General features: G+C 36.9%; 31 protein-coding genes, 2 long non-coding RNA genes and 1 pseudogene across 72 annotated transcripts; 16 read left to right on the top strand and 18 right to left on the bottom strand.

Moving 5' to 3' along the window:
- The first annotated feature begins 4189 nt into the window (after positions 1-4189).
- LOC104722590 (serine/threonine-protein kinase BLUS1) lies at positions 4190-9441 on the top strand. 20 transcript variants are annotated; one of them, XM_087473637.1, is made up of 23 exons: positions 4200-4404; positions 4543-4777; positions 4847-4923; positions 5155-5409; positions 5517-5641; positions 5730-5774; positions 6020-6101; positions 6184-6252; positions 6380-6550; positions 6634-6699; positions 6789-6857; positions 6962-7030; positions 7134-7411; positions 7513-7634; positions 7729-7820; positions 7899-7937; positions 8028-8084; positions 8195-8302; positions 8394-8445; positions 8527-8579; positions 8694-8758; positions 8862-8913; positions 9010-9441. In XM_087473637.1, the coding sequence occupies exons 2-23, from the start codon at positions 4762-4764 to the stop codon at positions 9052-9054; spliced, it is 2007 nt and encodes a 668-aa protein (XP_087329763.1). In that variant the 5' UTR covers positions 4200-4404; positions 4543-4761; the 3' UTR covers positions 9055-9441. The 20 variants fall into 20 exon arrangements, with proteins under 20 accessions (XP_010439085.1, XP_010439087.1, XP_010439089.1 ...); XM_087473638.1 differs by having other exon boundaries at positions 4245-4420; XM_087473644.1 differs by having other exon boundaries at positions 4282-4404; positions 6370-6550.
- A 141-nt stretch (positions 9442-9582) lies between these two features.
- LOC104722589 (uncharacterized) lies at positions 9583-10600 on the bottom strand. The gene has a single exon (XM_010440782.3). It carries the CDS (start codon positions 10430-10432, stop codon positions 9692-9694), a length of 741 nt encoding a protein of 246 aa, XP_010439084.1. The 5' UTR covers positions 10433-10600; the 3' UTR covers positions 9583-9691.
- Positions 10601-11882: 1282 nt separating this feature from the next.
- Positions 11883-14411, top strand: LOC104727780 (uncharacterized). Its single transcript, XM_087472318.1, is given in 5 exon segments — positions 11883-12768; positions 12847-13238; positions 13240-13315; positions 13420-13858; positions 13907-14411. Coding segments are annotated over 5 exon segments (2298 nt in total).
- Positions 14412-17017: 2606 nt separating this feature from the next.
- On the top strand, positions 17018-20067 carry LOC104722587 (metal-nicotianamine transporter YSL1). 4 transcript variants are annotated; one of them, XM_087474630.1, is made up of 6 exons: positions 17018-17276; positions 17361-17396; positions 17470-17859; positions 18116-18383; positions 18464-18598; positions 18682-20067. In XM_087474630.1, the coding sequence occupies exons 3-6, from the start codon at positions 17478-17480 to the stop codon at positions 19910-19912; spliced, it is 2016 nt and encodes a 671-aa protein (XP_087330756.1). In that variant the 5' UTR covers positions 17018-17276; positions 17361-17396; positions 17470-17477; the 3' UTR covers positions 19913-20067. The 4 variants fall into 4 exon arrangements, with proteins under 4 accessions (XP_087330756.1, XP_010439083.1, XP_087330754.1 ...); XM_010440781.3 differs by lacking the exon at positions 17361-17396 and having other exon boundaries at positions 17101-17276; XM_087474628.1 differs by having other exon boundaries at positions 17104-17276; positions 17361-17859.
- Positions 20068-21391: 1324 nt separating this feature from the next.
- On the top strand, positions 21392-22338 carry LOC104722586 (uncharacterized). The gene is made up of 2 exons (XM_010440780.3): positions 21392-21926; positions 22014-22338. Exons 1-2 carry the CDS (start codon positions 21632-21634, stop codon positions 22190-22192), a joined length of 474 nt encoding a protein of 157 aa, XP_010439082.1. The 5' UTR covers positions 21392-21631; the 3' UTR covers positions 22193-22338.
- Positions 22339-23011: 673 nt separating this feature from the next.
- On the bottom strand, positions 23012-24988 carry LOC104722585 (uncharacterized). Of its 11 annotated transcripts, none has more exons than XR_015572724.1 (6): positions 24670-24979; positions 24138-24305; positions 23802-23886; positions 23656-23733; positions 23364-23457; positions 23012-23266 (listed from the first exon to the last, which is right to left on the bottom strand). It is a non-coding gene; the product is annotated as an uncharacterized LOC104722585 (long non-coding RNA). The 11 variants fall into 11 exon arrangements; XR_015572725.1 differs by having other exon boundaries at positions 23364-23379; positions 24670-24953; XR_015572726.1 differs by having other exon boundaries at positions 23656-23711; positions 24670-24935.
- A 3103-nt stretch (positions 24989-28091) lies between these two features.
- LOC104722584 (putative lysophospholipase BODYGUARD 3) lies at positions 28092-32398 on the bottom strand. Its single transcript, XM_087475953.1, has 5 exons — positions 31808-32398; positions 31035-31399; positions 30294-30622; positions 29810-30015; positions 28092-28578 (listed from the first exon to the last, which is right to left on the bottom strand). The coding sequence occupies exons 1-5, from the start codon at positions 32077-32079 to the stop codon at positions 28254-28256; spliced, it is 1497 nt and encodes a 498-aa protein (XP_087332079.1). The 5' UTR covers positions 32080-32398; the 3' UTR covers positions 28092-28253.
- A 4151-nt stretch (positions 32399-36549) lies between these two features.
- Positions 36550-39649, top strand: LOC104722583 (growth-regulating factor 8). The gene is made up of 4 exons (XM_010440777.3): positions 36550-38043; positions 38154-38327; positions 38522-38885; positions 38990-39649. The coding sequence occupies exons 1-4, from the start codon at positions 37749-37751 to the stop codon at positions 39462-39464; spliced, it is 1308 nt and encodes a 435-aa protein (XP_010439079.2). The 5' UTR covers positions 36550-37748; the 3' UTR covers positions 39465-39649.
- A 63-nt stretch (positions 39650-39712) lies between these two features.
- Positions 39713-42482, top strand: LOC104722582 (1-acylglycerol-3-phosphate O-acyltransferase). The gene is made up of 9 exons (XM_010440776.2): positions 39713-40219; positions 40424-40660; positions 40850-40896; positions 41020-41138; positions 41222-41379; positions 41535-41644; positions 41733-41832; positions 41927-42050; positions 42154-42482. The coding sequence occupies exons 1-9, from the start codon at positions 40014-40016 to the stop codon at positions 42280-42282; spliced, it is 1230 nt and encodes a 409-aa protein (XP_010439078.1). The 5' UTR covers positions 39713-40013; the 3' UTR covers positions 42283-42482.
- A 287-nt stretch (positions 42483-42769) lies between these two features.
- LOC104722580 (kinesin-like protein KIN-7I) lies at positions 42770-47080 on the top strand (annotated as a pseudogene). The gene is made up of 10 exons (XR_015572117.1): positions 42770-42993; positions 43183-43362; positions 43460-43549; positions 43633-43733; positions 43817-43936; positions 44027-44108; positions 44195-44262; positions 44346-44533; positions 44631-44977; positions 45055-47080. The product of XR_015572117.1 is annotated as a kinesin-like protein KIN-7I (transcript).
- A 127-nt stretch (positions 47081-47207) lies between these two features.
- On the top strand, positions 47208-49094 carry LOC104722581 (uncharacterized). The gene is made up of 6 exons (XM_010440774.3): positions 47208-47566; positions 47664-47712; positions 47802-47853; positions 47976-48148; positions 48534-48647; positions 48785-49094. The coding sequence occupies exons 1-6, from the start codon at positions 47208-47210 to the stop codon at positions 48962-48964; spliced, it is 927 nt and encodes a 308-aa protein (XP_010439076.1). The 3' UTR covers positions 48965-49094.
- A 996-nt stretch (positions 49095-50090) lies between these two features.
- Positions 50091-51729, bottom strand: LOC104722579 (thaumatin-like protein 1). 4 transcript variants are annotated; one of them, XM_010440773.2, is made up of 3 exons: positions 51510-51729; positions 50716-51409; positions 50091-50368 (listed from the first exon to the last, which is right to left on the bottom strand). In XM_010440773.2, the coding sequence occupies exons 1-3, from the start codon at positions 51577-51579 to the stop codon at positions 50182-50184; spliced, it is 951 nt and encodes a 316-aa protein (XP_010439075.2). In that variant the 5' UTR covers positions 51580-51729; the 3' UTR covers positions 50091-50181. The 4 variants fall into 4 exon arrangements, with proteins under 4 accessions (XP_010439075.2, XP_087330751.1, XP_087330752.1 ...); XM_087474625.1 differs by having other exon boundaries at positions 50716-51424; positions 51510-51717; XM_087474626.1 differs by lacking the exon at positions 50091-50368 and having other exon boundaries at positions 50712-51424; positions 51510-51710.
- A 388-nt stretch (positions 51730-52117) lies between these two features.
- Positions 52118-61582, bottom strand: LOC104722577 (endoplasmin homolog). Its single transcript, XM_087474623.1, has 17 exons — positions 61350-61582; positions 57500-60667; positions 56179-56573; positions 55925-56042; positions 55686-55839; positions 55503-55583; positions 55214-55325; positions 55001-55127; positions 54765-54903; positions 54493-54607; positions 54195-54388; positions 53891-54106; positions 53648-53813; positions 53395-53536; positions 53164-53314; positions 52680-53084; positions 52118-52579 (listed from the first exon to the last, which is right to left on the bottom strand). Exons 3-17 carry the CDS (start codon positions 56243-56245, stop codon positions 52295-52297), a joined length of 2472 nt encoding a protein of 823 aa, XP_087330749.1. The 5' UTR covers positions 56246-56573; positions 57500-60667; positions 61350-61582; the 3' UTR covers positions 52118-52294.
- LOC104722576 (uncharacterized) lies at positions 57233-60586 on the bottom strand. Its single transcript, XM_087474622.1, has one exon. It carries the CDS (start codon positions 60584-60586, stop codon positions 57569-57571), a length of 3018 nt encoding a protein of 1005 aa, XP_087330748.1. The 3' UTR covers positions 57233-57568.
- Positions 61583-68149: 6567 nt separating the features above from the next.
- LOC104722575 (E3 ubiquitin-protein ligase APD1-like) lies at positions 68150-69123 on the bottom strand. The gene is made up of 3 exons (XM_010440769.2): positions 68927-69123; positions 68770-68839; positions 68150-68665 (listed from the first exon to the last, which is right to left on the bottom strand). The coding sequence occupies exons 1-3, from the start codon at positions 68999-69001 to the stop codon at positions 68298-68300; spliced, it is 513 nt and encodes a 170-aa protein (XP_010439071.1). The 5' UTR covers positions 69002-69123; the 3' UTR covers positions 68150-68297.
- Positions 69124-69752: 629 nt separating this feature from the next.
- Positions 69753-70569, top strand: LOC104722574 (F-box protein GID2). The gene has a single exon (XM_010440768.3). The coding sequence runs from the start codon at positions 69887-69889 to the stop codon at positions 70325-70327; it is 441 nt and encodes a 146-aa protein (XP_010439070.1). The 5' UTR covers positions 69753-69886; the 3' UTR covers positions 70328-70569.
- Positions 70570-70985: 416 nt separating this feature from the next.
- LOC104722573 (3-oxo-Delta(4,5)-steroid 5-beta-reductase) lies at positions 70986-72655 on the top strand. The gene is made up of 2 exons (XM_019232800.2): positions 70986-71308; positions 71403-72655. The coding sequence occupies exons 1-2, from the start codon at positions 71270-71272 to the stop codon at positions 72528-72530; spliced, it is 1167 nt and encodes a 388-aa protein (XP_019088345.1). The 5' UTR covers positions 70986-71269; the 3' UTR covers positions 72531-72655.
- A 455-nt stretch (positions 72656-73110) lies between these two features.
- Positions 73111-75501, bottom strand: LOC104722572 (acyl-CoA-binding domain-containing protein 3). The gene is made up of 4 exons (XM_010440767.3): positions 74150-75501; positions 73735-73837; positions 73523-73633; positions 73111-73437 (listed from the first exon to the last, which is right to left on the bottom strand). Exons 1-4 carry the CDS (start codon positions 75112-75114, stop codon positions 73414-73416), a joined length of 1203 nt encoding a protein of 400 aa, XP_010439069.1. The 5' UTR covers positions 75115-75501; the 3' UTR covers positions 73111-73413.
- A 1327-nt stretch (positions 75502-76828) lies between these two features.
- LOC147933763 (uncharacterized) lies at positions 76829-78331 on the bottom strand. Its single transcript, XR_015572121.1, has 2 exons — positions 78196-78331; positions 76829-78043 (listed from the first exon to the last, which is right to left on the bottom strand). It is a non-coding gene; the product is annotated as an uncharacterized LOC147933763 (long non-coding RNA).
- Positions 77014-79139, top strand: LOC104722571 (putative WRKY transcription factor 7). The gene is made up of 3 exons (XM_010440766.3): positions 77014-78022; positions 78134-78259; positions 78643-79139. Exons 1-3 carry the CDS (start codon positions 77232-77234, stop codon positions 78803-78805), a joined length of 1080 nt encoding a protein of 359 aa, XP_010439068.1. The 5' UTR covers positions 77014-77231; the 3' UTR covers positions 78806-79139.
- A 523-nt stretch (positions 79140-79662) lies between these two features.
- LOC147933762 (MLO-like protein 13) lies at positions 79663-80713 on the bottom strand (the record flags this gene model as incomplete). The annotated part of the gene is made up of 5 exons (XM_087472317.1): positions 79663-79900; positions 80013-80073; positions 80163-80230; positions 80325-80531; positions 80621-80713. Coding segments are annotated over 5 exons (606 nt in total), but the record flags the coding sequence as incomplete, so codon positions are not given.
- LOC147933761 (endoglucanase 21-like) lies at positions 80696-83057 on the bottom strand. Its single transcript, XM_087474624.1, has 6 exons — positions 82572-83057; positions 82124-82440; positions 81585-82049; positions 81354-81489; positions 81090-81262; positions 80696-80999 (listed from the first exon to the last, which is right to left on the bottom strand). Exons 1-6 carry the CDS (start codon positions 82945-82947, stop codon positions 80730-80732), a joined length of 1737 nt encoding a protein of 578 aa, XP_087330750.1. The 5' UTR covers positions 82948-83057; the 3' UTR covers positions 80696-80729.
- A 4596-nt stretch (positions 83058-87653) lies between these two features.
- On the bottom strand, positions 87654-88396 carry LOC104722568 (uncharacterized). The gene has a single exon (XM_010440762.3). The coding sequence runs from the start codon at positions 88302-88304 to the stop codon at positions 87837-87839; it is 468 nt and encodes a 155-aa protein (XP_010439064.2). The 5' UTR covers positions 88305-88396; the 3' UTR covers positions 87654-87836.
- Positions 88397-89454: 1058 nt separating this feature from the next.
- Positions 89455-94904, bottom strand: LOC104722566 (uncharacterized). Of its 4 annotated transcripts, none has more exons than XR_015572118.1 (16): positions 94512-94899; positions 94241-94374; positions 94020-94074; positions 93550-93765; positions 92983-93258; positions 92667-92801; positions 92454-92579; positions 92238-92282; positions 92039-92143; positions 91662-91804; positions 91409-91532; positions 91055-91233; positions 90421-90765; positions 90233-90325; positions 89952-90096; positions 89455-89838 (listed from the first exon to the last, which is right to left on the bottom strand). XR_015572118.1 is itself a non-coding variant. In XM_010440761.3 (16 exons), the coding sequence occupies exons 1-16, from the start codon at positions 94734-94736 to the stop codon at positions 89627-89629; spliced, it is 2454 nt and encodes an 817-aa protein (XP_010439063.2). In that variant the 5' UTR covers positions 94737-94904; the 3' UTR covers positions 89455-89626. The 4 variants fall into 4 exon arrangements, 1 of the variants encoding a protein (XP_010439063.2); XR_015572120.1 differs by having other exon boundaries at positions 91055-91129; positions 91409-91591; positions 94512-94894; XR_015572119.1 differs by having other exon boundaries at positions 91409-91591; positions 94512-94892.
- Positions 94905-96416: 1512 nt separating this feature from the next.
- On the bottom strand, positions 96417-98916 carry LOC147933760 (uncharacterized). The gene is made up of 4 exons (XM_087472316.1): positions 98446-98916; positions 98252-98400; positions 97924-98106; positions 96417-97380 (listed from the first exon to the last, which is right to left on the bottom strand). Exons 1-4 carry the CDS (start codon positions 98914-98916, stop codon positions 96417-96419), a joined length of 1767 nt encoding a protein of 588 aa, XP_087328442.1.
- Positions 98917-100209: 1293 nt separating this feature from the next.
- LOC104722565 (uncharacterized) lies at positions 100210-100863 on the top strand. The gene has a single exon (XM_010440760.3). The coding sequence runs from the start codon at positions 100362-100364 to the stop codon at positions 100743-100745; it is 384 nt and encodes a 127-aa protein (XP_010439062.1). The 5' UTR covers positions 100210-100361; the 3' UTR covers positions 100746-100863.
- A 1292-nt stretch (positions 100864-102155) lies between these two features.
- On the top strand, positions 102156-105800 carry LOC104722564 (heat shock 70 kDa protein 6, chloroplastic). The gene is made up of 8 exons (XM_010440759.3): positions 102156-103126; positions 103323-103575; positions 103672-103751; positions 103859-104001; positions 104092-104190; positions 104320-104509; positions 104627-105025; positions 105176-105800. Exons 1-8 carry the CDS (start codon positions 102548-102550, stop codon positions 105590-105592), a joined length of 2160 nt encoding a protein of 719 aa, XP_010439061.1. The 5' UTR covers positions 102156-102547; the 3' UTR covers positions 105593-105800.
- Positions 105801-106309: 509 nt separating this feature from the next.
- Positions 106310-110374, top strand: LOC104722563 (MACPF domain-containing protein At4g24290). The gene is made up of 8 exons (XM_087474621.1): positions 106310-106929; positions 107246-107588; positions 107811-108049; positions 108373-108574; positions 108728-108796; positions 108892-109078; positions 109182-109348; positions 109432-110374. The coding sequence occupies exons 2-8, from the start codon at positions 107325-107327 to the stop codon at positions 110122-110124; spliced, it is 1821 nt and encodes a 606-aa protein (XP_087330747.1). The 5' UTR covers positions 106310-106929; positions 107246-107324; the 3' UTR covers positions 110125-110374.
- A 391-nt stretch (positions 110375-110765) lies between these two features.
- LOC104722562 (protein DMP3) lies at positions 110766-111797 on the top strand. Its single transcript, XM_010440756.3, has one exon. It carries the CDS (start codon positions 110995-110997, stop codon positions 111652-111654), a length of 660 nt encoding a protein of 219 aa, XP_010439058.2. The 5' UTR covers positions 110766-110994; the 3' UTR covers positions 111655-111797.
- Positions 111798-112001: 204 nt separating this feature from the next.
- On the bottom strand, positions 112002-115042 carry LOC104722561 (separase). The gene is made up of 8 exons (XM_087474620.1): positions 114402-115042; positions 114145-114325; positions 113961-114068; positions 113687-113821; positions 113163-113599; positions 112982-113083; positions 112758-112883; positions 112002-112627 (listed from the first exon to the last, which is right to left on the bottom strand). Exons 1-6 carry the CDS (start codon positions 114509-114511, stop codon positions 113035-113037), a joined length of 1020 nt encoding a protein of 339 aa, XP_087330746.1. The 5' UTR covers positions 114512-115042; the 3' UTR covers positions 112002-112627; positions 112758-112883; positions 112982-113034.
- A 197-nt stretch (positions 115043-115239) lies between these two features.
- On the bottom strand, positions 115240-118151 carry LOC104717849 (uncharacterized protein At5g49945-like). Its single transcript, XM_010435482.3, has 5 exons — positions 117084-118151; positions 116898-116976; positions 115978-116565; positions 115567-115770; positions 115240-115468 (listed from the first exon to the last, which is right to left on the bottom strand). Exons 3-5 carry the CDS (start codon positions 116539-116541, stop codon positions 115376-115378), a joined length of 861 nt encoding a protein of 286 aa, XP_010433784.2. The 5' UTR covers positions 116542-116565; positions 116898-116976; positions 117084-118151; the 3' UTR covers positions 115240-115375.
- Positions 117402-118594, bottom strand: LOC104722560 (protein WHAT'S THIS FACTOR 9, mitochondrial). The gene has a single exon (XM_010440753.3). It carries the CDS (start codon positions 118587-118589, stop codon positions 117402-117404), a length of 1188 nt encoding a protein of 395 aa, XP_010439055.1. The 5' UTR covers positions 118590-118594.
- A 590-nt stretch (positions 118595-119184) lies between these two features.
- On the top strand, positions 119185-119637 carry LOC147933759 (uncharacterized). The gene has a single exon (XM_087472315.1). It carries the CDS (start codon positions 119185-119187, stop codon positions 119635-119637), a length of 453 nt encoding a protein of 150 aa, XP_087328441.1.
- An 8386-nt stretch (positions 119638-128023) lies between these two features.
- LOC104722558 (uncharacterized protein At5g49945) lies at positions 128024-131142 on the bottom strand. The gene is made up of 3 exons (XM_010440751.3): positions 129674-131142; positions 128614-128817; positions 128024-128531 (listed from the first exon to the last, which is right to left on the bottom strand). The coding sequence occupies exons 1-3, from the start codon at positions 130676-130678 to the stop codon at positions 128301-128303; spliced, it is 1440 nt and encodes a 479-aa protein (XP_010439053.2). The 5' UTR covers positions 130679-131142; the 3' UTR covers positions 128024-128300.
- Between the last annotated feature and the right edge of the window lie 562 nt (positions 131143-131704).

Genomic DNA, 131704 nt, shown 5'->3' with positions numbered 1-131704 from the left:
ATTGTGGCAGTCTACGTAGACGATCTTCTTGTCACAGGTTCATCATTGAAACTGATTTCTGATTTCAAGAATGAGATGGCTGGAAAATTCGAAATGAGTGATTTAGGAAGACTCACCTACTATCTTGGCATTGAGGTCTGCCAAAGTGAGAACGGGATCGTGTTAAGACAAGAAAAGTATGCAAAGAAAATTCTTGAAGAGACCGGAATGAGTGAGTGTAACTCTGTTTTGTTGCCAATGGAACCGGGTCTGGAGCTTTCAAAAACTCAAGATCCAAAGCGCATTGATGAACGAGCTTATAGAAGAAGTATTGGCTGTCTGAGATATTTGCTCCATACTCGACCAGACCTATCATACTCTGTTGGAATTCTGAGTCGTTATTTGCAGGAACCTAGAGAATCACACGGAGCTGCACTGAAGCAGATTCTGAGATATCTTCAAGGCACTTCTGGCTATGGTCTCCACTTCAAACCAGGAACTCAAACAGGACTAATAGGATACAGTGACAGCAGTCATAGTGTGGATGTGGATGATGGGAGAAGTATTGCTGGTCATGTGTTTTATCTCAATGAATGTCCTATCACATGGTGTTCTCAGAAGCAACAGGTGGTGGCGCTATCCTCTTGTGAAGCCGAGTTTATGGCAGCAAGAGAAGCTGCCAAGCAAGCCATTTGGCTACAAGAGTTACTCGCTGAGATTACTGGAACAATGTGTGAGAAAATAACAATTTGTGTAGACAACAAGTCTGCCATTGCTCTCACAAAGAATCCAGTCTTCCATGGTCGCAGCAAACACATTCACCGAAGATATCACTTCATACGGGAGTGTGTTGAAAATGGACAAGTTGATGTGGTACATGTTCCCGGGATCGAACAGAAGGCTGATGTGTTAACCAAGGCTCTCGACAAGATCAAATTCAAGAATATGAGGAACCTCATCGGAGTTCATGAACTATCAAAGAAGGATTTCAAGCTTAGAGGGGAGATTGTTGGGCTAAGCTTGAAGTGTGACTTGCAGAAGAAGTAATTCTAATTAAGATTAGGATTAGAGTTATTTTAGGAGACATCTAGAATAATCAGTTGTAATAAGTTCTAATGAGATTAGGAGATATCTAATCCCAAATAGTTTTAGAAGAACTATCTCTATATATAGAGTTGCCAAAGCTTGTGGTAAACCTATGAGTTTAGAGAGAGAAGTTTAGAACTTGAGAGAGAAAGCTTTAAGGTTTTTGTGTAAGATTTCCTTTTGCTGAATAAAGAGAGTAATTCTTTACATTCTTGTTCTAAATCTTTCATAGAAACAATAGTCTCGGCCATACAGTGTCCTCAGCAAGTTATATACTAAACCGTAATCTTCGGTTTCTAAGACGCCAAGCGAATCACATAGTTGTAAAGCGTCTTGATCGTGGCTGTGCTTTGAAATCTCTGACCTTGTCTTTATCCATTCGGAAATCGTACCAAAACCTACTTACATAAAACAGAACTGGCCAAATTCAGAATAGATTGCACCTAATGTGAGCTACTAAGTCTTATATATGTCTTGTTAAATCGATCCCTGGGAGATTAGATATATTTGTTTTGCTACCCCTTCCACTCAAATCCACCAAATAAAGTCAAGAGGAGATGGTGAAATGCTCTTATTTATAAAACGATGCAAAAAGAAGAAAGCCACTTGTGTTACATCAGGATGCCTTTATCAGCTTCATCCCAAAGGGCAAAGAGCAATGACTTTCTACTGTCACATTCTCACTCCATGGAAATGTCGAATGTGTGTGATATTTGACCATTGATTGAGGTAGAATCTAACTATAATGCTACGCTCCCCATTAAATCACTTCAACAATGTAATGCAACCCTCGATGATTCCCTATTCGCCAATCAATTAATGTAAAGATATTTTTTTTTAACACAAAAAGGAAAGATATTCCTAGATTTTCTCATATCTCTATCAACGTAAATTACCTAAAAAAAATGGATAAAAATTTGGTCTAATAAAGTATAATATTAGGATTTCATATAAAAATAAAAAGAATTTAAAATATATTAATTAGTATTTACTGAATTTGTTGACAAAAAAAAAGTATTTACTGAATTTATTACACCTCCCATCTAACAAATAAGATATAGACTTTATTCAGTTTCAGGGATATAATACCTGCTTATATTTCAGTGGAATAGAATAGTGATTTTGTGCAAAGTTGTATTGTAGGATAGAGGTTCAAGTTTATTGATTAGTTACTGCTGTCAGTTTTCGATCCAACTTCTGTGAAATGGTCGTTTACGTTTGTGACTGAAATCCTGTGGTTTGACAAACAAGCACCAGGGAAAGAAAGAAATGGTAAAAAGAAAAAGACTTGATTTGTCTTGTTATATATATATTGTGTGTGGAAGTGTGAGCTGGAAAAAGATCCCATCCTTGTCTTGTCCGGCTCTTTCGTTGTTTTTAAATTATGGTAATGCTCTTTTGATGAACCACATTCAATATCGTTTGAACAAATGGTTATTGTTATTCGTTTAGTAACAATTAAGAATTTATATAGATATAATATCTGGATATATTTTAAAAACTTATAAAAGAAAAACTAAATTTCTCAATGAGATTTTTTAGAGGGTTTGAATAAGGTAAATTCAAACATAATTTATAAAAGTCAAAAATACCCCTATTTTAATTAAATAATTACAAAATATTTTTTCTTAATTCTAATATACATACAACTCTAAAATTCCAATTCTTCACCCACCAACCCGCAAAATCTCGTTTTCCTACCAAAAACACAAAAACATGAAAACTCGTTTTCCCGCCAAAATTGCAAAAAAAAAAATTTCCGTCAAAACCGCAAAGTAAAGTTTTTCCGCCAAAACCGCAAAATCTCGTTTTCCCGCCAAAATCTCGTTTTCCCACCAAAACTGCAAAATCTTGTTTTCCCGCCAAATCCGCAAAATCTCGTTTTCCCGTAAAAATGTAAAATCTCGTTTTCCCACCAAACTCGCAAAATCTTGTTTTTCCGCCAAAACCGCAAAATCTCGTTTTCCCGCCAAAACCGCAAAATTACGTTTTCCGCAAAAAAAACGCAAAATTTTATTTTTTAGCCAAACTCGCAAAATCTTGTTTTCCTGCCAAAACTGCAAAATTTTGTTTTTCTACCAAAAACACAAAATCTTATTTTTAAATATTTATTTAATATATATTTATTAAAATAAGCAAAAAAACATAAGTAAATTTAAACCACTAAAACATATTCAACATAAAATAAAGGATTTTTTGGTATTTTACATATATTGTATCCGGATATAGATATCAAATTACAAAACAAACATAATTGAATACAGATACAATTTATAGACACATGAACCAATAACACAAACGAATGTTGCGTTCAGATACTGTATCTAGATATTTTGTCTAGTTCACGAAACGAACATGGCTATATATGATTTGCGAGTAATGGAATACTTAATCAACTGTTTGATTTATTCTAAATAATTGATTGAGTTGATTATTATTAATCTCTGACCTGTATTATTTTTGGATCTGTCAATGTTTTTTTTTTAACAGATTTATTATAAATCTGATTTTTGTTGTTGTTGTTGTTGTTGTGTGTGTGGTTAATAGGACTTGGTAATGTTGAGCAGAGGACCGCCGTTAGAGCTGAGCTGGGAAAGCTTGTTTGCACATGGCATAGACGGCGCCGTTTTAGTATCTCAGAGTGGTTTGATATTTGCGTTTGCATACGTACTTCTGTTTCAAATGAAGTTCTTAAGAGTTAAGACCATTTCCAATCTCTGACTAGATGATAGATATAGAACAAGCAATTTAAAATTTTTAAAAATGTAGGAATGAAGTCTTCTTTGAAGACTTTTTTGAATGTATAATTTTATTAATTGGTGTAAAAATGTAAATCTTTCAGGTTCTCCTTCCGTTTTTGGGATATTCTCCGGTTTTTTTTTTTTTTCTTTTTCAACTTTGGATTTAAAAGATTTAACAAGAATATTTTTAAAATCATTGTCAAATGTCAAGTCATTATTAGTCAGTCACTCGTGAAGTTAACCAGAGAGGTAGATGGGGTCCAAGCCATTCCTAACCATTCATTTATTATACTAACTACACGTGTAATAATCTTAGAAGCCTACCGATTAACCACGTCAGCACAAGAGTTGTTTTTTCTTTTTCTTTTTCTTGTCTTTCTATCGCTCTCAATCGCGTTTGTCGTGGAGGTCAACTGATCAGAAAAAAAATTTAACAATAGGCCAAAGAGATAGTGAAAACAAAAAAAAAACAAAGGGGGGGGGGGGGGGGGGAAGAGAGGAGAGGAGAAGCTGAACTATTTTAGATTTTTTTTATACTAATAAGAAATTAGAGAAAGAATTAGTATTCAATTTCAATGGGGTTTCGACTTGTTCTCGAGTAATTTTACTACCTAGTCTCTCTCTCTCTCTCTCTCTCGTTCCAGATTTTTTTTTTTTGTGTATAATTCAGTTTGATTCTCAAGGCGAATTATACTGGTGTTTATTTATTTTTTTGAATTGATTTGGTGGTATTCAGGGCGGTTTTAAAGCGACGGAAGAAGATGGTGGGAGGAGGTAGTAGTCGTGGGCGTGGTGGTGGTAGTGGTAGTGGGAAGCAGCAGAGAGGTTACTCTTTGAATCCTAAAGACTATAAGTTATTGGAAGAAGTAGGACATGGAGCTAGCGCTGTTGTTTATCGGGCGATCTATCTCCCTACTAATGAAGTCGTCGCTATCAAGTGTTTGGATCTCGATCGATGCAATTCCAATCTGGTTCGTTTTTTTAATTGCTTTTTTTGTATTAGATCAATCTGGTTAGTTTCATGATTCTCTGCCTTTTAGGTGTAGATTTCGAGATCATGTGGAAGTTGCTAAGTTTATGCTGCTTCGTACATAGTGGCAGCGGTAAAGCTTGGAGGGTACTAAGACTAATTGTTCTGTTTTGTAGAGTTTTTGAATCATCTTATTAATCTTTAGATGAGGAACTTAGTATTCAACTATATTCTCAAGCTAGTTTAGTTATGATTTTCCCAATTTGTATTTGTGATGAGAGCGTGATCAGATCTGTCCTGTAGCGTTTCATGTTTGTTTTTCCTTTTTCTTAGATCTCTTTCTCTATGAATTAATGAATGTGTTTTTGGTTGTGTTAGGATGATATAAGGAGGGAATCTCAGACGATGAGTTTGATAGACCATCCCAACGTTATAAAGTCTTTTTGTTCATTTTCTGTCGACCACAGTCTTTGGGTCGTTATGCAGTTCATGGCACAAGGTTCGTGTTTGCATCTTATGAAGACTGCCTATTCTGACGGATTTGAAGAGTCTGCTATATGTTGTGTACTCAAAGAAACGCTTAAAGCTCTTGATTATCTTCATAAACAAGGCCACATCCATCGTGATGTTAAGGTTGGTTTGTAAAAGTCAAACTTTATATCAGCTCACTGGACTTTCTTTATATCTAGCCATCCATATAATGTATTTCATATTTTGATTTTTCTTTTCTTTCATCCTAGGCTGGGAACATACTTCTTGATGACAATGGGGAGATTAAGCTTGGCGATTTTGGCGTTTCTGCTTGCTTGTTTGATAACGGTGATAGGCAGCGTGCAAGGAACACATTTGTTGGTACTCCTTGCTGGTCGGTTATCGTGCTTCTTTCTTTTTTCACTTTACCATCACGCTATATTCAATGTCTTTTCCATTTAAACTCTTGTTTATGTTTGTAGGATGGCACCAGAAGTCTTGCAGCAGGGAAATGGATACAATTCCAAGTGAGTTTATACTTTAAGTCCATTGATTGATAAATCACTTAAATTTTCTGCTTGCTTTCATGTCTAATATAGAAAGTAGCTCACTTTGGTATGCATGTGTAGACAAATTGTCAAACTAGTTTGCCTCTAATCGAAATGTAAACATATTTTGCTTGGTGATGCATAGCAAATACTGTTTATACTGTAAAACAAAGAAAATCAATAATAGCTTATTGGTTGGTTGTTCTTCTGTCATTCCTTAACAGGGCTGATATCTGGTCATTTGGTATAACAGCGCTTGAATTGGCCCATGGTCATGCACCATTCTCAAAATATCCCCCCATGAAGGTGTTTAATATCTCCTTTTCGGCTTATGTCTATATTTGCATCTATTAAAATGGTTCTGATTCTTTTTTTCTCCTGGTTTCAGGTGCTCCTAATGACTATTCAAAACGCACCTCCTGGCCTTGATTATGATCGTGATAAGAAATTTTCTAAGGTACTCGTGTTCTTTCTAGGTGTATTCTTTATGTTGTTCTAGTATTGTTGGATTTTCTAAGGTTCTGTTTTTCGCTTGCAATTTATATTTTTACTAAACTAATTAGAGGACTTTCAGTTGTGCCCAGTCTTTTAAAGAAATGGTTGCAATGTGTTTGGTGAAAGATCAAACAAAAAGGCCAACTGCTGAAAAATTGCTAAAGCACTCCTGTTTCAAACACACGAAGCCTCCAGAGCTTTCTGTGAAAACGCTATTTTCCGAATTACCACCTCTTTGGTCACGTGTAAAATCTCTTCAGGTTAGCCTTGTTCTTTTTTTGTTTCAGCTTTTTAGTCGAAATTTTCATTTTCCTACGTTATTAAGCGGGTTGTTGCATGACAGGCGAAGGATGCTCAACAGCTTGCATTAAAAAGAATGGCCACTGCTGACGAGGAAGCTATATCAAAGGTGACAAACCCCTTAGTTTGAACAGTTTTACCTAAATACTTTATGAGTCGAATGGTAGAGTGGATATAAAACAATATTTTTGATGTCAGAGCGAATATCAAAGAGGAGTGAGCGCTTGGAATTTTGACGTCAGAGACTTGAAAACACAAGCATCTTTGGTAATTTAATTTTCGCAAGCGATCTGTGATTGCACTATCAGTAGTTTCTGTTCACTGGTTCCATCACCTAATCCTTGTTCTTATATTGTTTGTTTGTGTTCAAGCTAATTGATGACGATGATCTAGCTGAGAGTAAGGAAGATGAAGAAATATTCTGTGCACAGTTTAATAAGGCAAGTAATCTGTAGATAAAAACCAGACGTAGGTATCTATGAAAATTCACCTTTTTAGTATCAATGTATGGTGGTCTGAATATATCTTAGAAAACGTCTGCAGGTGAATGACAGAGAGCAAGTATTTGATAGGCTGCAACCATGTGAAAACATGAACGGAAAGGAAAAAGCTTCCAATACTGAGGTGGATGAACCATACTGCGAAGAGAAATTCACTTTCATTACAACTGCATCTTCTTTAGAACGAATGTCACCAAATTCAGAGCATGACATTCCCGAGGCCAAGGTTAAGCCAGTAAGACGCCAAAGCCAGAGTGGACCACTTACAAGCAGGACCGTATTAAGCCACTCGGCTTCAGAGAAAGGTCACATCTATGAAAGGTTTGACATTTGCTAATTGTTGTTTGAGACTACATTTCATATCTGATTGTTCTTTATAAAGAAACTTTCAAACAATCCAACTTGTAATTTTCGTCTGCTAGATCCGAGAGTGAACAGCAGACGGCACCAACAGTCCGAAGAGCACCTAGCTTTAGTGGTCCTTTAAATCTTCCAACCCGTGCTTCTGCAAACAGTTTGTCAGCTCCCATCAAATACTCAGGAGGTGAGAAAGTGACATTGGCAATCTTCGTGCCGCTTAGTGGTTTTATTACTTCTCTTGCAGTTGAGTTAAAGAGTGTTAGTTCCATCTTGAATAGGATTCCGTGATTCTCTGGATGATAAGTCAAAGGCTAATCTGGTTCAGAAAGGACGATTCTCAGTAACATCAGGAAATGTAGATCTTGCAAAGGTTGGTAACTTGGTATTTAATTGTCTACTATATGTTATCCTAGTCTTTGACGGTAACTAACCATACAATATACTCTAGGATGTTCCAACAAGTATAGTACCTCGTCGATCTCCACAGGTTGGTTTCTAGGCTTTGCTTATTAGTGTAGACTGATGATTCTCCTAACCTAACAGTGTTTACCTGATAAATTATACACTAATTTTCCAGGTGTCCCCACTCAGAAAATCTGCAAGTGTGGGTAACTGGATGCTTGAGCCCAAAATGGTCAGTTTGCCCACACCATATAAAGGGTCCTCCAAGTCATTCATTAGTGGTTTTTTATTTTACTACGGGAATTTTGTATCGTAGTCTTAGTATTGTTTTCCATCCTGCAGCCTACAGTTCAGCCTCAGACCATCAAGGAGTTAAGTAGCCATCCGACGTCTTCCACACTCATCATGCCGCAACTTCAACATCTATTTCAGCAAAACTCAATACAACAAGTGAGGAAAACATCCAACAAGACATAAGACTTATCTCTTATAAATTAATTAGCAGGATGTTAACTTCCGCAATTGAGCTATTTCGATGCAGGATCTTATTATGAATTTACTGAATAGTATACAACCCGCGGAGCCAACAGAAGGTAGACAATTATACTTCAATCTACTATGACGTTAGAATTAATGATGAATCTTCAGTAACAGTACCTTCATAATTCTTATAGGTTCTCATTCTGGAAAGTTACCACCTTTGCCTCGCTCAGACAGTAATGGAAACGTAAGTTGATTTTTCATAGATGTTCTCAAAAGATTCATCAAAGATATTGCTCTCAGCTGTTTAGCTAATGTGACTATGTTACCTCATCTACTCCACCACTTCCTTGGATTACAGGTTGAACCTGCGGCTTGTGAGAGGGAGAGGTTACTACTTAGCAGTATCTCTGACCTCTGTGCTAGGTTAGTCCTCTTCTTCAAGCAAAGCTTTTGGTTTCTAGAGAATGATCTAGTCTAGTATTTCTAAGTGCATCTTGCTGCAAGCTTTAACTGCCAAAATTTTCAGGCTGGACGACTTAACAGAGGAACTCGATATAGAGAAATCAAAATACAACCAAGTAAGTTAAACACATTTTCAACTAGTTTTAACTCAATAATCCTCTTGTTGTGTTCCATGCCATCAAGCAATTCTTTCATTTTATGTCTGTGTACAGCTGCAACAGAAGCTGAAAGCATTCACGGGTCGCGAACAAGTGTAACAAGAAAGGAAAGCGACACTGGAAACACTAAACTGCACAGAACCTGTAGGGGAAAGAGTGAAGTCTCTTATGGTTGTAACAGTAAAAAGCAGACAAGAGCTTAGAGACAGTGACACAAAGAGCATATCGATTTCTCCAGTTTGGTTCCGTGTAGGTTTCAGACGATGACGAAGAAAACAAGAATCTGCGTCTGATGTAAACTAATAGTTAAAGACAGACAACAGAAACGAATACAGAGAATAAAAAGGAAGAAAGTTCCTTTGGGGTCGCAACCCCTTATAATTTACTTTGAATATATTTTTCCCACGTTTTGATCAATTTTTGTTTTCTTTGGTTTGGTGTGTATCATATTTTACTAGTAAGAAAAAGCGTTGGACCCTTTGTGTATTGTAATTTGTAAATGCAACTTGATTGACATATTGTATTGTATTATTCATCAAATTCTTAAAAAAATTCTTTTGATTCTGCCTTAGGTTTTCAAGTTAAGTGGATTCAGTTCTAACTAAGGTTCATTGCTCTAACTTCAAATAAAAAAGAATTCTCAGACTCTTGTAAACAAAATCATGGGTTTTTACATTATGTTCGAACGTTATTGTACAATTACGTTAAATTGATATATGATTACACAAGAAAGAAACTAGAAGAACGTTCTTGTTCTTCTTCTTCTTCGACTTGTCAAGGTTTTGGTAGAGGCTTTAGAGACCAAATATCCCACACCCAAACACATAACCCAAATCCCCAAATCAACGGCCCATCCCATCCCCTCCGTCTCAGACTCCATCTCAGCCGTCCACTCCACCTCCTCCCACTCTCCCTCTCCGTCGCTACACGTGCAAAAACACACGCCGCCGTCAGATTCCCTCCCTTCCCCTCTCTCCTCCGGGATCTCCTCCAAACACTCGAACCCCATCCTCTGCTTCCTCCTCCGTCTATGTTTCCTCGCCATAGTCGCCGTCGCAACGTGTCCCTCAGCCGCAACAACAACCTCCGCTGTTCCATCCTCCTCCATCTCGCACTCGCACTCTAGCTTCCAGTTCTCTCCTTCGTCTTTTCTGAAAATACCTTTGACGACCCTCTCATCGCTCATGTAAACCTCGAAACGGATCCCATCCCAGACACGAACACGTTCCCTAGACCCGTAGATAACGTCTCCTCCTTTGACGACCCTGTGGAGGGTAACGAAAGCAGGGGAATCGGGTCGGATCTTGGAGCCGTCGAGCTCGAAAGCAGCTTCGTTGATTCGAGGTGGGTAGAGGAGAGTGAGAGAGTCGGGTAAAGATTGTTGGGTGGTGGGTAAACCAGTGAAGCGGACGTAGAAAGCTTTAACCTTTAAGCTCTCTTTCTCAACATAACGCTCGAAACTCGTCGATCTACACATTTCTCTCTGACTCTTTCGTTTTACTGTTTAGTGTCGTCTGAGCTAATAAAACTTGTGAAAGGATATCGGCCTTTTATTTTAAGAGGGAAGAGAGAAGGGTGGCGAGTTGCGACTTCTGTTTTGTTTTGTTTGAATTCTAGGGGTGGGTGTGGCACGCGGTTTAGCTGCTCACGTGGAAATTTTCTTAAATTGTTTTTTTATTTTTTTATTCTTCTTTGGTCTGGTCAAAATGCAATATAAAACTGTAGGGTTGCATGATATTTGCATATGTCTAAAATAAAATACCAACAGCGAGCGCATGAAGTAGTAACGTGGTTTCTCGCTTCTTGAGTTGCACAATTGTGTGCAGCAGTCTTTGCTTTTTTTTTTGTCTTCTACTCTCACAACTTGTCTTCTTCCGGTACTTCCCTTGTCCTTTCCCTTCGGTTTTTGTTTATAGGAGAGAATCATATTACAATCGAACTTATAAACAATTAAACATCACAATTATACGAAGATTTGATTGAAATCGTATTTGATTATTGACCATAGTTTACAAGATTACTCCATTTTTACAACGATTTATAACCAAATATATATATATATATATATATAGCTGGTAAAGCGAACAAATATAATGCTATAATATATATATTTTTAGTTACATAATTTCATACATGTACTGATTGATGTACGTGAATCTTTTCTCTTTGTTTGTTTCTTGAGAGATATTTTTCTGGCGGTGAGATAATGATTAGACATGATTTTTAAAAATAATTAAGGTCCCACATGATCTTCAGCCGCTGGTTTTGGGTTCTCTGTTCAACTCTCACACTTCTGTTTTTTTTTTCTTGCGCCATAAAAGCAATATTGCTTTTTAACAAGTAAAGTTAAATTATAATAAATCCTTAATGGGCCGGGCTTATACGTTATGAGATCTGTTTCCATACATTGTCCAGTAGATGATACGTTTCGATTTGTTTACAAAATTTAAGAATACAGTATGCCCACACAGGCCCGGCCCTTGACACATACTTATGATACATTTGTATGTGGCCTCAAAATAAAAGCCCAAATTTTTTTTTTTTTGTAAAGCTTAAGAAGGCCTGTTAGAGATCTAGATAAGGACCAACAGCTGGAAACCAATATATGTTTACAAGTACTGAAGTACAATCTTGAATTTTCGAGAGAAAACTAGAGAGCGTTTGGAGTAGAGTCGTAGAGGACAAGCTTTGATTTGGTATTAGTTTTTCTACTAGATTAATTGATTTTCAGATACAACCGTAAATGGCTGAATGATAACGATTGATTTAATATAAAAAACTTCCAAAATTGTTGTTTGATTTGAGAGTTCTTACACATTTACAGTTAAGTTTCGTAACTTTTTTGTTTTTTTGCAATTCGTTGTGTAATATTCTTAAATTCACAGATTCACAGACTCATATTTTAATATATTTTCAATTTCAGAGAGATGAAATCGAGATTTGAGGATGGAGCTGCAAAGAAAAGAAAGAAGAAAAGAGAAGAAGAATTAACAAAATCTCTAGCCAATTCTATGTTCAGGTATTTGAAAAAACCAAAATCTCACAGTGACATAACAGCTGATGAACATTGTGAAACTTCTAAGCAAGGAGAACTTAATGAGGTTAGAATCCATAGTGAAGAGCAAGAAGCAAATAATAATAGGGTTGAGAAAGATGATGAGGATGTTGTTGGTAATCATGGAGATAGTGTGCCTTTCAATGAGGATTCTTTGGATCCTGCAAATTGGGGAAAAATTGATCAAATGTTGAGAGATTTATTGGTTGGAAAAGGTCCTCTAGCACGACCGTATGAGGATTATAAGTTTCCCAAAAATGTCAATGGTAGACATTTTTCTCATAAACTCTACAAAAGGCCAATGAAGAACGGTGATAAACAAGATAGACGTTGGCTAATCTATTCAAAAAAGTCAGAGAAAATCTATTGTTTCTGTTGCAAGCTGTTTGCAGGGGAAAAGGATACTTCTCAATTGGCAAAAACAGGATTCATGGATTGGAACAATGTTGCAGGAAGGCTTGGTCAACATGAACGTAGTCATGGTCACCTTGTGTGCATGAGCCAATGGATGGAATTGGAGTTGAGATTGAAAAAGGATATACCAATTGATAAGTCTGTCCAAGAAGAAATCAAGAAAGAGAAAAATCATTGGCGAGAAGTTTTATTGAGATTATTTGCACTAGTGAAGACTTTGGCTAAATGCAATATAGCTTTCCGTGGAAGCAATGATAAGATTGGTGAGAACAACAATGGGAATTTTCTTAGCTTTATTGAAATGTTTGGAGTTTTTGATCCAGTGATCAGGGAGCACATCAGACGTATCAAAGAGAAGAAAACTCAATACCATTATCTCAGTCACAAAATTCAGAATGAATTGATAGCAATGTTGGGATCAGAGATGAAGCTTATGATCATTAAGAAGATTCAAGAGGCAAAATATTTTTCAGTTATTCTGGATTGTACTCCCGATATTAGTCACAACGAGCAAATGTCTCTTATCATTCGATGTGTGGATGTTTCTATGGATTCAGCTCAGGTATCAGAATATTTCATTCACTTTTTGGAGGTTGGTGATAAATCAGGAAAAGGGTTGTTTGATCTACTTTGTGATACATTGGCTGATCTTAACTTGGACATTGATGATGTCCGAGGACAAGGCTACGACAATGGCTCAAATATGAAGGGGAAGCATAAAGGAGTACAAAAAAGAATGCTTGATGTGAATCCAAGAGCATTTTATACGCCATGTGGTTGTCATAATCTGAATTTGGCACTTTGTGATATGGCTAAGTCATCTACTAAAGCGATTGATTTTTTTGGGATCATCCAACGTTTATATACATTGTTCTCGCCTTCTACTACTAGGTGGGATATATACAAGAAAATGGTAGGAGGTCCTACACTTAAACCCTTATCAGATACTCGTTGGGAAAGTCATCTTGAGAGCGTTAAAGCTATACGTTTTCAAGCTCCTGAAATCCGTGATGCTCTGTTTTTCTTGGTTGAAAACACAGAAGATCCTAAAACTCGGAGTGAGGCTGAGTGTCTTGCGATAAGTGAAACTCACGGAATTGGAGGATTTGAGTTTTTGTTTAGTATTGTTATATGGTATGATATTTTGGCTGTCGTGAATACTGTGAGCAAGACTTTGCAAAGTGAAGATATAGATATGGATGCAGAGATTACACAACTAAAAGGGTTAGTCTCTTTTTTTCAAAAGTATAGAGAAACGGGTTTTGAAGCAGCAAAAGTTGAAGCCACAAAAATTGCTGTTGAGATGGATATCGAACCCATCTTTCATGTTAAAAGGAAGCGCCCTATTAAAAAGAAAACCCATTTTGATGAAGAGCCAAGACAAGTTGATGATGAAAGTGTGGTTCTGAGCGAAGAGGGGAAGTTTAGAATCGAGTATTTCATCAAAATCATGGATCAAGCTCTAGTTTCTCTTCAAACAAGGTTAGACCAATTTCAAGAGTATGAGAAAACGTTTGGTTTCTTGTTTGATCTGAGAAAACTCAATTCAGCAACTGATGATAGCTTAAAGGAATCATGTATCAATCTTGAAGCTTCTCTTAAGCATGGAGAACGTTCAGATATTGATGGGATTGATTTATTCTTTGAAATCAAGGTCTTTCGAGAAGTTCTACCAGAAAATGTCAAAAGGACTGCTGAGGTATTAGAATTTTTGAGAAGGTTGAAAGACTGTTATCCAAATACATGGATTGCTTATAGAATTATGCTTACAATCCCGGTTTCAGTGGCCTCTGCAGAGCGAAGCTTTTCAAAGCTAAAGTTGATCAAGTCTTACTTAAGATCAACAATGTCACAAGATAGGTTGAATGGTTTGGCTATGTTATCGATTGAAAAAGACATGATCAAACACCTTGATTATGAGAAGTTGATGAATGACTTTGCAGAACGGAAAGCAACAAGGAGTATCTTCAAGAAGAAGTTTAAATAAGCTGTCGTTTCTCTCATTCTCTGTTTTATGTTGGATTTTATGTTGGGAAATTTTTTTTTTGGCAATGTGGTATTATTTTTTGTATAAAGGCCTCAAATTTGGATTTTGTATTTGGCCACAAATATAACAGGACCGGCACTGTGCCCACAAAGGGATATGCAAACCTGTAGATTCATGATGTAGATTTAAGACATTCAGTTTTATAATTTTGATTTTTGTAGAGTTTGACTACTGTCACCATCTGATATGGGCACTGCAAACTGAGTTTCTTTAACAATAAATTAACCACGTAGATAGTTCGTAGTTCAGATACGGACTACAAATCAAATACATATATATAATTGCTACTAGACGCATGTGATAATGATAAATTAACTTTGGGTAACATGGGCATGTAAGTAAGAACGTGGTCAGTCCGCTATTGTTTTTCCCGCAACTAGTTTCTAAAAAATAACTAACATTCCAACCAAAACAAAAACTTAGGTAAAACCAAAAGCTTAGGGTAACATGACAATGAAACTAAAGAATAATAGTATCCTTGAAAAGAATGTTTTTAGTACTCGTTCATAAAACGCTGTCGGTATAAGCGGTTTGGACGCAAACGCTTAAGTTAGATGAGAAAAAGAGTTAAGAGTTTTGGCAAAAGGTTAAAAAAAAGTAAGTCGTTGTCATAGTTTGGGGTCAATGTATAGCACAGTAGGGATGTAGGAGGATAAGCTGTGACTTTAAGAGTGAATGAGATTCTTTCTCAAATGAATGGTGTCAAGGAGTAGTATTCATTTTTTCTTCTTTCGTCTCTATCCACCTATCAATATCCCCACTCTATTTATATTTTTGAAATTAATGTGTTTTGTTTTTGTCTTCTCCATTTTAGATAATAAGTGGGCGAATCTAATCCCTAGTAGGCCTAATCCCTATGTAATACACGCATTTTCTGTCATATTAGAAAGCAACATGTTAGTTAAAAAGTTTAAAGTGTTTTTGGTTTCAGCTTTGTACCCACTATTAGATTTAAATCACTAAGTTTATTTTGTGAGTTAGTTTATCGTTTTTAGTAATGACATATGATATGTTAGGAACTTCATATAAAAGATGTGATCAAGCCTAACAACTATTCCCATATACTATAAAAGAGAAATAGTCAACTCATTACTAATCGATTTTGATAGAATTTTCATGAAACTTAACCCACATGCTCAAAAGCCACAAGCTTTAGACAACACTTCATAAGTTATATGTTTGTGTCAAACTGTCAATTGTCCTAAGTTGTTGACAGTGGCGGATGCAAACATCATTTTTACCGAGAGCACAAGAATTAAGAAAATGAGTATGGGACACATGCCTAGATCCGCCGCTGGTTGTTTATTTTTTTTAATCTATATCTTCTTTCTCTCGGATGTGTTTTTTCCACGTTTGATTTGATTTCGTTTACATTGTTGCTCCACATTTCTTCAAATAATTATTTAGAGATGTAACATTTTCTCCAACATCGCTATTATTTAGATCTATATATAACATCACTACATCAGCTTCGTTATTGCTAATTAGTAGTTAAAAAGAAAACAAAAGAAAATTCCACAGTCTCAAAGCTGGATCTCTTCCTACATACTGTGGAGTTATATAAAATGGATTTAATTCGTAGAATAATTGAGATGAAGGATTGCGTAGAAAGAGAAACGAAGAAAAGAAAAAAGTGCATTGTCTTTGTCTCGACATGTGGAAGTATCGGTCTTACGGTCCATTGAGCCACACTCGTTTAGAATCTCACTACTTTTACCATATTCACATCTATACACGATTATGGCATCTATATACATTTCCTTTTCAATTTATTCTGCAATTATGGGTTTTGGATATTCATGTCCTGATCATAATTTGTTATAATCCTCTTAGACAAATATCAAATTTCGAATATGTTTTTAAGGTTATTGGCATGTGTACATTATTTATATAAAATATTTCTACAAAGTGTAAGACATCCATTCTTAATTAAGAAAAAAAATTAACATCTGAATAAATAATGATGAAGATATTTTGAGTTTTTTTCCTTATAAATTGATTCAAAGTGTCTGTTCTCATGGATTATCCTAAATTATAATTCCATATAAAGTTATTTTTTGAACTAGCTATATTTAAGGTACATACTACATAGTACTCGTATATAAGCTCGTTATCCAAACGCGGAGAGGTTTTTTAAATTATAAATTTGAGTCAAACAAACTGGGGAACAATAATATGTTAAATTAGTTATTTCCCCATTGTTACCACACTCAAACTTACAATTTTGTTCTGTCATCCACTAGCGATCGATTTTATAACTTATTGAACTGATTCAATGCTGGATATCTAAGTGGCTTTTCACATGGACGTAAAACCTAGGCCAGTTTCGAAAGTTTATACTCAAAAGTCAAAACTAACAATAATGGTTTAATTTGAAAAAAAATAGGTATCATCAAATTTAAGGAGGAGTGGAAATTTTACACGTAATGCTGTGCGAGACATTTATTAATTACGACGATGTGATTGCCGGAGACAAGTTTGTTTTCAAACCCCTTGATCAAAAAAGGACATTTTAAATCATTGCACCCACACGAACCACTCAATTATTTCATTTGGCTGTAATAATAATTCAAAGATTCTTACAAAAAAAAAACTTGGTGAAATATCATTAAATGTCCTTTTAGAACAAGATGCTAACGACAATCTACTTGGCCACTTGACTTGTGTACCAAATTTTCTCCCAACTCCTTTATTTTACCTTTTTCGTTCACAGAATTTGCGTTTAATTACTACGTTGGCGTTTGTGTTTTGACGGATTCGTCTACGTGGGGACAATGCGCGTGTCGAACATGCGCACCTAAGAGGGTAGAGACAATGTGTTCTTTAGCTTTCCTTATATTCTCTCTTCCAAACCCCAAAAAAATTAAAAAGTATTTTTTGTTCACTCAGGTTAAAAAGCAGAGTTTCATATTCCTACAAATCCTGGTTGTTTTTATAAGTATCAAATATAACTCCCAAAGATTTTTTATTTGCTAAGCTCTAATCTTTTTATCTTCAGTTTCAATAATGGAAATAGAGCAGAGAAAGAACATCAAGAGAGAAGAGGAAGAAGACAACAATGGACTGTCACTACAAGAAGAAGAACATGAAACAGAGGAAGAGATGTCTGGGAGGACGACCGAACCGTGGACGAAGCAGATAACGGTGAGAGGAGTGTTAGTGAGCATAGTGATCGGTGTTGTGTTCAGTGTGATAGCTCAGAAGCTAAATCTCACGACAGGGATTGTTCCAAATCTCAACAGTTCTGCAGCTTTACTGGCTTTTGTCTTTGTCCAGACATGGACTAAGATTCTCAAGAAATCAGGATTTGTCGCCAAGCCGTTCACAAGACAAGAGAACACAATGATTCAGACATCTGCTGTTGCTTGTTACGGCATTGCTGTCGGAGGTTAAGAACATATAACTGCTTTTATTTTTTCCTTTATAGTTTCTTTTTCTTGTGAAACAAGCAAAGATTCAGTGGAAGGATCTACAAAAGCAGTTCCATCATATTAAAATAGTTTAACTTTTATGAAATCTTTTGGGTTAGTTGAGTCACAACAAAAGGGTTGATGTTGCTTTTGCTTTTTGGGATGTATATGATATAAAACTAGAGTTGTGAAATTTTGATTAAAAATATTTGATTATTCTGTTTCCCTTTTCAGGTGGGTTTGCTTCATATCTTCTGGGGTTAAATCATAAGACATATGTGTTGTCTGGTGTGAACTTGGAAGGTAACTCTGAAAAAAGTGTAAAAGAACCAGGGGTTGGTTGGATGACTGCTTATCTATTTGTTGTCTGTTTCATCGGTCTTTTCGTCTTAATCCCTCTGCGAAAGGTTATGGTCATTGATCTTAAGTTAACATATCCGAGTGGCTTAGCTACTGCTGTTCTCATTAATGGTTTCCACACACAAGGAGATGAACAGTCCAAGTAAGTTAATTAACCAATTTTACATAAAGTGATATATTTGTTACTTAAGTTTCCTAATCTTGATTGGAATCGATTTGCAGGAAACAAGTGCGTGGTTTTATGAAATACTTCTCATTTAGCTTTTTGTGGGGTTTCTTCCAGTGGTTTTTCTCTGGTATTGAAGGTTGTGGCTTTTCACAATTCCCAACCTTTGGCTTGAAAGCTTGGAAACAAACGTAAGCATCAATTATACAATAAAAAGACATGAACATTTTAGAGTTCTTGAGTCATATGATAACTCAAATCCTTTTTCTCGCAGGTTCTTCTTCGATTTCAGCATGACATTTGTAGGAGCAGGAATGATCTGTTCACATTTGGTTAACCTTTCTTTGCTTTTAGGAGCTATCCTCTCTTATGGCTTAATGTGGCCTCTTCTTGATAAACTTAAAGGCTCTTGGTTCCCTGAGAATCTCGACGAACACAACATGAAGAGCATATACGGCTACAAAGTCTTCTTATCCGTAGCTCTAATCCTTGGCGACGGTCTCTACACATTCGTTAAGATTCTCTTTGTCACTATTGTCAGTATCAACGCAAGACTGAAGAACAAAACTAATGATCTTGATGACGTGGGTCACAAGAAACCACGGAAAGACCTCAAGGAAGATGAGAATTTCCTCAGAGATAAAATCCCGATGTGGATCGGAGTTGCCGGATATCTTACCTTCGCTACGGTCTCAACCGTAGTGGTTCCTCTGATATTTCCTCAGCTCAAATGGTATTACGTTATTGTAGCTTACATTTTCGCGCCTTCTCTAGCGTTCTGTAACGCTTATGGAGCTGGACTTACAGACATCAACATGGCTTATAACTACGGCAAAATCGGTCTTTTCGTTATCGCGGCTGTGACGGGAAGAGAGAATGGAGTTGTAGCTGGACTAGCCGGTTGTGGACTGATCAAATCAGTTGTTTCGGTGTCTTGTATTTTGATGCAAGATTTCAAGACGGCTCATTACACGATGACGTCACCTAAGGCTATGTTTGTTAGCCAAATGATCGGGACGGTCGTTGGATGCATCGTGACGCCGCTAAGTTTCTTTCTGTTCTACAAAGCCTTCGACGTTGGAAACCCTAACGGCGAATTCAAGGCTCCTTACGCTTTGATTTACAGAAATATGGCGATTCTTGGAGTGCAAGGCTTCTCTGCTCTGCCTCTTCACTGTCTCCAAATGTGTTACGGGTTTTTCGGGTTTGCCGTTTTGGTCAACGTTGTCAGAGATCTTACTCCGGCAAAGATTGGGAGGTTCATGCCGCTTCCGACGGCGATGGCGGTTCCGTTCCTTGTCGGAGCTTATTTCGCGATCGACATGTGTGTTGGGACTTTGGTTGTGTTTGTATGGGAGAAGATGAATCGGAAGAAAGCAGAGGTTATGGTTCCGGCGGTGGCTTCAGGACTAATCTGTGGCGAAGGGCTTTGGACTTTACCTGCGGCTGTGCTTGCACTCGCCGGAGTAAAGCCTCCGATATGTATGAAGTTCTTAGCTTCATAAGATCGATCAGTCAAAGAAGAGAAAAAAAGACTTATGAAGTTAGAGTAATTAGATTATTATAATCATCCTATTCTTAGAATAACAAGAAGAACTTATGAGTTACGATCAAGAACATCTCTTTTTCTTACAGTATATGGAATCGTTGTTTCATGATATTGTACTACTTCGTGCTCTGCTTTTTTTTTTTTTTTGGTATAATTTGTTAACACATCTTGATTTGTTCTATTTCCGGTTCTCAGCACACTTATAGATCCGGTTATCTTCTATTGATTATCTGAAACAGTTATGGGCTTGGAGTCTTGTCCCATATATTTAAGAGTTAATTACTAGATAGTGACTTTTTCCAATGATATTTATAGTTTTTGCCATTTCATTTAAAAATTTTAGATTTGCCATTTTTTTTAGATTTAAAAACACAATTTAACACATTATGTTTGGGTTTTCTTGGTTCCATTTTTTTTTAGAGTTTAGTATTTGACATGATGTATGTATTTTAGAAAAAAAAATTACAAAAACACACATTTTGAAAAAAAAAAATGGCAAATCTATAAAATTTAAGTAAAAATGGCACATTCATAATATTTGAGTGAAGAAATGGCAAAATCCATAAGAATCCCTACATTTAAACTTAGGGTGAGATATTGGTTTAGGATTTAGAAAGAAATTTAATGACTTTATGTTCTTGCTGATTGTTAGAATCATAGAAAATTGAAAGTTAAAAATGAAGGATTCTAAGAGATTGTTTAGAAAGTTTTTTAAAATCTTGATGATTTGTTTTTTCTAATCTTGTAAAATCTTTCTATTTGATGAAAGAGTTTTCATGACTTTTGTTATGAAGAAAATGATATAAAATCCTAAACCAATAACATAAAATTTGAATTCATTAATAATCCAAGATTCTTTTGTTTTACTTGAATAACATAAAACTTTTAATGATTTTATAAAATTCTTAATCCAATAACACTAGATTTATCAAGATTTTAGATAACTTTTTACAAATCCACAACCAATAACACCAAATTTTTAAAAAGTTTTTAAAAATCTTGATTGAATAACAACATATTTTACCTAACTTTTAAAGTCATTAAAATTCTTTCTAAATCCTAAACCAATACCTCCCCCTTAACAAAATTAAGTAAAATCAGCTATTTCAGAAACAAATAGTTTCACATCTGGTTACCAAATAAACCCTGTACAATTGTTTCGTTTGTATTGCCTTAGGTAAGAAATCATTGACTATTGAAGTATTTTAAAATAAATAACACTAGATTTTCGATTAAAAATTATGAATAGGCTAAGATTTTGCTAAGACATTTTCTAGTCAATAAAGTGTCTATTAATTCCAATAAGCATTTTTAGTAATAAAATGCCACAATATTAAGTAAGTCAAGATGTATTTTGACTTTTCATAAATAATAATATTTATTTGCTTTGACCAAACTGAGAATATATATGGGGAATTAGGTAACCAAACAAAAAACCACACGAAAGTAACAAGAGAGTGAATTAGGCAAACAAAATAAATGAATCACACAACCCACCGCTCAACCACCAGCCCCATCTTCTAAAATATTCTATCTCTTCTTCTCTCCTTTTTATTTCGTTTAAATTTATATATCTTCCAAAATCCTGAGCACAAACATTATATATATTCCTCTACATATTTTGAAGAAAATATTACTTTTAGGTTTTTTGTTTAATTCTATATCTCGTAACTAAATGGCGAGCGAAGGAGTCGTCGTTGTCGGAGGAGAGAGAGCAGGGGCTGAGATCGTGTATGGAGCGGAGGAATGTTACAAGCAATCATTGGAGCTTCTGGAGGAGCTAGGGTTTCCGAAAGGAGTGATGCCTTTGAAGAATCTTGTCGAGTGTGGAAGAGTTAGAGCCACTGGTTACGTGTGGATGAAGCAAAATTCTCCTTATGAGCATTTCTTCGAAGCCACCAACACTCGCGTTTCCTACGGTCTCGAGGTCACTGCCTATGTCGACAAGTCTTGTATGAAGAAGATGACAGGTACCATCTTTGATATACCTATAGCTACATAGTATATATGGATGTATAGCTCATGTATATGAATTTGTGTGTGTGTTATATATATAGGAGTGAAGAGTAAGCAGATGTTTATGTGGGTACCGATCGTGGAGATGAGTATGGAGGAGCCAAAGAGCAAGAAGATTTACTTCAAGACTCCTATGGGAATCGGCAAGTCTTTTCACGTTACTGCATTCATGGACGAGGAAGAGAAACGTAACTTTTACTTGGAGAATCCCAAAAAGTAAACAACTCATCTAATAATTAAGTAGTTCGTCGTACTCGTATGATTATTACATTTTGGGTTGCTCTTTTTGTTTTATTTTTATATATCTGGTAAGGTTGCTCTATGCCATTACTATTAAAATTATAATATACTCTCTCCGTTTTAAAATATAAGATGTTTTAGATAAAACACGTATATTAAAAAATGGTTGCTTTTAAAAAGTTTAACCAATCATAAACAAGACTGCATAATATAAAATATGAAATTAATCTAAAATTTGCATAGAAAATTGGAAACATCTTATATTATGAAACAAAAATATTTCTCCAAACATCCTATATTATGAAACGGAGGGAGTAATATATTTTCTGGGAGTGTTGATTTTTTTCTTAAAACGTTATTGATATATATTTATATATATGTCTTTAATTATTTTTAAATATATTTCTGTACATTTTAATAGTTATACTGTGAAGAAAAATTTGATTTGTGATGCAGTGGACTTTATTTTATAATTGAAAGCGATTGATAAAATAAATAATTTCAAATCTAATATTTTTTATTTACGATGAAGTATGTACTTGGAGATTTTCACTTGTATTTGGACTAGAAAGAAATTATATCAAATAAAATCTCGCAACAAATATATTTGTATGAGTAGAATCACATTAACATGGAAATACACTACATATTCACTTAACGAGCAAATTATTTAACGACAGCGTACCATATGTCCAAGATATAAATCATGTGAAAACAGTACTAATCGAATTTATAAAGTCTACAGTAGTCTATATATCCTTGAACTGAAAGTCTGAAACTGTAGAGTTTTGAACTATTGTTTGTGGAATAATTAATATATCATTTATCTATACTATTAATTGGAAACACACTTAAAAATAAAAAAAACAATAAAACCAATATACCATACAATGCCCCTATGAAATAAAAAAGCAAAGAACAAAGGAAAAAAATTTTGAGGGCAAAGAAGTAATCTGCTTGAGTAGAAGCACGCGGACCCGATGTGTTTGGAGTTTAGTTTGTTCGGATCTTAGATACGTTACATGAGTATCCAAACACTTTCTTCTTTCCAAACCTGAGAGCAAATTAAAATAGCATCATATTAAAGATCTTCCATATAATTCTGTTTGTCATTCAATCTGCGAAAAAACAGCATTCCAAAGAAAACATACCATTTCTGTTCGTCATCTAATCTCCAAAAAATCAGCGAGTCCAATAAAATCAATTAAAATCGTAATCAATTTTAATGCAATCCCTAATCATCCTCTACAATATCATTTGAAACCAAAAATAAAATAAAAAAATTAACTGAAAATTTAAAATTGATTCCATAAAATCTTGAATCAATCCCTAATCATCCTCTTCACAATCACAACTACTCATATCCTAAACATCTATAAAAACCAAAGTGACGGCATAAACAACCAAGCAAATGAAACCTAAAATAATAGCTCAGAGATTCACCTTAATAGAAGAAATGGCTGCCATGGATGGTTTCACTCACACACACTGGAGAGACACTAGAGATGGTATTGGCTGATACTGCAGTAAGTGTTACTATTTTATTTAAAACTTTTGAAAATCTTTTCCATAGGTTCCAATGAACTTACATTTTCTCCTGTTTCATCTCACATGACTCAGGTCAATGATGTTTCAGAACTTCATCCAGACTGGCGAAATTGGAAACAATGGAACCTGAAATAATGGTTTGAATAAATAAATAAAATCTAAACTGAAAAGCAATGGAACCTGAAATAATGGTTTGAATCAAGTTTCGCTACGAAACTGTGTTATATATATATATATATATGTCAATATTATCTTTGATTGCTCTCATAAACTTGGAAACACATGCAAAATAAAAGAGATACATATATCAGATAACTTATGTATGTGAATCGAAATTGCACTAGAGATTATTCGAAGACAATCAAACACATACATACCTTGCTTTCTCTCCAACGGAGAACTTAAGAGATCCAATAAATGGAAACACATAGAGAACCGATGATAAGACTGCATCAATCTAATTAACAATGGATGTGCGTTAATCTCACATCCCATAACAATGCTTGATTGCTTTCCATTCTTTTTTGTTTCTCTCTTCTGCAAAACTGAACAAACAATTAATGAAAAACACAAAGGAGCGGCAACAAAGAAATCATATAAAGATTGAAGAGACAGCTCAGATCGAGGGATTCAATATGGAATACATAAAATGATGATGGGATCTGGTAAATAACGTCAAAACCCAATTGGGGCTGCTACTTATTAAAAAAAAAAAAACACAACTTATTGTACCTAATTAATTAAGCTTTTGGTTTAATTTAGTATGAGTAAAGACTCAAATCTAAAACATACGGAATAATATGAACATGGAGCAAAGGAAAAAAAAAAAAAACAAAGCATATCGACTTGAATCTGATTCGATTTCGTCGGAAAATAATACCAATATGAAAGAGAGGTGATTAGACTTACCTATGGTGGTCATAGGATTAAGCTCAGAAGATCTAGAGATTCATAAGAAATAGGGATCGCGGGTAGAAATGAGAAGAATGAAGGAAAAGAAAAAGTACCAAGGAAGAGATCCACTGGATGAGATCGATTAAAAAACAGTTGTTTTCTCAGGCGGAACTGAAAGCGGAGACGGCAAGGATGATATCGGAGACATCAAATTTGATGGAACTTTAATCGGGTGAATCATCTAACTTTAGTAGTGTCGATTTCCTTCGGTGAAGATAGACATTCACCCGTTCAGGTTCGGGTATTAACATATCTGTTTCGGGTTAGCGGGTTTAGAAAAATATAATCTATTTAATATTTTTTTATATATATGGGTTCGGTTCAATTTGGATACTACCAGGTTTGGATCGGTTTGGATTACAAATTTCATAACCTGATTAGTATCTGAACTATCGGGTATGCAAAAAAATAATCTTTCATATTAATTTAATTTAAATAAAATTAGCTAAATTTTAGCTTATTTAACAATTTTTTTTTTAGATATTTTGATTATTTTTGATATTTAGGTATAAAACTAATTGTAGTCAAAATTATAATTATAATTTTGGATAATGAATTATATTAATACTAAATATTATAAATAATTTTAGATATATTTATATTTTCAGGTTTGATGGGTACCCGAACGGATGTCGGGTATTATCTTATCCTAATCTAAACCTACATGTATTTGGAAAATAGAACCCAATAGAATTCTATAGGTAAATCCGTACCTAATCTGAACCTGGTTTTCGGATCGGATTTTGGGTTGGATATTCGGGTACAGTTTTTATATCCAAGCCTAAAAAATACCAATTGTTTTTGTCGTTTCATTTTTACCTATTGACCCATTAATATCAGTATAACAAACTAAAAAACAATCTATAATAATCATACCATTACCAAAAACTTAATTAAAAAAATATTGTTTGAAACAATTTTTTTTTAAATATCAAAATAAACTCCGCACGTACGTGCGGGTCCATCACTAGTTAATTAATAAAGGAGGGCGCTTTTCTCATATTTTCATCCACCATTGAGTAATTAGGCATGGACGTTGGTTAACCGTTTGGTTTTAGTTCGGCTGTATTCGGTTTCAGTTATTTTTAATTTAGTAATATAATAACTATTTGGATATTTAGAAATTTCGGTTCTTTTGGTTTTGTTTCGGTTCGGTTCAGTTAGTTAAATAGGTAACCATAACTATCATAAATTATATTGAAATTAACCAAATAAACCTAATATAACCAAAACTAATTAAATATAACTGAAATTAACCAAAAATACAAAAATACAAAAAGAGGGATAATATTGATTCAATTTTACAAAATAGTATTTAACTTTGTAATTCAAAATAATAACATTTTAAATATATTGATTATTTAAATACTGTTTTGAAACAAGAAATAATTAATTTTTTAAGTTTATTTTAAAGTTTTACATAATATTAAGTATATAATATTTTGTATCTTTTAAGTTTTTGGATATTTCGGTTAAGTGTTTAGTTATTGGTTCGATTCGGTTCAGTTTAGGTTAGTTTGGATATAGAATTTTACTAACCATTCGATTATTTGAGGAATTTCGGTTTGGTTTCGTTTGGCTTCGTTTGGTTTTCTGGATTCGGTTCAGTCGGTTTTTTGGTTATTGGTTCTTTTTCCCAGCCCTAATTGAGTTGATATATTATATGGATATGCATAATACATTTACGTGGAGCTTTAAAGTACTGACGGAATAATATGGTTGGATGGGTCCAAGACACCCATTAATATTGTTGGTTAATTTGTTCAACCAATATGACCCACTTTTAGGAATCATCGGCTAATTGGCAGGCATAATAAATATACCATTGAAAACAAAATTACATATAAGGAAATATAAGTTGTCAACAAAAAAGAAAAAAAAACTTTTTAACACTTAAGAAGAAGTTTTGAGATTAGAAATCTGTAAATAGTTGAAAATGACATATAATCAACTTTTATAGTGAATTTATGTTATGTCATTGTCCATGTGGGTATTGTAAGAAATTTATGACGCTCAAATCAGATTTTTTTTTTTTTTTGTGAACATATTGGAAAAACTACCGAATAGTTTGATATGCGGATTATTTGCTCGGTTGGTTTCCCTAACTTTTGTGGCCTTTACTCTTCATAGTAAGTTTCCTCTCTTCTGTTGGTGGTAGTCTCGTAGGTGTGGATGAATTTTGGATCTAGATTGAGGAGTTTTGTGGTTTGGTTAGAGTTGCGACCTTGGGCTTTGTGGTTGCGGTTGGAGCGGCCAATTATGTTGGGTTTAGTGGTTGCAAGTTGATATTAGTAATTCCGGAGCTTGTAGTACCACGGTGCGACTCGAAGAATAAAATGTCTTCTTGACCCTTCCCTTCCTTCGGTTCCGTTCTTGTGCTTCTCATCGTTTGATTGCCGTTTGTGTTTGTTTGACTGTGATTGCGTTATGTCCGCCCAGCCTTTATCTTGCCTCTCACCCTTGGTCCTCTCTTCCAGCCTTTGATTCCCATAAGGCTTGTTCCCTTTCTAAGCTTTGGCTTCGTTATATTAGAAGACGTGCTAGTCTTCTTGGTTTGCAGTTGGCTCTTCTCATGGTTTGTTCGTTGTGGTTGATAGCTTTCTCGCTCTATCATTGTGCTTGTTGAAGCTCAGTTTTAGTGAGAAGTTATGCTTCACTCCTTGTCTTGGCTTTGCAGATTTGTGTAGATCTGATGGCGTTTTGAAATGCTTATACACAGATGATTTTGGACGCGGTGTCGTCATCGTCATATTCGGAAGTGTGTTCGGGTCTTGCTTGTCGGATTATGAAGTATTTGGTTCTGGTTATGAGAGATCAGCTCTCTTGAGGATAGGAGGAGGTTGACGTTAGCTTCAGATTGGCCGTGGGCTTCCTTAGTATTTCTCACTTGCATGTGGTTCAAGAGAAGAGTTTGTCTTGCTTCCTAAGATTAGTATTTGTTTAAGGATTTAGCTTTGTTGCTTATGTCTTTAGTTTAAGGGTTCGCTTTCTTCTAGAATCTAAATTCTCTACTTAGTAAGTTTAATTATTGGTTTCTTTTTTAATTTCTGGGAATTTCTCTTTTGTTCGGCGGCTTAATTTCTCTTTTTTGGGCTTTAGATTCCGGGGATATCTTGTTTTCCACCGGTTTATGTTGTATTCCACCTTATATCTTTTAAAGCTTTATCAATAACATCAGTTGACAAAAAAAAGTTTGATATGCGGATTATTTATGTTATTGGGTAAGCAGGGCGGCCCTGTTTGGGGACCAGTAAGAGGATGCAATAGCAGAATTAGGAGTCAAACGTATACCTTCTATTTTTTTTGCTTTGGTTCACCACATACAGTATGCCTTCTTAGAAACCAAAAAATAAAAGCATATATGATAAATGAATAAATTAGATTCGAAAATTATTATTTTAATACTCCTTTCCTGGATTTTCTCATAGTACATAAGGATTTCCTTAATTTATAATGCTCTTGAAAATATTTTTACCAACCATTACACATAGAACAATTGATATTAATTAATCTACCACAAATTTTCATCAAACATAATTTTAGCTAGAAGAAGTCTTCCAAATCTCTTGGAGCTCTCTGGCAAACTCATCTTGTCTGCCAACGACCATGGTGATGTGATCTTTGTGCTCAAGAACCTTAACTCGCGCCCGAGGAATCCGCTGTTTAACGTTGTAGCTACACTCGACAGGGATGAGTTCGTCGTCACCTCCGTGGAAGATGGCCACGTTGCACTTTAGTTTATCTCGAACGATGTCTAGATACGTATCGAGTTTGCTTCCTGTCCCACATAAAATGTTGTGTAGAGTGTGCCACGCTGCGTTGTGCGTGTGACACATGAAACCTTCTATTAAAAAGTTTACAGTCCTAGATAGAGAAAATTAACTATTAGTACAATATATGATAAATCAAAATGTAGTTACATATCAATATATTAGTTATTGGTTTTGGACTTTGCACAAAAAAAAACCAAAAAAGTTTTTGGACTATTATCAAAAGAGATCTACTGTCTCAAGTATATGGGTGCTGCGCTAATAACCAATGACACTAATCAAACTTGCGCATTTATTATAGTTATTTTTGTTTTTTTAATTAAAGAATTCATGGTTTTTGGTTTTGGAGTCGAACGCATAATTTGATTGGATGAATTATATTCTATTTTTTATTAATTTAATTTCCAATGGTTGGTTGTATTGGTAGGACAAGAGCATTACTTCTAAGTTCTAACCATTTATATTCCTAAAACGTAGAAACTACAAAACAGAGTCGTAAAATCTATACATTCTTGTCACTGAAATATGCCGATCAACCAACCTAGACATTTCAAAAGTAGAATCAATTTCCATTGCTCCAAGTACACATAGCCATAAGTACTTAAGGTTGGAATTTTTAAATTTAGCATAGCATACTATAGAGTCTAAAGTAGGTTGCCTAAGACACCGTTTGTTTTAAAGCTTTCCTCCAATGAAAGAAGGTATACTGATGGTATGTCAAAAACCCGTGGCTTTCTATATCTGGTTATCTGATGTAACTTGATGATTAAGCTAACACCACGTAGAGTTGTACTATATCTGTAAATTAATTTGATGAATAAGTTGAATTAATAATCGTAAACTAAGTAGACACTTACTAGCCAGCGACCAGATGCGGCTACGAATTAAATTTGTTAGTGGATTTAGTCCATTTGGAGGTGGTTTGGTATACTAACTAGCCACATCAACCATCAATTGTTTCCTTTCAATTAAATATGACATTTACATGCTAAAAACAAATACATATATAGAGAGACTAAACCTAATTTTTGACATCACTAAATTTCCAAAAATATTCCAAACAACCTGACAAAAAAACAACCAACATTTTACCCTCATGTATTATTAACGATTGCCGCTGCGGGTTGTGACTTTGTGTACTAGCTAGTTAAGTATGGGAAACTGTTTTACTTCCGTTGGATTTTAAGTTTTTGGATCTGAATTTTATTACATTTTTTAAGGAATGTGAATTCCTCTCCTGATATTAATCGATTCGAATTTGGTTGGGTGGATTAATAAAATTAAATGAAAACAAAGAAAATAGTTGATAAAAAGTAAATTAAAACCTGTTATTACGGGTGATGAGATTTGCAAGGAACTGCCAAAGACGGTGGTGTTTGCAGATAAGGAGACAAATGGTACGACTAACGTGTTCGTACCAACAAGCCATCGACGCTCCTAAAGCTATAGGCGGCCAAACCTTCCTCGGTGCCACTTTCTTCATCACGTACTGCCTCGGCTTCGCCTCTCCCGCCGGTACTGGATAGTACGGCTGCCCACAAATACACATTTACACGTATTCTATTAGTCCTATACGTCACATCTCTTATTCATATGTGTGACAAAACCAATAAAGTTGTATTTTTCCTTAACTTGTTCAATTATTCCAGCTAAAATGACTGACCAACATAATATTCATAATATAATGACGATTAGGAACCTGTTGTTATTATTAACTTTTAATAGTAATTTATCATGCAAAATTTATGTTCTGCATGCATAGAAACCAATAAAGACAGGTCCATAATGTGCGTAAAGTAATTAACTCACCGGAGCAAGGAGGGTAAGTGACTTGACTAAGCCGCCGTGTCTAGCGGCGAGGCTAAGCGCCAAAATGCATCCCAAAGAGTGAGCCACGATATGTAAAGACTTTACATTGTGTTTGTGTAAGACAGATTTCTCGATCATCTCTACGTGTTCTCTCAACGTGTAGAGTGAATCAGCTGGCTTTGGACTCTTACCGAATCCTAGAAGATCCACGGCGAAGAGTCTATGAGCCGAGGAGGACGCTGACAGGCTTGGAAATACCGTCTCCGTCCAAAACGCTGATGAAGATATGAAACCATGTATGAACAGAACATCCTCTTTCGCTGCCACCCCTGTTGTAATGAATCCGATTGTTTTAAAACGCAAATTAGTTTACTAGTTTCGAAATCCAAAATTGCAACTCATGATACAGACGACTATTTATATTTCCTATTTGCATTTATTATTTCTAAAGAGTGCTTTATAAAATAATTAAACACAATCATTTACCATGTAAATGTGTAATAAGAACTTAACATGCAAATGTTTTCTTTTTTTTGTTTTTTTTTTGAAAAAGGGTTTAAAAAATTTAAAGTGTGGCTGCTGGGATTTAAATTTCGAGCCCAGGTCTCCACGGCCACAACGTGGAATTCTTACCACTAAACTACAACCACTTTGTTGTAATAGATAAATGTTTTATAAATGAAAAACAGTAAAACTGGTTTTACTAATATATCTCCTAAACATAAAAGATGTGACCGTTACCATTTGGGATTTGAGTTTTGACAAAGAGGGAATGATCCTTGTCACTAGTAGAGGCCCACGATGTACAAAACCCACAATCACAATCCGACCATCGAGAGACATCGTGGCTCAAATTATGCGGGTTGATCTTTCCCCGAAGCTTCTCAACGACCGTGAAGTTCACCGTCAAGCTTGACTTCGTTATTGATCTCCTCCTTCTGCTTTTAGTCTTCTCATGATGGTCGCTACACTCGGACTCGGATCGAGTAACCTTAACAAACCGTTTATTGAGCTCATTAACGGATACTTTAGAAAAGTCAGATAGACGAGAAGGACGTGTGTAAAGTGTCTCAGAGATATCCTCCAGCTCAATCTTGGAACGTCCGCTACAAGAAAATCAAACGGAAGTAGATTTCAATAATCCACTTCTAGGGATAAAAGTAATTTGGCTCACCGTACCATTTTTAAGTCAACAATGAACTTTAATGCATGTCAATTTTTTGTAGTAAATATGATAATAATTATCATTTAGGGAGAATGCGGACAGCACATGTAATGATGTAAAATAAATATATAGCTAGAACTTATAACTGTGAAATTATAGTATATATATATATATATATGTGTTATATCATATATTAGACGAAACATATTTATTCTTATCTCTTGAAATATGAAATATTTACAAAAGAATTATTCTGAGTTTTTTTAACACATCTGTAATTGGACAATTCTGATATTGATACATTTGCAATAACTAACAAAACGTTAAAAAAAGAAAGAAAAAAATTTACCCGAGTTCTTGAAGCCGCGAAAGAGTAAGGATCTTGGATTCGCCATTATTTTGAGACAAGAGGATCTTCCCTCGAGTCGTGGTGATGGGTTCCTTGGCCGACAAACAATAGCAAGGCTTCCATTCGGCTTCAAAGAGATAGTCTGCTGCTTTGTAGATGAGACAAAGAAATGAATCAACGATGTCTAAAACACAGAACACGAAGAAGCTAATGGCTTCGTTTAGCCATGTCCCTGCTACAGTCGCTGCTCTTCTTAGCTTCATCACAGCCATGCCTCAACAAAAGCTTCGAGTTGTGTTTGATACACAAATCTTCTTTATATATCTGAGAGAATTGAGATATAAGAAGACTAGATCCGTGCTGAAATCTAGTTGTGATAATTGTGTAATGTATTTTATATAATATATAGATAGAACTTCTCTCTGTCTCTGTCACTTTCTATTGACAGTTGAGAATAGGGGATTAATTATGGAGGCAAATAAGAAGCTGAGGGTTGTATCAGTCTATAGATAATACGTGATTAATATATAATATGATGTCATAAGGTGAGATTTTGTTAAAAGACACTCTACAATTACCATATCAGGTCACGGATCCACCGGTTCGCCCGGTCTGGTATTTAAAACATTGGCTAAATAACATGCGGTTGTGAGTTCATTTCAGACACTCCTTATTTGGTTGTATTTGTTGAAAAAATCTATGCATATTGATAGGAAGATGGCGAATTTATTGCAATTGACTTTATTTTTACAGATATGGAAATAAGAAATGAACTTTTGTTGGAAACAAATTCAGAAGGTTCCATAGTAAAGCGTGTAAGAGAAACTATGTTTAACTTGTGAATGAAGTTGGGAGTGAGAAATTGGGGATTCTTGTTTATAAAATTTGCAAAGAAGAGGAACAAAACTGTATCACATAATTATAGTTTTCTATATATAAATGTTTTTGTCGGACATACTTGTTTATATACACTCAAAGTACTATTTGTCGGCAGTAAAAACATTTAAAACTTCCTTAACTAAGTAGCCATATTCTTCAGATGAACAAAATGCTTTGTAAAGACTTAGAAATTGAGAAATACTGTAAGAAAAAAAGAGAAAAATAAGAGTTTTAAAAAAAAAGAAATAAATATAATTACATAAAAAGGAATACATAAAAGATAAATGTGGGTTGTGTCATTAAACGCCTAAAGAAAAAGAGGTGCGTGGTGGTTGAACCATCCTGTAAAACGAGAGAAACAGTCCATGACTTGGCTTTATATCATATGATCTTGCACAAATCCTCATTTGAATAAGCTTTCTCTTTTCTATTTACTCTATTTTTCATTTGAATAATCATTTCTTGTTCCTCTAAAACTTGCTAATCCGTTTTTTTCTTATCTAACTAGCTCGTTTTCTTTGTTTCGTGACGCACAATTATATCTATTTATATTTTCAGACCAACATAGAGGTTGCAATAAACTATATCACCTTCCCCTATTTGTTACACACCCGCTTCTGGACGTATAAAGTTTCTAAAGCGATACTAACACCATTTTACTTTATTACACATTTACACTACTATGATTATATGATCCATTGATAACTTACCATTCATTCGTACCACCGAGGCAGCAACTAAAATACGCTTATATTAGTTGTGACAAATATATATCAAGATTCCTAACATTTCCGGTGTTAAATAATCGACAAATCTAACTGTAATACGGTACGGATCACGTAGGTTAAGAAAAGGACATGCGTGATCTTTGGGGGTCGGATGTCTTTCTATCAGAATAAAATTTGTTTCAATTTTGACGCATGCAATACTGTGTCCTTCTTATATCAATTTAGATGTTTGGTTATCGTACTGGGTGTTATATTCCATATTTCCATGCATTTTCATATCTATATATATATATATATACTTTTTACCTTTATTTCAATCTTTCGTTTAATCCATAAAATTGATGTTACTACAATACAAAAACGTGCAAGTTTAGTTTTCCACTTGAAAGTTGTATTTTTATTTTTATATCAAAGTTATGCTGCAGTACAAGAACGTCAACGTGTGCAGGTGTATAACTTTGATATAAAAATACACCATAAACACATATCAATGGGTTAAAATTAGATCAGATTTAGGTCTTTGCAAACTAATCAAACTGGAATTTCCAAACCAAACCGAGATTCGATAAACTTGAGATTGTTTCGACTATCGGCAAGAATTGAAATTATATTTTGGTCTAGGTTCGGTTCGGTACACCCATAAACAGCGATGACTCTGCAAGTAAGTGAAGGTCACGTGGAGACAAAAAGATTATAAGCCTATAGGCCTAAAGTGTGTAGTTGTTGTTTTGGTCCACATTGCGTCTACCTTTTTTTTACCCATAACCAAACTGTATTTTAAACTTCGGTTTGGCTTCAACAACAATTACTTTTGACCTCATCGCACCAAATATAGTATAATACATTCTACAGAACCAAACTGAACTTTTATTTATTCAAATTAAATTTATTCAGCAAAATTTTCTCCAAACCAAAACTAGAAAGAATATAGTTAAAAATTAGTATGAGAAAATATGGACTTTCTAGTAATGGGCCATTCTTGAACTAAGATACACTATTAGGGCAAGCCCATCAAAGGATTTAACAAGTATCTTAAGAGTTCCTAAAGTATTTTTACAGATAAATTTTTTTTTTTTTTGTATGATTTAGCTTAGGATCGATGGTTACATAAGATATTTTAGATGTGTTTAGAAATTTGGCTGTGTCAGTTTCTGATTGGATGAGTGAAAAATAAAATTTTCTTTTATTTTTTTGTTACCTGATTTTCTCTCTCGTCTCTCTCGTCTCTCTCAGTTTCTGCTGTGACGCCTCTTGTTGAGGACTTGAGATTGCAAAAAGATGAAAGAATGGCTGTTCTTGGAGTCTTAAACATCCATTAACCGGTTTGTATAATAAGCTAGTCCTCTACTACTTTATATTAGAACTGAAAGCAAGTTTCCATCTTTTTAAAATGTTTAATTTTTTGGTTGCAGATCAAAGTAGAGAAGGTGGTCTTATTTGCGCAATGCCAAACAGTTGTAGATGAGTTATCTTACTCAACTCTTGACTGTAGAAGATGAACGTGATGGGTATACTCAGTATGATGAGGCCACATTTGCACAAGTAGAATCAAACCGAACTTCAGAAGTGGATTTCACGTATTCTACAGACATCCCTTCAAATCTCAGAAATATGATGGGTGATACGATAACCATTCGAAATGAAGTTCGTGACAAGAAAATACATGACCGACTGCAAGTGGATTAAGTTGAGCATATATGGGAAAAGTTTGGCACAAATCAATATTAAAATTAATCATTTCGTAATCTATTTTTAATATGTTTTTATGTAATATTTGTTTAAACTTTTATTGAATGCAATATTTTAAAGTTTTTTAAAAGTATACAAGTCTTATGAATTTAAACAAAATAACATAATAATTTACAATAAAAATATATATATACTTTTTTAAGAACCTCAAATTTAACAACTTTTAATGGATCCATGAAATATCTAAGTTTCTTAAGAAGTTTTTAATTTCATTTTTTTCTAAAATTAAAAATAAGATATGTTTTAAGATACTTTTGTTAAATCCTTTGATGTGGATGCCCTTATAGCGGCCCATTTGAGGTTGAAACACGCATGGAGTTATAGTTTTGACATCGTGTAGAAGAGAAGCTGAAAGATCCGAAGGGGATAGGAAACTCCGTGATCGGAACGTCAAAAACCCTAACCGGAGATTGCACGGACCTCAAAGCTCAACAGTCCGTCTCGTCTCAGACCATATATATATATTCTCCGATCGTATCTCACTGGTCTTTCAGTAATGGAGATCAGAGACGCTCGTGTTCTTCTACCTCTCGATCCAATTTGTTTTGTTTCTTGCAGTTTTGCCCTCAACTTATTTTGTTTGATGAATTGTTTCTGAGAGACCTAGTTCACCTTGACACGACTTTGTTATCATCTTCCGAGTAATAAGATACTATATAACCTTGAGCTTGAAGTTGAGGTATGTTCCACTCTTTTTTGTCACCGTACTTGAAACTGTGCAATCCATTTGCTAGCTATCCTTAGTTCTATTATTGTTAAGGGGTATTCTCGTCTCAGATTTATCATTGTCTCAACAATCTAAGTGTTGGACACATGTAGAACATTGCCTCTTAATCTGCTCGAAACTGGCATAACAGGGTATACCGATGCTGAAGACAGAGGAATTAATAAATGTTTACAACTTAAGACTAGGTTCGATGCTCATTCATATCTCTGATTATGATTCTAAAACAGTCTCGGGCACTACTTCTTGGAACATGTTTGTGATATACAGTATGTATGTAGCCAACTCCCAACATAACATAACATTATAATACAAGCACAATTACACTTGTCTATTGTTCCTAATTTAAAAACAGTTGGGGGGGGGGGGGGGGGGGGGGTTCACTTTGGATTCATTTACGAATATGGTGCTCTTTTGGAATAATTTTAAGACTATATGTAAAATGTAACCACCGATCAAATTAGGCTACTACTATACCACTTACGAACAATATTGAATGGCCATAATAGTCCATATGTTTTGACATTTGAACTTTTTGAGTGGTCCTATGATTGATTAGGCGTATACGACAAAAGAAAGAAAACTAGAGTTAGAGATATGTATTTTTATTCTTCAAGCCATCATCTTTATTTTCCTTCTCCCCAACAGTCCAATAATTTATTATCATCATGTGATGAATGAAAGTGGGAGTTTTCTTCTTTTTAACTAAATCAGAAGAAAATTAGAGGAGTGATAGAAGACATGAAAGTAGTGGGGTCGAAAAGAGAAAGAAGAAAAGAAATGGGGGTGAGAAATTAGTAAAATCTAAGAAAGTGACCCCAAGAGAGAATGAGAGAGAGAGAGACTGAATTAGTTAGAGCATCACATCTCTCTCTCTGGTCCCCAATGAGAAGAAAGAAGCAAAGCTCTCACGGTCACGGCAACCTCATATGGGTCCTATTTACCAACACACTTATCCAAGCACCCTCTTTTAGACGCCGTTGCTTAACGGAGTCTTTTATCCTCATCTAAAAAAAGTCTATACACACAATTATACATACTCTTGTGTGTGTGGGTGAGTGAATGGTACGTACGATGTAGTTTTGAGAAGAAGACAAATACAAAAGACGTTAACTAAGGTCGAAGTAAAAAAGAAGATATTTTTTTTAAAGAGGCGGTGTGTTTGTGTCATTGTGTGTGTAGAGACTAGAGAGAAAGAAGTTAACGGTGTTAAGTATTAGTAGGAAACGACAACGTGGGATGCTACTAAGTGTCAGAGGAGATGAGAGAGAGAGAGTAGAGAGTTAATGAAAATTTTTGTCTGTATTCTGAAACAAGGTCGAATGTTGGAGACTAAGGAAACAAAAAAAAAAATCAAAAGCTTTTATCATCATGTCATGGCTGGCTCATGAGTCTTTCAAATAGCTAGCTCTGCACCGCTCCTCTCCTCTCAACCTTTCTTAAACCTAAAAAAAATCCCCAATTTCTCTCCCTATCCTCTCATTTTTCCTAAGTGGCACTGAGAGAGAGAAGAGACAAATAAATAAAAAAGAGTGAGCCTTTGTGGGTGGTTTTAAGGTTCTTTTTATATTTATGTTTGCAAAGACATTAGGCTAAGAGAAAAGGCGGGTGCTTTTTTTTTTGTTTCCTCTGTTTTCTTCTTTCTTGGATTTTTGGGTGTTGCTTTGTGTGAAGGTTAAAGTTTTGAGCTATCTCCTAGGTTTCCACTACAGAGACAAAAGGGGTATTTTGAGAGCTTTTTTAATCGGGTTTGAAAAGGTTTGTAGCGGTGGTGTTTCTCTGGTAAAAGTTTGGGACTTTTTTGGGTGGATATAGTCAGGAAATAGAAAGAAGGGAAACACTGTGTGTGTGTTTTGGTTTAATGGGAACAAGAGCAGAACGTAAGGAAGGTTATATTGGTGGGTTTGGATTTGGAGTTGTAGAACATTCGCATAAAGACGTTATGGTGCTACCCCATCATCATTACCATCCATCATATTCCTCTCCTTCCTCTTCTTCCTTGTGCTACTGTTCTGCTGGTCTTGGCGATCCCATGTTCTCTGTTTCAAGCAATCAAGCATACGCTTCTTCTCACGGTGATATGTTCTCCCATGCCGGTTCTAGTTCTGCTTCTGTGACTGTAGCAGATCCTTTTTTCACCTTGAGCTCTTCTTCAGGTTTCAAGTTCTAACCCTTTTGTTGTCTTCTGAGCTATGCAAAGAAAAAAAAATTGAATTTTTTTTTTTGTATGTTGGTTTGATGTGAAATTGGTTGGATTAAAATCCAGGGGAGATTGGAAGAAGTATGAGTGGAAACGCAAGTGTAGCTTTCAGTAACGCTCAGTGGCAGGAGCTTGAGAGGCAGAGGAATATATACAAGTATATGATGGCTTCTGTTCCTGTTCCTTCCGAGCTTCTCTCACCCTTTCCAAAGAACCACCCACCAACCACTAACCCGAATGGTAAGATGTCCATAGCTTTCACTTAAACAGCTTCTTGTAGACTTTTGACCACTTGTTGATGCAACTAAAATCCATTAGGATGGTATTTGAATGTTCAAGTTCTTAGAAATTTTACCTCTTACTGTAGGCATATAAGTGGTAGTTTTAGTACTTATGCTGAATACAAGAATCTGCTGTGGTCTTTGTGATGACAGTAACAGTGGCAATGACTAAAGGAGGTTCGTTGCAGCTGGGAATTGCTTCAATCGCAAGTAATAACACGGCTGATCAGGAGCCATGGAGGTGCAAGAGAACGGATGGGAAGAAATGGAGATGCTCTAGAAACGTGATTCCTGACCAGAAATACTGCGAGAGACACACACACAAGAGCCGTCCTCGTTCAAGAAAGCATGTGGAATCATCTCACCAGTCATCTAACCACAGTGACACTCGTAGTAGCGCTAAGAATGATACTAGCCAGTTTACTAGAGCTTATCCTCAGTTTTACGGACAACCTGTAAACCAAGTCCCTGTGCTTTCTACTCTTCAGTCCGCTTCCTCTTTATATGATCACAACAGGTGCCTTTAGGATCTTACACTCTTGTCAAAGTTTTAAAATCCATCCATCCCCTTTAAAATCCATATCATTTGAAAGATTGAAACTTTTTTGTTGATGTGTGAAGAGGATTGAGGTGGTTTAGGAAAGAAGGTGATGCCACTGGAACTTTAAACCCGGAGATTCATGAAACTGTCCCGCTGAAGGTTGGATCACGCAGAGAGCTCAAACGCGGATTCAATTACGATCTGAATTTCAGGCAGAAGGAGCCAATAGTAGACCAGAGCTTTGGAGCGTTGCAGAGTCTATTGAGTGTAAACCAGACACCACACAACCAAGAGACAAGGCGGTTTGTTGTACAAGGGAAACAAGATGAAGCAATGGGAAGCTCTCTGACACTATCAATGGCTGGAGGAGGATCTATGGAGGAAGCAGAAGGAACAAACCAGCATCATCAGTGGGTTAGCCATGAAGGTCTATCATGGATCTATTCAACAACAACACCAGGTGGACCGTTGGCTGAAGCATTGTATCTTGGTGTCTCCACCAACAACCCAAGTTCTAGTACTACTACTAGCAGCTGCAGCAGAAGCTCAAGCTAAAAAAAAAGAAAGGACTCGAGTTGTGTGTGTTGTTTTTATAAACAAGTCAAAAACCGGTTTTAGTGATTTGTTTGAAAATCTGAGACCTTTCTTAGCTTTTGTTTGTGTGTTTGCAGTTAGATTTTGTAGAAGAAGATTCTATGATGAAACAAGTTGACGAATCAAATTGCAACTTTTTCACCTTACGTTGAATCCTAATCTGTATATGTCAGTATTAATTTGCCATTAACAATCTTAATCACTTTCTCGAATTTAATTTGACTAAATATTACAAGAGTTGACCAAGACCGACAGGTCCGATTTTGCCAACGAGGAAGCTTCTGTGTTTTTGCAGGAGACGTGGCGTCAGCAATGACGTGAGAAGAACAGATTAGAAAAAGCATATATCCCTTTAAGCGTCTTCGCAGCAAAACCTCTCGTCTCATATTTTTGGAACTTTTTAAAAGATAAAAATAGAAAATTTAATATCCAAAAAACTCGATTCCTTGATTCGTGGGAAAAGTTTAGATTTTTATTTTTGTTGGATTGTGAATTTGGTTCGGTGATTGTATGAACTTGAGCCGTTTTGTGTCAAGACTAAGAATGGCAGAAGAAATCTCAAAGAAGACTGCTTCGGTGGCTGATTCATCTTCTGCTGCTGCTACGGCGGCTGCGAGATCAAGATGGAAAATTTTGTGGCCCAATTCGCTCCGGTGGATCCCTACCTCCACCGATTACATCATCGCCGCCGAGAAGCGTCTTCTCTCTATCCTCAAGTACGTTTAGATATCTCTCTCTGTTTCTCAAGCACTCAGCTTTAGGGATAAATCTTACAAAATTCTGGAATTTGGTAATTGGTATGAACCCTGTCTCTGGGACATTGTTTATTAGAGTTTGAAATGTTGAAGGAGAGGTTTTTTAAAGGTTCTACATGATGGATGAGCTGTTTTTAAAATTCTTTTGTGATGAACAATCTTCAGGACGCCTTATGTGCAAGAACAAGTTAATATTGGTTCAGGACCACCAGGTTCCAAGATCAGGTGGTTTAGGTCTACCAGCAATGAGTCACGTTACATCAATACTGTTACCTTTGATGCCAAGGAGGGTTCTCCCACTCTTGTTATGGTTCATGGTTATGGTGCTTCTCAAGGCTTTTTCTTCAGAAATTTCGATGCTCTTGCCAGTCGATTTAGGGTGATTGCTATTGATCAACTTGGGTAAGGAATTTTGGTAATTATGCAACTTGTCTTCCTGAAATGTATTAGTCACAATATGGCCTTTTGGATGCTTTAACTATTTCGATGTCTTAAAGATCAAAGTGAGGATGTTCTAGACCTTTTATTGTGCTCATGTTTTGTATACATTTGTGACTGTATAATAAGGTAGTTCTCTCTTTTTCTTACTAGGTGGGGTGGATCAAGTAGGCCTGATTTTACTTGTAAAAGCACTGAAGGTATTCTATTCATCCCCTTTAATGTTCATGATTCAGTGGCTAAAGTTTCATTGGAACCAAAACGGCTTGTATACGTGGAATGATCAGTAATGGAACTGCATTGGTCCTTCTTTAATTGTGTAGAAACTGAGGCATGGTTTATCGACTCCTTAGAGGAATGGCGTAAAGCCCAGAATCTCAGTAACTTTATTCTATTAGGACATTCCTTTGGAGGTTATGTTGCTGCTAAATATGCGCTTAAGGTGATTTTTCATCCTTGGTATAATTCAATGTGTAAAAGGTAACTTTTAAGATATCTGACTTTTCATATATCTGGATCTTTCAGCATCCTGAGCATGTTCAACACTTAGTTCTGGTGGGATCTGCTGGGTTCTCAGCAGAAGCAGATGCATCGGAAAGGCTCACTAAATTTAGAGCAACATGGAAAGGCGCCCTACTAAATCATTTGTGGGAGTCGAATTTCACTCCTCAGAAGCTGATTAGGTATGCTCTTATAATATTTTCTTATTCACCAATAGGTCAGGTCTACTAGATGCTCACCTCGATGATACAAATTTATTGCACTCAATTGTAACCATTTGCTAAAAGTGGCCGGATACTAGATTCACTATATATTCCTAAATGCGTTTCGTGTGCAGAGGATTAGGTCCTTGGGGTCCAGGTCTTGTAAATCGGTATACAACTGCAAGATTTGGTGCACATTCGGAGGGAACTGTGCTAACAGAGGAGGAAGCCAAATTGCTAACCGGTGAGTAATTCTTTCTTTAAGTTCCGTAGAAGTTATATGGAGGATGATGATGCAATAGCTGATAGTGACGGTTCGTTTTGCATTGTAGATTATGTGTACCATACTTTGGCTGCAAAGGCTAGTGGAGAGTTGTGCTTGAAATACATCTTCTCATTTGGAGCCTTTGCTCGTAAGCCCCTCCTACAAAGGTTTGTCTACCAAATCTAATGAATAAAACCAAGTTTGTGACTACATTGGAGTTTTTACACAACTCAAATTCGATGACTGTTTTTTTTTGTGCAGTGCATCAGAGTGGAAAGTGCCAACAACTTTTATATATGGAATGAATGATTGGATGAACTATCAAGGTGCAGTGGAAGCGCGGAAATACATGAAGGTCCCTTGCGAAATCATTCGGGTTCCACAGGTCAAATCTCTAAACACATGCATTTGTTTTCAAATCTGAGAGGAAAACTATAGAGAAGAGGATTTTGCTTATGTGAGATTTTTGTTTATTTGAAATGTTGCAGGGTGGTCATTTCGTGTTCATAGACAACCCAAGTGGTTTTCATTCTGCAGTGCTTTATGCTTGCCGTAAGTTTATATCTCAAGACTCATCTCATGATCAACAACTCCCAGATGGTTTACGATTGGTTTAGTTGTAGTATGATTATTACATATGTATACGTATATATGAAAAAGAACATCAAAAAGAAATATTCTTTTATATTTCCCTCTATGGTTGTATTTGGAGTGTTCTTGATTTCTATATTTAAAACCTCACGAATGTTCCAAATGTGATCTCATTATTGAGATATCGTAATTGTAACCTTCCATAATCCAGATTTTCTGTGTTTCATCTAGTTTCTTACATTTACTTATGAAACAAAACAATCAAATCTCTGTGCTTGAAATTTGGACCACTGGATCTCTGGGTCTGGTCAATGCTTTATCGTTTAACTTGTCATAAACACAAGGTTAACTTTCCTTGTACAGCAAGACAGTCGTGTAATTACCGTAACTGGAAAGTTAAAATTGGCAACATTCTTATTTTAGTAGAGAGACCTTGGTGGTGGAAACCTTTCCAACGGCCATGCCGACATGTTCTCTCTCAGACAGCTCAATCTTGAAAAAAACAAGAAACTTAAGAGGAAGAAGAAAACCACAGAGGAGGTTTTTGACCCCATTTATTATTTTTGGCTGACTCATTCTTCTTATCTCCCAACAAATTTTCGTTGATTTGTCTTATGTCTTCATTTTCAATATGGAATTTATATACAAACTAAAACTTTAATTCTTAAGTTTTGTCCCTCACAATCTAAAAATGTCTTGCTCCTCTCAATTTGCAGCAATGCGGTGAGGATCAAAAGGTGAGCCAAGTCTTATACATGTCGACGATTAGGTTTAGTCAATGAAAGGTTTTCTGATACGTTGAGAAAAAGTTTGATCACAGCTTTTTTTTCTTTCTTTCTTTATGAAATCTAAAAGTCTGATCATTTAAATTTGGATCAAATGATTTATGCACGTCCTTCTTTAATGGGTTTAAATTTGAAAAACAGAGATATATCAAGAAAAGATGGCGGCACGAGGAGAAGAGAAGATATTGGTGTCGGTGAGGGTTAGGCCGCTAAACGAGAAAGATGAGACGAGGAACGATAGATGTGATTGGGAATGCATCAACGACACCACAATCATCTGCAAATTCCATAATCTGCCTGATAAGTCTTCCTATACATTTGGTAAGAATTTGAATATTGCATCTCTTTCTCACCATTTTGATTTAAGCTAGGTACGTTTTACTACTATTATAATGAATCAGCAATTGATGTGTTACAGACAAAGTGTTTGGATTCGAATGCCCTACAAAGCGAGTTTATGATGATGGAGCCAAAGAGGTTGCACTTTGTGTCCTCTCTGGAATTAACTGTAAGAAATTTTTGCATCTCTCTTTTATGATCAGTCATTTAGATATATAGATATATGCTAATAAGCCGATTCTTGTGTTGCAGCTAGCATCTTTGCGTATGGACAGACAAGTAGCGGGAAAACGTACACAATGAGTGGAATCACTGAATATGCTATGGATGATATATTTGCTTACATTGACAAGGTTTACAATCATTAACCTCACTTTCATTCATTTTTGTGGTATCTATGTTGCAGTCTCTGAGATCCTCTGTTGTTTCCTTTAAGCATAAACAAGATAGAAAGTTCACTCTAAAGTTCTCGGCGATGGAGATATACAATGAAGCTGTGAGGGATCTTCTTTGTGAAGATAGTAACACTCCACTTAGGCTTCTAGATGATCCTGAGGTCACATACATCTTCAATTTTCAGTAATACTCTAATCATCATTTAGCTATTTCATTGACTGATGTTATAATTATTGTTAACTTTTGGTAGAGAGGAACGGTCGTTGAGAAACTTAGAGAGGAGACTCTGACAGACAGAAACCATCTAGAGGAACTGCTTTCTATATGCGAGAGTAATTAACCAAAACTCAATTTTTTCTTCATCATTTGATTACCAACAAATATGATATATTATGTATTGAATCTGTGGTTTTTGCAGCTCAGAGGAAGATTGGAGAGACGTCTTTAAATGAAGCTAGCTCCAGATCTCATCAGATTCTCCGACTGGTATACAATTATTTTCATCTTTTAATGAACTCACATATTGTCACAACTCACAAGTCACATTAATACTTTTTTTTCTCTTGCAGACAATTGAAAGGTCGAATAGAGAATTTTCTCCAGAGAGCTCAGCGACTCTTGCAGCATCAGTGTGCTTTATTGATCTAGCAGGAAGTGAACGTGCTTCTCAGACATTATCTGCTGGTTCAAGACTCAAAGAAGGATGTCACATTAATCGGAGTTTACTTACTCTCGGAACTGTCATCCGAAAACTAAGGTCATTTTTGCAGCAACTTAGTAGTTTTCTGTTAAGTTTCAACTCAAATCTATTGGCAATAAGTATTGACATGAGTATGTTTTTGAAAGTACTACAGCAAAGGGAAAAATGGACACATACCGTATCGAGACTCAAAGCTAACACGTATACTTCAGAACTCACTGGGGGGGAAACGCAAGAACAGCTATCATCTGTACAATGAGCCCTGCTCGTAGTCATCTCGAACAATCAAGAAACACACTTCTCTTTGCAAGCTGTGCTAAAGAGGTGACCACAAATGCTCAAGTCAATTTGGTTGTATCTGAGAAAGCCTTGGTGAAGCAACTGCAGAGGGAACTGGCGAGAATGGAGAATGAGTTGAAGAATCTTAGACCTGCTTCTTCTTCTTCAACCTCTGAGTTCTACACATTAATGCTCAAGCAGAAAGAAGAGTTGATTGCAAAGGTTTGTTGAATCCTTCTTCTTTTCCTTTTTTTTGATTACAGAAAATATTAATCATTTCCTTGTGCAACAATCTGCAGATGGAGGAACAGATCCAGGAACTTAAATGGCAACGAGATGTAGCACAATCTAGGGTAGAGAATTTGCTCAAATCAACAGCGGAAGAGAGCTCATCTTTAAGTTCAATGGATAACAGCAGAAGAAGAAGAAGCAGCTACGATTCCACAGATTTTGATGAGCCTCGTATGCTAAATAACTTGGGGAAGAGTAACCTTTACTCTCCTGATGAGGATGGTTTCCTTCTAGATGATAATACCCCTCAATTTCCTGAGCATGACCTACATGATAAGTGGGAGGAGATGGCTCAAAGCACCACCCAAGAACCAGAAGATGCTTGCAAAGAAGTTAGATGCATTGAAGTGAACAATGGAGAAGCAGAAAGAGTTCAAATCCAAGACTCACTAGGCGACATTGTTGAAAAGAAAGAATACGAGCAGCAAAACCACAGATCTTTTATACCGGATGAGTCCGAAAAGGAAGATGCTGATTCATCTTTAAAAACAATAGATATGGAGTTGAGTTTAGATGCTAAACTTGATGCTGAAGATGAGCTAGTAATAAAGAAGCTATTAGACGATGTCCAAGAGACTGAGCCGTCTCTGGAGAAACAAAAGCAATCTTCGAAGAAAAAAGACATGAAACAGTATTCTTCTAGGGATGACAAGTCAGAGCAAGTCACAAAATCACCCCCTGAGGAAGAGCAATGTGTACAAGTCTATGAAGGCTCTGAAGAACTTGAAGCCAAAGATGAGCTAACTATAAACAAGTTAGAAGAATCCGAAGAGACCGAGCAACCTGTGGAGAAGGAAGACCACAAATTTAGTTGGACTTCAGAGAAAGAAGAGAGAGAACAGAACTTATCTATGGATCAGTCAGAGCAGTTAAATAAATCACCCTCTAAGGAAGAGAAATGCGTAGAAGTGTATGGAGACTCTGATAAAGATGATAACACATATGAGGCTCTGAAGAAAAAGGTGAAGGAAATGCAGAAGACAATTGAATACTTTATGAGTATGCAAGCAGAAGAGAAACAATCTCCTTCCTTCAATACGATAGATGAGAATATGAGTCCAGGAGATTACTTCAAGATGAGAAGAAGTCGAAGCTGCAGAGAAACTCTCTTGTTTACAAAGGCATATACTGCTGCTGCTGCTAGTGGAGGCTTCATATTCAAGGCCTCTAACCCATCCTTTGATTCAGAGTGCACTATCTCCATGGACGCAGAGAGCATAAAAGATTCCGATACAGACACTAGCAGAAGTAGCTTCCATGAATTTATGGCAGGACTTAAAGAAAGGGCCCTGCAGCACCATTCCACGTACGAGCTGAATCATAGCGATACTGAGACAAAGACGATGAAACCAGAAAACACAGAGGATGGTAACAAGAAAGCAGAATTCGTAAGACAACAAAGCCAAATAGTAGAGCTTTGGGAAGTATGTAATGTACCATTGGTTCACAGAACCTACTTTTTCTTGCTCTTCAAAGGCGATCCATCCGACTTTGTTTACATGGAAGTCGAACTCAGAAGGCTATCTTTTCTAAAGGACTCGTCTGAGATATCAAGGAAACAAGCTGCCAAAGCACTTACACGCGAGAGAGAGTGGTTAGCTAAGCAAATACCAAACAAATTCGGGAAAAAGCAAAAAGAAGAAGTTTACAAGAAATGGGGTGTTGAATTGAGCTCAAAACGTAGAAGCCTGCAAGTAACTCACAAACTATGGATCAACACCAAAGACATATATCACTGCAAAGAGAGTGCTTCTCTTATAGCTACTTTGGTTGGATTCGTTGACTCAACACTAACACCAAAAGAAATGTTTGGCCTCAGCTTCACACCTACAACATTCAACATCAAACCTTCCTCTGGCTGGAGATTTTCAAACTCTTTCTCTCGTATTAGCTTCACCGGATGATAACAAAACCAGAACTTAACTACAAAAATCCATTCTTTGTGTGTATAATAACAGTTTTAAGTGAAGTTGTGAAAGATGTGTATCAGCAGTGTATGTATGTGATTGGAATCTAACTTTAGTTCAATTGGTATTCGAATAGTGATATATCTGAACAGAGAAAAAAAAAAAAAGAAAAACTCATATATAAAGGAGAGAGCTTTATAGACAGTAGATAGATAAAGCTCCGACCTTGGAACGATTTTGCAGAAGCTGCAGCTATGGCGCAACTAATACGACCAATAAGGCAATTGTCACCGCAATGTACTCACCATTTGCGTAATCTCCGCCATTTATTTTCGAGAAAGCTTCCGAACCCACCTTCTTGTATCCCAACTCTTCTTCTTCTCGGCCCGTCGTTCTCCACGGAGAGGTCTCCACCTCGTCGGCGAATTCGTCCCGCGCCGCCGGAAGCTCTCACTCCAACTGTTGTTATTGCAGAAGACGATGGTGATAGCGATGGTTCCGAGTCTGACTCGTCGAGGAGCCGTAACCAGCGGAAGCGTGACGCTCGCCGCGCCGTCAAATGGGGGTTAGAACTTGCTTCCTTCTCTAGTGATCAGGTTAAGCGGATTCTAAGGTAAGCTTCTCAAAAATTGGAAATTCAAAATCTTTCACTTTTGTATATTGTGTTAATGATTCTGGTTTTAAAGTAATTGGCTTTCTCTCAATCGTAGAGCTGCGTCGCTTGGTGAAGAGGTTTATGATGCATTGATGCTTGGGAAGGTAGTTACTTTGAGTACATTTGGACGGTATAGCTATTTTTATCGTAAATTTGGGACAATGCACATAAGGTGTTTGTTGTTTTGCCGCAGAGACTAGGCTCGGATGTTAGAGAAGGAAAGCGAAGACATTTCAACTATATCGGTGAGGAAAAAGAAACATCTTTTTAACTGTTGGAGGATTGAACTGTTGGAGGATTTTTTATCTTTATATCTTACGATTAGGGCTATGATCTGAGTGAAATGTTTTGCTAATTATGCTCTCAGGGAAATTGTTGCGTGAAGTTGAACCTGATTTGATGGACACTCTGATACATGCTACAAAGCAGGGTGATCACACAACGCTGCAATCGCTGATTAGTTCAGCCAAGGATGTTGCAGATGATGCAGGAGAAAGCTATGATGATGATACAGAAACTGAGTCAGAAGATGAAGAGGAGGTAAGTGTGTATACAAGAATCTCTTTATAAGTATAACGTTGATATCTAGTGATTAAACAAGAACATTGTCTCCTGGATGGTATAGTTAAAATTACATTGTTAGGATTACTTCAGTTAGTGAATGGGAGATTGGATTCTATATAGTAAGGGAGAATTTATAAGAATATATCGGCTAGTAGAGTAGAGGAGAGAAAATTCTGGTTTCTTAGGAGGAACAAGGAGCTTCCTTTAGCAGTCTCTGAACCTTCTGCGCACATTCATGAATAGCCTTTTAACCAGCTACTGATTACAAATGGATGAAGAGAACTCTGTTTGTTGTTAACATAAAGCATGTTTCAGTTGTTTGCTGTCCAAACTCATTTAATCTTTGAAAGAATATCTTCAGGGGTCAGACGAATATATGGCTATGGCTGCGAGATGGTTTGATGGCCTAATCAGTCAAAATGTGGAACTTACAAAGGAAGTTTATTCTCTTCAGAGTGTTGATTTCGATAGACAGGTTAGTCAAATTTTAGATAAAGATATGTGCATGACTTGTTTATTAGGTGTATAGGTCTATGAACAGGTATGATCCATGGTTTAGTACTTTAGTGATATATTATTTAACTTCTGTTTATATCCTACTGTTGTTGATAGGAATTGCGTAAACTTGTTCGGAAAGTACAGTTGGTTCACGAACAAAGAAAAGGCACAGCAGAGGAGAAGCAGAAAGAAGTTGATGCTGCATTGGTGGCTGCTGAAAAGTCTCTGAATCAGTTCCTTCGTTCCATGGCGAAACAAATGCAGAGTGAGCAGACCGATGATTTGTACTTATGAATAATAATGTGGTCTTGACTCTACATTCTCCTCAATAGTCTATTCTTTACCCAGTGACATCCATAGGACCATAGTTTTTTGGCAAATGCTGTTACTATTTATAATCTAATGATACTGTACCATGAGGCAATATCACTTTGGGAATACGTTTGGTGACCTGTTTAGATCTTGAGACTAAGTTTAAACTTATAGATTGAAGAACAAAACGTGAGATGAAGAAATAATGAAGGGGCTGACAATATGCTTAGGTCCAAACAAGTAATATACTCTAAATTTTCTAAAAACAAACTATTCGATAAATGACCAAAACTTTTAGGTTGGTGGTTGGTGCTAGAGTCATCGTTATGTCAACAAATACATATATTTTTGAGTAGCATCAATTTCTTTTGAGTAGGACTTTACGTACCGTCTCCAATACACAACAAACGTTAATTTACCTAAGTTCAGGTGGAATTTAATTCCTTCCATACATGTGTGTGAAACACAAGGATTTAGCCTACTTTACTTATATCAAAGTCTCTTTCATCTGATATTTCTCACAAAACCGGACCCATTAAAGACAATTGTCTAGCTCTAAGTATGTAGGACTAAGTGCAAACATCAGAGTATAAAGACAACATAATCATCAAGAAGATGAATCCGATAGATCTTTAGCTGATCTCATATCATAATCATCTGATAACTCTCTCTACTTTTTCCTACGTCTTACTTCATCCTTTAGGAAAGTCTCCATAGATCGATGTTTCATTTTTGCCTTATCATGATCTCTTTTATTTTTTCCCTCCTTTGTTTCTGTTATCTTTTTGTCCTCCTTTTGTTCTTTTTTGTTTTCTCCCTTTTTTAACATTTCAAGTTTTTGCATTTCTCGTCATCTCTCCATCGATGTAAATTCTTATCGGACACATCATCCATCATCAAAGCAAAATCAGAAAACTAATACTATATATATATAAATACACGAGTCCTTTTCACTTAGTAGTATTTTATTATGTTGGTTGCTAATATATATATATATATATATATATATATATAAATACATTTATATCATACGTCATTACGTCTACCTTAAAGTGTCATCTCGTATTCTTTGCATTTGCTACCGTTTTGCATGGAATTTAGGTTATAATTAATCCAAATAAATGTGGTTAAATTAAATTTTATAATCACAAAACATATAAATGTAATAAGATATAGAATATGCACCCGTAAATGAGAAATTAGTTTTCAAAATTTCCGTAGAAGAAGAAGAAGAAAAAAATAGTAAAGATGAGTAAATATTGGGAAGACTGAAGAACATTTGAGGAATCAGAGGTGAAAACATCGGACAACCACGACGATAATGGCGACGGTGAGCTTTCTCCCAATCCACCGCCCTCTCTCCACCCATTCGCTGCTGACTTTTGGCTGTAAACAACACATTCAAACTTTAATCAGAATAATTAATAGTTTCTTTGATTCTTAGATAAAATACAGGACTAAACTATACTATAGTTTCTTTGTTATACATAATGGTAGGCCTATTATTGTACGTGTTATAACAACCTTTTTGTTTTCCTTTTCGTTGATGGGATGACTATTATGTACTCCTTTATTACGTGTAAAAAAAGAAAGAATCAACCTCTTTTTTTTAGCCTGGCTCAAGCCAATCACATTACTTTGCTAGCTAAGCTCGTCGTGTGTGCATGACCAAAGAAAAAGCAAGTGGGAAAAAAATAAACGAAAACAAAAACATAAAAATATAGTTAACCTACCTAGGCAAGGAAGGGCAAAGAGTGATGGTATAGTCAGCATGAGTACATGTGAACGTACTTGTAGCGTCGTCGAACGCGTAGCTGTATGATCTTGGACACGCCGATTTGAATATCTCTGAGTACATGGATGGTTTACACTCGGTTGGTGATGCGTACGCGCCACTACAACAATACTCTGGACTACCAAAAGCTTCGCACGCGCTCTTGCATGCTGACCCGGATCCGAACCGGAGCTCCTTTGGACATTTTTGGTTTAGATCCGTTACGCATCCCGTTGTTAAGCAAGTACCTTCTGACCCGCCATTTGCTTCCACTAACATGGGAACGTTGTAACCGTCCACAAGGCTCACGTCGTAGAAGTCTTGTTTACGGGCAGGGTCTGCTGGACCTGACCCGATTGTGAACTCGGCGAGTGTTGCGGGAGGTTTGGCTCCCGCGCCGTTACACTCTACCTGGTTAGAGCCGCAGTCTCCGGTTAAGCACGTGCCTTGGCCTGTATCCGAGTCGAAGTTGCAACCGGTTCGTGCCCAAAACCGACCTGACCAGCTAGCTGGAGCTTGGAACGAACGTGAACCACCGGAGGCTAGCTCAAAACCGGTGGTGCCTATGTCGCCACTTCCAGCGTTGGACAAAATTCCCGGCCAGACGGTGAAGCTACATCGATTTACGATAGTGATAGTAGCACCATCTCTTCCTGCCAAATGAAATGCTTTAATAATACGTTAATATTTAATATTTCTCTATAGAAATATTCATACATGTATGAAATTGTAATATATATGAATATTGCGTACCATGGAAGAAGAGGAAGCTAAGGATGATGTAACAGAATGAGACAGGAGAATGAAGAACTGTTATGATCATCACTATTTTTTTTTTCTCTTTCTCTTGTCAAAAGAAAAAAAAAAGTATATTGGTTGAGAAATCACGTTTGGAATATTCACAAAACGAAAGAGATGAAGAGAGAAAAAAATAAAGACTAAGAGATAGAGTTCAAAGACCATTTACGATGTCATCAGCACCTCTATATATACCTTCTCTTAAGGGTCAAGCTCAAGATTTTTGTGATCTCACAAAAGTATTTTGACCATTTTCTTTTATGATTTTAAAGTGATACAAGATAAAACAATATGTTGAAAAGCAAATTTATCACTAATATATTGATTAAAGTCTTTTTCCATATAAAATTTGTAGCTTTACAGATTATCTGTTTGAAATTTTTTCAAAAGTCATAAGTTTTCTAAAATAAATTTTGTGGAAAATAACACTCGAGTAATATATGCACTCTCTAGGTGGCTAATTTAGCCAAGAGAGCAGAGTGCATATATTTATATGGCTAAAGTCATGTTGTTTGAAATTAAGAAACACTCGTATAAATTCGGACTGCAGGATCATATTCATCTTGAAGACAAAACTTATAGTTGATCTCTCCAGAATGAAGGTAGTAAGTGCGTTTACATAATATGATCCATCAAAAACTGCTTAACAAAAACTAATCTTGTGATTTGAGTAAGACGATGTTCTGCTTTAAACTAAGAGAGCAGAGTAAACACAAAAGATAAAACATCACAAGTGAAATCTACAGTTCGTCCTTGGTGTTCTCTTCTTGTTGCTCAACAGGTTCGGCTTCAATGTTTAGACCACCAGCCAAGTCATCTGATTTCGTCTCAGTAGCCTCACTGGTCTCTGGTTCCTCTGCTGCCTCGACTTCCTCGTCGGCTACTGCATCAGGGCTGATGTTCAGACCGCTCTTGACTGAGTTGTAAATACGGGCTGCAAAGTCTTTTGGGTCGTTGAGTATGAATCCACTCTCGATCAACGCCGTCTGGTACATGAGCTGTGCTGTTTCTTTCACGCTCTCATCCTAAGATGATTCATTGTTGGATTTTTTTTTTTATCAATCTCTCATCTGATTATAAAATAGAAACAATGTAAAATAGAATTGATGGATCTTGTTTGTTTACCTCTGGGTCGCTTGCAACTCTATCCTTGAGCTCTTTGATGATAGGGTGTCTTGGGTTGATCTCGAGGACTCTCTTTCCACGCATGTAAGCTTGCTTATTAGCATCTGAGAGAGTTTGGGACTGCATAATCCTCTCCATGTTTGCACTCCATCCAAACTTGGATGTTACGACTACACAGGGCGTGTCAGCCAAACGGTTACTGATTTTGACATCGTCTACGTTCTCGCTTGCGAGATTTCCTTTCCACCACTTGGTTAGCTCCTTGAATGCTTCTTTGAGCTCCTTGGCTTTTGAATCTTTCCCAACCTTCAGTCCTTCTTTTGACACATTCTGGAACTTTTTGTCTTCGTAATCCATCAGGTATTGCATCAAGTATTCATCAACTGGGTCCGTGAAGAAGATGACCTGAAAACACAAATATAAGAACGTGTCTCACGAGTTGGCGATCTACAATAGAAGAATTTAAATCGTATTTGATGCAAACCTCATAGCCCTTCTTGATGAGCCTCTCCAGGAATGGAGATTTCTCGAGTTGTTCCTTGCTGCTTCCGGTAATGTAAAAGACGTCCTTTTGCCCATTTTTCATTCTCTTAATGTACTGATCCAAGGAAGTCAATTTTCCATCGGACTTAGTTCTGAAAACAGCAAACTATAAATCGTTAGCCTTCTGGTGCAATTAACTAGGCAGATTTGTATAAAAACTAACAGAACATACGTCTCAAAACGAAGAAGTTTTGCCAAGCGGTTTCTGTTAGCAGCATCCTCAATGATGCCAAGTTTAATCGACTTGCCAAACTCATTCCAGAATTTGGTGTATTGACCCTTCTTCTCATCGGTCTCACCAGACTTCTCCACATCTGTGTACCAACAATTCAATAAGTTTAGACCATATTTCAGAAATATGAAACTATCACGTAATAAAAAGATGTGGAACAGTCAAAGTCCAAGAAGATTGTTTTACGGAATACCTTTTTTGTCATCATCATGGATCTCATCAGGGTCTTCTTCAGCAAGCTTGCGGATCATATCAAGTGCCTTTCGGATAAGCTTCTTCTTAATTGTCTTTAAGCTGCTGTGTTGTTGAAGCATTTCTCGTGATACATTTAGAGGTAATGTGTCAGAGTCAACGAGACCCTGCAGAAATAACTCACATTAGCAATTTAGCCCCTGAATTTGCATTGAAGGAACCCCTTAATTTGCCTTCCAATTACCTTCAAGAAACTCAAATATTTAGGCAAAAGCTCATCAAATTCATCAGAGATGAAGACCCTCCTGACATAGAGCTTCAAATTTGCCTTGTTGCTGTTGTAGTAGCTCTCGTACAGATCATGGGGAGCTTTAGGAGGAACATACAACACAGCCTTGAATTCAACATCACCTTCAGCATTAAAGTGACTCCAAGCCATTGGCTTCTCGTCAGTAAAATCCTGTATAGCAACTGGGGTCAGGAAAATCCACACGAAAATTTTACACCTAGTCTGTAACAAGTATAATTTTTTCACGCTTGATTTTCACCTTTGAGAGAGAGTGGTAGAATTTAGTGTACTCTTCCTCCGTCACTTCCTTTGGACTTCTCAGCCATATAGCCTTAACATCATTCAGAAGCTCCCATTCATAAACTGTTTCTTTAGCCTTCTTCGTTTTCTGCTTTTTCTCACCGTCTTCATCCTCAGCATCTTCTTCCTTTTCTTCCTCGGTAGAGGTTGTTTCTGAAGTAAAGTACCATTAACAAAAATCAGGGCCGCCTAAATGGAAAGAAAAAAGGACACTGCAGCAGAAGAAAATTCTAATGTGATGTTTCATTATTACTCACCAGTTTCCTCATCATTTGATTCATCTTCCTCAACTGGGACCTCGGTTTCAATCTCTTTGCTAGCCCAGAGGGAGATAGGGAAGTTGATGAATTCAGAATATCTCTTCACCAAATCCTGTAGTAGACAACAATGATCATATAAGCAACCACAATGACACAATAAACAGTGATAAGCAGTCCACCCATAATCATAATTATGTTGAACATTGGGTAACTTTGGTTTGTAAATTGTAACAAAAGAGAAATTACTTTCTTATAAAAATATTACTCACCTTAAGTTTACTTTCTTCTAGGTACTCGCCAGCTTCATCCCTAAGATGTAATCTAATTTCGGTTCCACGTCCAAGAGGTTCATTCCATGTATCCTCAGAGACAGCAAATTTACCGTCAGCCTTTGATTCCCATACATACCTGAAAATGGAAAAGAAGTTATCAGAAAAGCTTTTCACATGTATTTAAATTCATACAAGTATATTTCCCAACAGAACCCTCTTCAAAATCAACTTACTGGTTGTCGTCATTGTGCTTGCTAATAACTTCAATGTAGTCAGCAACAAGATAAGCAGAGTAGAATCCAACTCCAAATTGTCCAATAAGGTTCAAATCCCCGCTTGATTGCATTTTCTCAACAAAAGCTGCAAAAGGCAAGATCTTGAATACATAGAATTTGATCGATCCGAACTATTATGCAGTACAACGTATCACCACATAAGCAACATACCTGATGTTCCAGATTTTGCTATGGTACCAAGGTTCTTGATTAAGTCTTCCTTAGTCATACCAATACCCCGGTCCCGAATAGAAAGAATCTTCTTGGCTTTGTCTAGCTTAATCTGCATATCATTGCATACTTAGAGCTTAAAAAGAGACAAAAAGAGCTTGCACTAAACACAATTTAACCAAACGATAACAGAGGAAATTTAATTTCCAATATTCTCAAAGTTCAATGCACAAATCAAATTCTTCATACCATAAGAAGCTGAAAAAAAACAAATAAAGTTGAAGATAACCTGGATCTCAAGCTTAGCAGTGTCACCTTCACCCAAAACGTCTTTGTCAGTGAGTGCAAGGAACCTAATTTTGTCCAGAGCCTGAAAAAAAAATTACCATCACAGACACTTATAAGTTCCCCTCATATAACGACCTATCCAAAAAAAAAAGCATTACAACCATATAGACGCAAGCTAGCTTACATCAGAAGCATTGGAGATCAACTCTCTCAAGAAAATGTCCTTGTTACTGTATAGAGAGTTGATAATAATGTCCATAAGCCTAGAAACCTCAGCCTGGAACTCAAACTTCTCCGCGCTACTGCGAAGCGTCTTCTTTGACATGGACTCAGACTCTCTAATCAAACCAAAACGAATTCGAATTAGGCGAGATTTATTAAAGCAATTGAAAACGAAACTTCTCACCGTAAAAAAACACTAACCTATGAACTACATCGGAATCCGTAGATAAACCGCCGTGACCACCAATTTTTTCCTCCACCTTTGGTGGATCTGTAACCTCATCTGAACTATCTTCCGCATTCGCGTGTAGCTTTCTTCCTATCATATATACCATAGAAACCTCATCATCATTAGCAACAGAGATCGCAAGCCAAAACTTATCTCTATACTCAAATCAAGCAAATCTACACTACACCGAAGCGTTACAGAGAACAAAATGCGTAAGATCGTTTACCTTGATCTGGAAGAAGAAAGAGAAGCGAGAAAAGGAACAAAACGGACACGAGCGTCCTCTTCCTCATCGTTAGATTAGATCGTAGAGCTTCCTCCGTTCTCTGCTCAGTCCTTTGCTTTCGGGTTACTCAGTAGCTCGAGAGATCCGTATATAATAGGAAATGATTCAGTAGATGTGTGTCCTGTTTAATTGCGTACACTTTGGTTTCTCGTGAGTGGCGAGCTTCGTCATGATTTAATAACGTGGCAGATCAAACGGCTATTATTTTGAGATGGCCACGTGGTAGTTTTGTATTGGAGCAAGCGTTTTAATTTGACGTGGAGCGACGTGGATTCCGGGTTGTAGCGTGGACGGATGACTTGAGTCATCAAAGTAGTCTTCTTTATTTTGAGATCCTTTTTAAAAATGTATATATTTAAATTAAAAAAAGTTATTATAATAAGAAAATAACAAAAAGATAATAGGAAAGATATATGTGGATATTAAAATATAATGCCTTAACCCCCCCCCCCCCCCCTTTTTTTTTAAAGAAAACCATTTAGTAGTATTTTGTAATAGATAAACCAATATTTAACATGTTGTGACTCTTAGATATATGAGTTGATGTAAACAAAAAATGATATGAGTAAACATGTATGACAATTATATTTCATACAAATTATTTGGCTATAAGAAGAAGCAGAAAAAAAACTAACATAACAAAGAAATTAATATCAATTTTTTTTTCAAAATGCAGTACAATATATTTCTCAGACCAACAACTCACATAGTTTTGTTTCATGATTCCACTCATCTTTTGGAAGTTAATGTATTCTTATCCATTATAATGAATGATAGGACCGTGACAACTGTTGACATTGTTGCTTTCTTTAACTAAACTTTGATGTTTCAAGAGTCAAGACTTAGGTTTGTCCACTTACATGTACCCGTTTCATGTTGCATCAACAAGACTCTACTGAAGGAGTGAGATTTCGTTACCATTTGTGTATGAATGTCTGGCTTTTCCAGAAATTAGAGAATAACATCACAACGAAAGGAACAAAGAAAAGAACACTTGATAAAAGAGAAAACCAATTAATCAAACCACTAAAAGCGTTGCTGTATCTTATAACTATATATTTATTTATGGAGAAAAACCCAACAAGGTTAAAAAGAAGCTTGACATATACCAATGTTTGAACTAATCCTCCTATATGTTATGAAATAAAATTAAAAAAAAAAAAAAAAAAAAAAAAAAAAAAAAAAAAAAACTGAAGAAAAGGGAAAACTGAAGGGAAAAAGAAAAGAAGAGAAAAGTTCAGCGAGACAATTTATAAGTTACCTTAACACTTGTCATCCTTTGATCAATCAATCAATCCATCAACCTATCTCCACCATTTGTGTATATCACTCACCTCCATGGAGGGAACTCCCAACGTGTCTCTGGCTCTTTTCGCTTCCCACCAATGCTAATAGATGAACTCGTTGAGGGCTCTACATTTGCTCCTGAATGCTCTCCCATAGCCCCGGTTTGTGACGGGGATAGAAACTGCCTCAAGCTTAACGACTCTCTGTTACCTATCTCAAGTCCAAACCCAGAGCTCTGATCAAAGTTTGGCCGCACTGACCCATTCATACTAGGTGATCCACCTGCCAAGCTCATGAACATGTGTTGTTGAGGGAATGGTGGCTGCACATATGGGGTCGATCCCATTATTTGCGGCATCATCACTGGCGTGCCTCTTGAGTCCACCATGTATGGAATAGCAGTTCCAGGAACGTACATGGGCGATGATGACATTGACAAACCAGGAGGACCACTCAATCCGTTGTAGCCATATATAGGGGATGGAGAAAAGGAGACACCAGGGGCTAAACCCAAAGAGTTTCCCGTTCTTCCCATGTATAATCCTCCTGTGGGCTCGATGGACTTACCATTGGACAAGAACGAAGCCATCTGGGATACTGAGTCTTTTCTCTCAACATCTACTTTTGTACCTAAGATAGAAATACCCGGTTCTTCCAACTTGTGTCCTCCATAGGGAGCTGTATTCCATGGGTTACGCCCATGGTATGGACCCTGATCACGTGAATCGCTGAAAAACTGTGGCCTGTCATTCAAATCAAAGTTAACTTCCTTGCCTGATTGCTGAGCAACTGACGATGAGGAGACAGGTGATGCACTTTGCTGACCATTGTGACTTAGAAACAATCTTGTTTCCATCTTCGACTCAGATGGTGGAGGCATATCATCGTCCTCGTTCATACTATTCAAATCCAGGTTGAACCTGCTTGATCCCCGGAGATTAGCTTCATGTGAAGACTCTCCACCCCTAGAGTTTAATGAAGAGAAAGGAAACTGATTCCAGGGGGTTAGACCTTCAACTTGATCATCACCTAACTCAGCCACATTCAGATCGATACCACGGCAAATCATCTGCTTTTCTCTTAAATCCCCACTAGGAACTTCTCTATGAGGTAACGCTGGGTGAAATACACTAGTAGCAGCTGATCCTTTCCCGCTAAGAGATCTTTCCAATTGCAACGGTGCTGCTGCAGGCATTCCGGAAGATGAGACAGAATGTGAAAGAGACATAGGCGTAGCGGTGGTAGATATGGAGGACATAATGACATCTGTTTCATCAGGACAAATATCTTGATTAAGATCAAAGCCACATGGGCTTTTCTCTCTGCCTACCTCAGATTTAGCAGCTTCTGCTAGGCGGCTTTCTTCAACATCATCACTGTTCATCATCCCACTTTCAGGTATATCATTCTTCTCATCCATTACATCGTCATCTCCAACACGAGGTTCCTCAGAGGAATGGTTTTCACCCACTGATAATCCCTTAGATGGAGAACCTGTATGTACATCATCATCCCGGGAGTCTTGCGAACCAGACTGCCCACTTTCATCAGATACTTCTTCCGAAGAACTGTGAGAAGGTTCTCCAGAGTTCACTTCTCTTGCAACTTCCTGTGCGACTTTGGTAGCGACCTCCAATGCATCCAAAATACCAAGGTCAATATCAGTAGTTGTTTTGTCAATTGCTCCAAGGCGCTGGGATATGGTCATTGATCTAGAAGAGTTGCGTTTTTTTCTCCGTTTTACTCTCTTCTTTCTGTCAGAATCGCCTTTATCATCATTTCTTCCTTCATTGTCAGCATGATTGGTTATATTGTCACTCTCAACTTTTCTACTTCTACCATGGCCACCTGATAATCTTGATGAATTGTCTGAATCCTGATTATCCGTTATATCAGTCAATGAAGGCACCTGTTTGCTAATATGGGCTACACTCACATCGTGTGACCCACAAATCGTCTCAGACGCATTCCTGCTCACCTCATTTGAATCAAGACTACTCTGCAAAAGACTATGTTTCCCCAACTCCATACTGGCAATAATAGAATCAGAAGAGACAGCTACATGTCCTGCTGAACTAGATGTCCCTGCTACTGCTTCACCCACATTTTCAAGCAAATGTACATGGTTTGCCACCTGCTTTTCCTTGGAAATCTCATCACCCAGTGGAGCATTTGATAGGCCTTCAATACTATCACGCTCTGAATAAAGAAGGCTACTGGAACCAGTAGGCATAGTACCAAAAATTGTTGGACCACTTGTCTCCCTCATAGAGCTTTTTTCATTCACAGAAAGTTTTTCTTGAACTTCTTTCATAATATCATCAGTAGAAGAACTGTTGAAAGTTTCAGTCACATTAGAGTCGAACCTTTCCTTTTCGTTCTGCAGTTCCAAACCCTTATCGTGATCTGGGTTGTTTTCTGCTGAGCTTCCTGACAACAAGGCTTCATCTGCTATTTCAGAACAATGTTTTTCATTATTGCTTTGCGTTGAACAAAGAGTAACAGCAGATTTTTGCCCACTGCTCTCAGTGGTGGCAGCTACAACTCTCATCTCATCTTCATGAATTTTGTTACAGCTTTCAATGTCACGTTCAGAGTGGTCATTAACATCTTTATCCTTCAAGCTACCAAAGAACTTTCTCGCCTTATCCTGAACCCGAGAACTACCATGGTTAACAAGCCTCTTGACAGCAACCCATACCCCAGAAGAAACTAACTTCGAACTGTCTACACCTAGATTTTCAATAGCCGCTAACAAAGCAAGAATTGACTCCTCTATAGATCCGTCAACTGAATCCTTAGCCAACATCTGAGCTTCAGCTAGCCAGCCACTAAAGTAAAGGAGCCCATCTAAATTTTCAAAAACATCAAGACATTCTCTGTTCTTTGTAGCCGCAATTGCGCTTCCAACAGCTGTCCACTGTCTAGAGACATCGCCATTATTATTCTTCAAAACTGAATCTTTACTACTCTGCATGACAGACACGAGCTCCTCAACACGAGAAGTGACGGCGAGTCCATCTTTTATTTCTGTTAGGGTAAAGAAATCCTCAAGCGTCATAACTGCTTTACTTATGACAACTCCGAATATATACAACACCGTTACGAGGCAGCAAGGTTCTCTCTCCCATTTGACAAGGTCCTGGTAGAAGAAAAACATAACAAGACAAACTTAAATGACCTTAGCCTAATGAGGCAAGTACAGAAGACACCATTAAACTATTCACAAACTGAGTTTCATCCTGCTTTGATAATACATTCATGTTTTGTAATCGTGTCCTAATTCATATGCAAGGAATCAGGACAAAACAAAGATAAACTACACTCCATTGTCGAGAGATATAGGTAAAAAAAAAAAAAAACTCTGGCATTTGGTAAAAGGAAAAAAATAAATTCACATATGTCATCTGGTAGTATAGTACCAAAACAAATAACTACAATTTGCAGGAAAACTACGGGATACCTCACGGCCTGAATAGTACAGTACAAAAAAAAAATTGTAAATCGCCCAATCTCAGAAACTATAAGAGTACATCTATTTCAAAATACCGCCAACCAAATCCCAATTCCTGGATCAAAACCCTAAAATTCATAAGAAAAAAAATAAACTCGCAAAATTCAAGACATGTTGGAACAACTATATGAGATTAGGGCAATTCACTGAACAAGGTTCCTAAGATCAATTCAAAAAATCAAAATTAAATTAAAATTAAAAAAAAAAATAGAAAAGCAAATGACCAAATAAATGAAGACCAGTAATAAACCCTAGGCGAATTCACAGTTATTGAATCATTTGTAATGAGAGATAGAAGCAAAGAACTAACCACGAAGCGCGAGGAATACGAAACCCTAGGTCAAGCGGTTAGCCGTTCCGACACAATCGATGCGCACTCGCATCTCCCAAATCTCTTTCCTTGTCCCTCTCTAATATACGTATGTGTATATTACTCTTGTCACAATCTTCGCAAGCTCTAAATCTCCGGCAACGATGGTTGGCAGCTGAGAGAGAAGGGAGAGAAACCTCGTCGTCTTCTTCTTGTTAGATGAAAGGTTTGTCGCGAAAACGAGAGAGAGAAAAAGTCTTGGTACATAATAAGCCGGGTCTTTTTCTCTCGTTTATTTTTTTTTGGTAATAATATATATTTTAATATTTCAATATTTTCGAGTTATGCACGTGTGAAGCGTGTGGGGAGAACCGGTAGGGACTCACGACCCGGCTTATTATGTACCAACTTGTCGAGTCAACAAAGAACCCATTGGTTCCCCACCACAGTTAGTTGTACTGTAATTTTTGCGGAAATCTATGAGGAATATTAGTTAGACAAATTGCATGAATATCCTAATTAATTAACTATATAATAATAGAAAGGAAAAAAATTCATAATCTTTGAAAAAAAAAATGCTATAACCTTTGTTCTATATTATAAAATATTTTTAATTAAAAATCACAAAGTTTAAAATATCATAAATGTTTTAATATTTTATATAATATATATTAATTAACATTTATTTTGAAACTTTTAACCAACAGATAAAGACTACATAATACAAATGGTCTTAACATATTAAATAAAATAAAGAGAGATTTTCAAAAATAACACCAATTTAAATTTTTAGTCCAAAATTAGCACACATTTGAAAATATTCCAAAACTAGCACAAATATATATATATATATATATATTATATATATATATATATATATTATTAATAAAACTAGGTTGGTATCCGCGTTAGGTCGCGGTTGTTTTTAGTTTATTTTTTTATTAATTTTATTTTTTAATTTTTTGAAATATTATTTGTTTTTATGTTGTTTGGAACCAAATATCATAATTAATAAAAAGAATTTGTAGTGGTCAATGGTAATTTTTTTTGTTTTTCATATTTTTATTATTTGTTGTAGTTTTCAAAGTAAAAAATAAAGAAAAAGTTAGACTTAAACAAATTGTGATTAATGTAAACTTTTTACGCAATTGGTATGTGAGTCCGCATAAATGATTTTCAAAAAAAAAATATTGAGATAAATAAACATTAAAATTTACTTTAATGATATATAAATTGGATGATATTGTATATAAATGTGATTTTTTTATTATAACTCGAACTTACTCATTATATATCACTATCAAGTACTATATTTTTGCCAATCAAGTTCAATAATTGAAGCCATCCAATTTAGTTCAGTTTTCCAATACAACATGATAAACCGGGATAAGATTTACTTTTGTAAAAATTATAAGTGGACGATGATTAGCTAGCTTGACGATCTTGGAATAAAGTGTTTGGTATAAATCATTGTCTCCCTTCTCCACAAGATATTCTTTATAAAGCTTTGTAAGTCTTGGTCATGCTTAGGAGAATTAACGGCTTGAACTATTTGAATCACTTTCAAACATGCCGCTTTGAACTTAGGTTGTCAATATATGCATATCGAAGATAGATTTTAGCTTTGGAAAAGCCTTAGCTCCATACTACTTGACCGCACCCATATTGTTTCTAAGAAAATCCCATGCAATAAATATTGGATCCTTCCCTCCATGTTGTATTTTAGTTTGTTTGGAGGTGGTAGCTGCCACTTAAGCAGGCAACTAAAAACTTCTAAAATAAGAAACTAAGTTTGAGTGTCACAAAGCAGTACCATAAGAAATGCCATGAGAGAAATTCCAGGCACCATGAAGGGAATCCAAGCAAAACAAATCTTTTTCAAAAGAAGGAATGCCAAAACAGAAGTCAAGGATCATTGGTACCTTTTTTTTTGGATGTGTTGCAACATGTTCCTCTATTGACTCTGGGATTTAAACTCTTTATTAGTAGCAGTTTCATCTACTTCGATGCTTTCTCAACAAAAAATATTGCAAAACTTAGCTAGCTTACACAAGTTAGTGTGTATTAGATGTTCACATCAACCTTTCTTAACTAAAAATGACTACACCTATTTAAAAAACAAGAAACTTAGATGATCAAAAGAGAAAAAAAATCATAAAACCAACTAACCCAAAACGATGCAATTTCTTTGATAACACAACTAATACCTAAAACTCACCAAATAAAAAATATTAAATGAGTTCACAAACATGGAAAATTGTGTGGAGTCAAACCTGGAAGTAGTTGATGTGCCATCAAATCTAAGATTTGGATAAACTAATTGTGAAGCTTGTTAAAGGTAGAGAGACGGTGCAGCCGGAGTAGTAAGCTACAAGATCGTAATCATCGTTCAATTCTTAATGAACAATTTTTTTCTCTGTAACTACCTATCTCGCTCTGAGTTTTAACATATATATGAAATTAAGCAATCCTAAAATCCTACAGTTACATTGAAGTTGTTATTGAACATAACCATAGGTATATGAGCAATGAAATTCATCTAATAATGCTAAAAAGCTGCTTTGACGATAAAATGCTATTGTGTCAACAATTGTTTTGTGAACCAAAGATCAAGCATGTAAATGGCATTATACCGTTAACACAAATATCCGTTTGGAGCTGATGAACTTAGTAGAAGGAGATAACAAACTTGTTGATTTTCTGTTTTGGTGACCCAAACACCTTATTGAAGAGCACCTCCATGTGGATTAGAACTCTTATGTCGCACTTTACTTGGATAATTCTTCTAGGTTAGTAAGATTAGAAAATATAAATGGAACTCAAAAAATAATTAAAAAAAAAGGAATTAAATAGCTCTAGGGTCTGGTTAATGTACCTCTAGGTTTAAATTAAGAAATGAATCAGACCTCGAGGATTTCCTTTTAAGATTGGAATCTTGGGGAGTCACCAACTTATGAGATGTGGTTACGAACACCGCGGTAAAGAGATCAGAGGAAAATTGAAGTTAAACGGATGTTGACCGAGAAACATCAGGTGGCAAATCGGAGTTTATCATCATCTCAAATCGAAGAATTACTTTTTGTTCATTCATCGAAAAACCTAGATTGGGTATTCATTTTAATTGATGTGTCGATCTCTGCTTCAATACAAAAGCTGACGTGTCATGCTATGGTGAAAAACATGGAATTTTTATTGTATTGATTAAAACAATGTTGAAATCATAGCATTAAAACCACCTTTTGTTCTCTCTTAGTCCTAATTCTCTCTGATTTCAAACCTAATTACTTAGAACCCAATCAGATCTTAATCGAAGGTGACTCATGAAGTCAAAGTCAATGAAGCCAGTAATTGCGACACTGCAGAGGAGCCTAGGCATTGATAATATTCAACTCCGGTGAACTTAATTTCGGTCAAAGTTGCATAATCGACAGGAGAGAAGAAGAGGAAGTTGGGTTTTCTGGTGCTAGATCTTGTCCCTTCTCTTGTATGTTTCATTCTTCTATTTATCACCCTCAATTGCCACATTCTTCTACACTTTTGTTTGATGTGAGTCTTGGTTTTAGAGATTTCTCTAGTGGTAGTTATGATGTTAGTGATGGTGAAATTGAATTTGAAGACGATAATGATGTTATTGATGAGATTGGGGTCAGTTGTGTTGAATCGAGTACTAATCCCGAATAAGTAGGTAACGATCTGATCATAGAGGTTTTAGAACGGTTTCGACATGCTAGGAAACCTACTTAGGTTTTTTTGTTGGACTGCAAATAAACCATGGTTTGCTCATGATTCAAGATATTTTTGTTAGGCTGCAGTGAAACTCCATGATGAGTATTGTAGTAAATACTAGACAGTTTGATGATTTCGGTTCTTTAAGAGATGAGTATGTAAGGTCTATTGACTTTGGATACAGTTTTGTGAAACGTTTAAGCTACAGTTTTTATCTTATGAAAAATCAGAAAGGATTCCTCAAAATTCAGGAAATTTTCTTTAAACTTCAGAATGACCTTTGTAAAAAGTTTGGATTTCATGATGAACATAAAGATGGATAATCAGACTCTGTTATGATATGGTCATTAAGCCTCTGTTTTGTTAGGTAATCTTTAGCTTCTCTTGAATTACTTGTGAATTTTAATTTGTATCAGATCCCTTTTAAGTTTCTCAAAAATCTACAGATTATCTAGACCCAACAAGAATAAGTAAACTAAATAGCTTGAGTTCGTCGTATATCAAGTGTTTGTTTGCATATTCTGTTTTAATTATTCTAAGTTGACAAGGTGTGCTACTGCTTTGCTAATTAAGACACATTAAAATATTTAGGAATTGTGTCTATTTTTTTTTACAGAATGCAAGAGTTCTCTACTGCTGATGGTTTTGTGGATATAAATGAGAGCTTAGCCGAGATGGTAAAGTATATTGCAAAAGAACCTTCAATGAGGCTTTCCTAAATCCAAAATCACATCTAAAATGCAGCACCAAATGTTCTTAATCAACAACAACGTTTTGGAGAAGTCTCGTGAAAAAGGCTTGCATACAAGTCCCATGAAAAAGACTTGGAAGATTTTATAGCCATGGTGGAATCAATGAAAAAGTGTGGTTCACCTATTATCTATATATATTGTTATATATCTATAATGGTTGTGATACATTTTTATATTGTTTTGGTATTTGTACAATGTTTCTGCATTATAAAAATGTCACAGATTTCTATTAGACAAGTTAATAGTTGTTGAGGTAATAAGTTCTCTTTAATTCAGGAAGGATTTCACGAACTTCATGAAAGATTTCTTGAATTTTATGATGACCTTCAGAAAAAAATTTGGATTTCAAGATGAACTTAAAGAAGGATAGATAATCACATAACACAATATTCAAGAAAGCTTCCTTTAACTTGAGGATGACCTTCATAAAATATTTGAATTTGAGGATGAATCATCAAAATGATATCATTACCCCCCCCCCCCCCCCACTAATGGAGTAATTTTTCACATATTGAGGCAAAAAAAAAAAAAAAAAAAAAAAATTAGAAACACATTTATTTAATTTTTTAGGAATGATTTGATAATATTAATGAAAAAAAACCCTTAAACTTCAGGATAACCTTCATAAAATATTTAGAAAGTCACAAAATCAAATTGTTACTCAAGATAGGCACAAAATAAAATAAAAAATACCTCACTAAATGGGGTAATATGTGAGTTAAGACAAAACATAAATAAATAAATAAATAAAAAACCTCATTTTTGTAGATGTAGGAAAGATTTCATAATGTTTAGGAAGACATCCTTTTAATTTAATAAGCTTTTTTCTGAATATTCATAAATCCCAAAGCTGGTGATGAGTGATGACCAGAACGAGAAGATCCTCCCCCACTGTACTATGTCTCATCAACACTACTGGCCAACTCAATAACCAACGGAAGAAGCCGAAAACAATGAAATCGACGACGACAAACTTTTTTTTTACTCTTTTACCAACTGTTTTGTTCTCAATGACAGTATATCAAACACTTGGTATGCAAAATATTGATGTCCAAAGATGAGAAAGTAGCACTCAAATATACATTTCAGCTTTAAGATTACCCATGTTTATCCATTTTATTCACAGTTTAGATTCTGATACTCAACAATTCAAGTCACCACTCATGATCATATTTGAATCATTACCCAACAATTTTCAACTGTTCTAATACCCAACAATTCCCAAAAGTTCAGATTTCATTTGATACCCAACATTTCATTCACTTGAAGACAAAGCTCAATGATCTAAGCGAAGGAGAAGCTTCAAGTTCTCGTCCACTTCCTTCGTCCAACACGACATCTCCATTTTTTCTTCCTCTTTCACATTCAGAAGCTCTGGTGGTGGTCTCAGCAGCAGAAAACAAAGATCTAAAATTCTTATTAATTAGAATCGATGAATGGTGGTGGCAGTCTCGTCAACGGTGTTCGTCGTTGGCTTTTTTTTTTCAACGTCGTTCTTCTTCTTCATCTTCTTCCAATTATCATCACTTCCCTTCCACCATTTCCTCTAATTCCGACGACAATAACAACGACGGAACTACAAAATACAGATGTGAATCCAGTTGGTGATGAGCCAATTAGCTATATTCATAAACCATAATACTACAATTTCGTGTAATTTCTGAAAATCTCAAAATCTGAAATTGAAACTGATACATGGAGAAAAAGAAGAAGAAGCTTTGCATGAAGCTTCGCTATCACCGGAAGCTTCACCACAAGCTTCGTCCTCACCGGAGCTATCACAATCGTAATTTAATAAACCGATAAGTTAATGAAAAATTATAATTGATTTTGTTATTTAAGATAAGAATTTATTAATGCTTGTTTTGGAATATTTGAGCGTGTGTTCTAAGTTAGGAAGAAAAATTTAAATTGGTGCTATTGAAAGGTATTTCTCTTAAATAAAATATAAACATATAATATGATAATATATCTAGGGACAGAGGGAATATTTTTAACACATCCATTTAATTTATTGAAGTAGTCTTTATTTTTTAGATTTATTTCAATGTTTATCTTATTATTTAGCATGTTAAATGTTGATATACTTGTTTACAAGATAACAGTTGTACAAATATTTTCAAAACAAAATAATATATACCTCAAAAACAATGTTTTCTGTTTTCCTAATACGATCTATACCTCAAAAAAATCCATATGCGCTAGTGTGTACACTGGCATAGAATCATCTTTGTCTTTGTTTTTTGGTTGTTATAGAGAATTGCATTGTTAAGGTGCACATTGTATGGGATATTGGGAATTGATATCATGGTTTCTTTGTGGTGACACCAAAAACTCAAATCTTTCTTTCACTTGTGTCGTTGAAAACTGAAAACGACACATAATAATAAAACGCAAAGCAAAGGGCGTTTCTTGGAAGTTGGAACCATGAGATCGCAAAATGGTGATTAGGAAAAAGCAACAGCGTTAATCAAACTTTCTTCAACACTAATCTCTTAGATTTGCGTATTACCCTCCGGCAAATCGGACACACCTTACTTTCTTCCGACAATATCTTCTGAGCACAGCCGCGACAAGTGGCAGAGTGACCGCACGGTACGAAAAAACAGTTTCTCCGTTCCTCGAAACAAATGACACACAATGTCGAGTAGTCCACATTATCGTCAGACGAGCTAAACGACGCAGTTTCTACATCTCCTTTCCCCGTAACCTCCGACGGCGTACAAATGGGGACTTCTTCTTGTCTTGCCACCACTGGTAGACTCTCCATGCCATCATCCTCCATGTCACACTCGCTCAGGAATTTCAATATCAAAAATACAATCGTCATTATAGTCCCTAAGAAACAATAACAAATGTAAATTAATTAGCTCTATATGTTATCTAACTTTTTTTAAATTGTCAAGTTTATACAACTATGGGAGATACTATATATATCGTACCCAAAACTGTAATATAAATCAGCACTCTAGCTGTAAATGATAGCTCCAAGTACCATCGAACGAACTCATCCTGCAAAATACAAAGTTACTTGTATAAATGAATCCATGGTTTCGTCAGTTTTGATAAAAAAATTTATCATGTAGGGGTGGTACTCACGTGATCGGATGGTGTCGTGATGGAATTTGAAATACGTAGAAGCTGCAGACATTTTGTGATAGTTGCATCAAACATCTTCAAGAAATAAAAATGATCCAGTGAAGATGGAAATGATATGTATTCATATACCTGAAGTTATATTGGATTTTTTCTTGTTTGCATTGATAGAGAGCATTAATAAACAAATGAATTCTTGATTAATTCCAAGCATTTGTCATAAATCTTGACAGTGTATATATAGTAGATTGTGTCAAAATTAGACTCGTCGTGCAATCCATATATACATTCTTAATTTGATCAGATTAAGAGGGAAAATACAAGTTGCTAACACCCAAAAAAAAGAAGATAACTCCAAACTATGATTTTAATATTTAAAAGAAAAAAAAAAAGAACAATTCAAGTGGGAAATGAAAAGGTCCCCAAATGATTCACTCTGTTTAGTCCGAAACGACGAATTCTTTTACGTGATGCTAAATAGCCAGTAGCTGCAAACAAATAAGATTAGAAAATGGACCATCCCTTCTAATCTGATTAGAAAAATGGACAAATAAGAATAGCCAGTAGCTGCAAACAAACAAACACAGTTTGGCTTATCTGATCATTGACAACATAATCATCCCTAAACAGGTCTCTTCTGGCACATTCATTAGATAAATGAAATTTTTTTGATGAGAACTCTTTTTAATGTAGTAGTGGTTAAAAGAATGAAGAGAAAGAAAGAAAAAAACATTTAAGAACACACCAAAAGACTCCAAAACAGCTGTGAGGGGTAAAATCGTCATTTTGATATTAAAAAAAAAAGCATTTTTTTTAATCATCTTTGTCGTCTTCGAAAATACTCAAAGAGCATCTGAGAAACCCAATCTCTCATCTTCTCCAATTCCATACTTTTATTTTTTTTTCATCTCTCCTCTCAAACTCAATCGAACAAGTTTCGATCTTTTTAATCAAGTCCTCCACATGAAGCGCTCTGCTATCGATGATGCTCAGAACGAGAAGAACAAGAAGATGAAGAGTACAACAACAGAGGAAGAAGGACAAGGCTCAGAAATCGGATTCTCGAATTTAGACGAGAATCTAGTGTACGAGGTGTTGAAGCACGTTGACGCAAGGACCTTGGCTCTGTCTTCTTGCGTTAGCAAGATCTGGCACAAGACTGCACAGGACGAGCGGCTTTGGGAGCTGATCTGTACGCGTCACTGGGCTAACATCGGCTGCGGCCAAAACCAGCTGAGGTTCGTGGTCTTGGCTCTCGGTGGTTTCAGAAGACTCCACTCGCGTTACCTATGGCCACTCTCTAGTCCTAATCCCCGTGCTAGAGTCGGTAAGGATGAGCTCAAACTCTCCCTTTCTCTTCTCTCCATTCAATACTACGAGAAGATGAGTTTTACTAAGAGATGAAATCTCTCCTAAACTCTAATTAAATCTACTTCTAATTACTCCAGCATATGAGTTCTTCTTAGTGTTTGGTTTCATCTCATGTGTATTTTGGAGTTTGGTTAGAAATTGATAAGTGTGATGTGATGTGATGCGATGCTCAAAGCTGGCAAGAATATTGTTGTATCCATAAGCCAGACTGTCAGAAACTGTTATGTTCTGTAATAATAGAGGATAATGTTTGATGAGTTTAATACTTTCTTTAATCGGATCTGTTTAAGTAGACTAATACTGGTATCAAATATGATTCGATTTTGTTCAATTGTTTTTGTCGTGAGGGACAATGGTTGTAATAAAATCGATTCAGGACATACATGTGAACAGAACATTCAACACTTCACGCAAAACCGGATACAATGTCAATCTATGTAATGTTGCTCTCTTTTTTTCCGGTGGACACATATCTCCATTGTGGTTTAATTACGCTATTACTTGCGATTATAAGCCTTTAATTTCGTCTGGTTGTGTGAATTTGAGTGATAGCTAGACATCAACACCATCATCGTGTAACCACCATCCTCCTTATTCGAACCAAAAATCATTTTATGGCTGCAACCACTTTTGTCATTTTCTTATTTGATTGATCTTGTTATAAAGTGATGGCTATAGTACTTTGTGCGGTGTGTTATATGAAGTTTGTAAACAAACTCCAGTAAATTACATAGAACACAATAAACCATTTTTATGTCGGCATACCATAAATAACAAAAGTAGATTAGTGCAAAAGAAAAAGGTAGATTTTGTAAGATGATGACGGGTTTAGCTAATAACAAGATATTTTTCCCTTTATAAAATGACAATAACTCAAAAAAAAAAAGACAACCCCACACGGCTCTCTTAGCCACGACCATAACTCAAAACACAAACACCTCTTCAGCCTTTTTCTAAAATCAGAAAAATCGAGAAATGAGTTGGTGGTGGGCTGGTGCCATCGGAGCTGCCAAGGTAAAAAATTCAACTCCATCCCTGAATCATCCGATCTTCATCTTCTTAATTGATGACGTAGTCACTGATCTTCTCTTCTTTTGTATTCTCGCAGAAGAAACTCGACGAAGATGAGCCAACGCAAAGCTACGAAAGCGTCGCTCTCATCATCGGCGTCACAGGAATCGTCGGAAACAGCTTGGCAGAGATCCTCCCTCTTTCCGACACACCCGGCGGTCCCTGGAAAGTCTACGGCGTCGCTCGCCGTCCTCGCCCCAGCTGGAACGCCGATCATCCGATCGATTACATCCAGTGCGATGTCTCCAACGCAGACGACGCAAGATCCAAGCTTTCCCCTTTAACCGACGTCACACACGTCTTCTATGTCACCTGGACCAACCGCGAATCCGAGACCGAGAACTGCCAAGCTAACGGCTCAATGCTCCGCAACGTCCTCCAAGCGATTGTCCCACACGCGCCTAATCTCCGCCACGTTTGTCTCCAGACGGGGACGAAGCACTACCTCGGACCTTTCACCAACGTCGACGGACCTCACCACGATCCGCCGTTTACAGAGGATATGCCGAGATTGCAGATCCAGAATTTTTACTACACTCAAGAGGATGTTCTGTTCGAAGAGATCAAGAAGAAGGAAGGTGTTACTTGGTCGATACATAGACCGAACATGATCTTTGGGTTCTCTCCTTACAGTTTGATGAACATAGTGGGGACTCTTTGTGTTTATGCTGCCATCTGTAAGCATGAAGGGTCTCCGTTGATGTTTCCTGGGAGCAAGAAAGCGTGGGAAGGGTTCATGACGGCTTCGGACGCGGATTTGATTGCTGAGCAGCAGATTTGGGCGGCGGTTGATCCCTATGCGAAGAACGAGGCGTTTAACTGTAACAATGCTGACATCTTCAAGTGGAAGCATCTGTGGAAGATTCTTGCTGAGCAGTTTGGGATTGAGGAGTATGGATTTGAGGAAGGGAAGAATTTGGGGTTGGTGGAGATGATGAAAGGGAAAGAGAGAGTGTGGGAGGAGATGGTTAAGGAGAATCAGTTGCTGGAGAAGAAGCTTGACGAGGTTGGTGTGTGGTGGTTTGCTGATGTTATACTTGGAGTTGAAGGAATGATTGATAGTATGAACAAGAGTAAGGAACATGGTTTCCTTGGTTTTAGGAACTCCAACAACTCTTTTATCTCTTGGATTGATAAGTACAAGGCTTTTAAGATCGTTCCTTGATTCCAACCAAACATACTTTGGATAGTTTCTCTGGTTTCATGTTTTATGCTTCTCCCAAAATCTCAGTTCGTTGTTGTCTTCTAAAAAATGAAATAAAAGCGGATTCGCCCTTTTCTGTTTTTGAATATTCTTCCATCTCTAGTCTTGTAAACCATTTTGGTTGCTTTTTGGAAAAGCTATACTCTTTTGGGATACTTTTCAGTTTACAAATATCATTACAAGTTGTACTGAAAGATATTGGACAATGTTGTGCTAGTCTTAAGGTGAAAGAGCTGTAAGGCTAATGGGAAACACGCCAGGTTCTGTGTTTTACTCCAATACTCTGCTATGGTTCCATAAGTGGTGTGTTTTTTTGGTCGTCTTGTGAAGTTGTTAATTGGTCGAAACGCACATAACAAGGTACCATAATTAGAGACGCTAGCTGTGAGAAGACTTCACATGGACTTATCTCAACTCTCTATCTCTCTCTTTTGTAAGTAAGAAAGCTTTGCTTATCTTGAAAGGAGTATTGATGCTAGGACCAATGAATTATGAATTCGGTAGTCTGGTGCGTAAAATCAAAACAATGGCAAGTACTAGGAGGATAGAACAACCTTTGCTTGATTCATAAATCATAGGTCTTAGCATTATCAATGCACTAGAAATCAACCAATCCTTGCGCACATATATATACGTATATATTAAATACTTGAGTGACTTGTGTTTCTTTCAACTCCTTCAACCGAAAGGATCGAATGAAAAGCCTAAACCATTGGGTGAGGATAATGTATTATGCATACACTCTCCACAACCCAAGTTGCACCTAACAATACTTATATGCAAAAGAATAGATTTGCCTTTGTTTCCCAAAGACCCTCCCTCCTTCAAGCCTCGCCTGCTTAACTTAGCCACTGGTTTCACCTTTCCCCTGAAACAATTTGTAATTAAGACGGGTTAGCTTGCAGTTAGCAAAAGAAAAGATATTAGGAAATCGCTGACACTGAGGGGAATACCATTTTTCTGGATTCATCAACAGCAGTTGTGTCTAAGTTGGTAGGATCTTCTAATGACCCTGAATTAGGAGGTAAGCAAAGAGAGGTTTCAATTTCTGACATCTTCCCTACCTGTTGAGAGAGATCAAGTCAAAGCTTATCAAATCACAAAAGCCATTTAAAGGATATCCAGACAATTTTCAAACTAAACACTCTAAGATAAAACAACTCACAGTATGACCAGTCATCAAACCAGGGACCTCCTTTGAGACAAGTGCAAGATACTGCTCCATCGCATCTTCTTGACTCATGTTTCCAAGTTTTTGCCAAGCATTCCTGGTACAAAGTAAAGCACTATTTGTTACTCCACATAGAAGTTGTTTTAAAACTGCCATAAAGCAACCAAGCTATAGACCAATGGCTTAAATCAGACAATTGCTGCTGATTCTGTCTTTATTAGATGATCAGGTACCTTTCAAAGAATTATCTTTTCTACAAAACTCTACGATACAGAATTATATCCCTAACCACCTAACCATTTTCAATCTTTACACTCACAAAGTTATCTCCTTTATGACGTTTCAAATCATCAGTTACCAAGCTGAGTTGCATAGAAAACGATTCAGAACAATGGAAAAAGTATGATACCATTTGGCACGAGCAGAGACCATGACGGCCATAGGTTGTGGCTCTCGGCATGGCCCTTCAGTGGCGATCTTGTGAAGTCCGTACAAGTCCATCTTGGACTCAGCACCAATATCTTCCGATTTCCCGGATTCTTCCAAAAGATTTGCAGCAGCCGCAAAGGATTTCTCCAATTCACTCCTCTCAATTCCTTCCCAATCATCATCATCATCATCATCGTCTTCTTCAATACTCAATTCCTCTTTCTCTTCATCATCTCCTTCACCTTTAGTATCAATCTCTGTTTCTGCCACCGTATTAGTCTCTTCAACCCTAACCTCATCCTCAACTTCAGCGACTACGACATCTCCTCTACTTTCTTCGTTTTCTACGCAACCACTTCTTCCTAATTCTGTTGATTCGCTTCGATCCTCTTGTTCTTGAAGCACAATCTTCTCCTCCGGCGAAACAGAACCACTGGACTCGTCAGCTTCTTCGAGTTCAGGACCGATTTCTTCCGCCGCCGAGTCACTCTTTTCTACCTGAACTCCACGACTAGTCATCTCCTCCTCGACGATCGCATTAGTTTCCGGCGAGAGAACCGCCGTGGACTCAGCTTCGGCGGTTGAAAAAGCCACCAGTTCCTCTTCGCGGTCTTTACGGGTTTCAGCGTTTCCCGTAGCCGCATCCTCGACTTCACCAACTCCATCAGCTCCGTTTACAAAGCGAACGACAAGCTCCACATTCTCATCTGCTAGATTCATCTCGGTCTCCATCACTCGAGCATCCATCTTCTTGACAGAAAGAACCTCCTCCTCTGTCTCAAACTCACCACCGACACCGATGATCTCAGGCTTCTCCGACGACTGATCATCGGAACTCGGATCGTTTCCTCCTAAGTCGTTAGCAGAAGAGACGAGATTAGCAAGAAGGAAAGAACAGAAGAGAGCAAGAAGAGCCGTGAGAAGCATCTCAAAGAAAAACTCCATGATTGTGTTTGTGTGGGTTAAAGAAAAAGGGAAAGTAAGATACTTAGGATCTGACAAGGAAGGTAGAAGAATGTAATAAATACAAGTAGTACTGTATATGGTTTTTTTTTTTTTTTTTTTTTTTTAAGAAAGGAGGAAAGAAGAAGAGATGAAAAAGGAATAAATAAGAGAGAAGAAGGAGAGAGCATATTCTTGAAGAAGGAGGCGCTTTATAGTTTATACCACAAAGACTCATAGAGGCGGGTCCGTCTCTCTCAACGCCCAACCGCTATGACTTTGCTCCTGCTGACTTGGCTCTTTCGGTTTTTATGCTTATCTTCTTCTTCTTCTCTCCACCTCACCACCCCCCCCCCCCCCCCCCCGGGCTTTTATGAACATTAATTTTCTAAATCTTGCTTGGAATGGATGGTGTTGTGAAATTTTGCCCAAAAAAAAATAAAGAAAAAGACTAAAGAGAGACAAAAGAAACGTTCATTTCATTTAACACACAAACCACTTTGAAGGCTTTAATGATGCCTAGATTTGAATGTTATACATATACTAATTAACAAGAAGAATATTAAAAAAAAAAAAAAAGAGATTAGGTTTGGTGTTACAACTTACAACTAAGAAGTGAATGATTTATACTCCCTCCATTTTAAAATATAAGATGTTTTAGAAAAGTTTTTTTTTTCATAATATAGGATGTTTTCAAGTTTCTATGCAATTTTTAGATTAGTTTAGTATTTTATATTATGCAGTATTGTTTCTGATTGGTTGAATTTGTTAAAAAGTAAAGACTTCTTAATCTGCGTGCATTAGTTAAAATATTATATATTTTTTTGAAACGGAGGAAGTACTATATAAATAGATTTTTTTGATTTGGTTTTTTTCTTTCCAATTATGCAAGTGGCCAAGTGGGGTTCAAAAGTTTTTATTTTGTGTGCTATAACAACCAAACATTGGGCCTAAATTATATAACGAGACTAAGGAGTAAGGCCCATACGAACATTCATAACTTTTTAGCATAACATATTTTTTCACTGTCTTCTTCTACCCAACTCAGACACACACATCCATGATGACTAAACCCAGTCGATAAGTTCTGTTGTAGTGACCGAACCAGAATCATATTCATGACACTCGTCATTTATTTGGCTCAATCATATATATATATCTGGTTTATTAGTAGCAGTACTATGACAATTTGTAAATACATAAAACTAAAACCATAAACTTGACCCAGAATTAAGATAAGAAAATTATACATGTGATAAACATACATATATTAAACTAACGCTGAAACAACATCACCTATCTTCATTATACATGTGATGCATGTACTATTATTAAACATAAATACATCTACTTATTAAATTGAATACAAAACTATAATCAAGTTTGTGTAGCGAGACAATCATTTTTTTAGTAAAGATAATTCTTTCTTTTTTTTTTGTCTAATGACTTTATTAAAAATAGAAAAGCAAAATAATCTTTACCAAAACTCCATAATTAAAGTAAAAAAAAAAAAAAAAAGACATGATTTGTGCAAAATTTACTTTAAATTCAAATGGTTCATCTTTTTAAATTTCAATTTCAATAGGGCACAACAAAAGTCTCCTTTTGTTTTTTGTTTAAATCCTCCTTTATAATAATCAGAGTTGAATCTGACTATGAACATGTAAATATAGTAGTATATTGTAATTGTACTAGATATAATTAGACTCAAAATTAATAATAAAAAAAATATCTAGATTTTTTTTTTCTTTCCGAATAATTCAAGTAATTGGAGCTCCACTGGTTTTTCCAATTTAAAATCATTGACGTTGAGAGTGTCAAAATGCTTGACAAAATTCTCACACGTGTAGCTCTATGATTGGTAGTCTATTTGACTGATGCACTATCTCCTTAATAAAAGATAGAGATAGAAAGAGAAAGAAACGCATATGGTTGACTCTCTCCTCTCTTTCACTCTCTTCAATCTTCATCATCATCTTCTTCAAACCAAACACAACTTACAAGGAAACTGTTGTTTGAATCTGTGTCTATTTAAAAACACATCTCCTTTGACCTTTTTTTTTTTTAAACGAGTAGTATAAAAAAGTGGTTTGTTACGTTGTCTTTGATTTTTAATATATATGGCGGTGGAGCTGATGATGAGCAGCAGCAGCAGCTACGGCGCCGGAGGTAAAGGAGACAGTTTCCCTTCAATCTCCGCTAAATTGGAAGAAGACACAGCTCTCAGAGAAGCTGCTTCCGCGGGGATTCACGGCGTTGAGGAGTTTCTCAAACTCATCGGTCAAAGCCATCAGACGGAGGAGATAACGGCGGTGACTGACGTGGCTGTTAACAGCTTCAAGAAGATGATTTCTCTTCTCGGCAGATCTAGAACCGGACACGCTAGATTCAGACGAGCCCCCACCACCACCACCGCGACGACACAGACGCCGTTTATTAAGCAAACGACGGTGGTGGAAGAAGAAGCGCAGGAGGAGAAGAAGCCAGAGATAACCGCCGTATTTGCGAAACAGAAAACAGAGCAATATCACGGCGGTGGATCTGCGTTTAGAGTTTATTGCCCTACTCCGATTCATCGACGTCCTCCTCTATCTCACAGCAATCAGAGTCAAACAAAGAACGGTTCGTCTTCTTCGTCTCCTCCGATACTAGCTAACGGAGGACCACCACCACAACCACCGTCAACGATAAACTTCGCTCCGTCACAACCTGTCTCAGCGACCAACTCATTCATGCCTTCTCATAGCCATAGGTGTGAAACCGAGAGTACTCATATGTCATCAGGATTCGAGTTCACTAACCCATCTCATCTCTCTGGTTCGAGAGGTAAACCTCCTTTATCAGCATCAGCTTCGTTGAAGAGAAGATGTAACTCATCTCCCTCCAGCCGTTGTCATTGTTCCAAGAAAAGGTTTTGGTTTCGATCCCAAATCTAAAGATTGAAACTTTACTAAGTATTAGTAAAGATCTAAATCTAAAGATTGAAGCTTTATTTTAATGGTGTTATAACAAAAAAAATCAGGAAATCAAGAGTCAAAAGAGTGATTAGAGTTCCAGCAGTAAGCAGGAAAATGGCTGACATACCATCAGACGAGTTCTCATGGCGAAAGTATGGTCAGAAACCAATCAAAGGCTCTCCTCATCCTCGGTTAGTAGTAGTCCTTGTTCATTTTTTGTATGATCGATCTACTTGACTACTTCACAGTTCACATATAGTAACATCACTTCATTCAACATACAAAATCTCTATTATAGGATTTGATTACAAAACTACGCAACTTGTGTATTGTCAATATTATTGCCAGATAAAAAAAATTGAAATGTATTTTTTTTCTTATATCGGTTGTACCAAACGTGTCGTCTAGTAGTAGTGGTGGGTTCAGTTTCACGCTCTTTTTGACTTGTTGTTTCCTAGAAACATTTTTTAAAAATTTAATACAAAGCGAAGTTTGAGTTGACTCGTGATTATTAATTAGAACTGCTGATGGACTCGGTGGTGAATTGATTGATGATAATATTTTACATTCACAGGGGATATTACAAGTGCAGCAGTGTAAGAGGGTGTCCGGCGCGTAAGCATGTGGAGCGTGCACTGGACGATGCGATGATGCTTATCGTGACGTACGAAGGAGTCCACAACCATGCTTTGGTGCTCGAGACGACGACGACGACGCATCATGACAAAACTCTTTAATTCTGGTCGTTGCCGTTCAGAGTTTGAAAGCAAGTGTGTGTGTGTGTGACCACTAAATCCAGATTAGTCAACGACAGAGTGGGCCTGCACTGCACTTCTTTATTCTTTTTCTTTTTTTTTTTCTTTTTTATATAAATTTTTATTGAAAGACAACATTTTGAGAAAGCTTTTTGCTTTATCTTTCCTTTAATTGAAGAGAAAAAAAAATAGAGGAAGGGGAAAGATAAAGACGAGAGAGGAACGTTGTGGATCTCGGTGGAAGTTGAATCATGTGAATGTCCTTTTCTGTTTATTTACTTCTAGGATTAATATATTAAACACTATTTTAGTCCAATTTTGTTTTTTTTGACAACAGCTTACAAAATTTACAAAATTGACTCAAAAGTATTACAATTCTGTTTCTTCATTTATTTTTGGAACGAACATTTTTTAAATTATTCAAAATTGAAAAGCCTTGCCACAAAATTCTTCATGCATTCACATTAAACCAGAAAAAAAAATCTTTCTGCAAACTATAGTCTTTTTCGGATTGAACTGAGTTAAATATGCTTTGTTTGTGAATTTTTCTAGGTCACAAAAAATCGGATACAGTTATGAAAATAAATAAAACCTGGTGATTTTTCCCTTATTAGAAATCAATCAATTGAATACAATCTCAATTATTTGAATGCTTTTTTTTCTTTTTCTTTTTTAGTTTATATGTACAAAACAATAGTAGTTCATTGTATATTATTGTCTGTCTGCAAAATAAAGCAGTTCAGTGTGTCCTATCAGCTAACAGCATCAATCAAGACAACTAAAGAGAGATATAGACACTTGTAGTAGCCTCAAAAGTAGAAAGAAACATTTGGCGGAAATAACGAATTAAGGGATCTTTATTGGACTTATATTTGGATTAAGACACCATTTGAAACTTAATTATGGGTTTTCACTTTCCATGACTTGGACATTAAACGATTCAGGAGTCGTAGGTTGCATCTCTATCCTATGAGCCTCGCTCGTGGATTCACCTCTGTTCCTCGAATCTTCTAGCCATCCTTCCAGTGTGGACTGTACTAAATTGTCGAATATCCCTTTCTTGAATTTGCTACCCATCTTTTTTTATAATCAAACCAAAAACACATAAAAATTGATTCAAACTTTTGTTAGTTTTGGTGTATGCATGTATATAGCTAGGCATATGGGTGGGTCATATGTATACACTTACCTGTGTGACAAGGGCATATAACGGTAACGTGCTGTAACTGCAAAGCACTTGGACTAACACTCTGAATGAACAAAGAGTCCATTAGATCAAACCAAATAGTAAACCTTTTAAGCTTTGCTAATTAGACTTAAAAAGTACACATATTATTACCCCATGACGAGCCTTGGGATAAGGAAGCCTAGTTTCTCCATGATACATGAATGTATTCCGTATGTGAACTGATGATAACGATTGAGAAATCGTAAATAAGAATGTGATTGTTTCAAATATTGAAGAAGCTAGTGAAGCTGATCAGGGTTGAAAGAGAAGTACCAAAATCCAGAAGAAGAAAGCAATCTCAAATGAATTCTGAAAGAGGATGAAGTGGATGAGTTGGAGAACTATGCCTGGCCTATGGAACCAAAAGAGTTCATCAGAAGGTGTGATCACTGCTTCTTCCGCGCGGCTTCGCTTCTCGGAAACATCTAGAGCTAAGCTACTTATTATATATTCCAATTTGGCACCCACCATTAGTAACAGCTGCATGTTTTGAAACACTTATATTTAACCATTCAAAAAGATAAAATGAGATCAAAAGTAACAAAAATTCTTTAATTATAAGAACTTACAATCAAAGGCAAGAAAGACAACCAGAAGTAGGTGTTCCATCCTCCTACATTCAGCAGCAAAAAGACGACGACAAAGAGCCAGAGATACCAACTTTATATTTATAGATGATCACATCAACAAAATAGGTGTCAGACAAAACTGATCTATAAGCCGAACGTCGTGGAACCCATCATGCTTGTCTGGTCCAGCAACCATTGCTCCTTTGATAATGTTTGGGTTATCTTTTTTGCTCTTTTCCCATTTCGATCCTCCTGTGCAGCTTTCTTTCATGTTCCGTGGAATGGAAGCTCCTCTATGATGCACTTGTTTCGGGTACCGTTGGCCAAAACCCACAACATAACTCATCTTCCGAGGGTTTTTACCAAGTATGTAATCAATCTACCAAAAACAAAAAAAAAAAAACACAAAGTTCCATCAGATAAAGATCCTTAAAAGCTTGTTTGTTTTCCTTCATTTTGTAAGGCATACCTGCGATCTTGAAAAGTTGCGTAGGTATTCATTAGTATAGAAGTAAGGGCCACAGTACCATCCAGGAGTATCAGCAGCCTCTAAATAATCACTGTATAGCGCCGCTAAGAAAGCCGCATTTGCAGCATACTGTAGAGGCTGTGGATCTCCATGGTTTAACTGGATCAAACCTCCTGTAGAGATGACATAGTAACGTTACAATTACTTTTTTCAACATTTCTCATAAAGTTTAAGGTAAAAAAAAAAAAAAAGCAGACAACTCACCCTTTGTTCTCTTAAATTTGTTGAAATCTGGTAAGTAAGAGCACATAACTCTGCCTGTTTGGTTATGAAATGCGCTTAAAATTTCTTCGTATGGATATCCAGGGCTCAGAAACAGCCTCATCCGGGTTAACAGCAACTTAGAAACAAAGCACATAAATACAGAAACTAAGCTATTGGCTATAATAACTCCAAAAAACAGAACTAAGAATGTCTCAAAGAGTAGTAACTAACCTGAGCCCCTGGAAGCTTGTTGTCCCAGCTAAATACACCATAATAAGAGCTATTTCCGAAGGCACCAGCACTCTCGGCAATAGCGCGAGTGGTAACGTCACTAAGGTAGGTTACATTTCCAGTAGCATAATACAACCAAGCCCCACCCCATATACGGTCATCCCAAAACAGGGTAGAGTTATAAAATTTGCTAGAGTCTTTATCAGGTGTGCTGTAGCTACCATTGCTAAAAGTTGCAAACTTATAGAGCGTCTTAGCACCGTGAACAAGCTTTTTCGAATATAATCTGTTGTCTTTGAATACAATGGACGCAGAGGCCAGAGCAGCTGCCATCTCTGCAGCAAGATCCGAGCAGCCACTGTAGCATTGAGATACAGTCCTTTTATAATCAATGTCCTCAGGACGCATCCAGCAGTTATGGTCATTATGCTTATCATTTCCTCCACCAGTACTCCCTAATCCGACCTGTGAAAAGAAAAACAAACGTTTAAACGCACAAGTATGATTTACAAGTGGGCTAAAAAAAATATGTTCTTCACCTGTTCCACAATAACATTGATAGTATCAGCACTACTATTAAAAGTCTTGAGAAAGTAGTCAGTTCCCCATTTGATGAGTTCTTTAACATGGTTGAGCTCGCCAGCTGCTTCATACTTTGCACTGTATTCAATTACACTCCAGCTCAACATGGTCATAGCATAAGACATAGGGAAGTTGAATTTGATAGTATCTCCAGCATCATAGTAGCCTCCTACCAAATCTTTGTAGCATTGTCCTGGATCTCCCTTCCCATCTTGAAGACAAGAATCACCCCTCCATGATACGTTATAAATATTTCCCTTTGGAAGTTTCCCAGCTACAAAACATCATCACCATATAAGATATCAAACTCAGACAACAATGATCAATCCTACAAAAAGTTCTTCCATGTGATTCGATGTTGCAGACAGATTTAGTAAGAAAAAGGTTCAAAATTTTAGTGCTTACACTGTTGAGCATTGAAGAACATGAGAGCTTGGTTGAGAGCGAGTGTGTAATTATCCGGTGATGGTGGCTTGTGTGTGTGGCGTGGCACAGTTTTAACGATCAAAGTTATGAATCCAGAGATAAACGCGGTTACTACAATGATTCCAAGAGTCCAGAGAAAGATCTTGCGGCTGACTAAGATACATCCGAGATCGACGTACTTCTTCTTCTTGAGCACCTTCGGTCCGAGTAGCCAGCTCTGTTGTGTTTCGTCAAGAGGCCGTGACAGAGCCGCACGGTCGAGGTCTTGTAGGTTTCGACTACGACGATCTTCGTCGATGACAGAGTCCGCCGCATTGATCTCCAAAGGACCACCCCAAGGATCACGTCCGTACATAGTGATCAGAGTCTTAAGCCGATGAGATTTGTCTTAATTGTTAAGAGAAGGAAGAGGAAGAGAGAGCTTTTGAGTGTGGTTTTAGGGTAATTGTCTGATGTGGAAAGTGCAAAGTTACATAAACTGATAAATGTGTTATGTGTATGTTTTTACCCATTAGTGGCGACGTGGCATTCATTCGGTCGTCCATTGGATTTTATGTCTTTTTTACGATTTTGTTTTTTATAATACTTTCATATAAATGTAATTTTTGGTTTTTGGTGGTCGGCCCATTTTACTTTTGGGGAAATGTATTAACGTCACAAAACCAATTAGGTGAGAAATAAATAAATAATGACTCTCCTCCATTGCAGAAGAATTTTTGTCAAGTTGGCCACTTTTGCTTTTATGATTGGGTTAGTGGGTAATTCATTTATGTCATAAACCAATTGGGTGAAATTTATGCTATAATGAAAACTTCAAAATATCTATACATACATTTTTTAAGACATTTAAGAAAAAATTCTTGAAGTTCACACTTATTTACAGGCATGTCATTGACAATAAATATTTTTAATTTTAATTTATAAAATGAAATTTAAAACCAAAATTTTGTGCAGAACAAAATTCCTAAAATATTTCCTTAATCAATCAACGACTAATTACAATATCTCATTAAATATTTGTTTTGTAAAATTCCTAAATATTTCCTAAAATATTTCCTTAATTCACTACAATATTTAATGAAAACAATAAAAATGTATGCGCAAATCCCAAATTAATCTTTACGTCAATACATATTTGTTCATTTTATCTGCAAAAAAAAAAGGGAAAATAAAAAGAATTATCATATTTCATAACTTATTTTTGAATCATATGTAAACAATTCTAAAATTGAGATATTTTGAAGATAATGTATACTTGATTAGCAAGATTTTTGATACTATATTTTTTTTGCATTTTCGTTATTTGGATTTTGAAAAACGTGCATGTTGTACTTAAGCAAAAAAGAAAAATGGTATTTGGATATCTAGCGGGATGAGTTTGGGTATTAATATAAATTAAAAATTATTTTATTAATTGTTAGTAAATCATCAGTTCATTATTTTGTTAACACCATCGATGTTTGAATAGGTATATCTAATTAAGTTTATTAAATTACGATTATGTAAAATAAACAAACATTACTACGATATACCACATGTTATATTCTGAATTTGACAATTTAAACCGGTAAACCTAAATTTTTAAACCAGTAAACCTATATAATATATAGATATAAGGGAGATATATATTTAAAATTTACAAAACATTAGTCATATATATAGTTAATCTATTTAAAAAATTACATTTTTATTTTACTTTTAAAAATACTAGTATGTCGGCCCGTGCGTTACCGCACGGGAAAGTGAAAAGTTAAATGATTAACATTTTTTTTTCCACATTTCGAGTGAAAACTTTATGGTAATTATTTAACTGCATAATATAAAAGTCATAAATAATGACTAAAATGAATCAACCAAATTAGTTAAATAAAATATTTATTGTATAATAAAAATGAAAAATCGATTCAGCAACAATAAGATAATAATGTTAAAGATATATAAATATAGGTTTACTGAATCATACTCAGATAATCAATTTTGAAAGATATTCACATAAAACAATTAAATCATTATTCTATCAAAATTTATAAAAAATAATAAAAGTATCAGAGAGAAAAAAGTTCATAGCTGCAACTGCAACCAACCTAGTTGACTAAAAAGATAAATCTATGAAAAATCTTAATTAATTACCTAAATTAATACTTGGAAGAGATAATCAATAAGAGTTAGATGGAAAACGACACCAAACAAAAGTTAGATGAATAAATCAATAAATAAAACAATCCAAATTTTTAACAAAGATGAGTGAATCAATGTTGATTAATAAATTGAAAGAAAATAATACTCAGAATTTTTAAATTTGGAGGTGTTAAACAATACTCAAAAAACAAAAAATCTTTTCAAGGTCCATAAATATATATATATATATATAAACAAAGAGTTGCGAAAACTAACAAATGTGAACATTGAAACTTGGGAGCACGACGAAAAAACACAATTGTTGGATCAAAATATTGTAACTTTTAAGATTATTAACAAATCTAAACAGTTAGAGGAGATAATAAAAACAATCTCATCCGTTATTTTTAAATTGATCTCTAAAAGTGAGTTTGCTGCAATATATAAATATATAAATCTATGAAAAATTAGAAATCACAATCAGTTACCTAGATTAATACTTGGAAAAGATGATCGATGTATGTCTAAATGGAAAACGACACCAAACAAAATTTAGATGAAGGAATCAATAAATAAAACAATCCAAATTTTAACGAAGATGAGTGAATCATGTTGATTAATAAATTAAAAAAAATAATACTCACAATTTTAAAAACTTAGAGGTGTGAAAGAATACTCAAAGAACAAAAACTCTTTTCAAAGTCCATAAAAATCTGTATATATATAAAAACAAAAAGGTGTGAAAACAAAGACGTCTGAAACAAAAATGTGTGAAAAAAATGTGTGAAAACTAACAAGTGCAAACATTGAAAGCTAGAGGTCCGACGAAGAAACACAACTGTTGGATCAAAACATTGCAACTTTATATAAACAAAGAGGTGTAAAATAAAAAGTTGTGCAAACTAACTCGTGCCCACATGGAAAGCTAGAGATGCGACGAAGAAACACAATTGTTGGATCGAAACTTTGTAACTTTTGATATCATTAACAAAGGGTGATATCATTAATAATATAATACCCAATTTTGAAAATTCATAAGAATTTGTATATATATATATAAACAAAAATGTGTGAAAACTAACATTTGCTAATATTGAAAGCTAGAGGTACGACGAAGAAACACAATTGTTGTCTCAAAACATTGCAACTTTATATAAACAAAGAGGTGTAAAACAAATAAGTGTGAAAACTAATGGGTGCCAAAATGAAAAGCTGGGGGTGTGACGAATAAACACAATTGTTGGATCGAAACTTTGCAACTTTTGAGATCATTAACAAAGGGTGAGATCATTAATAATACTCAAAGAACAAAAACTCTTTTCAAAGTCAATAAAAATCTGTATATATATATAAAAACAAAGAGTGTGAAAACAAAAAGGTGTGAAACAAAATTGTATGAAAACTAACAAGTGCAAACATGAAAGTTAGGGGTATGACGAAGAAACACAATTGTAGGATCAAACATTGAAACTTTATATAAATAAAGAGGTATAAAACAAAAAGGTGTGAAAACTAACAGGTGCCAACATGTAAAGCTGGGGGTGTGACAAAAAAACACAATTGTTACACCAAAACTTTGCAACTTTTAAGATTATTAACAAAGGGTGAGATCATTAATAATACTCAAAGAACAAAATCTTTTCAAAGTCCATAAAAATCTGTATATATATATATATATATATAAACAAAGAGGTGTGAAAACATAGAGGTGTGAAACAAAAATGTGTAAAACTTAATAGGTGCGATTTATAAAAGATGGCGGTAAGACGAAGAAACACGAATATTGGAAAAAAAACTTGCAACTATTGAGATCATTAATAATTCTAAACCGTTAGATGAGATAATAAAAACAATCTCATACGTTAGATTAAAGTTGACCCCCAAAAGTGATTTTGCTATTATATATAGATGCTTATTATTATTTTTTGAAAATAGTTCAACGGATGAGATTTTTACATTTATACCATGTTTGTTAAAAAAATTAAATAGGTTAAATAAGTCAATAATAGAACATATATAAAATTATACCATGTTTGTTAAAATTTTTTTGGCTTATGCATAGCTCTAGCATCACAGCATGTCATCATGCCTCTCGTATCTCGGTTTTGGTTTTTCCGGTTACCGTCGCTGAGTGACCACGAGTCGGGTCGTACTCTGGGTGAAGAAGATGGCGTTATTCATATTTTTGACTTTCTGGAGGGTACTGTCCTGCAATAAACTTTATATGTTTGAATGTTATACTCTTTCCCAACTTAATTTAAAAAAAAAAGAAGAAAAAAGAAAAAATTGTGACTGAACAAAAAAAAAACCAAGTACACTCATATTTTGTTCCACCGTATCTAACAGTAATAATAATCTAACTTAAAAAAAATTAACAGGTTCGGTGAAGAAACACTAAGAGGTCATTCGCAACGAAAATATAAAATTACCTTGAATTAGAGATTGATGCTTGTTAGTTAAAAAAACACTTCAATAAAACAATTATTTAGATTTTATTTTATTAACTTGTAAGTTTTGAAAATACTCAGAAAACAATTTTTCGAAATTTGTTTATGTAGTCTAGAAAAGTTTATATATAATAAACAAAGAGGTGTAAAATAAAATGTGTAAAAATTAATAGATGTGAAACATGAAGGTACAACAAATAGGTGTAAGACATAGATGTGTGAAATAAAAAAATGTAAAAATTAATGGATGTGATTTTTGAAACATGGAGGTACAACAAAGAGATGCAAAAATTAAGAGGTGTGATTTTTGAAAGATGAGGATGCGATAAAAAGACACGATTAATAATTTGCAATTGTTAGAGTCATTAATAATTTTAAACCGTTAGATGGAAAAGTAGAACTAATATCATCCGTTGGATTAAAGTTGACACAAAAAAGTGGGTTTGCTATTATATATAGATAGTCCCGCTGTGTACCGTGCGTTAAAACCTAGTACTATAAACAAAAATTGGTTTTTTTCTTTTAGTATTACAACTTTTTAATAATGTTACAAAGTTTTATTATTGCTAAAAAATATGAACTTAAACTAAGAAGATTATTTAATGGGAAGATGCAAAGAAAGATACATGTGAACGATGTTGTGAAATTATTCTCGCTAATCGCTTTCATAAGTGCTCAATCACGGGATGAAACAACGAACTAGACTCGAACTTAACTCAATTACACAACCGAATATTCCCACTGATCTCTTGGCTATAGCTGCAGGTGGATGTGGTTCTGATTCTACAATGGGAACGCCATAAGTTGGATTCGGTACCATGTACTGCTGATAAGACTGGTAGATGCGAAGATCAGATACTTGAGACAACAACAACGGGGTTGTCTCGACGATGGTTTCTTCTTGTTGGTGAGGCAACTGAGTATTATTCCAAGGAAATGCTGATGTCTCTGGCGGACAAAGATTATGAGTCTCATCGAACCAAAACGACAGAGGAGGCGCTGTGGGCTCAACCGCCACCGCTGCTGCCACAGTGGAGGAGTAGTCATAAGAGCAATGGTGATCAGGCTGTGATGGGCTAGCTTGCTTACGTTTCCTCTTCTTTCTTGACCAGAACTTGAGCTTCTTCATTGCTTTCATAACCTTCATTCGGGATTTGGGTAATGCTTAAGGCTTGAGAAAATGGTCACTGCGTTTTGTATCGAAAAGGAGACCAGTTTGTAACCGTTGAAGAACATAAAGTCAATAAAAGTAATTAAAAAAAGCATCATTTGCTGTTCAATCTTTTTTTTTTAGCTTTTTAGGATCTTCAAACTTTGTGACCGTTAAATTATCACTATCTTGAGGCTCCCACAGGCTCTGCCACTAATGACATGTGACATGGCTTTTCCATGTGTACTAAGTTGGTGTCAATACAAGAAATTGTATACGGTCTTCTTGTTTAGCAATCACTACAAAAGATTCAACATCTCTATTATATTATTTAATATATTATTTAAGCAACCCTTTAAATAAATAATCCTAATCCTACACAAATACCACTGTATTTTAATACAAAATATCTTAACAGAATTTTAATATTAATTAGTTGTAACCAGAAAATGTTTATCCACAAAAATAGCAAATAAAACATAACCTATTATGAAGTGTTTCACAAAAAAAAAACTAGAGATAAGTTATTAATGATAGAATTTGGGGTATTTTTTTTTCCAACCAAACATTAATTAAAATATAATTTGGGAAATTTTACCTGATCAATATATATAATTATACATGTAGTAAACGTAATGGATGTTTGGGGATTGATTGCGGTCATTCATATTAAGATTATGACATTTTACATATTATACCTGCTGCCGATATACATAGTCCATCATATGTATTTATTTTATATTATACACAAAAAATAATTAGATCATTCATATATAGATAAAATGTATAAATAATAATTATTTTCCATTAAGAATAAAGCTAAGTTGAACTTAGTCCATCATACGGATGATTATCTAATGTACAAGTAAATTTTTGGCATGTATAGGTAGGTTGCTTCATGACATGGGTATTAGTTCCTTTCTTTCAAAGAAGAACATGTATAATTCACTTGGCAATATGGAAGTACACATCATACATTAACCCATTTGATTGTACTTTGTATTGTCAAATTTGTAGACTGGCAAATCTGATATATTTTTCCTTTGTTATAATGTTCTCTTCCCTTTCTCTTCTAAACGCGTCATACTTGTCATCTCTGTGTTAACAGTCAACACCATATTAGACTGAAAACATGGTTCTCGTGCCAGACTTTAACATATGTTTAGTTATTGAAGATTAATCTAAATTATGTTGAAAAACAAGCGAGAGTAGCAGATGCAATATTACCCAGTCTACAACATAAGATCGTTTCCGGAAAGTAAAGCAAGACAAGTAGTATTATCCAGGAATAGACGAGGACCATGCCAAAGACTCACTTTTTAAGGTAACATATTCCTGAACTCATCATTTGATTTTGTGGGCTCATCTGCGCTGGGTTTGGGGTTTGTGTAGCCGAGTTGTTTAACACTTCTTGGGACAGCGAACGTGTTTTTACCTTTCAATTGCACTTCATCTCCTTGCTTTTCACCCACAGTTTCTCCTTTCGCCTTCTCAGGAATCTGGGAAGGGTCCTTTGAATTCCCAGAACCATCTAAAGAAGTAAAATCATTCCAGTTTAGAATCATTCGTACCAGAAGTGGCTACAAATTCAGTACATGGCTGGCAACGTTACGAACAAAACCAGATAGAGATATAGATTCTAACCATTTCCACGCCGAGTGAATTCCTTTTTACCCTTCTTTGGATTTGACCGTGCTATACTGATCTTCTTACCAAAAAACATCTTTCTGTTCTTTGCTATAGCTGCTGCAAGGTGTTCATCATTCACAAAATCAACATATGCCAGTCCCTGCAAGACACAATTGACCATATTAAGCCATCATATTGGCATAATTCACTAAAACGAGCTAGTCATGTTTTCCAGATTTATAAACAGTGACAGCTGAAATGGTATCACATGCATAAGTTGTGTGTGAGAGAGATACCCTTGGTTTTCCAGTGTCTTTGTGATGGAGAATGCGGATGGAATCAACCCCACCAACATCGCTGAAAAATTTACGTATATCTTCCTCTTGTACCTGCCAACAACAGTATTAGCTTGTATTGGAAAATCTCACACATGTTATTTCAGTTGGCCGTCTTTCTCAATTTTACATAAAGCCCGTAGACTTACCTTGACACTGAGATTTGAAAGAAAAGCTGTACACTCGTCTGTATAAATTTTCGGCTTCAATGGTTTGGCGTCTTCACTCTCTTCTTTATTTGAATCAGCGGCTTTTCCATTCTCTGATTTAATGTTTGGTACAGTTGCACTCTGACCTACGTCCACTTCATTTACTTTTCGACCCTTTGTCTTCTGCCGCTTAGCCAAAGACTCGTCTTCTACATTCTGTCCTGCTTTTCTCTTTTCACGTGTACTCTTTTGTGAGTTATGCTCTTTCAGGCCAGCTGGTGGTTTGACTGGCGTAGACTCCTGTTGTAACCTGATCAACTGTAGCTCTTCCAAGCGTGGCATAACCTATGGAACAAAAATTAAGCAACTCGTATAATTTACAGCTTCCACAACTTTTCTGCATGTTATTTTATCACAAAATGCATCGCTCTTAAATCTGAACATAAGAGTCAGATATAGGGAAAGTAAATTTACGAAGCCAAGAGCAGTGCGGAAGGCATCTAATTATTTCACTGATCTATATAATGTATTTATCACACCAGAATTAACAAATGAAATCAAACCCAGCAAAATTTCAATACTCACAATTTTCAGACAGTAAACAAGAAAAGTCAAACAGTAAACGATAGAGTACCTTTTGAAATGCTATGTCAAAATCTTCCAAATCCCCATGCTCCCTTTCAAATCGCAACCATCCTTTGCATATGTCCTGGAAAATTGTCCTTCTTAAGAAATGAATATAGGCTTTCCGAAACTAGAGATGACAACTTAGGCATACAGTGCTCTCATGTTTCAGATGTCATGTATGCAAATCTTCCCCGACCATCAAAAACAGAAAAAACTCAATTAAGTGCTTGTGTTGTATTTGCCACATTTATACATGGTTTCTTTATTTTTCATTCAATTGACTGCCATTTCAGTTGCATGTGAAGATAACAAAATAAAAAGTGACAGTTAAACAGAACACAAGAGGGAAACGAGTGCATACTTCTGAGCCAGTGCCATCAAACTTTCTTGTATAGCACCTCCGGTAAAGAGACCTAGCTTCCTTTACATGCCCCAAATGCACTTCCATATCAATGTAGGCATACCAGGCTGCTAGCATCCCACCACTGGAGAGAACCAAGTAAGATGAACCATAGTGAACCAGATTGCCTTATTCTGACAAACGCTGTAATCTGCCCGGATTATTTCAAGGTAAATGTGTAATTAATTAAGTATAAAGGATATAGCTTGCAAACCTCTTCTTCAAAAAGCTATCCCAAACACCTCGTGCTCCAGCTAGATCCTTTCCAATACTAAGTTCCAAATTAGCCCAATAAGCATGCAAATGCAGCAAGCTGTCTGGATTTTGCATGTGGGGCATTAGGTAATCTGATGCTTGCTGACAGCACAGAAACATTGAGTTAGTTCAAGTGATTCAGAAGAGGTCCAAATCGGGAACAAAACAACACTATTTTTACAGATAAGGTAACCCTAGTTCCTAGATAGCCTCTCAAATGGAAAACTATGAAAAGAATGTGATAACTAAAAGAACTGCAACCATACAAAGATATTGAAAGCCGTACAGATATTTCCTATTTGAGATTAGTAATTATGGTAAAAGCAGCAGACAAACCTGAAAAGTTTCTCTTATCAGAGAATAATCCAAAGTCTCTGATATCTTAGCTGATAACATTCTCCTTCTCAGGCCATCTACTCGAGTAAGGTATAAATCCAGGTACTGATGAGGAACATCTCATAAGAAATACATCGATAGAGTCGAATGGGTACAAGCTAGAAAATGAATTTAAAAATCATGAAAGATAAAGCTGTACCTCTTCAAAGGAGGAAAATGTGCACTGCAATGACTTCTCAAAGACCTGTACATAACATTTTGAATAATAGGATATTCTCAGTATAATTTTTTGAAAATTTCATAGTATAACGCATCGGATATGGTATGGTATAACAGAGATAAATCAATGTTAGGGCAAGTATTCTTTCCTAAACTATATTTCTTTTGTTTTTCAATTAAACAAATTGACACTTACAGCATAGATCTCTTTCTCGGGTGCAGAACCACGCTCTAAAGCAAGCAAATAACGTGCCCAAAGATCTTCAGTCCATGGGCAACTTCTAGTCGCCCTAGAATATGCGTGTGTTATAGCTTTTCCAACCTGAAGCAGGAAGACAATTGTAATGATCAAGTAGAAATTGTAACAAAAAAAACACCATAAAAAACGACTCAAAGATTCATGACGAACCTTCAAAGTCTTATCAAGATAGACGGTGTAGTCTATCCACAAGTCACTTGAAACTGGGTATTCAGCCACAGCACGTTCATATATAGCTTGAACTCGGGTAGGATCTCCAGAAGTCTTCTCAAACTTTATATAATTCTACAAGAAAAGTAATAATAACTAAGTAAAAAAAAAGATGCAACAGTATTTCCTACAACATGCCTAATTTTGCAGATTCAGAATCCTTCACACAATATGATCACAGATGGTAGGCATATTAAAATCCAATTTCCATACAATATTTATCACAAATATAAACGGCACGAAAAACCAAACGCACCATGAATTCCTGAAACTTTTCCGTGTCAGATAAATCTTTGTTAGATATGTGTTCTTCAAGATGAGCACGTTCACCATACATCTGCTGTGCCTTCTTGTTTGCAGCAGCAACCTGAGGAGAAACCTTATTCAAATCATCTGATCCAATATCAAGGTCAATGCCTTGCTCCAACTCCCAAGCCTTGTAAGTACTAAGGGTGGAGCTCAAGTTTTTTAGCGGAACAGACAGGTGACGGTGGAATATGCTTCTAATCCTTTGTATCTGCTTATTTTTTTCCTGTAAAATAAAACTAAATTTATGATGCCAAAAGAACCATAAATACATCAACAGATTTGTTTCTACTTTAAAAACTAGAGACCAGTAAATAATTTTATAGCAACCATTAGAGTTCGTTTCTAACAAGGTGTAAGTTCTTTCCACTGAATACTGTGACTGTGAACAGCAACCCACTATCACACTTCTGTTCAACTTAGCACACGCATCATCCTAGAACACAAACCTTGCTAACATGCTGCTAAATTACAGTGAACAAAATGAAGATGAAGAAAATCAAGAAATAGATCTAACCTCAACGTCAGCCTCGTCAATAGTGGCTAAGAAGCCTTCCTCAAATGCTTTATATCCTTCCCATATATTACTGCCTTCAGTGACATGGAAGCCCGCAGCCGGAATAGCACGTTCAAAAAGACTCCTCATTTTTGAAATACCATCAGATGTGTATCCATGTACTAATGGATCAGATTCTAGCATAAAGTTCAGGTAGTCACACCAAAGTGATACAGACTGCATAAAAGAAAAGCTATTAGCCATAGATTACAAAGTCTCACTACCAATTGACGAAAGAAACTTGAAATAAAATATAGAACATTATAAGAGCTTTGGTAACCCTAACAGAACAACTCGAAATAGCATACTAGCGTACTTCTTCAGTCAACCTACTTAACAAAACCCCTCTAACAGAATGGTAATAACATATACTATATGACTACCAAAGCCTTTAATCCAGCTATTGTTTTGCAGTACAGAAGAGAACATACCTGATAATCAGAAAGTCCCCGTTCATAAAGCTTCACAATTTCAGACACATTCTCACTGCAGAAGAGAGATAAATATAAGAAAACTCTCACAGTATGTTGTAACTTATAGATAACTACGCTTGAACCGTAACAAAAATAATGATCAAAGGAAACCATCTAAAACCAGAGGTATGAACAGTATATAAATAAAGAGGCAAAATGTTCGCAAATAAAATATATACCTAGAGGCAAGAGAAGCTTCATCCCTTGCCCATTCAAGCCACAAAGAAGGACTCAACGGGAATATGGCACTCATAGCTTCCCTTGCTTGTCTTAGCTTTTCAAGGTTTGCTGTTTTCCTCAGAAGCTTTATATACTGAAATAATAAGCAATCCAAACCAAAAAAAAGTCAGAAAAAAATGTAACCAGAGAGGTATGAAAAACTCCAATTTCACATAATCCCTAAGTAAAAAAAAAAAGGAAGGGTAGAGAAAGTGTGATTGGGTTACTTACTTGGACATAAGCATCGTAGTTGTAAGGATTGGAGGAGAGCTCCGACTCTAGGGTTTCAATCTGCTGAATCGACTCGGCATCATCCTCGGAATCGGAATCAGAATCGCCGGAATCATCCGACGAGGGAGGGTCAGCTTGGGGAACGGCAGGATTTTCGGTAGAAGCGACGTCCATTTTCTGGTCGCTGCTTCTGACGACTAGTTCGGTGTCATCATCCATCATCATCTTCTTCTTCTCGAGTATCTCTGGGTTGGGGGATTTTTTTTTTTTTTTTGGGTTTAGGGTTTAAACACACAACAAATTGCAAATAACTTCTCCGGCCTCGCTATCGTCTTCAAACACCGCTATAGGTTATAGCCCTTTCGCGTCCTTCACCTCCGTGGGAGATTTTTCATTTATTTCTAATAGACCTTGCTATATTAACCGGAACTGAACCGAATCAAAATTTGGGATTTGGTTCGGTTTAGGGTACTACATAAGAACCAAACGATTTCAATTTGTAGAACCGAACGGTTCTTGGTTCGGGTACCACGCGAGACATTATCCACGGTTCTTGGTTCGGTTCGGATTTCAGTGGTTTTGATCATGCTTATGGCTAAAAACTATTTTCTAGTATAGTTTGTTTACAAAATAATCAATGGGAACCGAAACCTTTTTGGGTTTTAATGTTTTATTTATTTCAAATTTCAAGTGCTCATAGAAAACCGAACAAAACCGAATCCAATTGTAGTCGGATTATAATTACCAAATTTTCATGCCTGAATTAGCGATGAAATTATGACATTTTAACGACGATTGATTGACAAAACAATGCTCTCGTTAATAGTATTTTTCTAAAAATTAACAACGACGAATTAACGATGGATACTTTTCAATTGATAATGTAAAAGCTATTTGTTTAGAATACTGAAAACTGAATGATTCATTGAAAGGGAAAACATGGCTATTAATAGCTTTACAACTAACCGGAAGCAGAAACTTGCGGAAGTGAAACAGAGTAACAAATGTGAACCGCAAAACTCGGTCCATTATTGACACTAACGAAATGCATAACTAAACCTAGAAGACTCGATCAAACTACTTGACTAATTTGCTCCAACAAACCCTCCCTAAACTAAGCTTGGTGAGCAAAGCTTAGCTTATCGGCTGCTGAGCAAATTCCAAGCTTACTCCTCAACTTTTCAAGTGTCTCCCTCTTCAACGGCTTTGTTAAGATGTCAGCCACTTGCTCTTGTGAAACACAATGCTCCAACTGTATTTCTCCTTCTTTAACCAGATCATGCAAGGAGTGAAAACAAACTCCAATGTGCTTGCATCTCCCATGAAAACCTGGGTTCTTGGACAACTTAATCGTCGAAGTATTGTCACAGAGAATGACAGTACCTCCCTCCACATTGTAACCCAACTCACCTAGAACTCTCTTAAACCATATGGTTTGGGAAGCACAAGCTGAAGCAGCAACATACTCTGCCTTTGTGGTAGATAGTGTGACAATTGGGTGCTTCTTTGATAACCATGCTACAACTGCATTATCCATAAGAAACATATAGCCTGAGGTACTTTTCCTGTTGTCAACGTCGCCTGCAAAATCACTGTCAGTATACACCAGCAGCTCTCTGTTTCCTCCTCTCTTGTACCAAATTCCAAAATCCATGGTGCCCTTTAAATATCTTAGAACCCTCTTGACTGCCTGCAGATGCAACTTTGTAGGTCTAGACATGTAGCGACTTAGTAAACTTACAGCAAATTGCAGGTCTGGTCTTGTTGTCGTAATATACATGAGACTCCCTATGATTTGTTTGTAGAGAGTCTCATCAAATATTTCTCCATCCTCATCCATGTCAACTTTGCTTCCAGGCACAATCGGATTGTAGACTGCATTGCTGTTCTCCATCTCAAAACGCTTCAGAATCTCCATGGCATACTTGGTCTGAGAAACATGAATTCCTTGATCTGTCTACAAACTTCCAATCCTAAGAAGTATCTCATCTTCCCTAGATCAGACATATCAAATTCTTTCTCCATCGATGACTTAAACTCTCTTATTAGCGTTATATCATCTCCAGTATATATCAAATCATCCACATATACACTGACAATGAGAAGATTACCTTGCTTATTTGTTTTGAGGAACAAAGTCTCCTCGTTCTCTGATTTTTCAAACCCTTCCTTGGTAAAATACTCTTCGATTCTACTGAACCAGGCCCTTGGAGCTTGCTTTACTCCATACAGAGCTTTGCTTAGCTTGAAGAATTTATCTTCCTCTCCTGCTACCTCATAACCCTTTGGTTGTTGTATGTAGACATCTTCTGCAAGGACTCCATGAAGGAAAGCTGACTTCACATCTAACTGGTAGATATCCCAACCTCTCTGAGCTGTTGTGCAAAGGATGGTTCTGATGGTGTCCATGCGAGCAACAGGTGCATAAACCTCTGTATAGTCGACTCCATGCTCTTGACAGTATCCCTTTGCCACAAGCCGTGCCTTGTATTTGCTCACTTCTCCAAGCTCATTAAACTTGGTTTTGTATATCCACTTTACCCCAATACACGTCACTCCATTTGGTAGCTCAGATAGCTCCCAAGTCAGATTTTTCTCAATTGCGTTTATTTCTGCATCCATAGCCTCTCTCCACTTGAGACATTTCTGAGCTTCTTCAAAGGTTGACGGATCGAGAGAGGTTATCTGAGCCATGTTCACTTCATCTTCTTCAGTAACACAAGTGACGTAGTCGCTGAGATAACGAGGAACCCTTGTTGTTCTTTTTCCCTCCCTAACTGCAACTCGTGGTTCTTTTTGAGCTTCTTCTGTAGCGGTCACATGTTCTTCTACAGTAGTTGCAAGTTCTTCTTCTTCTATGTCACTGTCACTTTACTCCCATGGTTGATCATCATCATTCCATTTAATCTCAGGCTTGATTTGACTTTGATCTTCTTCCCAACTCCACCCTTTTTCTTCCTCAAACACCACGTCTCTACTCACCACGATCTTCTTTGTTGTTGGGTTATACAAGCGATAACCCTTTGATTCTTTGGAGAAGCCAAGCATAACGCATATGTTGCTTTTGTCATCAAGTTTTCCATGCTTCTCGCTTGGTACATGTACGTGTGCTAGACTCCCCCATACTCTGAAGTGTTCCACACTTGGCTTAACTCCACTCCAAGCCTCTTGTGGTGTAATGTCCTAAACAACTTGAGTGGGACACCTATTCAAGATGTAGAAAGTTCAATTGACAGCTTCTGCCCAAAAAATCTTTGGTACTTTTCTCATTGACAGCATTGATCGCACCATGTTCATGACCGTACGGTTTTTCCTCTCTCCTACACCGTTCTGTTGTGGGGTATAGGCGGTGGTTAACTGTCATCGAACTCCATTCTCTTTGCAAAAAACAGAGAATTTGGTTGAGACATACTCCCCTCCTCTCTCAGTTCTCAAGCACTTGATCTGCTTTCCCGTCTCAGTGTCTACTTTCTTCTTGAACTCCTTGAAGTGACTGAATGCCTCTGACTTCTCCTTGAGGAAATATGCCCATGCTTTCCGGCTATAGTCGTCAATGAAGCAAAACACGTATCTAGTCCCATTTGTGGTCATGGGACTGATAGGACCACATATGTCAGAGTGTAGCAACTCAAGGACCTCCTTTGCTCTCCTTTGCTCTCCATGAACTCCTTTTGGGTATAGGGTTTCTTAACTGTTTGCCCACTAGACAAACTGAGCATGTAAACTTCTGGACCTCAAACCTTGGTAGACCTCGCACCATCTCCTTGCTCTGCAGCGTTTTCATCCCACTGTGGCTGAGATGTCCGTAGCGTTCGTGCCAGAGTTTTGGTGTGTCCTCTGCGGTTTTTGGTAGACAGCGTTGTTGACTCGTTTCTCCTTCATAGCCGATCTAGTTGAACAGCATAAACATTCTGTTTGAGCTCATCTTGCTCACTGCGGTAAGACCTTTCTCTTCATGAAAGATCTTACAAACTCCCTTTTGTATGATGATTGTCAGCTCTTTCTCTTGGAGTTGCCCGAGACTCAACAGGTTGTTTTTGAGTTCAGGGATGTAGTAAACATCACTGATTGTGTAGACTATATTGTTTAGAACCAGCTTCACGTTACCCTTTCCAACAACCTCCATCTTCTTATCATTTCCCAGCTTGACAATGTGTTTGAAATCTTCATTCATTGTGGAGAATACAGCTCGATCTCCACTCATATGATTGGAGCAGCCTGAATCAAGGAACCAGACTCTCTTCCTCATATTTTCATTCTCTCCAGCATACGCCATCAACAGTTTTTCTGCAGTCTCTTCACCAACGTTTGTTTCAGAATCACCATCTTGCTCTTCAATGTACGCCATCAGCAACATTTCTTCCTTCTCGACAAAATCAGCATAGTTTGCTTCTTCTTCCCACATTGGACACTCATTTCGGAAGTGTCCAAGATGATGACACTTATATCACTCTACTGTGCTTTTGTCTCTGCCACGACCTCTTCCGCGACCTCTCCCACTGAGACCTCTTCCTCTTGATCCCATTCCTTCAACATGAGTCACCTTCAGTGCTTGATCTTCAGCCTTGTCAAGCCTTTTGAACTTTTGCTCGTGGACCATGAGGGAACTCTGCAGCTCATCGAGTGGGATGGTTTCAATCTCCTTGGATTCTTCTATAAACACCACCACGTACATGAACTTCTCGCTGAGAGTTCTGAGGATTTTCTCAACCACCTTTGTGTTGCTCATGATCTCACCATTGCTTCTCATCTGGTTGGTGACTGCAAGGACTCTGGTGAAGTACTCTTTCACACTCTCGGTTTCTTTCATCTCCAGCACCTCGAAGTCTCTTCTCAGCTTCTGCAGCAAGGACTTCTTTACTCGATCATTTCCACCAAACTTCCTCTCCATTGATTCCCAAATGATCTTGGAAGTTCTCCTGTTCAAGATCTGTTCGAAAGTCACCCTATCGATGGATTGATAGAGATAGTGCTTCACCTTTTGGTCATTCTTCTTAGCTTCTTCCAACTGTTGTCTCTGCACCGCCGTGAGATCTGTTGAGGTCGATGATTCCTCAAAACCGATCTCGATTGTGCTCCACAAATCCTTTGATCTGAAGAAGTTCTCCATGACCTCACTCCAATGATCCCAATGCCCATCGAACTGTGGCAATTTCATTTTCTCTTCTCCCATTTTCACTCTTGTGTTTTGAAGCTACGGCTTCTTCTCTCACAGTTCTCACAATCTAACGGAGCTCTGATACCACTTTGATAATGTAAAAGCTCTTTGTTTAGAATACTAAAAACTGAATGATTCATTGAAAGGGAAAACATGGCTATTAATAGCCTTACAACTAACAGGAAGCAGAAACTTGCGGAAGTAAAACAGAGTAACAAACGTGAACCGCAAAACTCGGTCCATTATTGACACTAACGAAATGCATAACTAAACTCAGAAGACTCGATCAAACTACTTGACTAATTTGCTCCAACATCAAGTTTTCATCACTTACTAATAGGGTGTTTTGAATGTGGTAAATGGTGTCCCTAATTACAAGGTATATTGAGTTAGCACTTAAAGATCTTTTAAACCTGTTTGTCCCCCAATTATATATTTTAACATATATTTTTGATACACCAAGTATGAATGGTATATGTAATGCCAAACATTTGGCAGACAAGTGCACATGCCCAGTGTTAAAAACGTTATTTACAATCTCCACCAGCTGTAACATTGTGCGGATCTCATTGTAATTTAAATTACTCAATTCATGAACCTCTCCTACACGTTTATATATACGGCAAACACTATAGCTAGTCTCCATTACATACATTATCAGAAGTCAGAAGAAGAAGTAGAGAGAACAAAGCATGAGTGGCTATTCCAAAATGGATTCAACAGACCAGAAACCCGACACGGACCACCCGGTTGTCGATCCTCATCAGACCCAGAAGCCCGATCCGGAACCTATCCAGATGATACCGAAGCTGAGTAGGAACAGGTCAGTGTCTGCATCAGCACAAGCGGTTCCTTCACCAATGAAGATGTCTATGAGAAGATCTTCGTCTGTCTCTGAACGCTACTGTAGAATCTACGACCAGAGCTCTGCCACAACGTGGCCTCTTCCTTTCCATGAAGGAGATGAAGAAGAAGATGATGATAAAGAGAAGGCCGTTCATAAGAAGAAGAAGAGCAGCAGCATCAAGAAAAAAGCATTCGTAAAGGCTTGTAAGCGTTTTTTTGGGATCTCGTGAAACCTTTATCTTTTTGTTTCCTTTCCTACATCCATCTAATAGATCTCATTGTTATTTTATGTTTAGAGTCTTTATCTTTGTCTTTCATGAAACATTTAATACAAGAAAATTTTCCCTATATTAGTTGTTATCGATTGCTTTGAAGTATATTGGTTTTACGTGTTTTGCTTTCTTGATTGACTAATGAGATATGATGATTATACTATTTAGATTGTCTTTTATGTATCTATTATTGAAAATCAAAAGCCACTTGCTTTTATTACTGTAGAAGACCCATCGTGTTTTTAATTTGTACGTCTGAATTCGTCTAAAGACGACCAAAAAAAAGAAGTGTGTAAAGACAATATTTAACAAGTTGTATATCATACATACAACCAATAAGATGAATAAACTATACATGTTACTTTATTTTGGGAGATGATGATCCTTGACTCCAAGATTGTCCTTTTGTGTAAAACTCGAGAGAGCATCATCTAGCCCAATGCACTTGCACATGGAGTTCGAATTATTTATCTCCATTCCAATTTTTATATTGTTTTCAACAACTCTAAGAAATATAACTATCTTAAGAGTAATCGCGTTTTATAAAGATAAAACAGATTTGTATATAAGACTAGACATATGAAGGAGTTAATTGGTCTTCTATGTCACCAAAATCACTTTATGGTAACATTATAGTACTTTAATTCTTATGAGCGATCAAACTAGTAACAATTTTTTCACAACAGATTGTAAGAAACCTTTTGACTTTGAGGTATCTCTCTATAATAAGAGAAATTTGTGACGAAAAATGTCGAGGGGCGTCAGGCCATGCCTGACCGCACACAGTTTTTTTCTGTTTGAAGCCAACAAGTATTGTAAAAATAAACAAAAATTGTATGGTGCGACAATTGTTTAAGACATCGGTACTGTTATCTGTAAACTATGACATATACCTTTCTGTCTAGCTCTATGTACAAAACGGTCGTATAAAGTTCTATCAAACAACCCATCCAATTCCGACCATGGACTAATGTGGGTAAGATATACGTACGACGTACCACACGGTCCACACCGACAGTCGTATGAAATACACCCATTTGTGGAATACAAGCATTAAAATTACCATAGATCCAACACGAGTCGCTCAGCTCTCTTTCGCTTGCATCTTGATATCTTGGCTTTGGTTGTTTTGAACCTCTACTCACTTCTTTATCTTTTACAACTTAAAGCTTTACTACATGTTTCAAGCCAAATCTAAATGAGATTTGTAAAAGAGATGTAAATGAGATCTACTAAATTAAGAGTTTTGTTTCACATGAGATATATGAAATTTTCACCTAGTAGGATATCAATATAAAAAAATGTTACTAAACTAAATGCTTATTCAAATTTACAAAATAGTAACCACAATATCATCCATTTCCTAATAGGACAAGTGATCCTTGGCAATAACCCTTTTGACATGTAGTAGTAGTAGGAGGATGTGGGCTTCTGTGAAAAGTCTAGATCTTTCTCATGAGAGAAATCTGGATACCTCTCTAGGATATGATGGGTGTCACAAAAACTCAAGAAACACTTGTGTTGGCCTATTGAAGCCCACCCATTTCACACCATCCCCCCCCTCTTCTCGAAGCTTCAGCTAGGTCCCACCTTTTCCTCCTTCCTCCCCCAACCTTTCCTCTTATCTTCTTCTTCCTCTTCTATATCTCTTCCTCCCACTTTCCCTTAGGGTTTTCCAACTTCAAACCCCTCCTCCTCCTTCTCAGTATCCTCTTCTTTACTCTACCCTTTGCTTCGTCAATCACAAAGCTCGCATAAAAATGGCATCTTCCGCCGCCCAAATTCACGTTCTCGGCGGGATTGGATTCGCTAATTCTTCGTCCAAGAGAAACCTCAATGGTAAAGGTGGTACCTTTATGCCCAGAAGTGCCTTCTTCGGTACAAGAACTGGTCCTTTCTCCACACCCACTTCTGCTTTCCTCAGAATGGGCACTAGAAATGGCGGCGGCGCTTCTAGGTACGCGGTTGGTCCGGTGCGTGTGGTTAACGAGAAGGTTGTTGGTATCGATTTGGGTACGACTAACTCCGCCGTCGCTGCTATGGAAGGAGGTAAGCCTACGATTGTGACTAACGCTGAAGGTCAGAGGACGACGCCGTCTGTGGTGGCTTACACGAAGAGCGGTGATAGGCTTGTTGGGCAGATTGCCAAGAGGCAAGCTGTTGTTAATCCGGAGAATACTTTCTTCTCTGTGAAGAGGTTTATTGGTAGAAAGATGAATGAGGTTGATGAGGAGTCTAAGCAGGTTTCTTACAGAGTTGTTAGGGATGACAACGGGAATGTTAAGCTTGAGTGTCCTGCTATTAACAAACAATTTGCTGCCGAGGAGATTTCAGCTCAGGTATATAAGTTTATGGATGTCGATTGTGTGTTTAGCTGGTTAGAGTTTGGTTTATGCGCAATTTTGGGTGATGAATGTGTGTGGCTATATCTGGTACACTTATAGATGGTGGATACTTCACTAGTGTTCATTGTTCAGTAATATGAGTCTCATCTTCTGTATGTTTGATTTCTCATGGGGTTTGTGTCTGTTCTAGGTTTTGAGGAAACTTGTGGATGATGCCTCAAGATTCTTGAACGATAAAGTAACCAAGGCTGTCATCACTGTACCTGCTTACTTCAACGACTCACAAAGGACAGCTACGAAAGATGCTGGTCGAATTGCTGGGTTGGAAGTTCTTCGTATTATCAATGAGCCCACAGCTGCTTCATTGGCTTATGGGTTTGACAGAAAGAGCAATGAAACAATCCTAGTCTTTGATCTTGGTGGTGGTACCTTTGATGTTTCAGGTACTTGACATTGGATTTTTGCTAAAGTTCTCCATGTATTTTCTTGAGAATATTCTTTACGTGTAATAACACCACCAATATGTTTTATGTTAACAGTGCTTGAGGTTGGTGATGGTGTGTTTGAAGTGCTTTCCACTTCTGGCGACACACATTTGGGTGGTGATGACTTTGACAAGGTGAGTTAACTGCACACATTAATTTGAAAGTCCTTAGTAAAAGAGATTTGAATCTGTTTACTCTTTCTTTTGTGCTTTACTTGATAGATCTACTTTTGATTTTACAGAGAGTTGTTGATTGGCTAGCTGCGGAATTCAAGAAAGATGAAGGGATAGATCTTTTGAAAGACAAGCAAGCTCTTCAAAGGTTAACAGAGGCAGCAGAAAAAGCTAAAATTGAGCTTTCGTCGCTGACTCAGACAAATATGAGGTACACTTTATTTTCTGGCCAAAATTTTTGACTTGCTACTTTTACAACTACCTGGCTTCTGATTCTGATTGATATAAATTCTGTGCGCAGCTTGCCATTTATCACGGCCACAGCTGATGGACCCAAACACATAGAAACTACCCTCACACGTGCCAAGTTTGAAGAATTATGTTCAGATTTACTTGACAGGTAATTTTGGTTACAGTTCTTATGGCTGATATTCATGGCCTGGCAAGTATACAGATTGCTATCTGTTCATTCTATTGTTTTTGATTGATTATGGATGCTTATGATTCATACCATGTATCTATCTTTTAGGGTCAAGACTCCCGTCGAGAATTCCCTGAGGGATGCAAAGCTAAGCTTCAAAGACATTGATGAAGTGATCCTTGTCGGTGGATCCACACGTATTCCTGCTGTTCAGGAACTCGTAAGGAAGGTGACTGGGAAAGAACCTAATGTCACAGTAAACCCTGATGAGGTTGTAGCTTTAGGTGCTGCAGTCCAGGTGTGTTCTCGTGACCTTGTAACTTTCCTCCTATTTATGTCTTGGTAACCTTGTGGCAAATAGGTTGTGTTTCACTGCAGTGAGTTCTTATTAAGTGCTATTTTATTTTGACCCTAGGCTGGTGTTCTTGCTGGAGATGTGAGTGACATTGTGCTTCTTGATGTGACACCACTTTCGATTGGTTTGGAGACCCTTGGAGGTGTTATGACCAAGATTATTCCAAGGAACACTACACTACCTACTTCGAAATCAGAAGTCTTTTCGACTGCTGCTGATGGGCAGACAAGTGTTGAGATTAATGTGCTGCAGGGTGAGAGGGAGTTTGTTAGGGATAACAAGTCTCTTGGCAGCTTCCGTCTAGATGGTATTCCACCAGCACCGCGTGGAGTTCCACAAATCGAAGTCAAATTTGACATTGATGCCAATGGTATTCTATCTGTCAGTGCTGTTGACAAAGGCACTGGCAAGAAACAAGACATCACCATTACTGGTGCGAGTACACTGCCCAAGGATGAGGTGCGTGCCTTTTGCTTAAGAACCAAATTTAAAACCGTTGCTCATTGCTATCAGCTAATTAATGGCTGTAGCTATCTCCATGATCATGGTTCCTTCTTCTAATATTCATAGTAATGGTAACTAAAGTTTGTGTGATTGAATATTTTACAGGTAGACCAAATGGTCCAGGAAGCAGAAAGATTTGCAAAGGATGACAAGGAGAAGAGAGACGCAATCGACACAAAGAACCAGGCAGATTCAGTGGTGTACCAGACGGAGAAGCAACTAAAAGAACTTGGAGAGAAGATTCCAGGTGACGTGAAAGAGAAGGTGGAGGGTAAGCTACAAGAGCTGAAAGAAAAGATAGCAAGCGGATCAACCCAAGAAATAAAAGACACGATGGCCGCTCTAAACCAAGAAGTGATGCAGATTGGTCAGTCTCTATACAACCAGCCTGGAGCTGGAGGTGGAGCACCAGGTACTGGTCCATCCCCTGGTGGTGAAGGTCCTTCATCAGGAGACTCGTCTTCAAGTAAAGGTGGAGATGGTGGAGATGTGATCGATGCTGACTTCGAAGACAGCAAATGAGAAAGCAAACTAGGACGGACGGCTTTGATGATATTCATACGTGCGGGATGCAGTGGGATACATTGATTTTGTAGGGTTGGATTTGAGAAGACACATGAATTAAGAAATGCTTGTGAACAAGATTTATTTTGTCGTGAGAAGGAAGCAGTGTGTGGTTGACAGAGGATGATGTTTTTAAAATACATAATAAAATGAAAGGCTTCTTCTCTCTTACACGTTACTAACTTTAAGTGAAGAGACAAAATCTACTACCCAAGTTGGGGGGGGGGGGGGGGGGGGGGGTTTGAGGCAAATCCACATCAATTGTAGTATCCAATTATAGCGACTCAATCCACCGCAATTTTAGCATCCAATGCATAACAACGTACGCTTGGTTGGTTACTTCTTTACCTTAATCAAAACAAAACTGAAAGGAAAATCTTAAATCTATGATGGTAAGTTAGATTCATCATGCAACTTTATAAAAATAAAAAAAAGTAAAATATGAATCAAATCAGTCCACATGCACCACATATGCAGTTTTTAAAAAATCTTTTAGTAGTAGAAACTAGAAAGGCATAACAAACAAACACCAAATAATAAATAAATCTTTACAGTATAGTTTCCCTTGTTCCCAGGAAACGTATTTAAAATTGTTACATCTCTCTCTCAGTCCTTTTAGATCTCTCTTTGAGATATGAGAAGTTTTTAAGTAGTTTCGAGCAAGATAAACATTTTGTCATTGTTGTTACTTATGAATGCTTTGTTTCTATATATTTTTTTTGTCAAACGCTTTCTAGTTTCTAGTTTCTAGTTTCTACTATTACAAAACAAAAAGTTAAAGTTCCCAGCAAAGCGTGTAATAATAATGTAAACAACAGCACCAGGCTGTCAAAATACAAAAAGGGAAAAAAAAAGAAAAAAAAAACAAAGGGAGGTAACTCAGGCAAGAAGAGTAGTAAAGTGGGAAGATCAATGTCCAATTCCCAATCTCTTTGACCAATTAGTTGACTTTTCTTTCCTTGTCTGCTTTGTTTTTTTTAACTCTCTCTCTCTCTCTCTCTCTCTCTCTCTCTCAGCTGTTACCATCTTCTAATCTACCCTCTCACCTTCTTAATCACTTTTTGATTCAGCCAACCTTTTTTTTTTTCTCTTACACCAAAAATTAAAAAAAACCTAATTTACTGCTAGCTCCTCGATTGAGTTCAGGCTTCTTCTTCTTCTTCTCTGGCTCCTTTGCTGCAAAAATCTATCCAATCCTTAGTCGTCTCTCGATTAAAGATTCTTCTCAGCATTTGTTCAGATCGTAGTTTTCGAGCTCTGTTGGCGATTCATTTGAAGACATATGCCTTGAAAACGTACTTGAACTCCCAACTTCTTCTTCTTTTTTTTTCTTTCTTGAAATTTCAACTATTGCTTTGCCCTTTAATTGTTCTTGTTTCTTCAAAGTCTTAATGTTTCTTTGTAGTCTTACTCTTTGACTTTTACAATGCTTTTTTTCTCTTTTGAGACATTGTGGACTTGGTCGTATGTTCAAAGATTCCCGTCTAGGTCGTAAAGCTACAGTCTTTTTGTTTTTGTTTTTGTCTATATTTAGAAATCATGATTTCGATTATCTCTTCTTGAATTCAACTACAGGCTTTCAATTCGTGTCATCATTTCTTTTTTTTGCAGACCAAACAAAAAACACCAAAAGCAGGGTGCTTTGATTGTTCTAGAGGCTAATATTTGAAAGCCTTTGCGGTAGTGAAGCATGGCACTTCGGCTACCAGCTTCTAAAGCAGCTGAAGTTGCGATTGGATCCATTGGCTGCGGTTATGATTTAGCTATTGATGTAAGGTTGAAATATTGCAAAGGAGGCTCTAAAGATTCTAGATTGCTTGATATTAAAGAAGGTGATGACAATTGCGAGATTCTTTTGCCTGGTGGTATCTCCATTCCTAATGTTTCCAAGTCTATCAAATGCGATAAAGGCGAGCGTATGCGCTTTAGGTCTGATATTCTTCCTTTCCAACAGGTAACAAAGTTTATCTCTTTTTGTTTACCCTTTTTTTCAATTTGTGGTTATGTCTTTACAAACTTAGAAACTCTAGTTTCCGTTGGTCCGTCAAGTATAATGTATTGCTTCTTGTAGGTTTTGAAACCCTTTAGCTAGATTCCTTGTACATTACCGAGAGAGATCATTTCCTACAATAGCGTTCTTGATGCTTAGTTATTTAACGATCTTATGGTTTTCTAGATGGCAGAGCAGTTCAACCAGGAACTATCTTTGGCTGGTAAAATCCCCTCGGGTCTCTTCAACGCAATGTTTGAATTCTCGAGCTGTTGGCAGAAAGATGCAGCCTATACCAAAAACCTTGCTTTTGATGGGATATTCATCTCACTATACACGGTTGCTTTGGACAAATCTCAGATGTTACTCCGTGAGCATGTTAAGCAGGCTGTCCCATCAACATGGGACCCTGCTGCATTAGCAAGGTGATGTGCTGCTCTCTTCATAATAGGATTGTAATATTCATGGATGCATGTATCTTAAGCCTATGGAAAGTTACTTACAGCTGTACATTGTCTGTGAAATTGTTTGATGGTTTTGCAAAAACATGAGAAGACTCTTCTATCTTGATAGGATTTTCTTGCAGCAGTTATGCCCAGTTTCTTTGTATTGAGTGACATTTTTTTTTTGTACGACTTATAAGAATTACTTCTACTTGTTGCCGTCATAGTTTCATTAGTAACATCTCTTCTTTAAATGGAGGGCGAGGATCTATGACTTAACACTTATTCAAATGTTTCTTTATCAGGTTTATAGATATTTATGGGACGCATATAATTGTTGGTGTTAAGATGGGAGGGAAAGATGTGATTTATGCAAAACAACAACATTCCTCGAAACTTCAACCTGAGGAACTGCAGAAAAGGTTAAAAGAGGTGGCAGATAAGAGGTTCGTGGAAGCTAGCGGAGTGCATAATATGGCTCCAGATAAAATACATGCAAGTAGTAAGGTCTGTGAAACAATTGTTATATTTTTGTTCACCATCATCAGAACTTTTCTTATTTGTGCATGTCAGTTTTGCTGTGGCTTTTTGACATCTAAAATTACTACTACCAATCTAGTTTTGCAACTCTCAGTTCCTGTCTTTTGTCGCTTGTTTCAGGTGGAAACAAAGGAGCAACGCCTGAGATTTGCAGATACCAGTTCCTTGGGCTCTTATGCAAATAAGGAGGTAATTTCCATTGGTACCAAAGCCGATCATTAGAGACAATGTTAATGTGTGTGTATGTGTCAGCTTCTTTTCTCATAAATTACATCTATTTGTAGGACATTGTCTTCATGTGCAAAAGGCGAGGTGGAAATGATAATAGAAATCTATTGCATAATGAATGGCTGCAATCAGTCCAGATGGAGCCTGATGTGATCTCAATGTCCTTTATCCCAATTACGTCTTTGCTTAATGGAGTTCCAGGAAGTGGATTCTTAAGTCATGCCATAAATCTGTATCTAAGATGTAAGCCTACAAATCATTTGCGCTGTGTGCATTTCTTCAACATAACAGTAGTTTCTTTTACCTTCTTTTACAATCCAACATTACTTGTGATTTGTATTTTTAGATAAGCCACCCATTGAAGAGCTACATCAATTTTTAGAGTTTCAGCTACCAAGGCAGTGGGCACCAGTGTTTAGTGAACTTCCTCTTGGTCCGCAACGAAAGCAACAAAGTTGTGCGTCTCTACAATTCAGTTTCTTTGGACCTAAGCTATATGTGAATACCACTCCGGTATGAAGTTCGTTTCACTGCGGTTAGATTTTGCTTTAAGTCCTCAAGTCTTGAGATGTTGTTCTCGTTTATCTTGGTTTCAGGTTGATGTTGGTAAGAGGCCAATCACTGGCATGCGGCTCTACCTAGAGGGTAGAAGAAGCAACCGTTTGGCAATTCATTTGCAGCACCTTTCCTCTCTTCCCAAGATATATCAACTCGAAGACGATCCAAATAGAAGTATGCGACAAGAGTCTCATGATCGTCGATACTTTGAGAAAGTAAACTGGAAGAACTACTCTCACGTCTGCACAGCACCCGTTGAATCAGAAGATGATCTTTCAGTAGTAACAGGTGCGCAGCTCCATGTAGAGAGTCACGGGTTCAAGAACGTGCTCTTCTTGCGCCTTTGTTTCTCAAGAGTTGTGGGAGCGACACTTGTAAAGAATTCTGAATGGGATGAAGCAGTAGGCTTTGCTCCAAAATCAGGACTCATCTCAACGCTAATAAGCCATCATTTCACTGCAGCCCAAAAGCCACCACCACGACCTGCAGATGTGAATATAAACTCGGCTATCTATCCTGGTGGACCACCTGTACCCACGCAGGCACCCAAACTTTTGAAATTTGTGGATACAAGTGAGATGACAAGAGGACCACAAGAATCACCAGGGTATTGGGTTGTATCAGGTGCAAGGTTACTGGTGGAGAAAGGGAAGATCTCACTGAAGGTAAAGTATTCACTGTTGACTGCGATACTGGAAGATGAAGTGATTGAGGAACACTATGAAGGTTAAGAGAGATGGTGGTCGTGTGGCTCAAAAGGATTAACGAGGATGACAGAAAATAGGATGGGTGGTTTTGTTTGTGTCTGTGTGTGTACATTCTTCAGCCTTTGCTCATTTGTAATGTAACGGTGTGTGTGGGTGTTGGTGTGATAGGAATGCTTGACTTGTACATTCCCTATCTATGGACCAGAGATTTTTGGAGAAACTAACTACACACTGCGCCTAAATATCTATATATCACACGAGGAGTTGGTGTTCAGGGATTTATCCAATCTATGGTTTTGAATAATTCACAAGTTCTTTGTACATAGGATAGCAAAAAGACAACAAGAACTTTTGGTTACATTACATATAGACTAGCATAGAGATTAGAGGGTACGAAGATCATTTGTTATTTTTCTTTAGTGGATTATTACATATAGACTAGCAAATAGATTAGAGGGTACATGGATTACATCAAGTTGTGTGAAAGCTATGAGATATCAAGTTGTGCTGAATTCTAATTTTGTTAGAATTCCTAATTCAAATAAAATCCAACTAGACTTTCAAAATGGCAAGTCAAAGTAAAGCTCTACTTGCACGCAAACAAAACAAGAAAAAAATAAGGGAAAAGTGTTGGGCAAAGTTTCTAAAGAAGTAAGAAAGAGAGTAATAATCAACTTTGAAACACGTTTGATAGTCTTATAATAAGAATGAATCGAAAGAGACCCGCCATCGCCTCTTTGACTTCTCTAAACATTGATCACGTCAACAAGACAACAACCATTTTAAACACTTAACCACACGTTCTAACTTGTATATAATACTATCACAATCATCTAGTAATTCTCCAACACCGATAAGAAACGAAACAGAGAGGAAAATAAAAACGAAAAAAAAATGTCTTCATCATCATCCCTAACGCAGAGAAACCCAATTACTTCACAGCCAAATGGCTCACAAGAGGGATCGGAGTCTGTTCCAAAGCTAAGGAGACTACGTTCGACATCTCAACATGCCATGTCACAGACCCTTACGTCAGCTGCAAACTTAGCAAATCTCCTTCCCACCGGAACGCTCTTAGCTTTCACGCTTCTTATACCCGTCTTCACATCCAACGGCTCATGCGACCACGCCACCCGCGTTTTAACCACAGGGCTCTTGACGCTCCTTGCCATTTCTTGCTTCCTCAGCTCCTTCACGGACAGCGTCAAGGCTGAAGACGGTAACGTGTATTACGGTTTTGCTACTCGTAAGGGTATGTGGGTTTTTGACTACCCTGACCCCAACGGTTTGGGTTTGCCTGATCTTAGTAAATACCGTATGCGGATCGTTGACTGGATCCACGCTGTTCTGTCGGTTCTTGTGTTCGGTGCGGTGGCTCTTAGGGACAAGAACGCCGTCAGTTGTTTTTATCCGGCGCCAGAGCAAGAAACCAAGAAGGTTTTGGATATCATTCCGATGGGTGTTGGAGTTATATGCAGCTTGTTGTTCTTGGTTTTCCCGGCGAGAAGGCACGGTATTGGATATCCGGTCACCGGAGACAGAGGTCGTCGTTAGTTAGATTCGTTTTTTTTTTAATGCCAAATAAAATGTAAACGATTGATTCTTTAATTATATGGTTGACTAATTCGTTTATGTGATCATTTCGTGTTATGAGTGTATTCCTTCTTCTTATCTACTTATTTTGATAATTATTAAAATGTTGAGTGGAATATGAGAACTATTAACGCAAACAATCTTATAATATATGTTTCTACTAGGTCGTAAACTTGTCATACACTCAAGAGGTGATGAATGATTTGAAAATGGCTTCTCTAATTGAGTTAACACAAGAATACTTTAGCTAATTGAGTACTAACAACTAGTAACTATCGAATTCTTCGTGAGCTAATGAAAAAAAATTGTTGGATCTACAAATGTTTCCCCTAGGTTTCATTATCATAACTTAAACAACCAGGCCTCCTATGATATTATATCTATTACAAAGAATGAACAAAAAAAAAAAAAAAACATCAAAAATTTCTGGAAGAATAGATTCGATTAAGCTTCGTGAGTATATATTTTGCTACAAGTCTTTTGCTTCTTCTTTGTGAGAGCAGTTATTAAGAACTGCATAGTGCAAGCATCGCCATCGCGTGTATCAGCCATGAACGTTCCAACTCTCTCTCTCTTATGAAATTTATGTCTGTTATGAAATTTATGTCTGTGTTGTATCTGATGACAGGACAAAATTAATCGATTGTTTGATTATGGGCGTAGGGTCTGGCAACTTTTTGAAGATGTCTTCAGCTGCAGACCAATTTTCTAGAATAAACACAAGCAAGTTCTCGATTTCTCCTGTACCATGTTGCTGCTGGAGAACATCCAGATAAAATTCAGATTTGCTACATGCGTCACTCACAAAATCTATGATTGCTTCTTCGGGCAGAGAACCCTCTGATAGGTCGTCAGACTCATTAACATATATATGAAAGAGGAGTCTAACACAAGTCCACACTGTTCTGATACATAATTTGAACGCCGTAGAAGCCTGCAATGCAAAGTAGTACACCATCATCAATATGAATAAAAAAAGAACTAGGCGGCTGCAAAATCTTGCAAAGCAAACAGAGAAGTAAAGGTCATAAGACTTTTAGTACGTAGTCAGGTATATATGCTACCTCTTTTAGATGCTTTATATTATACAACTCTATACCAATATCGTGAAATGAAGCAAGTGGATATTTGAGCTCTGGAGGTGAAATCCCCGGACTAGAAATTACATCCTCAACTAGTCTGTTAGTGACCTGAGAAAAAAAGGAAACATTGAGACAATTAGTTTGCCAAGCATGGACTCTTGCAAAAACTTAAGCTGATTTGTGAGAATTGCAGGAAAGCATTTAACCTCTACTTTACGTTGGGTTCTCGTCGAAATAATAAAAGCAGCTATAGCCACGTTTAGCAGATTCTTGTCAAAGTCAGTCCCAAGGCATTGTCAAGGGTCCGTCTAGCAAAAAGGGAAATGAAAGGTAAGCAACACATTCAACTCAGAATACATATATGATTCGACGACCAAATATATGTACCTCTTAAGGAAGCGTAAACAATTAAAAAATTGGAGAAACAGATCCTGTATAACAGATAGCTGACCAGAAGCAAATTCTATTTCCAGCAGGACCATCTTTTTGTTCTCAGAATTTATTAAGCTGGCAAGCGGGCACAAAGATTTCAGAGCATCAAGGTAAGGTATCGTGTATTCCATCGTGCATTTTTGTTGTTTACCCCTAACATTAGTTTTCTTCTTTCCATCTCTCGATAAGGTGTTATCATCATCAGGGTAATGGTCAATCATACGAAATAAAGAACCTAAGCTTTTCCATATATCACCGTTACCAAGTAAAGCTCCAAGTCCTGAACTAATTTCCATGGTTTCTTTACCATTTTCTCTCAACTTAACATCAAATACACTGACGGACAGTCCAGCTGAATAAAGTCTTAAAATCACATTTTCTTGTGGCATAGCCTGCCAAGTACTCAGAGCTATCAATATCATATGTTTTATTAACGGATATGAGACACAAGTACATGCCAAGGATGCGAAAAAAATTACCACAGAGATAACAGCCGTTATCTCATTCAACTGTTTTGAAACTCCTGCACACCATAATTCTCCTGCTAACTGAGACTTATGAACACAATAGGAGACTACGTCATGAAGCTCCAACCAATTTACTTTAGGTTCAACCTGAGAGATAATAAGAAAGGGGTATGAGAGAGTTTCAACAAAGCAGAACAGTCAGTGCTACAAGAGACATAATAATGACCTAACAGTGCTAGAAACATCTCATAACTGACTAATCTAGGACAAGAGACTTTGCACATACCTGGAATTCACATGCCACAGTTCTCAACACAGACATCCCAATTTTAACGGTTGGTAATTTGTTTGTCTCCTTGGACAGAAACAGTAAAGAAAGCACCTGCCGGGAGAACTGAATACAAAACAGAACAATTAACGAGAGAGAAAGAGACACACACAGAGGGAGATGTAAAATTGTGACAAGTCACCTTATAAAAATGACATTTTGGCAAGGGGAATACAGAATATTTCTTCAGTGCAGAGATGCAGAAAGAATGCACATAAATTTCATTGAAACGCTCTGCTTCTCTAATTATGGAGAGAGCACACTTTCCCATATCTGAAAAGACCTGCGTGAGAAACTTGTCCTGTGCATTGGCATCCAAATACCTGTTGAAAGAAAGAAAGGGTGAAACTTGTTGACTTGTACACCAATTTTGAAGCATATCTCTCACGGTAGGTATACCTGAGCCAGGGTTTTATCTCCCTATCTAGAATCTCAAAGACCCTCGTGTAGTGGCGACGCTCCATATCCCGCGACATTGCTACAGACCTCAAGATGGATTCCACAACCATGAGGTCAACTGTTGCTAGCTTATCTCCTCCAAACTCGGGAGGATTTGGCAAAAACTGTACAAGTTTGGTCTCGGGTCTTCTAACCTGATCGAGGACTCTAAAAGCATCGTTGTAGGCCTGAGTAAACCAACCCCATGCCTGGTAACACTGAATCAGCCCGATTCTGTGAAGCTGGACGGCGTGAGGATCGTGGGAGAGCAGTTCGCAGCATTCCAAACAGTAGTCATAGCCGCGGAACAAATCCCCTAGGGAGTCGTTGGCAGGGCTAGTGACTGAGAGGCGCTTATGCAGGAAAGAGACGGTTTTGATGAGGAAAGGGACGAACCGCTTCGCCAAGGATCGAGCGGCTAGGGTTTTGTGCTCCTCCCGGTATGTCAATAGGCCTGAGATCGGTCGGAGGTATGATGAAAGGGAAGATAAAACTTATCCAGCGTCGGAGGAGGACTCGATTAGAGATAATATGCGAACCTCAGTGACAGTGTCCGAATCCATCCTTGATCCTTCTTTTTTTTTTGTGTTGTGTATGAAAATATCCTCTGTTTACGCTATCTAGGTCATACATAAACTTGTCATACACTCAAAAGGTAAATAATGATTTAAAAATTACTTTGTAAATTAGGCAAGTTAAAGCGATAAAATATTCTCTGGTAAAATGTCACACCATTACTCTGCTCATTTTGTCTTCCATATGTGTGTTGATGAATGATTAAATCATGTAAGAGATCAAATGGGTTTTAGAACTCATACTTCATACTTGTCATGTTTTTTATTCGAGACATACAAACTTGGAATCACAAATGAAAAGTACAGACGAGGATAACTTCACTCTGTTATTTGCAAAACTTAAACAAAAGGGAAGACGACTTAGCCAATTGACTTGGTCTTTTTGGAATTTTTCATTGAGCTGACCGGTGCGGTTGGACCTTGCCTCCTCATCTCGTGTATAGCCGCATCAGCCTGCATACATAAATTTTAGTTTTATTCAACCATATTGTCACATATAACAATAGAATGAGAATGGCTTGTGGGGGAATAGGTTTGCCAATAGCTGATACCTGTGAGCTGAGCTTGTAGCGTCCAACTAAGTCAATGTAATACGGAATTAGCGGTACCAACCGAACCGTATCATCCATGTGTTCAGCATCAGGTAGGGCAAACTTGAAAAGCAGCATCTTCCTGTGTTTTCCAGAGTGTTGGTCCGAAAAATGCATTGATATGAAATACTTCCCAAACTTTTCGAATGACTTGTCGCCAAAAACCTACAGATCACAATAGCATCATTGCAACTCACCAATGAGGCCAGAGCGTGTAGGGAAATGGAGTGAAAATCAGTGAACTCTCTCAGAATTTCCTACGAACTTTCATGTTCATCCCTTATATGTTTAGGCTGAATCCCAAGAATAAACTGAACTGCTATAATTATCATCAGCAAACGACTAGAAACCCAAAAAGATTTAGCATCTGACCTTATCAAGTACCAGATCTGTAATCATATCCCTAGCTACCTCCTTAGACTCGGACACCACAGCTAAATCCTCTGATACCCACTTCCTTCCGCCAGGAATTGGCACCACCCCTCTAAGTCTCTGCAGATTCCTCAGCTCCTTGTGCATCGTTTTCACAGCCTTTTTCCTCGCCATTGCAAACACGATATGATCCATGGCTTCATCGTTCATGTACACTTCGAAACTGATCTCATCTTTACAAGGTACAACTGAGTTGAAGAGCCTCAATATCAGATTGTGTCTGCTCTTAAGCTCCATGGTCGCCAATAGCCCATGGCAATACCTACGCCCGCTCGCGTAGAACTTGAACACGTTCGCCGCTTCTTTCAGCATTAACGGCGAGTCCTCTCCTTCACCAACTCCCAACAAACTGAAGTTTTTCTCTAATATCGAGTCTTTAACACAAAATTTTGAGGCCCAAGCCAAAGCGAGGTTTTCATTCTCACGTTTTCCAGTGAAGTAGTTGATTGCGTAACCAACCAAGATAGAGACGCAGACTATCTCTACCGTGTACCAATGCTTCATCTCCAGCTTCCGCAGCTCCTTCACCTACAGTAAGTTTATTAAGGTGGTTGACTGTGAGTTTGTTTCTATATGTGTATTTCTTCTTCTCACCTACTTCCTATTTTGATAATGATTTTAATATTGTCGTTCGTTGAGTGGACAATTATTTACGCAAGCAATCTTATAATATGTTCTACTAGGTCATATAAATTTATTATGGCTTCCCTGTTTGAGTTGCCACAACAAATTAGTAAACTGAAAGCAATAAACTTGTTATGGTCAAGTGTTTGATCATAAACTTATAATATACTTTTGTAATTCAGGGCATGTCCACAAGAAAATACTTGCAAGAAATTGGTGGGAGTAGGGACTCATACCTGTCATGTTGTTTACGTCTCTGACTTTCATATCTTGCCATGCTTATTCGTTGTGTCTTCCCAAAGTACACAAGAAACCCTGTGCAGGTTTACAAACTTGTCAAACCCTGTGCATCCGTTTTACTTGTGGTCATGGCCTTCAGTATAAAATCTTCCATATGCAAACAGCAAACTTGTCAAACTTACCTTAACACATACAGAGTCAATTCGGCTTTCTCTGCGAAAACATGAGGTGTTGGATCCGCTGCGCAGCTATTCTATAGACAGTGGCTACAACCTATAGTTAATATGCAAGACACTTCTGGTTTTCACAGCAAAACCTCTGAGTTATGTTTACTCCAATTGCCTAACTGAGTCTACAAGAGGCTAATTTTCAGGACCTTCACACAAACTCTGAAGATGTGCTTCTACAGTCAAGTCAATTCAGCTGTCCTTACTTGACCTAGTCATAGAAACTCAAATCATTTCCATTATGAATTCCGGCTATATGACTATCCTGTGTGATCACCGACTGCTATGTGCATAAATTTCACCATCCTCACAAGCTTTGATTCCTCTATTTTTCTGGTTGCTTCTCTCATTTCCAGGCACATAGTCTCGGTTCTTCACTCTCCCTGATTTGCTCATAAGATACAAGTACCTATGTCTCATCCCCATCAATGGATGCCTCTCTATCAAGAATACTTTATGGTAAGCTTCCCTTAGGACAACAGTTTGGGTCCGAATCTTATGCGACATATAAAATATACCCGGGTGGTGTACTAAAGCCTGCTTGAACCTTATCCCGAACCCTAAATACTCACCTAAGCAAAGCACATTGTCTGTCTCAGTCTTCTTCGATACCAAGATGTGCAAAAGCTCATGAAGTACTGCGACCGCCCACTTCTCGGCCTGATCACTGAACGACCCCAAGTGAAAGGCATTCTCATAAGGTGAGATGTAAGGAAGGTTTTGCCACTGCTCAACCCATTCCTTCACTCGTTTATCCAACTCGTACCCTTTGGGGAAATTCATCGAATACCTTATACGCAACCCCTTTTTCACACGAGACCCATCAACGATGGCTTCTCTTCTCTCCATTTCCGACACAGCGAGGCTGCTCCGCCGCGAAGAGACCGCCAAAGCAAGCGTCGGTTCACCCGTTAACCGATCTTTGATCTCCGTTACTTCAAAAAAATCCGGGTAATCGCCGATCAGCGAAGTGATGTAATCGTGAGGGAGACCCAAATCGAACCTGAAACGATCGACGACGTTGAGAGGAAGACTTCCGGCTCCCGTTAGCATCAAGAATTTGGTCAGCCGTTGGACGGTGGCGTTACGGTGAGGCGGGGATAGGTGAATCGTCTCTTCTTCTTCCTTGTGGAGGGATAGAGCCTGGGGAGTGAGGCGAACGTGGAGAGGATGAGAAGGAGACGGCTGATGAGTGGTGAAGACAGATGGGTATTTCAGTAAAAACGCGGCGGCGGTGATGTGGAGATTGACGAGAGGCTTGAGGAGTGAGAGGGATGAGAGAGGGAGTGATTTGGGAGGAGACGATACGATTCGATCCTTGAGAGAGAGAACTTGTTTGAGGTTTTTCTCGCGCTGAACAGCTTCGTCGAGGTGATGGTCACATACCCATTTGACTCTAGCATTGACGAAGGTGCGTCTTTGTTGCAGAGCTCTCCCCAGCTTTGTCGTTGCAGCTGCCATTAGAGTTTCAGTGCAAATTTTCTCTAAGGAACTTATTATTATATATAGAGTAACAATTGAAAGCTACAATTTGTAACACAAACAAATATGCAAAGGACTAAATTCAAAGCCTCGTATATACAAAATGTAAGATTATACGAAAGCCATAAATCAAAATTCATACCTAATCTCCCGTTAGTAATATATAACTTGTCAAGAATTCATCGAAGATCCGAAGAAGAACCCTTTTGAACTCTCGGAAAATCTCTTTTGGTGCTTTATTGGAGACGCACGTTAAAAGGAATCAAGCAAAAACCAAATTTTATCTCATTTTGGTCTGGAATGGACAGCTTTTGACAACTATCAGCAGTCGGAGCAGTCGGATCTAGGACGTATATGGATTATTTATAAGCCATCGGTATTCCCGTAACTATTTCTCATCCTTTTTATGCTTCAAACTTAGTTGAAGAAAGGTTAAGAGTTGTGGACTTCTCTCAAGGACACTTGCATCTCTTTCAATCTTTCTTCTCGTCTTTGGATAGTGTGCGGGGATTTCAACGAGATTTTAAACACCTGGGAAACGTCAAACACTTGCCTCATTCGTTTAACCTCTGCCATGAGGAGCTTCAGGGATTGTCTATCAGATGCTGGCCTTTTCGACCTTCCTTTTCAGGGTCCAAAATTTACTTGTTCTAATCATCAATCTTCTAATCCGATAGCTACAAAGATAGATCGTGCTTTGGTTAATTGGCAATGGATTCTTGACTTTCCTTCAAGCTACTGTTCTTTAGAGTCACCTCAGTTTTCTGATCACACTCCATGCCACATCAGAATCCGATCTCCTCCACCGTCCTTTGGTTCTCGGTCTTTCAAACTTTTCAATCTCCTAACAAAGGTTCCTAACTTTGCGGAGGTGATTGCAAATGTTTGGAATAGTTATGGTCTGCCAGTGTCAAATCTGTCGGATTTGTGCCATAAACTAAACCAGCTAAGGATCGCTTCAGTGATATTGAAAAGAGGGTGGCTGAAGCAGAGAAAACCCTTTCTCACCTTCAAGTCCGGGCGCTAAATGACCCCTTTACTCAAAATATGGCTGAGGAATCGACTGCTCGAAGCGTTTGGCTCTCTCTAAGGTTGGCAGCAGAATGTTTTTCAGGCAAAGATCTAGGATTAGATGGATGGAAGTCGGTGATTCAAATTCAAGGTTCTTCCATACTATGATGAAGATTAGAAACACTTCAAACGCCATCAAATATGTCCTTAGGCCTAATGAGACGAGATCTGACTCCTTGGAGGAGGTTCATCAGTTAGCGGAGAGTTATTTCTCATCAATCCTTTGCTCTCCTAGGGGAGACTACTGCCCTTTTCTTTCAGATTTTCTAGGAAGACTCATCACAACTAAGCTGAATCCACCTCATATATTCTTGCTCTCGAGTGTGGTTTCTCCTAGGGAGATAAGGGCCACCTTGATTCTGCTGCCTCTAAATAAAACATCGGGTCCTCATGGTTACCCGGTTGAATTTTACAGAGCTTCTTGGCAAGTTCTGGGTCAGGATTTTGTTAAGGCAGTGCAAGAGTTTTTTGCATCTTCATTCCTGATGTCTTGTGTCAATGCCACTTCTCTAGTTTTGATCCCAAAGCGCCCAGGAGCCGAAGATCTGAAGGACTTCAGACCAATTTTCTGCATGAACACCAACTACAAAGTGATCTCTCGCATAATTTCAGACAGCCTAAAAAATATCCTTCCTTTGGTTATCCTTCCAAACCAGACAGCTTTAATCAAGGGTAGATTGTTAATTAAAAATATGCTTTTAGCATCTGAGGTTCTTCAAGGATATCACTTGGATTCTCTCTCGCCAATGATCATCTTAAAAGTGGATATATCTAAAGAGATTGACTCCGTTCGGTGGGACTTCTGTCTTATCAGCGCTATCTTCTTATGGGGTCCCTAACGTGGTGGTGAAGTGGATCAAAAGTTGCAATTGTTCTCCAAGCTTCTCTTTAAGTATAAATGGGGTCACGTCGGGTTATTTTAAAGGTAAAACGAGTCTCAGGCAAGGGGATCCTTTATCTCCTATCCTCTTCGTGATGCTAATGAATGTCCTCTCTCTGATGCTCAACAAAGCGGCACAGAATGGAATATTTGGTTATCATCGAGGTTGTGAGGACACAGAGCTTACTCAATTTATGCTTCGCCGATGACCTACTAATTTTCTTGGATGGTTCCAAAACCTCTTTGGCTGGAGTCTTCACGGTCTTGTCACAATTTGAGAAATTTTTGGGCCTCTCAGTAAATATCTCCAAAATTCCATGTTTTCCTCCGGGTTAAGCAACAATGTGTTGGATCGGATGAGATCAAAATTTCCTCTTCCTCTTGCAACTCTTCATGTGTGATATCTGGGGCTCCTTATTTGCTCTAGAAAGTTAACTATAAAGGATTATGATCCTTTAATCACAAAGATCAGGGCAAATATTAGCTCTTGGCTTCATCGCCACTTGAGCATTGCCGGCAGGTTGCAGCTACTGTCTACTGTCATATCAGGCATTGTAGGTTTTTGGACCAGCACTTTCCTACTCCCAAAGAAGGTATTCAAACGCATAAACAGTCTCTCCAGTTCCTTTTTATGGCATAGTTGTTTGGATAAACCCTCGGGGGCAAAAGTCTCTTGGGCTGATGTATGTTATCCTAAAAGGGAAGGTGGCCTCCGTCTGCACTCTTGTGCATCATGGAATGAAACTTGTGCTCTAAAGCTTATCTGGATGCTCTACTTTAGAACATGTTCTATTTGGGTGGCTTGGGTTCTGAGGAAATATCTTTTTTTCTACAATTTTTTGGGTGATTAATGATAACTCACATCGAGTCTCATGGATGTTCAGAAAACTACTTAATTTGCGGCTCAAAATCAAGGTGGGAACAGGGGATGATACTTTTTTCTGGTGGGATCCATGGACTCCTTTTGGATCTCTCTTAAAATTTCTCGGGCCTGATGCTCGTTCTCGACTTGGAATCCCTCTATCTTCTTTGGTCTCCGATTACAAAACTGGTAAAGTCTGGGCTCTCCCCCCAGAAAAATCAGAGGCCTTTCTTCAAGTCCTCAATTTCATCACTATTATCCCCTCTTCCTCACTGAGTGAATCTCCCTCTTGGATCATTAATGATAAGGAGTTCAAGTTTTACCACTCCAAGGAAATGTGGAACTCATTACGGTTGACAAAACCACATGTTCCTTGGTTCTCTCTCATTTGGCACAAGGCGGCGGTGCCTAAGCACTCAGTGGCAGTCTGGTTGTTTTTGCTTAATAGGAACCCCACTTTAGACCGGATGATTCAATGGGGGCTAGATGTGGAACCACTCTGCCTGCTTTGTGGACTGCATAATGAGACCAGAAACCACTTCTTTTTTTAGTGTGAGTACACCTCCGCTGGTTGGTATGCTCACATACACAAAATGGCTCTTCCCACCTCTCTTTTGACATGGGATCAGACTATTATATGGCTCCCTTCCGTCTCATCTTCAACTGTCACCTCCCTTGCTCTTCTTCAAGGTTGGCAATCTTGCATCTATGAGATCTGGAATGAACGAAATCGTCGTTTCCATGATGGCACCACTCTTCCACATGCAATTATTCAACAATAAGTCTTAAGGGTTGTCAGGAACAAGTCCGCAGCCCTTAAAAACTTGGCAACAAAGCATGGAGAAGCTTTGGACCTATTTTGGTCTTCACTTTAACTCGCCTACTGTTCCCCTACCTGTTAGTGGGATCTTCTCTTCGTTTTTTTCTTTTTGATTGAGTGACTTGATCTTCATTCCCTTCTCACTTTTATCTTCCACTCTGCTGCTACTTTATGGTTCTTGCTTGATTCCTTGTATCATCTACTTTTAGTTTTTTGAATATAAGAAGACCCTTTAACAAAAACAAAAAAAAATGTTTTGACACTTTTTTCAGAAACTTCTCTCAACTTTCACCATTGATTTTAATAAAACGCTGAATTTTCTTACTTTTTCTCCTTAAGTGTTCTTGAGAGAATAAGATTCTTCTTTGACTTGTGTGTGAGATTCCACAAGGCTGAGTTCGTGTACTGTATCAGAGACCAATCACATCTCTGTGGTGTACTTTATTCCGCCAACATTTCCCATTTTACCGATCCCACACTAGGGAAGCGACCGCCATCGTGTTAGATCTACATCAACGACTATCTTTCCTTCACAAGAGAGAAGCGACCACCAGCTTGTGAAGCCATCATCATCTCGGTACAAGTCTCACCACCGAGTCTTGTATCAACACATAATCAAAATGTCCGAAATATAAGCTACTATATAAGCGAATATTGAGATTGTGGTTGCAATATATATAAGTCTAAGTGACTTCATCATTAAAAAATGTTCTGTATTGTATTCAGCTAATTAGGAATGGTGTTTGGGACCTTTGGGTTATAACACCCAATTTCTCAAGAGAACTCACATTAAAAGACATTTTTTTTCAGTACCTATTTAGTCTATTACCCTTAAGGGTTATACTCATTGTCCACTTAAAGTTCTTTACCCATTAATATTTCCCACCTTGGCTTTTTTTGTTTTTTGTTGTCTTCACCTTTAAAATACAATATATGTTATGGAAAGTTATCAAATCTACGATAAGCCTAACGAACATTCAACCGCAGGAGTAGGAAATATTCATCAAAGTAATATAATGTCCATTCATGATTGCCTATAACCATTATAAGTTGAAATCAACGTCCTAGTCAGTTTTGAGTACATTAATGGACATTGGTTGGAAACTAACTAGCTAAGGATGTCCTTGTGTTTCCTCTAGTCACTTATATCTTAACTTATATCCTGATTCATCACTTATCTTGTGGTAGTGTCGAGGTTCCTCCTAACGCTTGGCTGACGATTGATGTTAAAAACGTTATAGAGATTGACCTACTTACACTTGATTAAGAACCAAGAATTGAAATCATGCATACCAAACTGTGTTCCTTACTAAATGTACTACTATTTGACATACCAGGTAAATGACCTGTATTACACCCCTAATTTGGATCAATGGTAACACAGTTTAGTCACTGTCACAGTGACGATCTTGACAATTTGGTAAAGACTTTCACTGGTTATATCTTTTACAGGTAAAGCGAGGCAGTTCCTTTAATTCCGCATTAATATTTTTTATACAGGTAAAGTGAGTTTACCAATTACTCAAACTTTTCAAAGATTGATTAAATAGGTTAGGAACAAGTCAAGAATGACATTGTGTTCCCTCTAGTCACTTATCTCTTAACTTTGTATTTAGCCCCAAAACATATTGTATCGTTCATTAAGGGAGGAGATGTAGCTAGCTCAACTAGTACGGTAATATCTCTGCATCTTACTGCTTGTTGTTTTCATCAGGAAAATAATGATTATACACACATTACACATATGAAATGATAACTACTTATCCATAGCTCTTGTGCCACAATAAAGAGAAATACATAGTTCATCAAAAATAATAAAAACTCAAGTCTGCTCTTTTGTAACTTAGCAGATTCAAAGGTCTACTCAACTGTAGAAACTGAGTTTCACACAATGAATTTGTTTGAAGGGCGAAACAAATTCAATAAAGCTTTCTCTCTAAGAAATCGGATCAAAGCTAACAAGCAAAAGGGATTCGAAATGTCTTGGAAAACAAGCTACTGTTTTGCTCAAGAACAATGAAAAATTTAGGGTTTTTGTATTAATTGTTGGATAATTACAATGAGAGGGATAATTACATGAGAGATTTGTACATATGCAGCATAAGATTCCTCTAAACAAAAAAGGATTTCTCTAACCGAAAATAAATCTAGATAAAGGTTTAATCCTAAACAAAACCGTCTAGATAAAAAAACTAATTCTAAGTTCTTCGTGTTCATGCGTTCCCAGCAGGCAGACGATTCACAAGCTTCGCAAGATCTCGAATATTTTGACGATGTTTAACTAGAGATGTCCCTGTTTCAGTGGACATTCGGTCCCAACACCATACATGCATTACCTCATTTAGCAGAGCCTCACTTGTCTCCGGCTTAGCAGCAAGTAATGATTGAGTAAAATCTGAATCTGAAAAAGCAAGTAATATATTAGGAGGCAATCCATACCCAACCAATCATAATCTTTTATACATTCTTTCATTAAAAAGTAAATCAAAATTAAACTAAAAAGCAAAACAAATTAAGAAAACAAATTATGTACACTTTTAATTAAGGAAAGTTAAATATTGACTTGGTTTAATTTAGAACGAAATATAATTAAAGAAATATTTAACTTTCCAAGCCAATATTTAACTTTCCTTAATTAAAAGCTATACAAAATTTGTTTCCTTAATTTGTTTTGATTTATTAAAATAATTTTGCTTTAACTTTGCTTTAATTTTTCTTAATCACCTCTTCTTTAATGTATAGAAGATTCTGATTGGTTGAAAAGGATGAAGTGAAAGGGTGAACCTAATTATTTTTTGATCTCTAAAATAACTAAGACATATCAATAAATAACTGCAACTAGGCATACATATTTTTGATCAAATAAGTTTTAATAATTACCCATATACATATAGATCTAAATTCATAAAATCAAAATGTAGTTTGATATATATTGAACAAAGAGAAAGACACACAAAACCAAAACATACTAGATTTTAACCCACGGTACACCGCGAGACAATATTTTTAAAAATAATAACATTTGAACTTTTTTTTGTTTTTTATATTTAGTTTGTTTTGTTTAATTAAATAATAATTTTGTTTGGATTGTCAATTATTAGAACAATAATAGAGGAAATAAATACATAAATATGTAATTTATAAGCTATTGTCGGATTAAGTCACAATTTTACCAATGATTTAATTGTTTTACAAAATTTTAGTTAAATTACCCTGATTTAATATGTCCAATATTCTTATATTAGTGGTATTGACCAAATAATTAAAGGAAGATTTAACCCGTGTTTTAAAACCGAATTAATAATATTTTATATTTATACTAATGTTATTTCAAACTGTCATGTTAACAACATGTCCCGCTATATAACAACAAACCGTCATATTAGTGGTTTTGGTTGTGTGTTGTGTTTTGTTTGTGAAGTTGATATTTATACATGGAAAATGCTTGATGAGCAATGAGTTTACGATCCGTAGTAATAAAAGAGAGATTTTAGTGTTTTCATATTTGAGTTGATAACATTACCACAGAATAATATTCAGTTTCTTTTTTTTTCCGCAAATCAGACTTTCATTAAATTCAAAGAGTAATTACAAAGATGTTATACAGAATTACTTTAACACAATTATTACATACGCAGATGTATGCGCCATACACTAAGAAAAATACAGCAGAAGGGAGATTGACGATGCTTTCCGAAGAGTAGCCTTACTCGCTAACCGTTCATATGATCGGTTATTGTCCAACTTCATATTTGATTTTTCTCTGTTATGATTTGCATGCAGCATCTTGTGGCTGAACTTTTTACAAAACCATAACTGTAAACCTGATGTGTCCAAACATAACTATGGAAGATAGACATAATGATATCAATTCTTCCGTACCAAAGTCTTTATGACAAATCTCGACTTTGTAATATTCTTCGACATATTCACGAATAGTTTCTCCACCAAAACATCCTTTGAGAAGATCTTCTTGATAAAATTCAAAAAAACTCTACTCACCAGGGAAGGCCACCATACTTTGTGTGATCTCATACTTCGGCCAACACCATCAACAACAAGACTCAAAAAGCGATGGATTTGAATAAACATAGTCGAAAGTTCTTGACTGTGCATATGTAAAATCATTGCCACGAGAATAAACCCAATCGTCCCCATCCCTTGAACAAACTCAATCAACAACGTAACATGAGCAACATCAAATCCAACACTAATTTGGGTCATTATGACCATAAAGTTCCATTTAAGCGTTGTTAAAATATTCTTCAAAATCCATAACTGACCATTATCAATAATATATTGTCGCCTATTGATCAAGCCCTCGTTCAGTTTCGACTCGAGAATACAACAATAGCCTAATAGATGAAGTCCCAATCTCATCACCCAAACAATGGAATCACCGGAAGTCACCCCCGGATCCCAGATCTTAATTGGATCTCTGTTTCTCATGTAATAAATATGGAAATTAGAGTGAACAAAGCATATATGGGAGATGAAACGAAAACCATCAATCGGAGATGGGAAGAGACTGACACAATTACTCTTGGTCTGAGGTTTGAGTAAGGTCAGAAAAACACTCTTCCAGAAGAAGAGAATGAAAACGCGAAACTGAAAATAATTCCAACCGCGACAGAGACAAGACATCACAACCCTTTTTCGTCTCCAATGCAAGACTTCCGGTGAAGTTTGGGTGTGATGAAACACCACACAAGTCGAGAATGGTGAGAATGGTACCAGTAAAGTTGATGAACTCGGATCTGTCCACACCATCTTGCCGTAAAGGAAGGAGAATTGGAAACCGGATTTGCCGAAAATATTATCTAAAAAACTGTACAGAAAGAGAAATAGAGGGACTGGAATGAAAGAAAAGGGGTCGACCGACGCCGGAGAAGCCAGCGCCGGCCGGAATCTATGGAGATTGAAAAACGGGTTCTGTAGAGGTGGTGTCGCTTTGAGAGAGAGAGAGAAGAAACAGTTTTTTATTATAATATTCAGTTTCTTAACACGGTATATATTATATTAAATATTTTTCTTGATGCTAAAGTTAAATATACCCGATTTTTGAGTTTCTAAAGTTGGGTTCTCGTTTTTATGAACTTTATTAACGTTATAATAATTATTGCGATTGTAATCATTTGTTACTCAAATTCGGCTGTGTCATTTAAATTTCAGAGATCATACAGTCTCTAAAGATTTTTTAAAATAGGTTTGGAGATTTTTATGGGATTAAAAATTTAATGCGTAGAGTTGTTTTTGGAAAAATCGAAATGTATAGATGTTGTTAAGCTATGTATGGCAATGAATGTATCAAATTAGGTCGATTTAAATAGTTCCATTAAATGAGTTTCCTGGAATTGTTATTTTAAGGAAAATAGTTAGGAGTTAATGTTGTAAATAAAACAAATTAAATAACCAAAACTTCAAGAGCATAACACAAAATTTACTTCAAAAATAATAATATAGATTAATAAAAATAAGTGCAACTAGGCATACACATATATGATGATCAAATATGGCTTGCAACTTTCTTAAAAGTGACATCAACAACCCCAACTAATCACAGTACTAACATATATGTTTGATCGTTGTGAGTTTAACTAGTTTCTTCAATGAGACTAACATATATGTCTATGTCACGAAACTTTCACGGAGATGAAATGAGACATTGAGCGATAGAACAAAAAATAAGATCGATCCATTCATTTTTCAACGGATTTTTGAGTTGAGACAAAAATTGAATCATATGATTACGAGTGTAACACATCTTTTGAACAACTGACTGAGAACAAAGGATCAAAGGATGTTACTTTCTTAAGTGAACAAGAAACGAGAGCCTACAAAACTCAAATTATGATTGAACGAGGTTCTGGAGGCTTATCAGAAACACTGCCTCGGTGCCACTATAAGGATAACCGTAATGAAGTAAAAATCAACTGGCAAGTAGAGAGATTCATGGAAAGTAAGAAAAGATCTAATCGAGGACTAAAACAGGAGTAGAGGAAGAAATAGCTATTCCAACGGCAAGCATGAGAGAGATGCCCCCCTATACTTGAGAGTCTAGTGGCCACGACTCATCTTAACTTTTGGCATTGACTTTTTCATCTGGCGTGCACGTTCTTTTGCTTCTTTCTTCCTTAGTGCCTCGGCGCTAAGCTTTGCCTCTGCCTCCTCCAATATTTTCTTCTTTTCGGCTTTCTTTCTCATCAATGCCTCATGCCTTACATTCTGAAGTTCTTTGTATGTTTCTTGAGCGGCCTTCTGCCTAGCACCGTCAGTTTTGTTCTTTGCCTGCAAACAGAAATTTAAATTTATTCAACTTGTCCCACTAAGTGATCAAAAAGGGCATGTGAAAATAACTTTGCCTCGATACCTGGGAGCTGAGCTTGTAGCGTCCAACTAAGTCAATGTAATACGGAATTAGCGCTATCAGCCGAACCATATCATCCATGTTTTTAGCATCAGGCAGGGCAAACTTGAAAAGCAGCATCTTCCGGTGTTTGCCAGGATGTTGATCCGAAAAATGCATTGAGATGAAATACTTCCCAAACCTTTCAAAAGACTTGTCACCAAAAACCTGCAGAGGGCCATTGCATCATTTAAGTCTGATTAGTACAACAGATAATTTGAGGAGAGACAAAAGCCACGCATCAATAAGCAAAGTTAAACTATCCAACTCCAATAAAATCGATATCCATTTTCCACATTTACAGACATAGTTAGCGAGAGTGGGTGACGATAATCATGCACCAATTCACTCAAAGCAACTGTGTCACTATTGACAAATAAAATTTCGATATATATTCGAAATTTATGACAATGAACTAGTAGCCATACCACAGCAATGACATTTGTTAATGGTCATAGTGATCAAACATCAGAGAAAAACACAGTATCAAATGCTCTTTTGAAACTTTTGATGAAAGCGAGAGGAACATCATACACACTAAAAGTATGTCACCCTTGTTACATTCCGAACTCAGGTAGCGATACTTCAACATATCAGTACCATTGGGTCTAAATATATCATGACAAGAGGAACCTAAGGAATTTTTCAGTAGATCACAAATCTCCACCCTACATCTATCTCTGTACAGTTTGACACAGAGACATGCTAATAGGATTCACAGCCATAAAAAAGTAGATGTTATGGTTCTTAGCAAAAGGAACCGCCCAGCTTTAGTTCCAAGCTAACTGATCACTGGAGTTCTTACTCTAATAAAGAACTTCCCTTTGGAGTAAATATAGCCCCTTTATCTAAAATTCAGCATTATTAGAGAAAACACAAGTCACAAATGAGGGCAGGGCATCTAACCAGTTAACTCAGCCTATGAAATTTCATGTTTCATTCATCAAATATACTAACTAAACTGCTATCATCTTCAACCATCAAACAACTAGAAAACCCAAAAAAAGATACTAAAGTATCTGACCTGATCAAGTACAACGTCTGTGATCATATCCCCAGCTACCTCCTTGGACTCAGAGACCACAGCTAACTCATCCGACACCCACTTCCTTCCCCCGGGAACGGGCACCATTCCTCCAAACCTCTGTAGATCCCTCAGCTCCTTGTGCATCGTTTTCGCCGCCTTCTTCCTCGCCATCGCAAACACAATGTGATCCATAGATTCATCATTCATATACACCTCGAAACTGATCTCATCTTTACAAGGAACCACCGAGTTAAAAAGCCTCGAGATGAGATCGTGTCTGCTCTTAAGCTCCATGGTCGCCAGTAGCCCATGGCAATACCTACGGCCACTGGCGTAGAACTTAAACACATTCGTCGCTTCTTTAAGCAACAACGGCGAGTCCTCTCCTTCACCAACTCCAAGCAAACTAAAGTTTTTCTCAAAAATGGTATCCTGAAGACCAAATTTGGAAGCCCAAGCCAAAGCAAGATTCTCATTCTCACGTTTCCCGGTGAAGTAATTGATCGCGTAACCAATCAAGATAGAGACGCAAACGATCTCCACCGCGTAAGATTGCTTCTTCTTCGGAACCTCAGCATCAGCAGTCTCTGAAGCAGAGTCAAGATCTGGCGTCTGTGGATCGGAGGAAGGAGTGGCGTTATCGGAAACAACCGAAGATTCAGTCGATTTCTCCTCTTCCGGCAAACCTTCGAACTCATCTTCATCCCAGTAATCGAAGGAGATTGACGAAGGCTTCACGGACTGAGTCGGAGGATCCGATTTAGAAGAAACCGGAGGAGTAGAATCAGATTCGGGAGATGGTTCCAGATCTAGAACCGTTGACTCAGACTGAGTCAGGAGAGGAGGACGAAGCGAGTGGTGAAGCTCACTGGAGTCTTCAGAGACATCGTCGTCTTCAGCATCGAAACCTTCGAAGTCGGAAGAAGAAGACGCGTGAACACGATGATGGAGGCAGAGGAAAGCGATCAGAGCGATGGAGAAGAAAGAAAGAAGACGATTCATTGTTTTGGATCCGTGGAGAAGAAGATGAACTCTCTCTTCAGCTCCGCTCCGAGAAACAAAAAAAAAAAAAAAAAAAAAAAAAGTTAGAAAGAGAGAGAGTGGCGTCGTCGTGCTTCGCCACCAAAGGCGTAAAATATCAGATCTTTATTTTTATTTTTTATTTTTTTATGTACCAGAAAATGTTAAAATTTATTCAGAGAAAAATAATTAAACACTACAAACTTATCTTATTATTAACTTGGGGAATTATATATATATATAGCTGAGAAATTAAGTTCAGTTACAGAATGAAATTTATATCGGCGGATTTAATGAGAACATCTACCACAAATTACACTTAAGTGTTGCTTGAGTTTATAGGATCATGTCAATTAAAAGCTAACAAAATATAGGTGGACGATGTGAACTAAAATGCAGTGCCAAACTAACCAAATAGAGAAGATGACTTTAGACTAGTGCTTGCTAGTGACGCTTGGTTCTCGGGTTGGTACAATAATAAGCCAGCAAGAGTTCATCTCCTTCTACTTCCCCATAGTGAGATAAATGGGCCCTTGGGCTCTGGTTTTAGTTTTATCATTGACAATTGGGTTTTGCTGCTAGAGTCCATGACTAAAAGTTTTCTCTTATTAATCAATCACCTGTACTAAGCGTATAAGATCAATAAACAACTCCCAATCTAATGTAGTATATTGTAGATCAATCTAATCATTAACCCATGAGTATAAAATACCACAAGTCTAAAGAAGAAAGATACATAGAAATGCTTTCATCCCCTAATTGTGAAATGATCTCTTATAAAATCTCTTGAAGGTTTCGATTTTGATCGAGCTTTAGTACTTAAAGTCTCTTATAAAATATCGTGATATAATGGTTAATTAAGACACGAAGTTATAATATTTTTGAGGTCTTAAGTATAATGGCTTAAGACACCAAAGTATCATAATTTTGAACAAGTTGATGAATGTTCTCTCACTCACGAATAACATACGTTATTATCATCTTAGTTCATAGGTTAAGAGAAGTTAA

The sequence above is a fragment of the Camelina sativa genome, chromosome 11 (assembly GCF_030686135.1).
Source record: "Camelina sativa cultivar CO46 ecotype springtype chromosome 11, ASM3068613v1".
NCBI lineage: Eukaryota > Viridiplantae > Streptophyta > Magnoliopsida > Brassicales > Brassicaceae > Camelina > Camelina sativa.
This window is presented reverse-complemented; position numbering and strand designations above follow the sequence as displayed.

Coding starts and splice junctions, on each gene's coding strand:
- LOC104722590 (XM_010440783.2), top strand. CDS start 4,382: ATGGGGTTTCGACTTGTTCTCGA. Junction 6,551..6,633: donor CACGTGTAAAATCTCTTCAG/GTTAGCCTTGTT, acceptor GTTGCATGACAG/GCGAAGGATGCTCAACAGCT. Junction 6,700..6,788: donor ACGAGGAAGCTATATCAAAG/GTGACAAACCCC, acceptor TTTTGATGTCAG/AGCGAATATCAAAGAGGAGT.
- LOC104722589 (XM_010440782.3), bottom strand. CDS start 10,432: ATGTGTAGATCGACGAGTTTCGAGCGTTATGTTGAGAAAGAGAGCTTA.
- LOC104722587 (XM_087474630.1), top strand. CDS start 17,478: ATGGAAATAGAGCAGAGAAAGAACATCAAGAGAGAAGAGGAAGAAGAC. Junction 17,860..18,115: donor TTACGGCATTGCTGTCGGAG/GTTAAGAACATA, acceptor TTCCCTTTTCAG/GTGGGTTTGCTTCATATCTT. Junction 18,384..18,463: donor CAAGGAGATGAACAGTCCAA/GTAAGTTAATTA, acceptor ATCGATTTGCAG/GAAACAAGTGCGTGGTTTTA.
- LOC104722586 (XM_010440780.3), top strand. CDS start 21,632: ATGGCGAGCGAAGGAGTCGTCGTTGTCGGAGGAGAGAGAGCAGGGGCT. Junction 21,927..22,013: donor TTGTATGAAGAAGATGACAG/GTACCATCTTTG, acceptor TTATATATATAG/GAGTGAAGAGTAAGCAGATG.
- LOC104722584 (XM_087475953.1), bottom strand. CDS start 32,079: ATGGCTGTGATGAAGCTAAGAAGAGCAGCGACTGTAGCAGGGACATGG. Junction 31,400..31,807: donor TCGCGGCTTCAAGAACTCGG/GTAAATTTTTTT, acceptor ATTTTCTTGTAG/CGGACGTTCCAAGATTGAGC. Junction 30,623..31,034: donor CAAAACTCAAATCCCAAATG/GTAACGGTCACA, acceptor TCATTACAACAG/GGGTGGCAGCGAAAGAGGAT.
- LOC104722583 (XM_010440777.3), top strand. CDS start 37,749: ATGGGAACAAGAGCAGAACGTAAGGAAGGTTATATTGGTGGGTTTGGA. Junction 38,044..38,153: donor CACCTTGAGCTCTTCTTCAG/GTTTCAAGTTCT, acceptor ATTAAAATCCAG/GGGAGATTGGAAGAAGTATG. Junction 38,886..38,989: donor TCTTTATATGATCACAACAG/GTGCCTTTAGGA, acceptor TGATGTGTGAAG/AGGATTGAGGTGGTTTAGGA.
- LOC104722582 (XM_010440776.2), top strand. CDS start 40,014: ATGAACTTGAGCCGTTTTGTGTCAAGACTAAGAATGGCAGAAGAAATC. Junction 40,661..40,849: donor ATTGCTATTGATCAACTTGG/GTAAGGAATTTT, acceptor TTTTCTTACTAG/GTGGGGTGGATCAAGTAGGC. Junction 41,139..41,221: donor CTGCTAAATATGCGCTTAAG/GTGATTTTTCAT, acceptor TGGATCTTTCAG/CATCCTGAGCATGTTCAACA.
- LOC104722581 (XM_010440774.3), top strand. CDS start 47,208: ATGGCGCAACTAATACGACCAATAAGGCAATTGTCACCGCAATGTACT. Junction 47,854..47,975: donor AAGACATTTCAACTATATCG/GTGAGGAAAAAG, acceptor TTATGCTCTCAG/GGAAATTGTTGCGTGAAGTT. Junction 48,149..48,533: donor AGTCAGAAGATGAAGAGGAG/GTAAGTGTGTAT, acceptor GAATATCTTCAG/GGGTCAGACGAATATATGGC.
- LOC104722579 (XM_087474625.1), bottom strand. CDS start 51,579: ATGATCATAACAGTTCTTCATTCTCCTGTCTCATTCTGTTACATCATC. Junction 51,425..51,509: donor TAGCTTCCTCTTCTTCCATG/GTACGCAATATT, acceptor GTATTATTAAAG/CATTTCATTTGGCAGGAAGA. Junction 50,369..50,715: donor CTTTGCCCTTCCTTGCCTAG/GTAGGTTAACTA, acceptor TGTTGTTTACAG/CCAAAAGTCAGCAGCGAATG.
- LOC104722577 (XM_087474623.1), bottom strand. CDS start 56,245: ATGAGGAAGAGGACGCTCGTGTCCGTTTTGTTCCTTTTCTCGCTTCTC. Junction 54,107..54,194: donor TCTACCACTCTCTCTCAAAG/GTGAAAATCAAG, acceptor GTTGCTATACAG/GATTTTACTGACGAGAAGCC. Junction 53,814..53,890: donor AATATTTGAGTTTCTTGAAG/GTAATTGGAAGG, acceptor TTATTTCTGCAG/GGTCTCGTTGACTCTGACAC.
- LOC104722576 (XM_087474622.1), bottom strand. CDS start 60,586: ATGACGCTTGAGGATTTCTTTACCCTAACAGAAATAAAAGATGGACTC.
- LOC104722575 (XM_010440769.2), bottom strand. CDS start 69,001: ATGTTTGATGCAACTATCACAAAATGTCTGCAGCTTCTACGTATTTCA. Junction 68,840..68,926: donor TCACGACACCATCCGATCAC/GTGAGTACCACC, acceptor TGTATTTTGCAG/GATGAGTTCGTTCGATGGTA. Junction 68,666..68,769: donor GATTTATATTACAGTTTTGG/GTACGATATATA, acceptor ATTGTTTCTTAG/GGACTATAATGACGATTGTA.
- LOC104722574 (XM_010440768.3), top strand. CDS start 69,887: ATGAAGCGCTCTGCTATCGATGATGCTCAGAACGAGAAGAACAAGAAG.
- LOC104722573 (XM_019232800.2), top strand. CDS start 71,270: ATGAGTTGGTGGTGGGCTGGTGCCATCGGAGCTGCCAAG. Junction 71,309..71,402: donor GTGCCATCGGAGCTGCCAAG/GTAAAAAATTCA, acceptor GTATTCTCGCAG/AAGAAACTCGACGAAGATGA.
- LOC104722572 (XM_010440767.3), bottom strand. CDS start 75,114: ATGGAGTTTTTCTTTGAGATGCTTCTCACGGCTCTTCTTGCTCTCTTC. Junction 73,634..73,734: donor GTTTGATGACTGGTCATACT/GTGAGTTGTTTT, acceptor CTCTCTCAACAG/GTAGGGAAGATGTCAGAAAT. Junction 73,438..73,522: donor TTGATGAATCCAGAAAAATG/GTATTCCCCTCA, acceptor AAATTGTTTCAG/GGGAAAGGTGAAACCAGTGG.
- LOC104722571 (XM_010440766.3), top strand. CDS start 77,232: ATGGCGGTGGAGCTGATGATGAGCAGCAGCAGCAGCTACGGCGCCGGA. Junction 78,023..78,133: donor TGTCATTGTTCCAAGAAAAG/GTTTTGGTTTCG, acceptor AAAAAAAATCAG/GAAATCAAGAGTCAAAAGAG. Junction 78,260..78,642: donor AAAGGCTCTCCTCATCCTCG/GTTAGTAGTAGT, acceptor TTACATTCACAG/GGGATATTACAAGTGCAGCA.
- LOC147933761 (XM_087474624.1), bottom strand. CDS start 82,947: ATGTACGGACGTGATCCTTGGGGTGGTCCTTTGGAGATCAATGCGGCG. Junction 81,490..81,584: donor ACAAGCTTCCAGGGGCTCAG/GTTAGTTACTAC, acceptor TTTGTTTCTAAG/TTGCTGTTAACCCGGATGAG. Junction 81,000..81,089: donor GCAACTTTTCAAGATCGCAG/GTATGCCTTACA, acceptor TGTTTTTGGTAG/ATTGATTACATACTTGGTAA.
- LOC104722568 (XM_010440762.3), bottom strand. CDS start 88,304: ATGAAGGTTATGAAAGCAATGAAGAAGCTCAAGTTCTGGTCAAGAAAG.
- LOC104722566 (XM_010440761.3), bottom strand. CDS start 94,736: ATGATGATGGATGATGACACCGAACTAGTCGTCAGAAGCAGCGACCAG. Junction 94,375..94,511: donor ACTACGATGCTTATGTCCAA/GTAAGTAACCCA, acceptor TTATTATTTCAG/TATATAAAGCTTCTGAGGAA. Junction 90,097..90,232: donor AAGACACTGGAAAACCAAGG/GTATCTCTCTCA, acceptor TGTGTCTTGCAG/GGACTGGCATATGTTGATTT.
- LOC147933760 (XM_087472316.1), bottom strand. CDS start 98,916: ATGTGGGAAGAAGAAGCAAACTATGCTGATTTTGTCGAGAAGGAAGAA. Junction 98,401..98,445: donor AAGAGAAAGGTCTTACCGCA/GTGAGCAAGATG, acceptor CTGTTCAACTAG/ATCGGCTATGAAGGAGAAAC. Junction 97,381..97,923: donor AGAACTGAGAGAGGAGGGGA/GTATGTCTCAAC, acceptor ATGGGAGTAAAG/TGACAGTGACATAGAAGAAG.
- LOC104722565 (XM_010440760.3), top strand. CDS start 100,362: ATGAGTGGCTATTCCAAAATGGATTCAACAGACCAGAAACCCGACACG.
- LOC104722564 (XM_010440759.3), top strand. CDS start 102,548: ATGGCATCTTCCGCCGCCCAAATTCACGTTCTCGGCGGGATTGGATTC. Junction 104,002..104,091: donor CTGACTCAGACAAATATGAG/GTACACTTTATT, acceptor TTCTGTGCGCAG/CTTGCCATTTATCACGGCCA. Junction 104,191..104,319: donor TGTTCAGATTTACTTGACAG/GTAATTTTGGTT, acceptor TCTATCTTTTAG/GGTCAAGACTCCCGTCGAGA.
- LOC104722563 (XM_087474621.1), top strand. CDS start 107,325: ATGGCACTTCGGCTACCAGCTTCTAAAGCAGCTGAAGTTGCGATTGGA. Junction 108,050..108,372: donor GACCCTGCTGCATTAGCAAG/GTGATGTGCTGC, acceptor TTTCTTTATCAG/GTTTATAGATATTTATGGGA. Junction 109,349..109,431: donor TATATGTGAATACCACTCCG/GTATGAAGTTCG, acceptor TCTTGGTTTCAG/GTTGATGTTGGTAAGAGGCC.
- LOC104722562 (XM_010440756.3), top strand. CDS start 110,995: ATGTCTTCATCATCATCCCTAACGCAGAGAAACCCAATTACTTCACAG.
- LOC104722561 (XM_087474620.1), bottom strand. CDS start 114,511: ATGGTTGTGGAATCCATCTTGAGGTCTGTAGCAATGTCGCGGGATATG. Junction 114,326..114,401: donor GAGATAAAACCCTGGCTCAG/GTATACCTACCG, acceptor TTCTTTCAACAG/GTATTTGGATGCCAATGCAC. Junction 113,600..113,686: donor TAACGGCTGTTATCTCTGTG/GTAATTTTTTTC, acceptor AGTACTTGGCAG/GCTATGCCACAAGAAAATGT.
- LOC104717849 (XM_010435482.3), bottom strand. CDS start 116,541: ATGAAGCATTGGTACACGGTAGAGATAGTCTGCGTCTCTATCTTGGTT. Junction 115,771..115,977: donor CAGATCTGGTACTTGATAAG/GTCAGATGCTAA, acceptor TGTGATCTGTAG/GTTTTTGGCGACAAGTCATT. Junction 115,469..115,566: donor GCTACAAGCTCAGCTCACAG/GTATCAGCTATT, acceptor TTATGTATGCAG/GCTGATGCGGCTATACACGA.
- LOC104722560 (XM_010440753.3), bottom strand. CDS start 118,589: ATGGCAGCTGCAACGACAAAGCTGGGGAGAGCTCTGCAACAAAGACGC.
- LOC147933759 (XM_087472315.1), top strand. CDS start 119,185: ATGAGGAGCTTCAGGGATTGTCTATCAGATGCTGGCCTTTTCGACCTT.
- LOC104722558 (XM_010440751.3), bottom strand. CDS start 130,678: ATGAATCGTCTTCTTTCTTTCTTCTCCATCGCTCTGATCGCTTTCCTC. Junction 128,818..129,673: donor CAGACGTTGTACTTGATCAG/GTCAGATACTTT, acceptor GGCCCTCTGCAG/GTTTTTGGTGACAAGTCTTT. Junction 128,532..128,613: donor GCTACAAGCTCAGCTCCCAG/GTATCGAGGCAA, acceptor TTCTGTTTGCAG/GCAAAGAACAAAACTGACGG.